The sequence below is a fragment of the Varanus komodoensis genome, unplaced genomic scaffold (assembly GCF_004798865.1).
Source record: "Varanus komodoensis strain SLA01 unplaced genomic scaffold, ASM479886v1 scaffold38, whole genome shotgun sequence".
NCBI classification, from domain to species: domain Eukaryota; kingdom Metazoa; phylum Chordata; class Lepidosauria; order Squamata; family Varanidae; genus Varanus; species Varanus komodoensis.
The window spans coordinates 5,100,218-5,242,518 of NW_025335909.1; the positions used below are offsets into that span (position 1 = coordinate 5,100,218).

General features: G+C 48.1%; 3 protein-coding genes across 4 annotated transcripts in view; 2 read left to right on the plus strand and 1 right to left on the minus strand.

Annotated features, from left to right (window-relative positions):
* The window catches only part of TMEM132D (transmembrane protein 132D), a 176,651-nt gene extending 143,545 nt beyond the window's left edge, over positions 1 to 33,106 (plus strand). Inside the window, exons 5-9 of the mRNA XM_044440942.1 lie at positions 1,445 to 1,588; positions 22,640 to 22,845; positions 23,788 to 24,061; positions 26,693 to 26,884; positions 31,922 to 33,106. Coding sequence (XP_044296877.1) covers positions 1,445 to 1,588; positions 22,640 to 22,845; positions 23,788 to 24,061; positions 26,693 to 26,884; positions 31,922 to 33,106 — 2,001 coding nt within the window. The remainder of the gene's footprint in view (positions 1 to 1,444; positions 1,589 to 22,639; positions 22,846 to 23,787; positions 24,062 to 26,692; positions 26,885 to 31,921) is intronic.
* Positions 33,107 to 48,382: 15,276 nt separating this feature from the next.
* On the minus strand, positions 48,383 to 83,145 carry GLT1D1 (glycosyltransferase 1 domain containing 1). 2 transcript variants are annotated; one of them, XR_006415726.1, is made up of 13 exons: positions 83,036 to 83,145; positions 79,867 to 80,015; positions 78,347 to 78,452; positions 77,142 to 77,193; positions 74,784 to 74,820; positions 73,780 to 73,836; positions 65,093 to 65,188; positions 63,049 to 63,098; positions 57,831 to 57,874; positions 56,492 to 56,612; positions 52,573 to 52,671; positions 50,361 to 50,560; positions 48,383 to 49,367 (listed from the first exon to the last, which is right to left on the minus strand). XR_006415726.1 is itself a non-coding variant. In XM_044440719.1 (12 exons), exons 1-12 carry the CDS (start codon positions 83,101 to 83,103, stop codon positions 50,414 to 50,416), a joined length of 1,026 nt encoding a protein of 341 aa, XP_044296654.1. In that variant the 5' UTR covers positions 83,104 to 83,145; the 3' UTR covers positions 49,949 to 50,413. The 2 variants fall into 2 exon arrangements, 1 of the variants encoding a protein (XP_044296654.1); XM_044440719.1 differs by lacking the exon at positions 48,383 to 49,367 and having other exon boundaries at positions 49,949 to 50,560.
* A 3,061-nt stretch (positions 83,146 to 86,206) lies between these two features.
* SLC15A4 (solute carrier family 15 member 4) lies at positions 86,207 to 119,263 on the plus strand. Its single transcript, XM_044440689.1, has 8 exons — positions 86,207 to 86,811; positions 99,374 to 99,669; positions 99,899 to 100,070; positions 100,481 to 100,567; positions 105,273 to 105,441; positions 108,578 to 108,736; positions 115,251 to 115,409; positions 117,470 to 119,263. Exons 1-8 carry the CDS (start codon positions 86,227 to 86,229, stop codon positions 117,613 to 117,615), a joined length of 1,773 nt encoding a protein of 590 aa, XP_044296624.1. The 5' UTR covers positions 86,207 to 86,226; the 3' UTR covers positions 117,616 to 119,263.
* Positions 119,264 to 142,301: the final 23,038 nt, after the last annotated feature.

Sequence of the window (142,301 nt, forward strand, 5' to 3'; positions counted from 1 at the left end):
AAAAATCAGCAGTTGCTTCAGATGAAGGAAGGAAATTGCTTTTAATTTACACTGTAACACAGAGAGTATAATTCAATCTTAATTGTATTCTTCAAAGGGTATTGTTATAGCCTGAGCTAGGTTGTACTGAATGTCTAAACACTGATCAACCACCATTCAGAATGGCTTAGGTGTGAAGATAACCATGCAGATCCAATAGAGACAATTCAGGAGTAATCATAGCACAATTATCTTTGTTAAGACCTGCCTAATCTGCATGACAAAGTCGTGATCAATCTTCTTTTAAGCACGTAAATTACTTATATTCTGCTAGGTAACTTAAGATTTCTGAGCAGTTTGCCCTGTGTGCCTATGTATCATATAACAGCCTGGGGCCAGGTGATCTGAAGGAATGCCTCATCTCCTGTGGACCTAGCTGGGCCCTAAGGTGATCCCCTGGGATCCTTCTCTGGGAGGCCTCTCCAAAGGAAGTAAAGAGGGTGGCCACCAGGAGAAGGGCCTTTTCGGCTGTGGCGCCCCAACTATGGAACGAGCTATTCAAAGAGGTGTGCCTGATCCACCTTTATTCTGTTTGGAGCCCTGTGAAAACTTTTTTTATTCTTCTAGTGTTTTAATGGTTAACATTTTAATCTGAGTTTTAATTCTGTATTTTATTCTATACCACTGCCCTATCTCTGTGCTGATTTGACTGCAATTGCGATGGTTTCGTTGTTTTGTTGTTTATACCTTGTCTTTGTTTTTCTTGTTACCTGTTTTAGCTTTTAACTTTTGTTAACCATGCAGAGACCCTTCAGCTATAGGGCAATATAAAAATTGTGTGTGTGTGTGTATAGAATTGTGCATATATGTGTGTGTAAATTGCATATATATAAAAGTGTGTGCATATGCAATATAAAAACCTATATTAAAGACCTATATTAAATCATAGAGACTTCAAACATATTACAAAACCAGTACAAACACAACAGCAAGTCAAGGAAAGCCGGAATAAGCAGGTACATTTTTAAGAGCCATCTTCAGGTTTCCACCTTCCAGAATACACATGGGAGCGCATTCCAGAAGCAGGGCGCCCCGACGGAGAAGACCCCATTATAGGCTATTACCTGACAATGTACCATTGGCCATAGAATGTCCAAGACGGCCCCCTCAGAAGATCTCGGGAGTCCCTGAGGAAGGCTGGCTAGCTATCCTGAGTTGCTTCAGGCTTTGGATGTTGCCAACAAAACCTTAAACATGACTTAGTAGCTATTAGGTGGCCAGTGCCATTTTCATATGCAAGCATAACATGGCTTCTTCGGCATTTGAACTCATCTAAGTCCACTGAGGCTTTCTCCAAAGTCTCCAGTACAAAACTGTAATTGGTGACATTGTACCTGTACATTATCTATGGAAATATTGCACATCTTCATCCGCTAGGCTGAAAAAGGTGTATCTTGTCTTTAAGGAAGCTGAGATCTTGAACACTGCCATTCTCACCGGGAAGACAGTAGCGGTCCCTGTGAAGGTGGTCTCCGTAGAAGACGATGGAACCGTCACCGATCTTCTGGAGTCTGTGGAGTGCAGGTCCTCTGATGAAGATGTGATTAAGGTAAGGCTTTGCATTTTAGAACTTTGCAAAACATCTCCAGAAGTTGCTGCCCCACAATAAATGCCAGGCAAGATGAAAGAGGCCCCCCTTTGTGATGTTTCTGGGGATGAAGGCTCATCTTACTTACCAAACGGGTGCTCATGAGAGGCAGTATCCATGAGGGGTTCGCAAAGAGTTGGGCACTGTTAATACATGAGATGCCAGAGTAAAGGTAGGAAGTGTGGTGTGCTGGTCAGTGTGCCGGTCTGGGACTCAGGAAATCTGGGTCCTTCTGGGATCTAGACACCTTCAGCATTCAGGACAGGCTGTCCCACTGAGCCACAGCCCTTCCCTGCTGGTGTCTGCCTCCTTCCTGGTTCAGCTCACACCGTCCCCAGACTTTATCTGCTGATCCTTTGGTTCATAAGAAGTGCCAGGGAGACTTCGGGAGACAAATGCACTCTCTGTAGAAATCAATGCAGGGTTTCCATTTAGCTTAACCATTACAGGTTGAGCCAACATGCTGGCAATATCTGATTAAACATGCCTCACTCCGCGTCTTAATCCAGGTGGCTTTATAAATCTTCCACTGATTTGGGAAATGGATTTACTTAAAGGAGGTTTAAGGAATGGGAGAAGGAGGACAAGGAGAAAGAAAGAAAGAAGGGTGGGGGTGGTCACAGAGGGTATGGCAGTTCTTTCCACTGTATCTCTGATCAACTTTTTTAGTATTATTTCTTGGAAAAGGAAAATGTAGAGTGGTGATAGGCAGATTTGTCAATCCCTGTCTCAGAGATTGCCAGGAAGGTATAGATCAAGATCATTCCATCCTGCTTCCCTACGAGCTTGTGAATATCTTTTGTTCAAAAACAAAAATCTGCATTCAGTTTGTATTTTTCTGGTGAGCATTTTTCTTCGGTTTGAGGTTTTGTGCACGTATTTCAAGGCAGACATTCACCTCCTCACAAGTATTTCTTCATGGCTGAAAAGATGATTTGTGGGCACTGTTCTTAAATATATGCATTTTGTGTGCATTTCTCCTAAGAAACACATGTCGGTGTTTCTCAGGTGTGCGTTTTCTCCTGAGGCATTTTACGTCTAGTTTGGTTTGCAGAAAGGCTGAGGTTCAGGGTAGGCAGGCTCCCTTGAAGCTCTAGTTTGGCTTGCTGAAAGCATCAGTAAGTGCATTTAAAGAGCCAAACAACATATTGATTGAGTGAATTTCCACCCATCAGAGAGAGAGAGAGAGAGAGAGAGAGAGAGAGAGAGAGAGAGAGAGAGAGAGAGAGAATTTATTTATTCTTTTCTTTATTACATTTGTATACTACCCAATATCTGAAGCTCTCTGGACAAATATGTGCATTGTTGTTGTTTTAATTTATTTCGGATTCAATCCAGTATGTTTAGCTTATTTGCATGCCCAGGCGAAGAGAAGGGGGTTGTGTTAGTATGCATGGATGGAAGAGGAGGAAGAGGTAGGGACAATTTCACCCGTGGAATGCAGGGTCCAAGGAGCAAGGTGCTTTAAACCTACAGAAGGGAAGACACCAGCATGGAGGAGGGAGTGACATCTTCAGACTTGAATGGGTGTTGCTTGATTTTGATGGAGCATAGGAGAAACATCTTCATGGCCAGGGCAGCTGAGCAATGGAACTGGCCTCACTAGGAGTCTTCAAGCAGAAGGTAGACAGTCATTTGAGGGGGGCATTCTTTCTCTGGATGTCCTACCTTCAGCTGAGTGAGGAATACAAGAGTGGAAGAAGAGACCTATGGATCGGACCAAGGGTTTAGCTAGTCCAACGTTCACAAAGAGGAAAGCCACAAATCTCCTATTGATTTACCAGGGTCAGTTCTCCTCTGCCAAAAGGGATTTGCCCCTTCCTCAGGAGACCCCTCAGCAGTGAGGAAAATGGAGGGGGGAGTGAGTGGGAGAGTGAAACAGAGGCGAGGGTGTGGCAGAAAGAGTCCAAGAAGGGAAGGCATGGCTCATACACTGCCTGGCTTCACCCACACCCATCAACAGCAGGTGGTCCTCAGCAGGCCAGCTCCAAAGAAACGTGTCCTCCATATCACACAGATGTGGCTCCTAGTCCTGGTTCCAGCCATTCCTGAAAATAATCATTCTTTGCCAAAGGAAGGAAATAGACCCCAGCAGTCCACATGCTGAAGGCTCAGCCTTGGTCTTTGATTCAATGGCATTGGCTAAGAGCCATGTGACCAGTGCTAAAATGGGATTTCGGTGCTTGGGAACAAGGTCATGACAGCAGAGTCTTACAGTGGAAGTCATTCCTTCCAGATGGGCTTGAGCTCACCACCCTTCCATTCAGAGATTAGCCTCTGCAAATATACATGGGGTATTTTCTTTGTTACGCCTTTGCAGAAATTCCATCTCATGATGCACAGAGGGGCAGGGAACAGTGATGACAAGGAGGGATGGAAGGAACTGCACTTCACATCTCATTAGTAGGCTGAAACATTTATGACCGAGTCCTAGGCAGGTAATGGCCATTTGTGTGGCACTGGAAATTGGGGGAAGCTGTTCTAATGACCTGTATTGCAAAGCTGTCAACTGGTCATGGTCTCTTGACGACTTAAATAATTGGGGGTTTCCAGCAGTGATGGCTGCTGATGTTGTTTTTAAGTGCTTGAAGACACTAGATGCTGTCAGTGAGAACCAATTAGTGATCCTAGGAAAAGGAGGGTCACTTTTGATCTCAGTATGCAGCACAGCACACAAACAGTAGACATTATTTTTCTTGCAGAGGAGGGATAAGTTGGGAAACAAGTCCATTCACTGAGCAACAGAGAAACCCAGCCCCATGGAACAGGGCTTAATAGCGACTTTGGAGAAATGGGAAGAGAAATGTAACTATTTTCTCAATACTTTCTTTCCTAATGAAATTGCCCTGCCTTCAGTAGTTCCCCATCTGGAAGTATATTTATGTCTGACATCATAGTCCTGAAGTGATTGTTCCCCTGCCCTTCCCATGGCTGGCAATTTCTAAAATGGGGACAGGATAGCCAATCAGGGAACTCTGATATTTACCGTGTCCTTTGGTAGACTGCTATTCGAAGGAAACAAATGAAGGCCCTACTTAAAATGAAGTCTTCACCCAACTTCTATTTTCTGAAAGTCCTCACATTCTCAGCTTGCTGCCTAACTTGTGTAGGACTGTCTGCCACCTTCTCTTGAAGGGGAGCATTATTTATAGCATCTTAGTGCTGCTGACTCCAAGCCATCCTGCAATGGAGCCATAAAAGTCCTGGAGTGGCTTCATAAATATACCACAAGATGCCACATGATGTCAGGCACACTGCTGTCATCTCTAAATTTAGGGTTGCTCTTCTGCACAGCTGGAGTACAATGCAGCCTCTGGATTCCAGTGGTTTTGTTCAGCAAGTCTGGGACTGCTGTGGCCTCTGTTTAGCAGTCAAAGGTCCTGGTAATGGAAGCCAAGCAATTTCTGAGAGATAAGTTGCCTTGGAACTCCACCTGGGGTTTCTGGTAGTGGACCCTCCATACCTTTCTCCACGTGGTGTGAAGACCCATAGAGTGCAATGGAGCCATTCTTCCAGTAAGCTCAAAAGCACAACCAAAATGAATCCAAAATAAAATACTGAAGGAATGAAGCAGAAAATGAATGCTTCTTTCATGAGGAGAGAAAACATTCAGGAAATTGAAGCAATGGTTTTAGCACAGCACTGTTCCCTGGAGCGAGACTCAACACTGCCCCCTCTGCAGGTATTTTGGAGAATCAGTGGTCTTATAAACATCTGCGCTAGAGAAATGATGTGCGCCCAATCATCCCTGTCAAATATAACATTTGAAAGGCCCTGGAGAAGTTGCTGAGCCCTAAAAAATGTCAACTGAAGCTAACTGAACATTTCTTGGAAGATTTTTTTCCTCGGAAAGGGTCTGAGATTGCTTTGCTCTGAACCGTCTCCTAGAAATAAATGCCACTTTGCAGAGTTTTCTCCAGTTTTCTCCCGCTGTTGGCTGAACTGTAGCACCACCACCAGCTATGGCCAGAGAGAGCACTGTAGCTCTGAACCCCATGGAGATCTGATCATCTGAAGAACCAGCAGGGTCCCATCTGGTCTTGAACAATTATTAATTGTGGTGCAACTAAGCTGCCTCTTATTATTGATTGTCAGGCTTGCAATGGCTTAGCTGCTTCCTCCCAATATCTGGAAATAGCTCCCAATATTTCTTCACTGATCCAAATACTGTTCCCAGTCCCATCTGCACAGCTGTAATTGGTACTTGGGGATCATGGAATCTCTGGCAACATCAACGAACAGTAATCAAGTCTTGAGAGAGTACCATGAGGAAAGCATTGCTTAAAGGATGGCAGCTTTATTACAGAATTGGCTGTCCCTGATAAAGATCCAAATAATTTGGAAAGAAAGGAATGGTGGAATGAACATGAGAACCACATGGATTTAGGGTACAATCCTGTGCACACTTGAAAGTACCTCCCAGGATTTCCATTCTAGTGCCTTTAAGATATAAGTGAGAAATCTGGGGGATGTGTATGGCAATAATTTTACTATATACTCTTGAATATGACCTTTCTTCATTCATTCCTTTATTCATTCCTTTAATGTCTTCACCACCCAAAACTCAAGGTTCTAAAGGTTCAAAAAAATTACAAACAGAAATATAATATCAACATGTAAAATCAATTTAATACCATTTTTAAAATGGCCTACAATTAAGATGCCAGGGATGTGTTAAGACAACTGACATAACCCCATCCCATACTGGTAAGCTATTAAACCAAGGGACAGTAAAACCCTATTGCATGCCAGCAAATGCCCATGAGTAGAGAGTCTTAAAAAGTCCTAGATGTTCTATGACCATCCATGGTGATCATTTTATGACTGGGTAAGCCACCTCCCATCACATCTGCTTGGTAATAGTGTCTGTGACACACTCTCAGAATTCCAAATCTTCACAAAAGGGGACTCCTGGGTTTCAAAGCTGTGGACTGGTTCAGAAGGATTTTCTCCTGCAAACCTTGTTCTGAATTGAAAATAAAGACAAGAAAAGAAAAGAAAAGAAAAGAAAAGAAAAGAAAAGAAAAGAAAAGAAAAGGACAGGCCTGATCAGAACCAAGGCCTCTGTTTATACTACCGTCAATTGTCTCTTTCTCAAAACACACACGTACACGCACACAAAAGTGTCTGCTTCCCTTCAGCACCACAGACAGCAGCTGGTTGAAGCGGCAGCTTGTGTGTGCCATTGCCAAAAATGTGGAATACAATGTGCAGTTGTTTTCTAAACGAGATGCGAATGCCCTGGAAAGACATTTCTCCTCTCTAGAAATTAGCTGTTCAATGCCATCCCTGTCTCACCTAGAAAAAGCCGCATCAGTGTGTTCTCGCCTGTCTTCGTTTCTGGCACTTATGTTAGCACTTGCAACGCCAGGTTTGATGTAAAGTCCTCTTTGTTCTTGGAGGCTCTTTATTCCTATGGCTGCTTGTTTGTTTTAGTCTTCTTCCCACAGGCTCTTTTTTCTGATCTTTCCACCCATGTGGTGACATTTTTACCTCCTTGGACTTTATTTAGTCAAGTCTGCTTTTGTTTATTATACGTGAACCCTACAGTTCAGCCGAGGTTGGGCCTTTGCATCTGTTTCCAGCCCTTGCAATCGGCCACAAGGTATTCGGAATATGTGGCGGTTCTGGTCATGTGGGGACCGACATCTGGTGTAGGGATGTGCAAGATTTTCAGTTCAGTCAGACCAATCATACAAAAATGCCCTCTTCACCACCATGAAAGTGCTCAGGGTTGTATGAGATCCCCGAAGCATGTTTGCATCTTCCAAAAACTTCAAAAGATGCCCTTTTCAAAAGATGCTCTTTTGGGAAAGGTGCATTTATGGAAAACGTCTAACTTTTGCAATCAATCATTTTGTCCATTCAATGGTCACAAATGAGGATGGGCACCAGCTGAGCCCAGCTTCTCTCAGCTTTGGAGACTTCCGGTGAGCTTCCGCATTCCCCGTTCACACCTCCCTCGACAAGAGCAGAAGCAAAGGCGGTCCTGGATCAGGCCACCAGAGTTCATGCACAGGGTGTAGAAGCAGGCAAGAAGGAGCCCAAAATCAAACCCATGTTGAGGAGGGGGTGCTGCAGCCCACCCCTCCACCCCATGTGCATCACCCTCAGCCCGTCTGAAGAGGAGAAGCTTCGTAGCTTACGGGGCAGGGGTTGCTGTTCCCAGCAGGTAATTTATTTGCACGTCGCATCAATATTGTTTTGCAATTAGTGGCCTAGCAGAAGTGCAAATATGATGCTGCCACATCTGCTGATGCTGAAAGAAGTTTGCATCCAACTGCAGATGAAAAATGTTTGCACATTTCCACACTGTTTGCATGACAATCTGGGCTTATGGCGCTATTTAATTGGGACACCCAGCTTGGAGGCACAGACTATGTTCCTGTAGGGAACTAGTTGCCCTGCAGATGCTGGGGGACTAAATTGCCCATCATCCCCAGGGGATGACAAAGGATTGTGGGAAGTGCAAATCATCCGGAGGCTAGCATGTTGGAGAAGGATACAAGACATCATACTACTCATCTGGAGGAGGAGGAAGAGGAGGAGGAGGGCGGGGGGACTATTAAGCTAACATTCTCTGAAGCCAGGAATGAAACTGCGTGAACAACAAGCAAAAGCAGAGCGGGGCAAAGGAGCCAGGCAAAGCAATATTACCCTGTGGTCCTTCAGGGCTCCATCTCCCAAGCAGAAGGGAATTTAGTCTCTTCTGATGAGTTGTCCCCAGTGGGTAAAAGAACAAACAAGCCATCAGCTCTCGAAAACATTTGGGAGGGGATGTGTTTCATGTTCCTCAGCTTCTCATCACGCAGAGAGATGAGTCCCCAAGGAGCTCGCTGCCTACGGGGCTCCAACAGTGGCATTGATTGGGACAGAGTTGCAAAGCTCGCCCAGGGGACTGCAAGCTGATCTGCACCGTGCACAGAGCTGAGGCTGGATCAGGGCGACTTCTGGCGGGCAGGTCGAAGGTGTGCTGGAAGGCTCCCCCTGCCATGCAGCTGTGTGAAAAGCTCCCCATGGCATGAAGGGGTCGCATCAGATTTCACAGGAGCAGCATCTCCACGGCAAGCCCTTCAGCTCCTTACCATAATGCACCTCATTTGGCCCAAGGGCCACGGTCCACTACAGGGAAGCTTCCGAAAGAGGGCTTGGCCAGATGCAAACGCAGCCCTGTCAAAGGCAAACAAACCTCAGCAACAAGAAGAAACCCTGCATATTTTAGCTGGGAGCCTTCACCTATCATAACAAAGGCACGGGAGAGGAATGGTCTCTCGATGCGAGCGAGGGGCATCGAATTACAAGCTTCGAAACATACAGAGTTTGGCCATAGATTGCCGCTGAGCTGTATCCAGCCCAGCAGATGGGAACTGGGTAAAATCCTGCCCCAAAACCAGACTCAAAAAATGTCTCATACATCTTTAGGAATCTATTGAACTGCATAGCACTTTTTAAAGTGAAAGCTGAAAAATTAATGAGGCCCCTATGGGACTGCAGGTGTTGGGTCCTACACATGGACTTTCACACCTGGATCCCCCTAAATACTGATCCCCTGGGACACCAGAAGACTATCATTCTGCTTTTTAGAGGTCCCAGCCTCAGGACAGGGCTCCCCCAAGCATGTTGCCCTCTCCTCTTGTTTTTCCTCAATGACCTTATTTTTGCCAGAAACCAACTGGTCCTCTGCAAGGTAGAAAGAATCCGTAGCAGGGGAATAAACCTTTCCATACCTCACTGCAGCATTCATGTTCTTGGGTTTCCATCAGCTTCCTGAAATAAAGGCCATGCCTTTTTCACTTTATAAATATGAAGTGGCAGCATATGACTTAGTCACTGAGATGATATTATGGAGTGAAATATGAATAATAGAGGAAATTGAAAAAGTAAAAGGGAAAGTTGTAATAGAATTGAGCATTGACATAAATATATATCATGAAAGAGAGATTGGGTTTAATGCCGGATATGAAATTCACAAACTGAAGGTGTTGTGTTGGGTTTATGTTATTTTATTTTTTAGAAAAAAGAATAATAATAAAAAGCAGAAGATAATCTGCTCATCAGCCAAAGAATCCCTTGGGCTACACTAGGTTTGACTTAAAAGAAAAAAGAAGTCATATTGACTTCGACTAGATAAAGCCTGTTGAAAATTGTATGAGTACTAACATGCCATTTGGGGGAACAGACTCCATTCATAGTTTTGCATAGCATCGAGCGAGAGGGAGAGAAAATACCGGTGGGAAGAGGCGCTGTTCGTCAGCTTCCCCCTTGAAAAGGGTTCCTAGTAGATTCTGTGTAAGAAGCAACTCATCTCAATCGTGTGCCATTTGATCGCTGAAAGAAAGGAATGAAAGGCGTAGCCTTCTGCCTGCGGATAATGAGAGCTGAGCACCGGGGAAGGGAAGCGCAAGGGAAAGGCCACAGCATCCAACATCTGTGAATTGTCTGGGGGAACAAGCACAATGTGCAAAGAAAGGGTCACTGAACCTTTGCTTAGCCTTCCCTGTGTTTGGGTGTTTATCATCACCCGGGATGAAAGTAGCTTCTAGGGCCAGAACTAGGCACCCAAAGTCCTCCAACAACTAAACTAGGGATGTTGTGCCTTTGGATTTCTAAGAAACAGGATCCATGCAGGTAGGATTTTTCCAAGTCAGAAGGATACCATGGACTTGCAGGCCATTTTTCAACTTTCTGCAATTTTACAATGAATTTATTTATAGAAAATAGGTCAGACTGCAGAACGTAGATGCAGTGCAAACAGGATAAGGTACATACAAACATTCAGCACCTGCATTGCATCTAGTGGGAGGAAATTGTCCGGTTTCTTGCAGAAATCAATCCTTCTGATCTTCAACCATCTCTGGATCTATGTCAGGTGAAAGCAACAGGTCCTTCCAACCCAGGGACCTGCCCTGGGGGATTATGGAACAGTATTTCAACACTGGAAGGGGCTTTGGCACAGGATTGCCAAGCGTAGCAGTGGCCCCTTCCCTGTGTTGCTGCCAAGAAAGAATGAGCCTCAATGGAGAACTGAATCACAAGAATGAGAAGAAATATAGAATGGAAACCTTTGTTTTTTGTACAGGTGTCTCTTCCCATTGTTCATTCCCCCCCCCCTCCGCCCACTTGCCACTGTGGGTACCAAGCCACTCCATGGGGCCTTGCCGTACAAGGATTTATGACAGGGCCGTTGAAGCTCTTTTAGCCCGAAGTCAACTTTGGAGATGTTCTTGGCGAACTTGCTCCAATGGTGGGTGCGGCTGAAGGGAAAAGGGGTGGAGCCAAAGGTGTGATCAGCGGGGCCAAAAAGGCCAGCTTATTTTATCATACAGCCGTTCCTGCCAGTGATCAAAAAAGAGGCATTTCAGCCCCAAACTGGGAAATTGTCCAGCGATCAGCATTTGGGAGAGCTCCGGAAAGCAGGCCACATCTGGTCCGTGGGCCAGAAAGCCAACACTCCTTGTTTATGCCTTTCATCTCTTATTGAGTGGAGATATCAACCCCATCTTTATAACTGCATAAACGGCCTTCTTGGACCGGAAGGAGGACGGGATGCACATTTGCAGACCCCACGAGAGATGCTTACAGCGACAAAGGAATTTTGCGCCTTCGCACACGAACTTGGCTAGACATATCTGGGGATGGGAGGTTTCATTAGGTGCAGCAGGAAATTGGCATCCACAAATCGGATTAACCTGTTTTGGGGGAGAAAAATGAAGGCAAGATTGTTTCTCTCATGACTCAACTCAAACATCATCTGTGTTGACACAAACTCTTGTCTGGCACATAACAATAAGTACGTGGGAAGAATTTGCTGAATTATTGCCACTCTGACTTGTTAGTGAAAGTGAGTGTAATATATCTAACACTCCCCCACACCCATGTCTGCCAAGAAAAAGAGCAAACGGGAATAGGTATGAAATTACATTTGCTTTTGTTTTTAATTGGATATTTTGTCTTAATGCCAAGCTGCCAAATGCTAGAGATTCAAGTTCACTCTGGGACATGACAAGAAGTACTTCTTATACACTGCAGTTTCTGGCCCTGTGGAGGAGGATCCATAGCTCAGTGGTAAACCACCAGCTGTGCATGAGGCAAGGCTACTAGTCCTCATGGTTCCGATGATAATATGGCTTAGAGATAGGAACTGGTGGGCAGTCTGATGCAGGTGGGGGTGGTCCATCAGAAAGCATTCTGATTAACCTAGAAACAGCTGGAAAAAAGAACTCCATGGCTCCAGTGGGACAAGTGTTCCAGTGTTGCACATCTGGATACATGTGGATAAGGGTGCCTTTTTAAAAAACAAAAAGAAACAAAGCAAATGGCAGGGCTCACCTTTTCCGGACTGTAGGGCCAGTTCGACCACTGGCATGTTGGGGAACATCTTTCTGGAATCAAAAGCAGAATGAGCAAGATCCACCTGTCCTTCATACGAGACCTCAGAGAAACAGAGACCACAGAGAAACACTCCAGAGCAACTGAGCACTGCTTTAATTGCTGTAAATGGATCATTTCCTTTCTAACGACATGCCTCACTGCAGAGTGGCTGCACACCGCCATTCGAAACTAACGAATGGAAATGTACGCAAGATCTCTTTAAAGTGAAAGAGAAAAGACTGTAAGCAGCAGCTGAGCTCTGAATAATTCAGAGCCATCACTCCAGTATGAGTGAGTTGTAACTAACTGTGCCAAATTAATGACCTCTGCTAGGAATGAATTAAGACAAATAGACTTGGAACCGTTCTCGTGCCTCTTTCTCTGGGGGCTGGTTGAGGCGGGGAGAGGATGGTGTCATTCTGGGCTCAGGCCAGCCTCTGCTGCGAGATGCTTCTTGGGAAGAGGGAAGATGAGCGATGCGTCCTAGCAGTGCTCTAGCCGCTGGCTGCGCGTGGAAGCAGGGCAGTCCGAAGCACTCGTCGTGTTTCTTGTAAGCTTAGCAAGAGGGAAGTGACAGCCCAGCTCCGACTGACAGCCGGTGATGTGGCTCCCCCATGCCAGGACTGTACCTTGGCCCTTGTGTAAGCGCCTGGGGTAGCAAGTGGCTGGCTGAGAGATTTCGAATGGTCAGCCTTGCAGGTGTTTATGTTGTTCATGCCAGGCCCTTCCCCCAAAGCCGGGGGTTCAGTTCTGAGCATCTCCAGCAGCCAGCAGGGCTGAGAAGGACCCTCACCCCAGAGCGCTAGTCCTGGGGCAAGACCAAGGGGCATTACCAGATGGAAGGATGGCCCCCAGTCTGGACAGCTGCAACGGGGGACTGGACAGATTCATGGATGAGAAGCGCATCCATGGCATTGTTAGCATTCGCATTAGTGTTGCACTCTGTGCGTCCCCCACCTTCTTTTTCCTGCAAGGAACCCAGGGCAGCTTAGTGTTCCCCTCCTCCCCATTCTACCCTCACAACAACCCTGTGAGGTAGGTCAGGCTGAGAGTCACCCAGGGAGCTTCATGGCAGAGCGGGGACTAGAACCCGGGTCTCCCCAGCCCAGCACTCTGACCATTACGCCACACCAGTGCTACTGGTCCTGGTAGCTACACACTGCCTATGTGCCCAGTTGCCAGGGAGCGTGGGTGGGAGGGTGTCGGTGGACCCACGTCCAGCTTGAGGGTTCAGCAGGGGCAGCCCGTAGGCCCATGTGTGCACAGAACGCTGGGCTAGATGGTCCCTCGCTCCGATCCGCATGGCTCTTCTTAGCTCGCCGGACCTCCGGTCTGACTTCTCAGTTCCCATCACTGCCACTGCCTCTGCCGGGCGTCTCCTCCACTCGGGAGCAGTCGAGTGAGTGCTCTGACACTCGCACCGTGCTATCATACAGCCGTTAATTCGAGCCCCTTCTTCCGTCTCCAGAAATCAAACTCACATTGATGAGCTCTTAGATGCCACCTGTCACTGGAGCAGCAATGGCATAATTAGGGTTGACACCACATGCCTAGCGATTTCTTGAAAGCCAGGGGTGGGGGGATTCATCCGGGGAGGTGGGGGAAGAGGAAGAATATAGGGCAACCCGAAGTCTGTTATGGTGGCTGAGATGAAAGATAAATGATTGCACCAAGATGTCTAGTATGTCAGCTGGGGGTACATTCTCCAGACTTGCCATTCAAAGGCCCCTGAATGTCTTTAAGGGGTTTAATGGCTCCCAGTGTTGTGACTCTCCGAGCAACTTTTCTGACACGGGCCCTTGTCTGCGGCTTCCCTGCTCTTTTTGATTAGCGGTATGGCTGGTTTCTGAGCAAGTCTGCGCGGAAGCCACTGTGAAAGCTGGCAGGGATGTCGATGGAAAATAAATACAGATGCCGCCTGGAAGGAATGGCTAATAATCTGTGGGGCTTTTCGATCCATTCAAGGCGATTGAGGGTTCAAATTTGGGAAATACCAGAACTGTAGTGGAGGTTGGTGGCATGCCTCTCTCCATCTCTCTCTCTCTCTCTCATTGATCCATCTACTATCATGTGAAAGCACGGGCTGCAGTCTACCTTCTCCTTGACATTCAGTGTAAATGGAGCTTTGGGATCTTTTTTATTATGCTCAGTGGAGGAGCATTGGAACACGCCCCCCCCCCCCCCAGCCTATGGTTAAATCGCCCCTCAGAATGAGGAGAAGAAGTGCCGAGGTCGAGGGCTGAGTTGTTTCTTGGCTTCTTGCTTTGCTCCTGTCCTTAGCCTCCGGCCATGTGCCTGCGTCATCCCGTTAGATCAATGTCCACCTCGAGTTCAGATCCCTGTCACCAAGATGCCCCAGCCGTCAGTGAAAAGGTGGGATAGGACATGACAAGCGGGTCCTGGACATGAAAAATGTCTGGAGTGTATCAGCAGCTCGCCAGAGAGGGGAGAGCAGGGCGGGGAGTTGGTTGTAGTTTTGGGTTCTTTAATGAAGGGGCTGGAATTAAGGCCTGCCTGCCCATGCAGATAGTGGCACGACGGGGCCAGGGGATCCCCACCAGCAGCATCCCAGACTGGATGCTCTCCCAGCCCCTCTAGCAGGTGCCCCCTTCCACTCCATTCAGGTACGCCTTTCAAGGGTTGCCAGAAGGTAGGGATGTTTTAAAGCAAAGCCCCCTGGAAAGACTCCTCTCCCAATTAATTGTAGGCAGAATTGCATTTTAGTCCCTCCGCCACCAGCATCGTCACCATCTTTCCTCTCGCAGGATTTCCTGAAATGTGTTATTGCTGAAGGGGCACGGGAGGAACAAAAGCCAGGCTGCCTCACTGAAGGTACTTTCCTCAGCGGTGGTGTGTCTTTCACACTGCTCCGGGGGCCCTTTGGGCTGTAGAATGGCATAAAAGTACTTCCAATAATTGCAGGAATCAATTAGCAAACCGGTTCTGAAAAGGCTGCGATGATGAACTCTGGTTCCCAGTGTTCTGGCTGACCACGTCCTTGCTCCTGCAGCTCGCCCCCCAGAGGGAAGGGGCTGGGACTGGGAGGACAGGAAGGTGTTCTGCTGAAGCACGAAACTGTCTTTAGGAAAAGCAGTTCCGAGAGACTGGGAACCAGCCCCACACCAGGCAGCCCAGTGAGGACTGAGCATGGCCAGTGGCCGCTGCTGGGAGGATGAAAAATGAGATGGGCAGGGAAATGGAGCGGAGGAGGCCGCAGGAATGCTCCGTGCTGCTCGCTTTTTTTGCAGGTTCCACCTAGAATGTCATACCAGCCTTGCTCATAACCCTCCGTTGGTGGTCTCTCCCTAAAGGAAAAACCCCCAGTTCAGAACCTCAGCCTGGAGGCATCAATCTTCCCCTTGCCCTTGCCCAGCCAACTAATTATCTGTTCATACCCTGGCTTTTCTGCATTTTCCTCCCATTCTAAAAGGTTGGCTTGACTCTTCTGAGGCTCAATTCCTGGCCGGAGGAGCTTCAAGCTGCCGTGGGCTGGCCCTCTTGCACCCTGCCTTGCCCTTGGTTCCGCTGCTCCTCTGGAATGTGGCCCTCAAGTGATTCTCCACACTGGAATTTGGTCCTAGGATGGAAAAGCTCCACACCTCTACCTTAACCCATTGATCAGGATTTTCTCAGCTCGGCCAGCTCCTGCCTGCCCTCTCCCTCGGGTTCCTCCCTGAGTGGCAACAGTGGCATTTCCTGCACCGTATATAACCCTTCCTATAACTTACCTGGCCAAACGCTGCAGCGCCTACTTAACGGGCTGTAAGCACCAAGTGCCTTGCTAAATCAGTATCTCTTTTGTGAGCCTGCCAAGAAGGGTGGGTGAAGAGCTGTCATGGAAAGTATACGTTATGAATGCTGAGAGGGCTTGTGCCGGGAAAAGGATTACCTCAGGAACCAGGCACTGAGATTGAAAGCCCCGGGCACAAAGGCACTTCCGAAATCCAGCCTATCTGGTGGAAACAGCCGCCTTTTCCTAATCAGCGGTCCCTCAAGAGGAGCGTAACTGGGAGCCTTCAGAACTGATCTGTGTACCTGATGACTTGCTAAATGCATTGCGGTGTGTGTGAGAGGGAGGGAGTCGGGGGGAGACTGTTGCTGGAGAGCTCTCCCTCCTGAGGTGTTTGATCTACCAAATGCCTGAGCAGGGCTCAAGTCCCAGCCCTTCCTGTCCCCTGGTCATTCAGAAGATGGGGATCCTTCACTGCTCCAAGGTGCTTGTGGTTGTCGTTCTGGCAATTCTCTCCCTATGCAGAGTTCAGATATTTGCATTCTCTGGGATCCGCTCCACCGCCATTCCATGGTTCGTCAAGCATCTCTTGTTCCAGGGTTCATGTCCCATTTCTTGAGGCATGTCTGAGAATTTCATCCCACTTGTGCAAGTTCCCCCGCTGTGGCCTGGCACAAATATGCATTGTGCTCATACAGACTAGCAGGAATCACCCCTCAGAGCTTTCAAAAACTAGTCTAGCAGACCACAGAATCCATGCAGCTCGGCTAATCTGGCTCCATCGCAGACTCTGCAGGCTTGATCCCTAGAAGCCCGAACTCATTTCATCCTTAGTTTTCCAACATTCCCTGTCCCCATTCCCAGCCCTATGCAACCATCCCTGGGACAGGAGGGCAGGCTTCATTCAGGAAAAAATGTCCAGGGAACGAGCATCAACATACCCAACGGCAGCATGAGCTCAATGGACATGTACACCACTATTAACCGGTTGGATAAGTCAGTCTCAGATCTTCAGCATCTCTTATTAGATTATCAGCCCCAGCTAATAGAAGCCAAAGGAAATGACTATGAAATAATGTTTTTTGGGGGGGTGTCAATGAAATGGAACACAAGGGGTGGGGGAAGAGACCATCCCTTTTCCAAAACCTGTTTGCCTTTGATTGACTGCTGTAAGAATACAGGTCAAGCGCCCAACGATATTACACACGGATCCACGCAGGCATTCTATTTAATAGGATTTTCCCTCGAAATGATGCATGAGGTCACAGATACTTTAAGAAATTAATTTCCTGCGTGCAGCTGAGCATTATGCTTTTTTAAAAAATCAGGAACAAGGTCATTGTCTTTGTGGCGCTTGATCGTAGGAATGGGGGAGAAACTTGTTCCGTTTTGCATATTTATGTGAACTTACCTCTCGTTGTGCTTTTGCAACAATACAAATTGAAACTTGGCCATCATTCAAATTTTGTACCTTTACATTTGCAATGCATATATTCAGAGAGATAATGGGAAAATGTATTATATTAGGCAAACTGCTGGTAAAAACTGTGTGGGTTGAGAAAAAATGCATGTAATAGGAGAAATGTGTGCCAAAATATTTTAAGTAAAGCAATTCTCTCAAGTTTGAGATGAACTAAACTTAAGGCCAGAAACATCAGAATCGGAGAAAAACTGAGAATGACACACCTGTCCATCCCTGAGGGATTGATAATGGATTGTGATTGTACGTGACAGCAGGTTTGGGGCTCTCACAGATTCACTTCCCAGAATCTCCACTCAGAAGAACAGACAAGATCCTAGTCAAGTAATGGAAAAGACATTTCTCTGCCTGAGATCCTGCAGATGGACACAGTGATACAGGAAACCTGATAACCCAGGCTCAAGAGGTTCTCACTGAACCATGGATTGTGGTTGAAACATGTCTGAACCTAGCTGAAATAACAACCTAGGTTTATTAACCCATGGTTTATTAACCATGAAGAACCCATGAAGGAAACATATGGTTTGATACTAGGGGGTGAACTGTAGGTTGTTTGTGGTTGACAAACCATGGCTCACTATTGTCTCTGGGTTCAGACCAGACAATAACCTATGGTTCAGTGACAGCCCATGGTTCGATAGAAATGCATATTCAACCTTGGATTGTAGGTAGTTGTGTCGTCTGAACCCGGCCAATTTAATCTGATATGTTTTTCAGAATGTACAGTTGGTCTTTCCTGGAGATGGTGGGTGGGTTGCACGAACATGCCATCTAACGTTCAGGATCTCAGGAGCTGATGCGTGACTGTGCACTTGGCATACGCCCTCACGTCCCACATGCCCGTGTTTCCTGACAAGCTCCCTGCACCACACCAAATGGCTGATCCCTGCCCTTAGTGCGGAGTCCTTTTCCTTGCTCCAAGCTGACTGCCATGCTAAGTTCATCTATTCATAATTCATATCTGTGCTTTTCGCCGGGCATTTGACAGGCAGCTCTGACCCCTTCTGCCCTGCCTTCTCCAGATTAGATTTACAGGTGCAAGCCACTGCGTGGATGCACAGGCTTGCATGAGGGAGGGGCAGAGAGGAACACTTGCTAGCAAAGCTTCTTGAGAAGTTCATCAACCTGAGAGACAAGATGCGGGGCGGGGAGTCATCTCTCTTTTATGAAGCTGGCTCGGTGAGCCACTGGTCCAACCAACCAACCTACTTTGATGCTCCAAATATTTCCCCTGGACTATGGAATGCAGAGGTAACTGGGGTGGGCTCAGAGTTAAGATGGAGGATGGAAGTGTGAGCGTGTCCCCTTCAAAGATCCGTGTGAGGTCCACTGAACCCATTGCAGATTTGCCAAACATCCAAATGTGCGCACGTTTCTTCAATGGACTGAGTCAGACTCACTTTAGTCTCTAGCGGAAATTTGCCCAAACAAGGACATTTGTCCAGCTCATGGGAAATGTGTGCAAATCTCCTGTGAGCCGCCCCGAGGCTTCGGCGAATGGGGCGGCATAAAAATGTTTTAATAAATAAAAAAATAAAAATTTCCCATTTACACAGAGCAGGCAGTGGCTGCAAACAGCAATTTCTTAACATCCGGAAGACCAGCCTTGGTTTTGGCAGCACCATGATGTCAACTTTTCTGTTATCACCACCTTCCTTCCAAAGTTTTCCATCCAGCGTCGTCATTCCATGAAGTGCCGTATGTTCAGCCAGCTTAAAAACCGAAATTCTTTCCCCAGCCATACGTTGTAGAAAGAGCTTGCTTCTTCTCCGGAGTTGTTTCACAATTCCCATGAACCTATCATGTATGTGCCACACAGCAAGTGCCTCAGTGTGATTGTACATACCACACACAGGATCTCATTGGGACGACATGATGGTCGGTTTGTCACTAGCATTCCATCAGTGCATTGCTGTGTGAACAACACATTTATTCTGTTGTGCTTTCAAAATCTCTACCTAGCATCACAACCTTAAGGAACACATACTGAGACCATAAGGAAATTGTGTATCACCTGTGTCCGAACATTAACAGTACTTTTATTGGAATAGGCTGACCCAGTACTGCATTCAATTATTAGCTCATCATGCATTAAATTATCCTTATTTGCTTGAAAAGGCACAGAACATTTTAATGTAAAGAAGGGACTATTCCTGGAAACAAAGAATACGTAGCAGGCCCATGTTAGTGACAAGATCCCCAGCTCAGATTGTGGCTAAAAGAAATGGGAGGATAAGCAAGACAAACGGCCATCATTAAAGCCAGCCAAAAGCCTGGTGAAGCAGAAAGAGCCATTTGGCTCCCCTGGAAACCAAGAGAGGAGGAGACAAACAGGTTTCCTGAAGGAGAGAGCTCCAGAACCGCTGTTGGACAGGTACTCGCTCATATCGAGCTGACCCTCTGAAGGTGAAGGGTCACACAGCAGGAATGTGAAGGAGGGGCACAGTGGCCAGGAAGGAAGCCTTGGACAGGAGGAAGTGACCCTTCTCCTCCTCCGGGACTCGGAGGCAAATGCACCAAGCCTCTGACAGCAAACTCCCTCTCTGCCTCTTCCTTCCTGTCAGAGGCTCAGCTGACAGGACATCTCAGCAGATCTGGAAGCACAGATCCTTGAACCCGGGATCACTGCACAGCAGTGCAGAACCCTTTCCCCACCCGAGGGCCTGATTGCATTTCTGAGAAGCCCTGGGGGGGCCACATGCCAGTGGTGGGTGGAGCTGAAGGCAAAGGGGGAGGAGCCAAAGACAAACGGGGCGTGTCAAAAGCACCAGCCTACTCTAGCTCTGAAGGAAGCCTTCAGAAAGACTCTTCGACCTTTCCAGATGGGGTGGGGGGTTCCGTGAAAAGCCAGGACGGGGCCAGGAGAAAGAGGAAGGCTTGTCTGGGGAAGTCCAGCTGGCCAAACTGGAACTCCAGATAGTTTGTCCCCTGCTCCACAGCTGATGTGCTTAGCTGTGCTCCTTTCCTTCCGCATTACCTTGCCAAACTCACGGGTGCAAAACAAGAACAGCAAAGACTTCTGACAGATGTCTGTGTGCATCTGCCCTCACCACTTATCTTCTAGGTCTCTGATATCTGAAATGCTCTTGGGCAGCAAGCAAGGCCTCTGTATACCAAAGACAAGAGATGTCAGCACGTTTGTTTGAAAGCCTGTTACAAGACAGCGGTCTGTGAAGGGTTTGCCAGCGGAGCAGTAGTGGATTAATGGCTTTGTTGGGCTGCAGCAATTGTCTGCGGCTGAGAACTGGACAGGGAGCCTCGGAGTGGCACCTTTTCCACTGAAAAGGCCATTCATGGCGCTGGTAGCAAAACGGGGCCCCGAAAGGCCTGCAAAATGCAGGTTGATCTGAGCAGTACCAAGAGACACCAAGAGCATTGAAGGAATGAAGAAAACCGGGCCCAAAGGCAAGTTGAGAGCTTTTGTGGTGATGGAACAAGGCGAGGGGGAGAGAAGTGAGGGGGAAGTGGATTACCGCAGGGGCTGGCTTGGCCAAGGCTCTGCACTTCAGATTTGGAGATATTTAGGAAGAATCGAAGTCACCTGTGTCAAAGAAGAGATATGGAATATTGAATGCAGAGTGGTAGAACAGGGGCGCAGAATAGAATAGGAAAGCAAAAGAAAGTGTGCATGAATTTACAGTGGAAATTCAGGAAGTAGGTTCCAGCGATGGAACACAGGAAGTAGCCAAAAACCTACTTGGAGACTCCCCCCACTGCCAAATGGTATTGTATGCACCATGGATGGGGCAGCTACAGCCTTGGGGCTCCATGGAACACCAGACCTGACCTCTTGCAGTCTTCAGAGGAAGGACAAGGGAGTGAGAAAGGATGGATGGAGTGGCAGAGAGAGAGAAAGTGCTAGCTGGACAATCCTACAATTCACAAAGCCTGCCCACTCCAGGCTCTGCCTCCACCCACTGCCAGCAATAAGCCCACCGGCCCACCATGAGCTTGTGGCCAGGAGAATAACCCTGAGAACATTGATGGGAGGAAAAAAAATAAAGGCTCTCCAGCCCTAATCACCAATGCCTGCAACAGTGGCTGTCCAGAGTTTCAGGAAGAGCTTTCCCAGACCTACCTGAAGATGCTGAGGCCTGAACCCGGGACCTTCTGCCTGTGAGACATGTGCTCTCCCAAGAGATGAGACACATCCACCCATCCACAGTGAACAGCGCTTCTAGAGTCCCTGGGGAAGGAGCTCGACCAGAAGCATGATGAACCAAGGAAGCCACAGTTACAGAATATTGAGAAGTTGTCTTTCTCCAAAGGAAAACCAGGAGGTTCAATGGGGACATGGAGGGGTCATCAGCGAATCCTACGGCAGTGGCTGTCCCATGGGGGCAAACCTATGATGATTGCAGCACCAAGGATAGCTCCTATACCTCTCCTAATAACAGCCACAATGGAGAAGGATCCCACTGACGGGGGGATCAGGGGGACCAGCGTCCCCAGTTAATGGGGTGCTTGGAACATCTGAGCGAAGTAGATGCGTGTCACAGCAAATCTGCTCTGTATTACGGTGCTGCTCGGTTTTTCCTGCAACAGACTAGCACAAACCCTCCCTCTCCCTGGAATATACAAACACTAATGCTTCTAAAAAGCTCTGGGGATTCTGCGCAGCGTTCCCAATAAGTCGGAGAATTCGGAACGCAAATTTACTTTTCAGCATGCAGGGCAGGTCTTTATATCTTGAGTTGGGATGCGAGGAAATGGAGGCATGTAAATTATGTCGCGGCAGTTTTTGATGTTTCGATAAGATTTAGATCTGATCTGCATTTAAACAGAAAAGTAGAAAATGGCATGAAATTCAGATAAGTGCAAGATGATGCATATTCTGGTGGCAGGAATATTAAATATACCCACATAATGGAACACGGGGCCTGGCTGGTAATGGATTGTGGGGAAAAAAATAGTTCAGGGTTTTCATAGATCATTCCTTCAGATCATCGCCACCACAAAGTGGGAGTTAATAAATTCTTCGACGTGCACTTTTGCTTCTATATTTTAACTAGCAGTAATGAACGGGTCATGTCAGCTCACCTAGAAGGGGGTAAAACACTGAGGGAAAGCATGATTTGCTAATTTCCTTCCAGATTGATGGCCAAGGCAGGAGGTCACAAATAAGGAGACTTGAGGAAGGAAATGGAGAAGTATCCTGGAGAGGCAGTGTGGTATAGTGGTGACAGTGCTGGACTGGGGTCCCAGGATATGCAGGTTCTAGTATCCTCTCAGGCATGAAGCTGACCAGGTGACTTTGGGCCAGTCACTCACTCTCAGTCCTACCTCACAGGGTTGTTGTGAGGATGAAATGGAGCTGTGTCAGCTGTTTTGACTTCCCTCGCAAGAGGAAAAAAAGTGTGATATAAATGCAATATAGTAATCATACCAATATTTTCCCCCCACCTGCCTCTCTTTTCTTCCCCATCCTCAGGTCTCCGACAGATGTGACTATGTCTTTGTGAACGGGAAGGAAATGAAAGGCAAAACCAACGTCCTTGTTCATTTCACATACCAGCACCTGAGCGCCCCACTAGAGATGACCGTGTGGGCTCCCCGCCTCCCTCTGCAGATCGAGGTCTCTGACACGGAGCTCAACCAAATCAAGGGCTGGCGGATCCCCATCGTCTCCAATAAGAGGTTTGCCTCGTCCAAGGTTGCTCCAGTGGGTCTTGGCACTTGGCAAAGAACCAGCTGGTCACAGGCCTTTTCCTCCAAAGCAAACTGAAAGCCGGCACATGTGCTTGCTTTTCTTACCTTGAACCTGACCTGCTTCAAGGACTATGCAGCTCTTGAAGGTTGTCTGCACTCTAAAATAAACATAACAGAGAGAGGTGCCAGGTCAGGTCTGTCCAGCAATTGCTTGTCTCCATCTGGGTGCAGAAAGGACATCAGCCCTGGGGCCAAATTGTCCCATGTGGGGTCCTCTTCCAGCCTTGCAGAATGCACATCACCTTGATCATCAGCGGCTTGGTACTTTCCTGACCTTGTGCCATTTTTCTCCCCGTTCCAGAATAGTGAAGTGCCTTTCACTATTGCTGGCAGTTGGCGCTCAAAGATGCTAGCTTTTTTGGACCCCCCTGGTTTTCCTTTGGACCCAGCCACCACTGGAATATTTCCCCTGGGAGCATCTCAAAATGCAGTTTGGCCCTTGGACCAGAAGAGGTCCCGTATCCCTTGCCCACCCTGGTGGGCAGAGGATCTTCTGGATTTCAGGGCAGGTGCTTCCTCAGCTCTGTGGGGAGAGTCTGAGGAGTGAACCAGATCCCCCTTTCCCCTCTGTCCTCTCTGTTTATCTGGCCTATATCTGGTCCCACCATTCTGCCATTGGCTCCGTCCACAAGTGAAGCATGGCCCCAGCCAGGACATATTTCCCCTTGGCCATTTGGCCTTCAGACAGAAAATAAGGGAAGCTGCCCACCTCTACTTTAGTCCCTGGAGTGGTGCTGACTGTCAGAATTCACCCTTCTGGGCCCGATGGACAAAGAACCCAACTTGGTAGGGAGCAGCTTTCTCCATCCGGTCGGAGTGATCTTAAAGTGCCTGGGTTCTCCTAACCCTTCTGCCTCATTGCCTTGACAGGCCAGCCAGAGACAGCGATGATGAAGAGGAAGATGAGCGGAAGGGGCGAGGCTGCACCCTGCAGTACCAGCATGCCATGGTGCGGGTCCTCACTCAGTTTGTGGCTGAACCCTCAGACCCCGGTGGCCCGACGGCTTATCTGCTGGGCTCGGACTGGCAGGTGGACATCACCGAGCTGGTGAGCGATTTCATACAGGTGGAAGAGCCCAGGATTGCAAGGCTGCAGGACGGGCAGGTGCTGGTTGGACAGGAGCTCGGGATGACGACAATTCAGGTGAGAGGTTGGAGAAGAGGATGTGGGAGCCGCTTTGCCCATTCGGCCCAAGGTCCAGCCCGCCCACTGTGTGCTGCAGGGCTTCGGGAGCCCTTGGGCAAGACGCGTTCAATGGGGGACCTCCCTCAGGGGAGGGACCTTCCCACTGCTGTTGCCACCAGCTGCTCCTGGTCCTGCTCCTCTCTCTCAGTACTTGTGTGCTTAACCAGCAGAATACCAGGGATCAAGAAACAGTTGAACAAACAGCTTGCAGTGATGAGGAACAGGAGGGGGGGAATTTGTCACTGGGCAGCCCCTGTTGGGGTTTGGACCCTTGGCTGGTACCCAGACATACCTACCTTTGATTTTGGCCCTCACCTTGCATACAACATCCTGCATCCAACAGGGACCAACTAGGTGCCTTTGGGATTTTTATCCGTGGTTCAGTTTTCCCTCCCTGGTATTCTGTTCCTCTTCTTGAATCACTAACCTTTCATAGCCACTGTGCATGTGCAGTTCTCACAGGGTAGGTTGGGGAGTCCCTTAATTTTTTTTGTATTATTTCTGCAAACCTCGGTGTTCCCCCGAGATTTCTGCTCATTCCCCTTTGCAAATGGCTGGTGTTGTTTTCACTACACAAAGACTGGCGCTCGTGCAATGAAGTCACTGTGAGTTGTATTATGTCATATTTGCTTTCCAGCAGTGGAATCTTTAGGCAGGTCTTCATGCCGGTGAAGGAAAAGTCTGACAATAGCTTGTCCTTGGAGGCTTGATGAGGGCAGCAAGTTGGGCAGAACTGGGTTGGTTGCAGTTGTTCATTTGTGCAGGGCCTGCAACTTAGCACAATCCAACACATTTGGCCATGGGCTGCTGTTGTGGGAAGGGGTGTGATAGCAGCCTGCAGCTGCAGCAGCAACTTCCTAATGCAAGAGCAGTCTATCTGAATAATGAACATTTTGAATTAGCTCTTAAGGTTCACTGCTATTCTTGATTCACTCAGCCAGGCAGGCCAGACCATTTGGAGCTGGCTTCAGGCATACAGATAACAAAGTTGAGGGATGGAGGGGATGAAACAGGAGAAATAAATATTATGTTTCAAGAAGAATGCACTGAAAGGGTTTCTAAATCCATCTTCACACTGTTGGATATCTGGATTTGGGGCACTGCCAAGGGACCTCCCCAAGTATCCAATAGCAGCACTTGCCTTGTGCTCAGAATAAATCTCCATTCTTGGAAAAATGGCTTTTGGAAGTAGGAATGGTCTACAGCTCTCCGTAAAGACCTGTATTTATCGTTACAAAAACTCTGCATCTTGTCTGGCCTTCCAAGAGTGTCCATAAATATAAAGAATATCTCCAGGAAGGGAATTCAGAGAGAGAGAGTCATTGCTAGTCAGTCCATCCACTTGAAAGAATATGTATAGCATGTCACTTGAGAAATTGTCAAATTGTCAGCTGCTTTTGAAATGCCAAGATCTCTGAGATAACTCTTCCTGCATCCATCTGGTTTAGCTTCTTTTTGTAAGTCTTGCTTGTCTTGACCTAAGGGAGGAAAGGAAAGGAAAGGAAAGGAAAGGAAAGGAAAGGAAAGGAAAGGGGTCACTGCCCCAGTGAGTTTACAATCTATGTTGTGGAAGAAAAGAGTCGAAAAAGAAAATGTAACATGCCATGCTTTGCGATATTGTTCAGTCTGCATTTTGAAGCAAGCCTGATTTAAGCCACATCTTCAAGGCTAATGTGAACATCAGAACATACTTTATCCATTTGATTCTGTGGTTCTCAGCTGAAAAGTGTGTACCAACCTCAGTGTTAAAATAAATCTTTTAGGATAAAATGCAATGAGAAATATATATTTTGAGAGAATATACACTTAAGAGTGTGTCTTCTTTGAGAAATTACATTCAAAGATATTCATTTTTGAAGTATGCAGCAGAAGAATGCAAACTGGTCCAAGACAGAACTCTCATTGGGCAGGCCCAGAGCAGGAGTAAACTGGATGCCGGCTTCCTAACTTCCATATGCTCCCAAATATCTCTTTTTACCAGGTGTAGTCTATGTTTTCTTGGTCCTAATCCCTGTTGTCAATTTCCCGCTCTCATGTTAGGAATACAGCTCGATTAACACAAGTGTGATCAATTAATCATGAGTTTCAGTTGATCAATCCATCCATGAAGTTGTAAAAACATTGGTTTGGAGCCATTGTTTGGATCCATTCCGACAATGGTTTGGTTCATCGTGGGGATCACGTTAGCCAGGACTGACTTAAATCTCATTGATTTCAGTGGGTCAATTCCAAGGACGACCAAGTCAAGATCCAACTCATTGAATGAAAAATACAAAATGCAGGTCTTTGGGCAGCCTTGTCTGTACCTGTTTTCCCAGTGCATTCTAAAAGAAATGCATGAGTGTATAAATTTAGGCACAGTCCTGAGGATGGATCAATGCAGCTGAAGCCGTTGTGGTTGTGCATGAATCAACAAAAGACAGTGCAAGCCCCCAGATGGAGAAACAAGCTTTAAGGAGAGGGTTGGAGAGCGCTTGAGTCGTTTTCGGCTCACCGGGAGAGTGTTGGCATGCACTGATGAAGTGCTACCCTGGGGAGAAGCGATACTTCACGTGCTGATCCTAGCCCTGTTTTCCTTTTCGCACACAGATTCTATCCCCGCTTTCCGATGCTATCTTAGCGGAGAAGACCGTGACGGTCCTTGATGAGAAGGTGACCATCACTGACCTGGGAGTCCAGCTTGTGAGCGGGCTGTCACTCTCTCTGCAGCTGAGCCCGGGAAGCAACAGAGCCGTCTTCGCCACTGCCGTCGCTCAGGAAATACTTCAGTCACCAAAACAGGTACAAAGGTTTATCCCGTGTCTGCCGAGGAGGGGCCACCATGAAGGGGGCTTGCTGCCTTTGAGGACGTCCTGCAGGGGGGCCAGCTGTCCTGTAAGAACAGTCCTCTTTTGGAAGGGTTCTGACAGGATAGGCTTCTATGTGAAGGCATTCTTCATGGGTATAACCACGACTGATTGAAGGATGGATGGATGGATGGATGGAATGATCGATCGATTGAATGACTGATGGGAGGCATCCTCTCTTTGAAAGGTTGTCCAGCCCAAGTCCAGTTTGAAGATAAAGAAACATGAGAAGGGGAAAGAGAACACATGGCAACATGGGTTGCGTTTTATTTCAGCGACAGCAACATCTATTTCTTCTTCTGATTGTTTTTGGTGATGCTCTATCTATTTCTCTCTCTCTCTCTCTCTCTGGCGATGGGTCACCCAAATCCATAGCCCAGTGAGTTGATAACTGGGCCAAAGTTTTGTTTTGTTTTGTTTTTGAACAAGAAAATAATAATAGGAAGAAAAATGTTCCAGTGTATTATTATAGGCATGGAGATCACCATATTCATCAGTGCATTCAGAACACATCGAAACTGGACTTTACGGATGGAACCAAAGGAGGCAGGGGAAGTGTCTGCAAAAAACCAGGTGCTTTCCTCCCAGCATCGCTCAGCATATGGCTGCCCTTTCTGAGGCCTGCTCCGCTTGAGAACTCTCGCCAGCCAAGCTGGTGACATTGGGCTGAAGTTATTTTATGATGATTAATATTATTCTAAAAAGGCATTCTAAATTTATAGGCTCTCACACCCGAAGGCCACCAAACAGCTAAATAGGGAAAACAAAGTTCCAGTAAATACGCCTGTAAAACTGGAACAAGTGCAAGGGAAGAATAGCTTTCCATCTCTCGTGTTAGTCCCTCATAAATAACGCGCCCTCACACAATTCGCCAGCCATAAATATACTATGTGTTTCTCTAAAATAAATAAATACAGGGCATACATATCTTACCATGTATCTCAACAGATGCCCACTTGACTATCTATATACAGCCAAGAAATTAAAGGGAAAGAGTTATACCTTTCTTTCTCTTGTCATAAAGTTTATAGCCACGGCCTTTGTTTTTATTCTGCTTTTAAATCCCATTGGAAGGGCAGGGAAATGTTCTGTCCTACACACACACACACACACACACACACACACACACACACACACGATCTGATTTTGCAAGTGCCAGGTGCAGCGAAGATTATTGCCAATGGATAAAATATGATCTGGGGCCCAATTCAAAGAACGTGGACCCATGAAGTCCTAAATACATCAGGATGTGGGTAAGCGAAGGAGCATCTTCTTCCAGAAAGCTTGCCCAGAATTTAAGATTCATGTTAGAGGGAGACCTCCTTGGAGAAGTTCAACAGGTCATACTGGCAACCTATTGTCCCTACAAGTTGGACCATCTTTTGTCTCTGCTCATTTTTTCCTAGAAGCTCAAAGCTGTTAGTCAGTCAAGGTGCAGAATAGGGACTTGGGGGGCAGCACACACTTAGAGTTTAAATAAAACACACTCAGAGTTTAATAAAATAAATTTAAAAATAGTTAAGGAATGGGATGCCATGATGCAGCTGGTAAGACTGGGAAATTTTGCTGCACTCATGCTTCATCCACCCAAGAATCCACTCGTATTTCCCCCCCACCCCCGAGCCTCCCTTTAGAAGAATGAAACTTTCCTCTCTGTGTTAAGAAGCAGAATTATACATTGCAAAGTTGAAGCATGTGCCCCCAAAAGTGGTGGTTGCTGTGACAGGAAGCCACAATCGTGCCCACGGGGACCACAAGTGGCCTGGGGGCCATTGGAGTTCCCCCCATTGGGGAAAAGTAGATCAACTGTGTTAGGTTAAAGGGAAAGCAACACTTATTCATCTCAGAGTCTCTTTTATCAGGCTGGTGGGCAAAATGACCTAAGGCTGCGTCTTTGGTCAGGCGATCGAAATGAGGGTTTCCTGTACACTCTTTGCAGAGTGTAGCAATCAAGAGACTCACAGCTAGAAAGCTGGAACAGCCAGCTAATCCCTTGCTGACCTGGGGAGCTAAATGCACCACCTTGAAATCAGCTCAAAAGCGGGTTTTGATGGCGCGGAAATGGTGCATTTCAGTTTCCGAGAAATTGAGTCGCCTTTGACTCCATTCTGTGGGTATGGATGGGGCATGTGAGGGGTGGATGAAAGTTTAGAAAAACAGCTGGGGAAGGTGGTAACTGATCCTTTCTCTGTGTGAAGGGGCCTTGTCGGATTTGACAGGGGGAGAGAGAGAGAGAGAGAGAGAGAGTGTGTGTGTGTGTGTGTGTGTGTGTGTGTGTCGGAGGGAGGGGTGTACTTCCAATCCCAGAAGGCTTCCAGGGCCGCTGGTCCTGCTTTTTGCTCTCAGGGCCTCTTCAGCTGAGTAAGTGAGCAGTAAGAAATGAGCCAAGGTGGCTTCCATGCACAAAGATTTTGCAGATTTAATGCTGGGGATTGTATAAGGATTTGCACAAGGTTGCAGGTGCGACTGGTGCTGATTTCTCCTTTTGTAGATGTTTTCCCTGAAGAACTGAATCAGCTTTGCTTCAGCTTATGGAGGAAAGAGGGGGAAATGTGCGCAGATCTGGGGAAATTTGCATGAACTTCACAGCTGATCACAGCCTGGTTTACGGAAGCATCTCATTCATGCAAAGCAGACAGCGATGCAAACGCTAATGCAGTTGGGCAGGACATGAGTAGCGACAGGAAATCCAGAGAATCCTAGAAATCTTGAGCAGAAAACAGCTGCCCATCCCTAAGACCCATAACAGAAGGGACGCGCACACATCTGCAGTTCTCCCCTCGTACAAACAGAGAACGAACGGCACACTTCAGCTCACCCCATAATGGCACACTTCAGCTCACATCCCATAATGTTCCACCATCTCCTCCCACTAAGTAGACAAGGCCTGAGGCTTGCTTTTCACCATGACCTGCATGCAATGTGAGGAGACATTGCATCTTAAGTGCGAGTTTTAAAGCAATAATATAATAAGCGCCTGGATCGGGGGGAATTTTGCCCCATGTTCAAACACAGAGCCATAGTAAATGATCCCAATCGCCTGTGATGCTGTTTGACATGTCATTTATTAGTGTTTCAAAGCAGACTCCAGAGACCTCGGGGGGAGTTGGCTCTCTCTTAGCACTTTGGTGGGAAACAAATCTTATTACCAATGACTATTTAAAATGAGTCCTTTAAAAAAACCAACTCAGTGAGGAATTAGATTCTTCCTCGGCCTCGGGTTGCTGCCGGAAGCTTCGTTCCCTTGATCTGTCATCAAAGCCACTTGGAGGGGGGGGGCACAAGAACGAGGGCAGAGGACGCTTGCTGGATTTCCTGCTGCTGCAGGCAAGTGACAACCGTGGAAGAGAAGGGAAGGGACGGGCTAGCTTGCTCGTGTGCATACAGATGCCATGGCCTGCCAGGAGCTCTCCAGGGAGACATCCTGCCAGCCGACAGTCTTGTCACTTCTGCTGGTCCAGAAAGCACCAGAGAGAAGTTCCCTGGTGGAATTCCATTGTGGGACAGGAGTGGGCCTGTGGAACTCGATGGCGAGTGCTGGGCCACTAAGAAGGACTTCCTGAGGCAGAGACCAAGGGCTCCGGTCCTCCTCTTGGGTGGAGAAAAGATCTGCCTGCATTGCTTGGGCAACACTTCAGCAAGTCCGCCTTGCCACCACCAGCTGCCCCTGCCCCTCACCCCCTCTCTCTTGTCATGGTGGCCGCTGGCCTGCTGGCAGCCAGAGGCCCGGGGCATCTCCACCGGCTCCTCCTCGTCTCCTCCATGGTCTGAGCCGGAATGAGGAGGCGGCAGGTGAGCCGGCTGCAAACAGGGAAGGGGGCAGCAACGCCAGGGGGCTCATGACGGTGGGCCACTGGTGGGGTTTAGGCCCTTGGCGGGTGCTGCCGGAAGCACTACGGCCTGCCAGGACCCACCCAGCTTGGCACAGCTACAATGTGCTGGTTCCTGGCTTGTTCCCTGGACAACTGCATGGGCTGGAGGTGGCCGAGGCAAGCTCCATGGGGAAGCCTGGAAAGGCCTTCTGTGCAGGCCTGCCTACATGAAAGAAGCAGCAAGCGGGCATTTGCCCTGCCAGGTTGTCATGGACCATGGGGGAAGCCCTTTGTTCTTTAACCCTTTCATCTGCGGCATTCATCTGACTGTGTGTTTGGTATCATCAGAACTGTTGTAAGATGCCCCAACTGCTGCTCATGCAGTGGAAGGGTGGGATATATATTCTCTGAAATGGTTAAGAGCACAGGAAAACAGCCCTGCTGGCTCAGGCCAAGGGCCCATCCAGCCCAGCTTTCTGTCCACAGAGGGGCAAATCAGCTGCTCACAGGATCCCTCAAGCAGGAGGAGGCCCACCCACCCAAGCTCCTCAGGAGCTGCTCTGGGCAGGCTTGCCGCCTCTGCCAAAGTAGGTAGCCCGTACGTGGACAGCCGCCTCCTCCAGGCATTTGTCCAAACCCTTTGTGAAGCCATCCAAATTAATGGCCATCTCCACTTCCTGTGGCAGTGAATCCACCAGTTAACAGTGTGCTATGAGAAGAAATGTGTACCAGAGATTGAAGCTGGGAACTTCGACGTGCACTTGGTCACTCCCAGTTAGCTTCCCAATTCAGTGCGTCACATGCCTAAGTTCCCAGATTCAGCATGAGAAGGGTCCTTGCCTTGGCGCCATCCTCTGGACTGTGCTTTGAGGAGGACCATGGAAGAGGCCCTCCATGTGGCAGGTTTGCACTGGGAGAAGCACTCCATCAGGTATTGCAGGATGGAGGATGTACTACAATGGTTTGTTGCAGGTCCTACTTGTAGTAATGAGTTACTGCTTCTGTGGGTCATCGCCCACTACAGCACCACTCAGTTATGCAAGTCTGCAGGGAAGCATGGCCAAGGAAGTCCAGAATATTTCATGCACAACCCTGCAATTTCCCACCTCTGAATCTTGATTCCACCTTAGGAACTTGACCCTGTTTTCTTTCCATCATAGGAAGCTGCCATCAGTTGTTGGATCCAGTTCAGTGATGGGGCTGTCATGCCCTTGGACATTTACGATGTCAAGGATTTCTCTTTGGTGGCCACATCTCTGGATGAGAAGGTAGTCTCTGTCCACCAGAGCCCGAAATTTAAATGGCCTCTCGTCACAGCTGAGTCAGAAGGGCAGGGGCTGCTGGTGCGGGTGGAGATGGTGATCAGCGAATTGTGCCAGAAATCGAAAAGGAAGAGTGTTATGGCTGTTGGGACTGGGAATATCAAGGTCAAGTTCGGGCAGAATGATGCCAACCCCAATACCAGCAACAGCAAGCGCGGTGGGATTGGCATGCCCCTGGAAAACCATACCAGCGACCGGCGTCAGAAGATAACCTTGCAGGAGAGGTCCCGGCAGGATGGGCCTTATTACACTTCATCCATGGGCCAAGAGGAAGCCAGAGGGGTCAGCACCCAGAAGTCCATCTTGAGTAAAAAGGAGGACCGTGAGAGTCTACTGGATGATGATAGCCACATGCAAAACCTCCCAATAGACTTCACCAGTTTCCCAGCACAGGTGGACCTGCCAAGGAGCAATGCAGATTCCGAGGAGGATGACCTGGAGGAGATGCCCCGGGGCCTCAGTGACTTGGAGATTGGGATGTATGCTTTGTTGGGAGTCTTCTGCTTGGCCATCCTGGTCTTCCTGATCAACTGCGTCACCTTTGCTTTGAAGTACAGGCACAAGCAGGCTCCCTTTGAAGAGCAAGAAGGCCTGAGCCATTCTCATGACTGGGTAGGGCTGAGCAATAGGACAGAGCTGCTGGAGAACCATCTCAATTTCTCCACACAGCAAGAGGAGTGCATTACAGCCATTGACCGAGGCATGGACTTGGAAGAGAGCAAGTACCTCCTCACAGCCAATGCCCAGAAAAACCTCAATGGCCAAGTCTTCCGAGCTTCAGATTCTGCCCCCTTCCCTGAAGGGAAGGAGCAGAAGAACGAACAGCCTGCCTCACCAACCTCCAAGCGGAAACGTGTCAAGTTCACCACCTTCACCACCATCTCTTCGGATGGCGGGTGCCCCACCGTCAACTCCATCCTGACCAGCAGTGCAGACGATATCAAATGGGTTTGCCAGGACATGGACCTGGGGGAATGCAAAGAACTAAGAAACTATATGGAACGGCTACATGAAAATGCATAAAAATACAGCAGAAACTGCTTTCTTTTCTTTCTTTTCTTTTCATTTCTTTTTCCACTCACCTTTTTGCCTTTAATTTGGTGTATTGGGGCAAAAACAAACAAACAAAGAAAGAAACCAAAATTGACCATTTGTGAACAATCAAAATGGCAGATGGTTTTGGTTTCCATGGAGCCATGAAGACCAGTGGGAGGATGAGAAAGGTCCCAACTGGCCAGTGTTATCTGTGCTTAGTGATTCTTGAGAAAGATGGTTTGGGAAGCGTTCTGATGCAAGGCAACTTACATGGGAAAATAAAATTTCAGGAAAAAAAAGAACTGAGCAATCTAATAAGATCTCATTATTTAAGCCTTTCCAGCAATTAGTGCTAAATAGCAGATTCCAGCATAAAGCTTGGATAGCATTAAACATACCCAAATTTAATTCCAGTATGTCAGGGCTGCGGTTTAAAGCAGGCACCCAGGTGGGAATAGTCGGAAAGCCAAAAGCAACAAGTCAACCGTGCTGAGAAGAGGACAGTATGCAAATAAAACATTCATTTAAGAGGCCATCAAAACCAGAAACATGGGCATGGGCTGTTTTGGCTTCCCTGGGAGTAGGGAAGTGCCAAAGAATGTGGAGGAAAAGTTTGACACGTAACTATGTTTGACGGGAGGATCTCCCAACTGGTTCATTGTCCTGTCATTCCACGAGAAAGTTTCCTCCGTACCCTTCAGTGTGCTGCCATGTGCAATGAATAACAAAACTCCCTTTTTGAAGAAATATGACTGTATGGCTCTTTGACACTCCCAAAATGCAGTGCTGAGCATGTTTTTTGTGGAAGCATGACCAGCTTTTAGGTTTGACGAGGAGGCGAGCTCAGCTGCTCTGCCCCAGAACTATTAGGGACCCTCACAAGCTGAGTGTCTCTGCTACCATCTTGGATTTGTCTTGGCCCAGGTTCCAGGCAGGTCCAAGGTGTCAACTTCCTGAATCGCTAAGGATGGATGCCGCAGAATCCAGAGTGTTGGCACAAGGAATTCTGGGTTGATCTGTCCATATGCTGGGTTGGGAAGCAGGTGGCCTTCTCAAGTCCTAGGAACCCTGGATAGCAAACCAATGGTGAGGGATGGTGGGAGTTGTAGGCCATCTGGAAGGCCAGAAGATGCCCACCTCTGTTCTGTAATGCTTCTCTTCCCCACTGGCTTCCCTCTATTTAGGATAATTCCAGGGTTCTCATAGGCCGTGTTGCCTATGCTTGTCTCAGTAACAGCTCCTGGAAACAGCCCTGCTTGGCAGTGAATCCTCTTAAAACTGGTGAGGTTTCTTCCCTGTGTTTCCTTTCCTTCAGATTATTCCTATGAATGTCTATGCAGGCATACACGACATTGCGTTCAATGGGACAAATACCCAGGTAAGTTTCCATAGAACTACAGCCTAAGCATTTCATTTCTTCCTGCTGGAACCTTGTTTTTTAAGCAAAAGATTATAAATTCTAAACTATGGAAATAGCCTGGAAAGACACTCAGTGGGGAAATTGTATTCAGAGGATTGAAGGAAGAACAAAGCAAATCGGGGATTTTAGACTTTGAAATCTGCTTTTGGTATGTGCTTCCTCCTTTTGTGTCCTTCCATACGGTTACATTTTGCAATGCCAAATAGGAGCTGCATAGCATCCCTCATTCAGAATAATCACATGAGTAGCGCTTCTGAGATGGTACCATTTTGGGCTGAAGGTGGGAATTGTTTGTTTGAATGCTCTGGACTCCACTGGTGAGGAAAATCAGCACAGCAGGGGGAAAAGGTTCAGACTAGGTCCTTTCCTAGGTCCACTCCATGGGAAGCTACTTTTCTAACTCTAGGGAATGGGCTATAAATAAATACCATTGATTGGTACACTTCTGGTATGCATGCGACTCACCACTTAATGTTGCAGCTATGAAGCGATACACACGCATGTGGGGCAGAGGAGATGTGCGGTGCTTTAGAAATGCAGCCCTACAGGACCTTGTAATTATTCTGGAATCTCTGTGCCCTCTTTCTCACTGAGCTGCTGGAGATATACCTTTTCTTTGGGGGATTATTCACCAAAGGCAAAAATAATTGCTGGTTAATAATGATCTGCATTGATCCAGAAAATTGACTCCAATGCAGCCAAAAGATTCAATCTGGGAGCAAGAGTTATTTTTCCCAGTGAGCCAACTATGAAGATGAATGGGCTTGACCAGCTTGCAGTGCTGGGGTAAGTAACTGCAGAAAATACGTTCAGACTTCTCTTAGGTAATGGATGGGAGATGTTATCATCTCTGGGACGTAAGCAGAAGGCATCTTGGCTGGAATGCTTCAATCAGGGGTAAGAGAGGTGGATGCAAAGCTTGGCAAGATGCAACAGGGCCTGAGTCAAGAGCAAATCGGGAAAAGGCACCGCATGACATGACCAGAAGCAAAGGAAGAGGCAGGAGTCAAGATACAAGGAAAGCTATTGTAGGAGTGAAGACAGATGCCGCAGAGAAACGAGTTGCTGTGGCAAAAGTGGGCACCCCTGAGAAGGCTTTTTTAGAGCCTTCTGTAGCTGCCAGCTGGTCTGCATGGTGGTACTGGTCCTACTCCTGCAAGTAGGTACAAATTTGCCACCAACTCTGTGAACACTTGCGAAGTGGACCAGACAAGGTTCTGAATTAGTGGGCGCAGCATTGCTCTGCAGACGGTGACTTGGTGCTAGAGTTAAGCAGTGAACGGGCATGCCAGCAATGGGTTAAAGTTGCCAAGTGGACTAGTTGCAGTCATCTCGGGGTGGCAGGGAGGGTAGAGGGAACGATGGAGCCAGCCTAATGCTCCAGAGGAAACTACACTGCTTGAAAAGGTTGCTGCGGCTTCTTTCCAGTCCTACTGTTGGACAACTGTGCATTTCAGCTGTGTGCAATAGAACATCAGCACTTAGAAAACCAGCAATTGGTGTCTCACTGTATTCACAGGTGTATTTTTACACAATGGTTTGAAGAGGCTTGGCCCAACATTGCTTCCTCGGAGCTTTGCAAAGAAACAGAAGGATCAGAACCTTTCAGGCAAGGTTAGAAGTTAGAGGGACTGGTTTCCTCGTAGCTCAAGGCTCATTCTGATGTGCATGTTCATTGATGGATGGTCCATATCACTTGATGGCTTTGGAGAGGGACCATAACTCAGTGGATGAACATGCCCAAGATCTTTGGTATCTCCCGCTGTCACCAGTCAGAGCTTACAATATTGGTCCAGATCAAGGGCACATAAGCTGGTGTCTGGAGACCAAACCTGTCCCTCCGCAGATGCCCACTGGCCATGTCCCTTTGCTGTGGCAACATTTTCTGGGTGATTTTCTGGCACTGGTGCAATTTTCCCCTAAGATTCCTTCTCCCAAGACCCCTTCTCCTAAGACTTTGTTGCTAACATCAAGAGCTTCTGGGTATGAGAGGCTGGGATTCCGTCCCCACCCCTTCTGTCTCTGGCTCCACCACTTTCTTTCAACCCCAGTCACCACTGGAATACAGCACTCAAGAGCATCTGTGAAATGGAATCTGTCCGTCAGGCTGAAATAGCATTCAGCACCTCTGGTCCTGAACCAGGATTCCGGCTTGCTGCAAGGCGGCTTCCTCTGCTCTGGGTCTCAAGCTCATTCCCTTTGGGGGACACCTGCCTGACTCCAAGAAGGTTCCAGTTTTGCTCTCCAGCATCTGCAGATTGGGCAACAAGGGATGGGAGAGACCCTGAGATGGTAGTGGGTTGCTTGCAGAGAGAACGGGCTTTAGTGGGCTAGTTGGACAAAGGGTCTGACTTGGTGAAGGGCTCCTTTATTCCTTGAACAAAATCGTCTTCAATGTGATCCATCCCTGCAGTCCATCACTCATAAGAAGAGGCCTGTCCTTGTCAGACCAAGCCCCGCCTTGTCAGGGAATCTGTGCCTGCAGCACAGCGGTGGCCATCGGGATTTGACCATGATGTGTGCAAATCAAGCCAAGGGGAGTGGAGGTAAGCTGGTGCTGCGAAGAGACGCTTTGGCATGAATGCCCAAAGGGAGTCATCTCACACAGATGGGATGGGGGAAGCCATTTGCCACACCCCCAAATACCCCTTTTGAGTAACTCGCCGGGAAACAGTAAAAGCAGGTGTTTTTAGGGGCTGCTTTCTCTTTAGACCAGGGCTGTGTGACTGCAGTCTGAATGAAACAGTCCAAAAACTTCTTAAGTTACACCATGCCTGGTAACAGCTTCTAGTTTACCTTTGTGCTGATGGGAGCTGGGAACCCCACTGGTGACAGAACCTTTCATCTAGGCGGGGTTTTGCCTAGTAAAGCTGTGTGCTGGGAGAGAGAGTGAAATGGCTCAGGTTTGTGCTATTAATGAGCCGGGATGAGACACAAACTCATCCCCAAACCCTGGCAAGCTCAAAATGCATTCTTTCATGCTCAGCTGAGCTGCACATCATGTGGAAACTCATCCCCTTCAAAGGGGGGAGATAGTGTTGGTATGAAGAGAACATACCTATCCATGGCATCAAGAGATACATTATTCTTTATCTCGTTTATTTATACATGCCACTTCTGCCCCAAGACTCTGCTCTTGGTGGACTTCAGTCAGACCATAAGTCCATGTGGAACCACCAGGACCATGCAACCATCTCACGAGCTCAGCGGCTGGGCAGGAAGGTAAGGAAGAAGGCGCTCCCTCCAGTATCTTTGTCCCAGGATGTGCAGGGCCTTGTACGCTGGGCCTAAAACCTTCACCCTGGCCTGGTCTTGAGTTGGCAGTCAGTGCAGCTCCTTCAGCATGGAGTCGCCTGCTGAGAAGAGGCAGCTGCAACCTCCGGCACTGGCTGCCACTTCCAGGGCTGTCTTCAGGGCAGCCCCACATACAGCGCATCTCAGTAATCCTGTCCAGACATCAAGCCAGGCTCTCCCAGTCCAAGCTGCCCCTTTCATCCACTTGACAGCAGCCGACTTCGCTCCTTCTGCGAATATCACCCAAGTGCTCTTCTCTTCTCCTTCCCTATTAATTACCTGTACAACAGTCTGCTATCTATCCTTCATCCTGCCTGAATCCAATCAATACCTTTCCTCACAGGACTTGGCATTCCCTCTCTGCTCGGCATCTCAGAGTTGAACCTGCCATTTTCTGTCTGTTCCTTTTAGCAAATGATCTTTAGTTTCCATGATTCAACTAAATCATGGATCTTTTAGATTCCATGATTCACCCCATGACTCAGGGTATCTTTATGGAGAACCTCACGTTCATGCATTCCCTTTTGCTTTGATTGAATTTGCCATAGATCTTCTGACACAATTTCTTTGGACAACTTGACCAAATGCAAAGGGTCCCCACCACCATCACCACCACCACCAGAATCATCATGAGATGATAGCCCTGACCCCACCCTATGATAAAAAGGTTTTAATTGGCTGCTCTCCTGTATCTGAAAGTGTGGTTTTTGTGCTTCTGAGATGGGTTGGAAGCCTTCTGAGATGGACAAGGCTGTTGGTAGGAATGGGCTCCTGGTGTGGAAAGCCAACTCTGTGCTGACGGATGTCTTTGCAAGGGCCACCACTCAGTGGTAGAACATGTCCTAGGCATGCAAAAGGTCTCATGTACAATTCCTGGCATCTCCAAGTAGGTCTGAATGCCTCCTGCCTGAATTCTGGAGAGTCGTCTCCCGAACTGAGCTAGATAATGCTGTGTGTGCATGACAGTACCCAATGCGAAAGCGGGTCCATATGTTCTAGTAGATGATTGGACACTGGTCCATTAGTAGGCTACATGATTTACATGCAGAGTTCAACCCATGACATCTCCAGTCAGGGCTAGGAAATCATCCTACCTGAAACCCTGCAGAGTCGCTTACTAGTGAAGACCAGAGGTGGACAACACGTGGTCTGTGGCCCCTGTTGCCCCCAGTGTAGCTCATGGGAGCCTGGCGGTGCAACATGGCCCATGGACCCTTCCTTCCAAGGTTGCCTATCTCTAGTAGAGATAATACTAAACCAGATGAACAAGTGGTCTAGTTTATAAAGCACCTTCTTTTGTTCCTCACAGGAAGGTTGTGTTTTCGTTTAGAGCTGGTGTTGTAGTGGAGCTGGGACTCGCAGGGTTGAAGCACCAGGATATTTTGATTGTCAGGGTCCAGCTGATCTTCTGCCATCCTACTCATGTTTGTCTGGTCCTCTTTGGTTAGCTCGATCCTACATGAGATAGGAGCGAAATTGATTTTCCCAGGAACGATACAGTGCTGTGAGGTAGCCCTGCTGTAATGCAAAGTATTTGGAGAGATGTCCAGGTCTTTCATCATGAGCAATGAAAGCCCATGCGCTTGACCAAAGACCCACTCCTGGTGAAAATGGAGACTGCAAAAACTGGTTCCTTGACATGGATCAATACCTGCATTTTTGGCTCCTCTTTCGCAGTGAGAGGCATCACTTCAAAATGAGCCCTGCTCCCAAGCATGTAAAGAAAAAAATTCTATGGTCATGTCTGCCTCTCTGTGTGTGTCCATACATGTAATATACGTACATAATGTCATTTCAGAGGCATGAATGGACAGAAATATCATTGGTGCAATGGGTCCACCAAGGTTTCTCTTCCACGAATGCTTCTGGGATGAGGCACTCTTGAAACAGTATTGTCCCCAATGAATTGTGGTGGAAGGAGTGCCTCCTGTCTCATGACTGGGCTGAATATTCGGTTATTTTTAATGGATTGCTTATGTTTACATTTTGTTGTGTGTTGCCTCCCGCCGTCAACATCATCAGCACCATCAGGATGTGTTTTGCGGTCATTTCCCAGGCCTCCGCCTTATTCAGTGCCTTCAGGGTGTGTGTTTTCAGCTACTTAGCAGGCTCTGGCCTCATTCCACTCCATCAAGATGCCCTTTCTCTGTTATTTTACACGCTTCAGCCTAGTTCAGCATCATCAGGACACGTGTTTTCAGTCACTTAGCAAGCTTCAGCCCAGTGCGATTGATTTCCCCTGTGAGCAGGCCCTGAATTTTCCACAGCATCGGTGCCCTTTCCTGACATGCGATTGACCCAGCCTCGGCCGGCCTGCCTGCCTGCAGTCTGCAGCCACAAACCGCTCTCTGGTTCCTTCTGTTAATTCAGGGAGTGGAGCTCCGTGGATCCCTAAAGGGTGAAAGCAGCTGTTGTCTGGGGCGATTCGCTCCTGCTCAGGTAAGGCCAGAGAGAGGAGAGGAGACTTCCGTTCTTCTGAGACAGAGGCTCGATTGTGCCCCGGTGGCTAGTCTTAATCCCTCGTTTTTGCCTATTCCATTCTTTCCTCACCCTCTGATCCGCTTGACCCTCCCTCCCTCCTCACTGTCAACCTTTTCACTTACTGTACTTTGAAAAGCTCAAAATAGCCGGCCAGATTGAAGAGGCTCTTGAGAAGTTTAATATTCCTAATGCTGGTTGGAAATCCCCTTTTTGGAATTTGCAGGAACACTTTGGTAAGGTTCTTAGCTAGATCGCTTTGGAGGGGCACCGGCATGAACAAATTTCTGGAAAAGTGGAATGGGGTTACACTCCAAGGGGGGAAAAAACATTCTACAAGGGAATTTTTCTTTCTTTTTCAGAAATAACCCCTTATGGTTGGCCCTTGGAACAATGGTTACATAAACTGGGCACCAAAACCCAAATAAATAAATGTAACCCACCTCAATGGTTAGTAAATTTCGGAGGGCTCTGGCAGGGGTGTGGTGGGGCAAACATCTGGGTTAGGCACCCCATTTATGCAGCTGTTGATCCATGGACTACCCTTAAGGGCTCTCCCTTCTGGAAGAAGAGAGAAGAATGTCCTTGTCAATGGTGCCTGGATAGGAAGCCCATCTGCATACTGTTCCCCCCAGGATGAGGATCAAGAGGAGGCATAGTTGGGCATGTCCCAAGAGCTTACAGTCCAGCAGGGAGCCCAGTGGCATTCCCCACCTGGAGGCTCTCCACCTGTACAGCCTCCACTTTCTCCTGGCTTTTGCTCTGGTGGAGAGAAGAAGATGAAGGTGCTACCAACCTTCTTGCTTGCTGGTTTTTTGTCCACCAACCCAGCCAGGGGTAGCCATGGTGAAGATAAGGAGGAGGGCTGATAACAGCAGGTGACCATGGCAATGAAAAGGTAGACCCACCGAGGAGGCCAACGGAGGGCATCTGGACCACATGCCTCCTAGAGTCCTATTGTCATGAGCCAAGGTTCCTCCTTCAAACAATCGCCAGCCACAGGCAGTTTTCCTGGTGAACAATCTTTACTGCTTCCAAGTATACATTGCCAAGAATGGATCTCTGAGCAGGCACAGAGGGATTGGTTGAACCCAATCTAAAGCTTATCTCCAAGAACTCTCCTTATGATCATGTCTGGGTGCCATCCCTTCAGGAGGGGCTCTCTGTAAGCAAGCATGACTCCTCTCTGCATGCAGCTCATTCAGTTGGCCCTCCGGTCTCTGCTGACACCTGGCCACAGGGTTGAGCACAGAGGGGGGGCCTGAGAATTTTCTTCCTCAGAGCCCCCTCTCAATGGTTGTACATCTTGGCCATTCCCAGGAACTGCTTGGCTAGGCAAGGTGGCCAGCCTGGTGGTAATTACATCCTCCTCCCTCATCTCAGAATCTTGGCCCAGCCCATACTTTAATCTCCTTAATTTCTGCTTCTAAAGATTCTGAGGGACAATCAACAGTCTGTGGAAATGATTGCCCAAGGCTGGCATCCTTCTTACTCCCAACGCCTACTGCGGAAAAAGGTGGACGAGGAGTGCAAATAGCTCACCACAGACAGTCCATTGATTCAAAATCCCCCATCAATTGAGAAGTCTAACAAATACATGACAACAAGGAAGCCCTCATCCGCTGACTTGGAAAGCCAGATCGTCGACTGAGCTGAAAGGGCCAAGGACATTGTACCTCTTCCCAGTCCCTCCTCCTCCATTTTTCTTCCCGGACATGAAGAATGGCTGAACTGAAACACATCGCCATCATTCACTCACAGCGTTCCCAGTTCTGTCGAGTGCTGGAGTGGCACCTTCCGATTCGCTCATCCATCTTTTCCACCACCCCAAGCTCGCACAATGGTTATTGTTGTCAAAGAGGGACCCAGGACATGCTCTTTCATTATTCACTTCATTTATTTTGATACAATATTTGGAACCACTTCATTAAATTTCCTTTCAGAACAGCCTGTCACTCCCTCCTCCCCACTGTCGCCTACGCCTGGCTGCCGCAGATAATGTAATAACCATAATAAACAATCGGGCTACTTCCTTATTGAAAGGAGGAGAGGTATGGGTGTCACTGGATTTGTAGATGGGGTGGTTTCCCATCTTCGGGGGGCAGGGATGGGAGGAGGCGGAAGGGAAGGTGCTGGGGAGGGGAAGTCAGCCTAACACAGCTAATTTCCAAACCCATTAATTGATGACAAGGCTTGAATACCTCCAGCAATTAAGAATTAAACTAGGCAGTGGTTTATGGAGAGAAACAGAGCACAGGATGTGGATGCAGAAAGAAGGATGACTCAGAATGAGTCTTTGTTGCAGGTGTGTGGATCCTCAGTCCATGGCTAGCTCAGGGATCCCCGGATTTATTTGTTCGTTTCTTTAAAACTTCTGTATCTTCATTTCTTCTAGTGAATCTCATGACGGTTTACAAAAATTGATGGCCACGTCCCTTTCCCAGGAGCCCACCCTGCTCGCCAAGCAGCCATCTTTGGCTGGTTTTCCAGTTTTTGTGCAGGTGTGCCCTCAGATGGTTGCAATGCCTCTCCCGAAGCTTAGCTAGTGGGAGGAAGAGCTTTGAATTAAAGTGGGCTGGTAGTGTGGCTGAATTTCTATACCACTCCATACCCAAAGCCCTCTGGGCAGTTCAATGCCTGCCACTATTTAGATAAGCTACCTACAATGTTTAACTCATCCTTGGGTTGGTTGGGGATCAAGGATAGAGCTCAAACTGCAGGTGAGCAGATGGCATGACTTGTAGCAATGCTTCATCCTGTTTTTCACTTTAGTGTGGCCCAAATTCCAACTGGGACTAGCATGTACTAGGCGGAGAGGATTGAATCTTCTCCTTCCACCATTTGCTTCCCAAAATCCAAGCTCCACCACACTGGGACTAGGGGGGAAAGTTCACAAAATGCTCAGAAGATGGGAGGCCACCAAGCAATTGGGGGTCACAGGACGGGAGCAGGACTTGAAGAAGAGGGTAGCTTTCTCTGGGGGATCCAGGCCAGCCGAATTTGGCCACCAGGCCTCAGGTTCTGCACCCCAGACTTAGCCCGCAACTTCATGAAAAGCACAGGTTCATGGAAAACCTGGAAGACCGAGAAAGTTCACATCAGAGGGGCAATCTGAGAAGAAGTTTCAGACATAAGGAGCAGAACGGAAAAGCCGAAATCATGTCAGAGTGGTCCAACAGGATCTGAAGAAACAGACACTCCAACAGCTGGGCCAGCAAGATGAGCTGAGGCAGGGAAGATTTTCATTAGATCTTGCCTCCCAAGGTTGTCACTTCAAACACAAACATCCCAGTGAAGGGAACTTGGACTGTAACACTGTCCAACTAGGTGTGGAGGGCAAGCTTTCTCCCCAAGGCCCTGGCAATGCAGTTTAAGCTTGCTTGCTTTCCTTCTTTCTTTTTTCCTGCAGCAGTATAAATTCTCCCCTGGTGACACATCAGCGAGCCGCTGAGGCAAATGGCAGCCTGGTCTCTTTTTCATTCTAATTGTTCTATGGAAGGAATTCCCTTTTGCAGAGAGGGAGAAAGCAAAGCACTGGCTGAAATATTGCAGTGGCCATAAATTTTGCAAGGTCAGTATGATTATCTGCCTGTTTGGGCTATGTTTGCTCTGAAGTTTGCAACAAGCTCATTCCAGAGCCCCTGCATCTTGATTCATGGGGATGCATTTTGGAAAGAGCCTATTGGGTCAAACAATTTCTACCTTTTATAAAGTATTTCTTTTGGATGCCGGCCACAAACTGCTTTTAAGAGCATGCTGTTAATTTTCTCCCCGTGTTTTCCTGTGGTGCATCCTTGCCTTCCAAAATGCCACAAGAGAGAAGAATGCTTCCCTTGTCAGTCAGGCAAGTACAAATTAACAAACCAACGTACTTGCATGCAAATTGCTCAGAACTATCTTGGTCCATAATGTGGACCTGCCAGATCATAGTGGTTCACTGAATGAAAAAGTAACCTGACGGGAATCTGCCAGGCTCCCAAGGTTCTTTTTCAGCTTGGATTAAGCTGAGTCATGAACACTTGGGCCACACCAGCGTTGCCTGCTCAAGGAGCCATGGGGAATGGCGTTCCCACGGCACCTGGCCTCCAAAGTCAGTTTTTCAGGGTACCGGTGCCTCTGGTGCTGCTGATGTACTATGTAACATTCTGCGAGTATGTGCAGAAAGGCAATTAGGGGTCGCAGAGGGCTTCAAATCACTGAACGCAAAACATCTCGAGGGGATCGGAGGAACAGCCATCTCCACGCTTGCCTACATTCTCTGAAAATCTCTTCAAACCCCTCGGTGCACTGCTGTTTTCAACCTGTTTTTCAGCTTGCCCAGACAGAGAAAAGTGTGGATTTTGAATGGGAAGGTGAGCATTGTTCCATGTGTTTCTCAGAAGTGCACACTTGCTTCACGCCCACTGGGTGGCCATGAAAACGTGTGTGTCCAATGCAAATGTCAAAGTTTACCTTTTTTAAAATGGTGCATTTGTCAAATGACGAATTTGAGAATGTGCAAGCCATTCTTGCACCCTACTCCTGTTTGTTGGGTCTGTGAACAGGATGGAAGCAACATGCTCATCCATCCCTTGTCTCTGGAGATTGTAATCTATGATCGGGCTTAAAAAGGGAGATTAATTAGCAGGCACAATGCATACTGTCTGAAACATCTGTTTGCTGCTCTAAGGCATAGGATTTTTTTATTTGGTGAAAGATCTTGAGAAACTACATACTGCATTCTTTGTAAGTGTGGTCATCCACCTCTCACCAACACTCCTGCATTATCTCCACACACGCACGCACGCACGCACACACCTCTAGGCCTGGGTCTGCCTGGTCTTCCTTTCGCTTAGTATCTTGTGTCGCTGCACTAGATGGCAGCGTGGCGTCACTGTTGTGGCTCTGCAGATCGCAGCTTGCCGTCCATGTGGCTTTCGGCAAGGACCACACGCACTGCAAATGCCTGTTCTTGAAGCCCGACAGCACTCAGGTTCCTCAAACCACGTCAGTTCCATCACATTTCCTGGCAAGGGAGTCGCATTCATCTGGGGCAAGAGTGGACTACAAGGAGCTGTTTGTTTATGTGCAGGGAACCTGCAAGGAAACCCAAGAATATCTGGGCCCCTGTGACTGGGCTGGTGCCTTGATAAACCAGCCAGCTGGGGCAATTCACCCATGTGGAAGTCAGAAGATATTGGCCTGCTGCTGACGGTACGTTGGTGGTAAAAGTAGGAAATAATTCTACGGCATAAATTGGTGGGTGCTGTGGAAAAAAGCCTCAAAATATGGAAGCAACATTAAGAAGGTATTTATTTATTTATTTATTTATTTATTTATTTGCACCATTACAGACATCTTGGGACAGTTTAAAATATTCATTAAGAAATTAGAATAAAAATAGAAATAAGAGTAGGGGTGGCACAGCATCCAACATTAAGTATAAAGCCACCAATTAAAACAAATTAGCAGTTAAAATATTGGGAGAATAAAAAGGTTTTCACCTGATGCCAAAAAGAAAAGTGTTGGTGCCAGGTGAACCTCTCTGGGGAGCGTGTTCCACAGTTGGGGTGCCACTGCAGAGAAGGCCCTCCTCTGGGTAGTCACCCTCCTGATCTCTTTCAAGGACGGCTCCCAGAGGAGGGCCTCTGACTCAGATCTCAACGAGTGGGAATATAGGGGAGAAGGCGTTCCTTCAGGGTAGTTGTGTAAAGGGGGTGTAAATCTGCCCCCCATGGGTTTTGCTCACAAAGGTCTCTTGTGCCTTACAGCTGTCAAGCATGGAAAAAGCTGCGGAGTATTGCGCAGCTTAGCAGCTGAAACAGGCCTGAACATTGCTTCATGGCCACGTTTTGTTTATTATCATTGATATAAAACTGCGCATATTTTTAATGTGGAAAACTAAAAAACATCCAGCCACAGGCAGCCCTGCCGGTTGGGCATTTTGAAGGGGCTGTCAGCAGCTGTCAAAACAGGGATTGCGAAAGCCACCCATCAAGCTGACTTCTGCAGCTTCTAAGGAGGAGAAAAAGCTGCAAGGAAGACACAGTGAGCTGAAATCAGCTCACAATCACGGCAGGAAAAATGGAGACAACTCCCCATCCACCCGCCTTGGTGTTCCCTCAGATACTGACTAGAGGAGCAAGGGAGAAGACAGAGAAGGGTGAAAACAACCTGTTTGCCCCAGCTGTCTACTGAGAGTTGATGGAAAACCACCAGCCCACCAGGGCTTTCTCCAGATTCGGTTGGTGTGATGAGAAAACTCACCCTCTGTTGCTGGGGAAGTCCATGAAGCCAAAACTCCCCAGCTAAGGGAAAGATGCTACTAAGCTCAGAGAAATCAGTGAGGCATCCATGGCTCCTAAGATGTGCTGGGGTTAAGGGCATGGGAACATCGGGTCCACCACCCCACACCCTTCATACTGAGCTGAGAAAAACCCAAGAAAAACCCAAACTCATTGGACTCCACTCCTGAGCCGGACAGAAGGAATTAGCTTTGCAATAGAACATAGCTAAATATCCAGGACTGCACTTACATTATGTAGGAAGCTCACTCTCATACACCGCCCCCCCACACACACCCTAATGATAAGTTTATGTGCCAAGCAGTTTGTCTGCCTCTAAAGATGCCATTAACCTTTCTTTTGTCGCAAATATTATTTGGAGCAGGGCAGAAGATAAACACACACACACTGCGACGGCAGTCGTCATCTTTTGAACTGAGCCGTGCGGTGGCAATGAAATGGCATGTTTGGAATAATTCTAGATATGTTTTGCTTGATGGAATGAGCTTGGCTGCAATCGTAACTTCCCTGCCGTTTCAGCTGAGTTATTTGATTAAAAGGCTTCATCATGCAGGATTTGTCATGCTAACACAACCCACCAAATTATTACCATTGTTAAGGACTTTGCTTTTGTTGTTCTTTAGGTGAACTTCTGAGGGATATTAGCATTTGTTCTAGGATGAAACTGGATTTTCCATTCATTCGGCTCCAGACAAGATGCAAAGGTATCTTGACTCAGTGGTGCTGTCACCTGGTAAGGTGAGACAACACACCTCTAGTGGCAGATTTTGGGGTACAGTGATTTTTAAGGGCACAACAAAGCTACCTTTGAAAATAATAACAAATCACAACACGTGGGTTTTGGGATTTATTCCAGAGAGTTATAGGTGTGTCTCTGGAAAATGGAGCTTGCCCATTCCTAAATGCCTCCCTTTGGAAAGTCATCAAATGGATGGAAAGAAAATGCTCCAAAAACCGTCTTCTGATAAGCTGGGAAGTTTTACGGTCCTTTGTGAGGGCAACATGGGGACAGGTTTCCCTTCTTATGCGGGGATTTCCAGTGCTTTGGGATCCATCCAATCTGAGGGTTGAAACAAGCTTTCTGTTCTTTGCTGAAAAAATGGTTCATTCCTTGAAGATGTAAAAAAAGGGAGTCAAGCAGATAATGACAGGAAAGTTCTCCATTCCTCTGGAGAGATGTTACACCAGTCTTGGCCATCCATCCATCCATCCAGAGGACTTTCCAAATTGCTGCAAAGACCTGGCAGGCCCTTGGGAGTGTTCTCGCTCTGCTTCATGCCCTCTGCCGGAGTAGAAGCATCTAGGCCAAAAGAGATCTGATTTACACGTGCCAAAGAGAGCAAGATGTTCCCGAGCTGAGCATTCTCTTGATGTATCTGATTGGGATAATTGCAACACTGCAGGGGACTTTGGCCTTGCTAAAAATAGGAGGATGGGAGCTGCTGGACCAGTGGGCAACCTGGCATACCCTCTTGTGGCTAACCGACCGTGTTGCAGCTATGCAAAAGTGTGTGTGCCTCGGATGGGGTGAGTCATCAATATTAAGGTGGTTCCCTAACCGAAATTCAAGCCACGGAGATACTGAACAGGCAGAATTGTTCTATGCGGATGTGCACATGCAGGAAAAACTGCATTACCAGCAGCACCAGCTTCTCATGAAATTTTGGTGCTTCAGTTTAGAAAGGCATGTTTCCAGACCCTGGGTTGGCAGCCATGGGAGGTCCAGGGGCCAGGTTAATTCCCCGAATGCCCTTCCCTGCCCTCCAGGCCCCCTCCCCCTCCCCCCATTGGTGGTTAAAAGTGGGATCTGCAGTGACTAGGGAATGTAAGACTGTGGCCCTGTGGGTGTTTCGTAGTCACGAAGGATGGTTTGTGCTTTTGAAATGAATTTTGGTGATAGTGAGGTCCCATGCGCCTGTGGGTTGCATGTCGCCCACCCACTCTAGACCTTATGCTTATGAAGAGATGCTTGAATGTTTGCGGACAATTCCCACCCGGATTTCAGAAGCCAGAGCAGGGGGGTCAGTGGATCCAGTGACGACAGGTCAGTTGGAGTGTGGGGGGAACAGCTCGGAGTTGGGCGGGCTGTTGCAGTCCTAACATCACTTCCTGGAGGCATCTGGTGGGTCGTTGTGAGAACGGTGCTGGACCGAAGGGATCTTTGGTTTTCTCGTGCGGCGTGATTATTTTTGTAGGGCTTGTGGAGGTGGGGAACCAGGCTTATGGCGAATACATCACACCTCTGCCCGATGAGTAAAACCACCACAAATGCAGTAGTATGTCAAATAAGAGCAAGTTTGCACAACTGATCCTCTGCATAACTCATTCAGGTCTCAGAATCCAGATGCCCAGGGAAAGAATTTAAGAATTCTTAACCCCTTGCTGACAGCGGCACAAGTCATGCTTTCCAGCCTTTTCAAGTTGCCATCCCTGCTGTGTTAATATGTATGTATATATCTCACACACACATGTATATATGTATTCATATATATGCACATGTATATGTATATACATGTATACATTCATATATATATATATATGCATATGTATTCATATATACATATTCATATGCATATGAAAGAAAAATAGTCAAGTTGCTTTTCACGATTAGCTTTTGGAGTCATACCAGGCCAACTTACTTTGCATGTGTGGTTCTGGTGGCTGATGAAATTTGATTGAATCAGACTAACAAAAGAGGTGGCCTCTATCAAGCAAGGTTCAAGTTGTTGCTAGACTTGCATGGAAGAAGATTTGGGCTGAAGTATACACACATCTACAGATACATGAAAATGGCAAGAGTCGGTGCTTGCAGAAATAACCACGTAAAAGGAGATTTGGTGAAAGAGAGGGGAGAATGGGAGAAAGGGATATAAAAACCAAAGCAAATTTAAGTAAGTTAGTGGCCATCTTTTCTGACGCTAGCAGCTGTCTCTTTTTGGCAGCTCATCCAAGGTTGGTCCTCCAAAGCAGGGCTCCTAAGTATTATTCCCTGAACAAGCAGTAAGTAAACAATCATTAAGGAAAATAATCAAATATTTGGGGGTATTTAGGAGCATAGGCTGGAGTTAAGGGAGAAAGAAAGGCATTTTGTTTTGCTTTTTGCAAGAAGTGGGAAGTGAACTGCCATTGCTTTGAGGTTTTCGGTCCTCAGCAACCCACCTTTAATTTTTCCTTGTGAACACAAAGCTCTCCTGTGGCACAATTAACTGTGCCATGGACTAAAACATTAAAAGGACAAAACCAAAAAGACCTAAACAATTGGAGTTCCCAGATACCAGATCCCAAGGACTTTCAACTTCCCCTCTACGCAGCCTGCAAATGTTGTGGCTGAGGTGAGAATCATTTTTCTGAGGGTTGTGAAAAGCAGTTTTCTGGATTTATTTTGAGGTAGCTAGCAGCTTCCAGTACTTCATAAAAACATTCAACTATGTAAATGTTGAGTGACAGAAATATCTTCTTTGGGTAACCTTCTAACTTTAGCATCATAGCAAGAGGAGAGTCCAGCCATTGCTCTCCCTGTGGCATGTTATACCGAGTTTCTCCCGGGGATACATTCTCTATCATGTTTATTATGGCCTCACTCAGAGGTGGGGAACCTATTCGCCCCCTTGCCCACCCCCCAGCATGAGGGAGATGGGAGCTACTGTCCAGAACATTCAGAGAGCCAGAAATTCTTTACCCCAGTGTAGCTAATGTCACATTCCTTTTTCTTCCTTCCTTCACTCCCTTTTAAAAAATGCAATTACAGGCATAAATCATCACTAACAATCAAAACCTGTTGGGTTTGCAAATTGTGGGCCCTCTTCGAGCCAAAGAGAGTCAGTGAAGCTTCAGCATGAGGTTTTGATAGGTGGTCCTTTCGTGGTCCCACAGATGGTGCTTCGTGACATACTCCTTTGCCCGCATCACAAGTCTTCTGTGCAAAAATGGATCCTCGGTCAGGGTTCGGGAGAGCCGAACAAATTCCTGGAAGAATTAAAAGGCTGCGGTCATTCATGGAATCAACCCCATCATCTCACTGCAGAGGATGGGGTGACACCACAGGAAACAGAGGCAAGGGTGAGTAAGCAAGAATACAATTTCTAGCACTTCTGCACCTGTGGGGACCATTTGTGCGAACGGTCCCTTCCAGGTGATCCGTGGAAGGGATACGGTGCAATGGGCAAGGCTACGGGGTGTTCTCTGGGTGTTTTGGACTACAACTTACACAAGTCCCAGCCAGTCTGGCAAATGATCAGGGATTTTCCAGACTCCATTGCTGTCTATACAGAAACTGATGTATGGCAGTTTTCCCCAACGCAGGACCTCCCAGTTCCAATCATCCCCAGCCCACATGGCAAATGAGGATGATGGGAGCTATACTCCAGCACGTCTTGACCTGCCTGAAGGACTGATCTCGATTGCTCCTGCACACACAGTCTTTGCACAAACGTAGAGATCATCTTCCTCCCCAAGAGAGGGTATCTGCACAAATATTCATTATCCTTAAGCACACAGGTTGGAGGGCTCCATAGATAATAAAAATTAATGGCTTTTCCTGAAGGCTCTCCAGGGAGACATTAAGGGAAAGGAGACATCCAAAGAACTGGTCAAGCTTAGATGGTCATACAAGCTTCCGCTGTACAGAAACAGATCAAAGCAGAATGACGTTGGAAGAGAGCCATTTAGCTTAGCTGTGAGGTGAGCAGTGCAATCAAGGAAAACGAGACATCACCAAAAAGAGCCAGGATGCAAAAGGAAAATAAGCTGAGGGGTGGGAAGTGAATCCAAAAAAGCACATCCCATCCTTCCCTTCACAGTCCTGGCTCAAGTTAAGAAATGATCCCGACCCAAGATGTCTGTAGGGAACGGGCTAGAAAAGCTTTAAATAAATAAATGATGGGGAGGTGAGCTTAGGATGCAAGATTGCAGTCTGTTTGCATTACAAGCAAGTGCCCCAAGGTCATGTGCTCTGTTGTCTGTTTGAACCATCCATAAATACAAGAAAACGAAGACGAGGGGGAGGAATTGGAGTTGGAGGTCATTTCTCCCGTAAAAACCAAGCTGTGCTTGTTAACAAAGAGGTTTGCGCATGAGTTCTCCAGGAAGAAAAATGTCAGGCACCATCATTTTTTCAGAGTGGGGTGGGGGTGGGAGGGAAGGAGGAAGGAGAGGGAAATACTGCACTAGAATAAAGCACTGCCAAAGACTAATGAAAACAGAGAATCCACCTTTCTGGGACTCTGCTTAATAGTATGCATTAATCATAGGCAAGCTGCAGGGGAAAAAAATCTTAAGAAAATGCGTTTCCAACGTTGTTGTTTTATTTAATCTTTCCCCGCACGTGTTCGTACATGGATGCCTTCAAGAGCAATATGGCAGCATTTAGCCAACAATTGATGGAAACCAAACTGGGGTCAACAGGATTAATTCTCTCACATGGGCTCCAGCTACTTTTCTGAGCCTAATTAAGAACAGTGGTTAATTAGGATACATGATGATAAGCACGTGAAGTGGGCATGCTGGGAGCTTAAAAGCATCTAGGCCAGGTTAGATTTGCCGCTGGATTTTCTCCGTGCTGCTGACCATTAAATGTCTGTAGGCAACCATGCTCACAGGTGACCTTCCACCATGACAGAAACAGAAGGGAACAGTGACGCAAACCTAGGGCAGATTCTGCTCAGTAGAAACATAGAACATAGAAACAGAGTGAGTCAGAAGGGGTCTCCCGGACCACCTAGTCTGACCCCCAGCTCCTTCTGGCTCCACTCATGACATGCCCACCATGTGCACTGAATTGCTCCATTAGTCTGTTTTTTTTAGGCACTATAGATCAATGAGTGTCAACGACATTAGGCAGGGTCATCTATTTATCTCAGGCTGGAATAGTATCCTTAGATCGCCAAATGCCGTAAGTCGAACAGAACAGTCCTACACATGGATACGCCCAGGGAGATGTCACAGGACTGGATTGTGCCTCACAGTTTTTACTTTCTTACCTGGGGGGTCGAATACAACAATCCCGTTTCTTGGTGGGCAATTATTGCCGCATTTCCTGGGATGTTCCTCGCCAACACTGGGATGCTTAAATCCATGGCCTAAAGAACAGTGCAGAGGAGAAAAGACTTGAGTTTGGTGAAAGATTCTCAGGCAACCGAGGGTTACTGCTTATAGAAACCAGGAAAGCCCTACCATGAGGTCTGTTTGCATCCTTGTCAAGCAAGCACCACTCCCCTGATTCACATTTTAATTATCACTGTGGGGGCTTCAGAAGTGCTGAAAACATAGTCTTGAGTGCTTAATGGCTCATCTTGTACGATTATCACAGTGTCAGACAACAGGAAGAAATTCACTCTCCTGGTCGTTCAATCCATACTGATTCACTGGCGCTCAGGGAGAGAGTGCACTTTTAATTAAAGACTTTATGGTTTCCAAAGGGAAAGAGGGGCAATTTCCCCTGGCATGATCAGCACCGAAACAAAGCATGCAACATTTTGGGTGGGAGAATTCAGAAAAGGGGATTCTCTGAGCTTGCCTGTACACACACATTTTTCTTCATGGCTGCCATGACGAGCTGATGGGCCTGATTAAGTAACCATGCAATCTTGTGCACGCCTCTTCAGAAGTTAGTCTTGAGAGAAGCATCTACAAATAACTCCCAACTAATTTAAGAAAAAAACCTGGATGTGCCAATAGTTCAAATCCAGTACTGAGAAAATGTGCACATCTGGAAGCACCAACCAGATGAAGCAGAGGCAAGAAATATTGTCAGGTGTAGGGTCTGACTGGCCCTGGAAATGCCTGGTCTCCCGCACTGCTGCTCTTGGCCGCATCCAGACGAGCTGTCCTGGGGCCTTCCCTGTGCATTGCCTTCCTGTATCACTGAACCCGAATGTCTCCACAGAAGCTGTCCTTCAGACTGTGCTCTCTGGCTGTGGCTTTGGGTTATGATACTTCAGGCTGTGCTCGCTTGGATCTTGCATCTCCCTGGCTTTGACCCTGGACTGTTAAATGTGCATGCCTCTTCCTTCTGGCCCCCTGAACCTGTTGCAGGACTCCTGCGCCCTGTCCTGGCTTTCCAAACTCAGTCGCCCTGGCCTACCATGCCCTGGACCTTACAAATATACTGCACCCATCCAGCAGCAAAAATGCTGCCTGAATCCTTTGGATATATGTATAATTAAAGCAGCCCTGATTTTTTACACGCACATGCAGATGTATCAGCCTTCCTGAACATAATGGCCTCCAGTTGTTTAGGACAGCTCCCATCATCCCCACTCAGTCAAGGATACTGGGGATTGTAATAATCTAGTAGACCTGGAGGCCAGTATGCTGAGGAAAGTTCTCTCTCTCTCTCTCTCTGTATATAAAAAGCATAACATTTTTAGGGTCACTTTGACTATACATGAATCAAAATGATCCAAGCAGCTTTTTTCCACCAGCAGGTTTTAGTTTCCTTATAGCCTTCCAGAGCAAAATCTTCAGGGGTTAAGGAAATGAAATTTAGACAGATGGCTTTTTCTCCCATCAACCATTGCAGGCAGGGGGTTTTACCTAATTAAAAGAGTGCCCTCTTTCCAAGAGCGCTCTTTTCTTTGCTTGCTATGCAAATGCTCCACTTTAATGTCCAGGTTAACAGGAACAGCCACAGGGAAGTTGGAGAAAAAGGCCTTAAAGCAAACATGTGGCAACATTTAGGGCATGACACATCTTGGGGACTCCCCCGGTGGAAAGTTAATCACACCCCTAGAGGAAAACATGGCAACAGGGCTGTGCAAATCACTCTGTCCACATATCCAATAGGTACCAATTCCACATGGGTTCCCTAGTTTGTCCATCCCATCCAATTTCTGCATGAAGCTGCAGCTTTTTAAAAAAGCACAAAAAATGTCCTATTCTTACGCGTCTGCACAGAAAAAGCCCAGGCCATCTGGGAAAAGCTGATTGCTGAATGGCATTTTTCTAACTATGCATAAGTTTTCCCCTTCTGTGCAGCATTTTATCACAAAACACACATTTCTTGAGGCTCTTAGCCTATCCCTTTACTGATACTTCTGCTTCCAGATTCTTTGTGGGGTATAAGATCATCTCCTTTCCATGTGCTTTTTCCCCTTGGAGGTTTTTTCCCTGTCTTTCTACATGTTCCAGCACACGGCCACACGATGGCACTGTGCTATAATGAAATTGCACTAACATGCAATTGCACTAACATTCACAAAAACCAAGCAAAAACCAACCTTCCTTCCATCTAGAAGAAAGTGCAGTGATGGTTCCAAAGACCAGGAGGCCCTGAAGGAAAATGATGTCATAGAAAGTATCCCAAACTACTGTTTGCAAGAATGCATGAGAGCACAACGAACACCTGAGCGGAATGACCCACAATCTAAATGAGCACACTTCTAAAAGGATGTTATTCGAAAATGTGCATTTCTGGATGCTTTTCTGAGCCAAGGACTGCACAAAGAGCCCTTTTTAACTCCTCCTCCTTCAGCATGAATAGCCATAGAAGCCCGGACAGGGTCTTTTGAATGGAAAGCCTCAGCCATGGAGATTATCTTGCCTGGGATATACCGCCTCCCTTTCCTCTGACCATCCGCCCTTGGTGGTTTGGAGCCTGGTCAGGTCTTCTGCAGGGACTTAAAGAGAAGACCCTCTGGCAACAGCTGCTCTGCATTGAAAGGCATCTGGGATAGCAAAACCCTGTGGTTCTCTGACCATCACACTCTGGACTGACTCCAAATCAAATCAATAGCATGGGCAGCAATTATACAATTCCATGTTGGCACAAAGAAGAGTTTGAATTATTGTTTCTTATGGAATGGCACCTTGTTGTGTACGTATTTCCCCATTTTCTGTGCATTAATGCTCCACTCAAGCTTTATGGAGAATGTAGTGAAGTGCAGGGGGATTTGCCCTATCTGTTTTGCTAGATTGCCTTCCTCTCTGCTAGATCTCCTTCCTTTCCTTCCTCTGAAATCCAAGAGATCCTGTGACCTTTTGAAATCTGATTAGAGCATTCAAACAAACAACCCATTTGTGCTTCCTTTGTTCCTTCTTTCCTCCTCCCTTCTTTACAAATCCTCCCCCGCCTTAACATCCTGCTTCAAGCATACTTCTATGATCAAGAGGGCTAGAAACTTTTTTTCTTTAAAGACTTCCCCTCCAATCTTTAAATTAAAACTTTGGATGTTCATGAGGAGAGATAGAAAGAACTGGGCATGTTTAGCCTCAAGAAGAGAAGTCCGAGAGGAGACATGATAGCCCTCTCCAAGGACTTGAAGGCTGTCACAAAGAGGAAGGTCAAGATCGCTTCTTGATCATCCCGGAGTGTAGGAGATGGAATAATTGGCTTCAGCTACAGGAATCCAGGTTCTGGCTGGACATCAGGAAGAAGTTCCTGATTGGTAGAGCAGTACAGCAATGGAACACACGACCTGGGGAGGTGGTGAGCTTTCCCACACTGGAGGCCTTCAAGATGCAGCTGGACAACCATCTGAGAGGGACGGTTGAGCTTGGACTCCTGCACTGAGCAGGGGGTCAGACCCGATGCTCCTCTGGCTCCTTCCAACTCTACTATTCTAGGATTCTATGGCCTTTACACAAGGCTGCTATTTAGAGGATTGCACTGCTATCACTCCTCGCCCTTCGCTGTGCTGACCAGGGATGATGGGAATTGCAGGCCAGAGAATTTGTAGGACCGCAAGTTTCCAATCTCTGCCCATTATTGCTGACAAATATTGTCAACTCCACAGGCTGGCTGAGATTGCACACACGGAGCAAGACGGTGGCAGGGGAAACGTCTTTGGCTTTTTGTGCTTTTGCAGGTTTCAAAAGGCAGACAGGGAGGCTGATGGAGATTTCAAATGGAATAAAGCAAAGGAATGTTCAACATGGTGCTCGACGCTCAGATGTAATTACCTCCAAGATTGCAGCTGACATCCCCTCTGAAATGGAACTGTTCACAACAGCGAAGCTTTTTTTCACCACCGCGTGGAGATCTTTCTGGGGAATCTCACGGAGCAAGTGCACCCCATCCGCCCTAGCAAGCAAACACTGGTTTGTCCATTAGTGGGCCTCCAGGCAATGAACTTTGGGATCATCCAGAGTGACTGAATGGGAGGAGGTTGAGGGGCAACAAGAAGTTCTCATTTTAGGAAAAGAAAAAAAAATCTTAGGATGCTGCCCTTAGGAATGTGCAGATTTGAGGGTGCCTGGTTTGAGCTCGAAGGACATCCTGTCCACTTCCAAGCCACTGATCAAAAAAGGCCCGAGTCAGGTGTTTTTGCACAGAGTTCTGAGATGAGCTCTGCTTTGCAGCATTTCTTATTTCAATAATTTTTAAATTTAAAATGCAAACAAAAACACTACATTTAAAAAGCAAACATAAAAATTAACATACAAAGATAAGTATTACATTACTGTAACTCCCACCACCCAGACTATGGATACATGCCACATATAAAAGAAAAAAAAAACCTTGAAATATTTCAGGAGAGTCCTTCCTTCCAAACTGTAATGATACTTTTGATGGCTCAAATCCATTCCCTTCCTTTAAAGCACAGTCAGTGATTAAAACATAGTAAACAAAGCTTTGAACCCTTTCTTAAAACACAATTGAACTCTGTGCAAATGCTTCCATTTGCAAAACTTCGTGCGACTTGTCCAAATCACAATATTTGCATGTGTTGCTCAAACTGGCATGCAAAAGGCACATTGATTGAGCACAGTTTGCTTTAGGTCAGTTGACATGCATATATTGCATGAGATCCACAGGCTTTCCATGGTCATGTTTATTGCTGTGAACAGGGCATGCTTGCATGCTTTGCAAACCAAAAAGACTCTTGTACATCCCTGCTCTTGCCCCGTCCCCATCACCTTGAGAGACCAGCCCAGGAGTGGCTGTGGGTGTTCCGAGCACCGTGTCTTGCCTCCTGCTCACCATGGAAGTGGTAAATGCAAGTGTACAGGAGACAGGTGTGCACAGAAGTATGCAAAGTGCTTGGACAAGGATGAGGATGATGATGGTGTGAGAGAGGCTGGTTCTTTTCCAGCTCCGATGCAAATTCAAGCTGGAGAAGAACCACAGGGATCAAGATGCTCTGTTTGTATTTGAAGTGAGCGCACCAAACCACAGATGCCCTTATTTCCGAGGCAGAAAAAGAAACAAAGAACAAGATGCATTTCATCACTGCTCCCAGAACGACATGAACAAAATAAAACCTCTTGGTACATAAAGCAAATGGCATACGTAGCATACCGCTTTACTTTCTCTTTGACTTCCTCTGCAAATACTGGATCGACCTACGGCAGAAAATAAGGGAAAAGAAAACAGAGCAGAAAATGGATCATGTCAGCAAAGTACCCTCAATATTGGGAAAATATTTGTCTGCTTGGGCAGAAAATGCCACACCCTTTGCCTAATGCTGCCTTTTCCTAGGAATGGCAGGTTAAAACAGGGCGACATCTTTGTTCGATGCTGCACAGCCAGAAGGGCAATTCTTTTGCAACAACTTTCTCCCCAAGGTAATGTTTCTAAGCAGAGTTACCTTCACAGTAAAACAAGGCAATCATACGTCTACTTGCAGCTAAGGCATTTTGCTGAACGCTCTTTCTTCTTTTGCCTTTCCATTCACACCCTATCTGGCCCAGGGGGTTCTTTGAGAAGCAAAGATGTGACACAAGGGCATTGCTCAACGTATTCATGGATTCTGAAGTACATTCAATTTTGGAGAACAGGGTGGGAATCTCAGCAGAGTTAGGACATGACAAAGAATGCTTACTTTTCAGTGCAGTGGTTATTTATAACACAAAAGCTGTCAATGTTGTTGGAATTGTATTTATTATTAATATTGATCTATTGTTTAATATAATCCAATCCCTAAGCACCCTTCATATGATAATATTCATATAATAACAAACACAGTTTAAAAGATACCATGAAAACAATTGTAGCTACAATAGCAATATAAGCTTTATGGGAACAGTAAAATTAAACACTGTGATTCATTACAGTGATGATGAGAGATGAATGAGTGGAAAAGGCAATGATTAAAGTAAACATTATAAGAGATGAAGTGGTATTACCTACTACAGCAGGTGGGAGGGGTTGCGGGGGAGGTTGAGCACATTTAGGTGGACGGACCCATTGCCTAGGTCCTTTAGGTAGATGGCTAAGATGTCTTTGTTCAGGATTCCACAAATCAAGCCCAGGCTTAGTAGCCAACAATGATTTCTGTTAGCCAGCCAGAAGAGAGTGCAAGTGCCTCTAAACTCAAGCAGAAAGCCTTTGTTTTTGAACCCAGAAAGGGACAACTTGTCTGGCCCTGGGAGCTCATTGGACAGGTGGCTTTGTTCCCAGAAAACCCCACAGGGTCAGAGCAGGACCCTAGATGGGTGTGATGGTTTCACATCCATGCTTTAGAAAAAAGTTAAAAGGTGCTATGAAAACATTTTATATTTAAATAAATGGGCTCATCTAGTATAAAGCAGTTTTGTATGGCTCGGTTTCAATGTAGCCCAAACAGTCCTCTTTTTCTAAGGAGTCCTCTGCTGAAGCATAAGCATTTTTGGAACCTTCAAAGAGGCAATTCTTCTAGCAGGAATAACTGTGTTCAGGATGCATGCTGTTCGAAGAGATTCCCACATTTTGGGGGTGCCAATCGATCCTTCCCATTCCAACGGTTCATTTGTAGGGGAAAGTGAAGCAAATGCAAAACAACAACTAAAGCGCCTGAAGTCTTTAGAGAAGGCATTGGAAGCAGAAACTGCATTATACCTGCCTCCCAATTTTCTCTTCCACACCAGTTCTCTTTCAAATCTTGCAGTGTATTAGAGTGGAAAGAAATGAAGATTAAAAAAGGAAAAACAAATCAGCAACCAGCCAGCACAATGAAAGTGGGAAGGTAATAAGACAGGACAATTTTTTTAATGAAAATATAGGGGCTGAAAGTTTTATATGACGAGTTATAAAGGGGAGAACATGCGCTCGGTTTGCATCAGAGGTGTTTGGGGCTGAGCATGAAGTGAGAGGATGAGATTCGTTGCGGCCCTTGTTGGGGCTGGCAAACTTTACCAAGGTGCTGCTAAACACAGGTGACTTGATGGTTCTCTTGCACATCGAAAAAAAGGGAAAGGGGGAGGGAATAGTTTGAGTGCAATCTTATGGGTTGGGCTCCTGATAGACAGAGCACTGTTTGCAGCCCAACCCATGCCCTGCCAAAGAGCGAGTTGGCCACTCAGCCCATTTCTCTGGTTTCCTTTTGACGGACAGGGAAGGGACAGGAGAGGTCACAGAATTCGGCATTCGCTGGCCTCTCCTCTCCACTCCTTTCCCCTCCCACCATTTCACCCTCTCCAACTTCTCTTAAGAGGTCACAGTTGTGACCTCTTAAAAGGTTCCGCAGTGGCTGGGGGAGAGTGGTGATGGGGGAATTCACGATTGAATCTCCTCCTAGAGCAGCAAAGAGATAATCTTATAGAAACACATCCTGGAAAGAGAGAAAAACATCTCTAGAAGCTTCAGTCTGGTTTGCTTTTGGTTTCCATGAATGATGAAGGAGAGAGCGAGCTATTCCTTCCTCTCTTTAACAGCACACACTCTTTGCTTTGCTGTCCCATACGCCTGGAACAACAAAAAGCAAAAAGCAGGAGCTGAACCAATGGGCTCAAATTCCAAGGAAGGGGATTTGGGCTCAACATCTTGAGGAGCAGCTCAGTGGTGGAACAACAGGTGGTCTTGGAAGGTGGTGGACTCTGTCAGAGGTCTTTAAGCAGAGGTTGGTGGCCATCTCCCCGGGATGCTATAGGAGAGGCATCTTGGACCAGCAACTGGAGAAGGTCTTACCTCTGAAGCAGGGCATCAGGAGATCATGAGGCCCCCTCAACTCTGCAATTCAGAGATCAATGGTCACTCAAAGGGCCCACAGAAGTGGCTGATATTGAGAAAAGGACTGGGGGCAGGCAATCTGCCCTTTTTGCCTCCTGTCACTGCCTGACTCACTTTTTATGCATATCAAGCACCTTCCTATCTAAAAGCCAGTTCCTAATATGACCGGAATTGAATGTGACCATCTGGCAATTACCTCTCACTACTGGTGGAGGCTATTGCCAAAATATTGGGGGAGAAGTGAGGGGAGATGAAAGGGAAGGAGATGGTGAGCAGTTTCTGGGAAATGGGCTTTTAATCCAGGTAATGCATCTTCACCTGCATCGTAAAGAAGGAACCTTTGGGAATTTGTTGGCCACAGGCAACAGCAAGGGAACAGGTCCCTTTATTTTGCCTTCCCATCCATTCTAAGCATTTTCAGTATCAGAACCCCAATTTTGGCCTGACCCTCAAAATAAAGCAGATCTAGCTGGAGGTTGTTTCTGCCTCGTGCAACTTCCATTGTCAGTTGTACAGACTCTTGCCAGACAGAAATCTCAGTCATTTGCTACCAGCGAACATCCCGCAATGATGTGCAAATGCAGACCAGCAGAAACAGTCTCAAAATAGTCTGAACTGAGTGCAACATGGAGAGGAGCTGTTGGTACTGATGTGAGAGGCATAGGGAGAGGAATCGTGGATCATCAGGAGTTGAGAAACATGTTTACTGCATGAGAGACAATGGTGCCGACTGTGTGGAGGCTGAGGGGCGGGTCCAAATCTTCAGAAAAGTGGGCAGTACCATCAGGAGCAAACAGCAAGGCTAACAAAGCAGACCAATCTTTTAGCAGACAAACAACCTGAAGATCTGGATCTCCATCAGGGCCTCTGCTGCTTTTGTGTGTTTTCCATTGCAAGCAGGTTTTTGGTCCAGTGAGTGATTCCAATAACTGATCCTGAAGATTCAGGAGCAATGCATCCCACCAGTTCGCCTTCCTTGGGTCCAGTCTGAAGCAGTTGGTTCTTAATCTTATCCAGGAATTCAGCACCCCATGAAATACAGTAGTGACATTAAATGCCTTTTCATCTATTGCCCCCTTGTGGCTAATCGTCCAACCCCCATCTGAAGTTTGGTTTATTTATTTATCTATTTCTAAATACAAATTCTATGCAAAAGAAATGTAATTCATTTTCCCTGCCGTCATCTTGTCACAGGCTGAAGACAAAGCTACTGTTGCAGTTTTGTGAAGCCCTTGTACTGATCTGCATACACGGGTGGAAATAGCCTGTGATCTTTGGCTTAAGCCACACAGAAATTAAACCCCCTTGGAGGAAGTGTGGAGCAAAAGATAGGAAAGAAAGATGAATGAATCCCAATGGTGCACGAAACTGTCTCCTGACAACATGCGCTGTTTTAGAATTATGAATTAAGAATCACACATTTGTCTGTAAAAACAGCACGACAAGGATTGGGCCATCTCCAAGCATCCAGGATGTTTCATTCCTTCAAGTTGGGTTATGTGGGAGGCAGAAGAAAGGGTGGGATCGCCTGCGCGATCAGGGGATGATGAACAATGGGCCAGTGAGGGCTTCCAAGTCCCAACTGGAAGTCCGAAGGAAAGTCCCAAGGCAAAAGCTCTCCTCCCTGCCACCCAATCCACCTAAATTAGGTCTATTGGAAACCAGAAGAAGGTTTGGCTTCTGCACAGAGGCTGGGAAGACAGAAAGCTGCCCTCTACTGACCTAGGCCATGGGTCCATCAAGCCTAGCACCGTCAACACTGGCTGGCAGTGGCTGCCCAGGGCATCTAGCAGGCCCTTCCCAGCCCTACTTGGAGATGCCAAGGTCTGAGCTTGGAACCTTCTGCCTGCAGAGCAGGGCCTCTGCCACTGAGCTGTGATCCATCCCATTGTATGTTCATGAAGCACAGCAGAGCACTGGTGACATCCCGGCCAGCGCTTCCCTCATTCCCCCATCATTCCCATCTCAGCTGCACTGGATCGATCCCAGAGTTCTAATTTGAAAACCAGGACAAAGTTGATCCTTCAGGTTTGGACATTTGTCTGCTCCTGTTTCAAACCACAGTATGAGGTCCTTTCATCACCGGCATTTCCACCTTCACAAATGTGAGCAGACTGCACAAAGCTGAGCATCCACCTTATGGCTGGTGGTCAGAGAAGAGAGACAAGGCCATGGGAAGGGGCAGAGCCACTTGAAGACCCCTGAAGCATCAGACTGTGGACCTGCAATGGGTCAAGTTGGCTCCTGGACCTGAAGTTCTGCATCCCTGGACAAGAGAGACACCGACTGGGGTGCAGAGATCGGCTAAAATGCAATGGCGTTTATTCTCTAGCATGAGCAGCCCTATCATGAGGTGAGGGAAGGAAGGTCTGGGGTGCCTCTGGGGGCAGAGAGATCAAATCTCTTGGACAGCATCTGGAAAGAGGTCCTGCACAAGCCCCGTGGTGCCAAACTTCTCAGTGGGGAGGACAGACAATTGCATTAATAGCACTCGCAATGAAATGAGCACACACTTATGTACAACAAAAATCAAGGGATCTGCATTTAGAAAATCGTCCTGAAGAAAAGTGGGGAAGTGGTCGTAACTTACTGCCGGTCCAATGATAATCAGGTGCACTCTGGAATCCTCTCTGTGCCATTCTATCAAACAACGGAAGAAAGTTCTGGTTATGCAGAAAATGACACTGTTCTCCAAACCGAAGGTTAAGACATCAAGAGGTTCAATTCTGTCTCAACCCAGGACTAAGTTTTAAATTCCACTAAACATGTGAATTGGATTATTGGACATCTATATTTTCAGCAACTGTTTTGCAAATGGCCAAAACATCGCTGTCACTGCCAGTAGTTTCTGAATGTGGTTGGTCTCGATCCTCAAAGACTACAATCCCTGCCCAATGCACAGAAACCTGGAAATCCCCCAAATGCACCATGCATATAATGTAGTAGACTCCAGCTCACAAGAGCTTATGCCATGATTCTCCTGTTAGACTTTAAGGGGCTACAGGACTCAACCGATAATTGGCTTCCATTCTATACACAGTAACTGGGGAGAGAGACCCAGAGGTTTACCCCTGAGCAGAAACAGGTAGGGTCGCATTCCAATATGTGTGAATATCTGGATGGATTTAACTGATTCCAATTTCCTGGGCAGCTTTGCCATTTGGGGCCGGAGAAAACCTACAAATAAATAGCAAAGCATCCTTTTAAACCAGGAGGCCAGATCCTTGATGGGTGCAGGGGTCCCCGACCTAGAAAATAGTTCCCATGGGGTGTCTGTGTGGTCACGAAATGCCACCATGGGTGGGCACCATGGTTGCTTACAAGACATGCATTTCCTAGAAGGCCATGGATGAGACTAAAAGTGAACCTGCCCAGCAACCTGAGCAGGAAGCCAAAGTGGGGTTTTCAGGTGGCCAGACGTAAAACTCTGCCCTGGAACACAAATAAAAATGATACCGGAGGAAAGCATGGGCTGTAGAGAGCACCGGCCTCCTTGTTTTGCTGCAATTTGTCTGAAGACAATAAAAATCAGAAGGCGTAGGGAGCGTAGCAGGGCCAAGATAGTGGGGCAGGGTTGGTGCTCATGCTGGTGAAACCAGTCTTTGTGAGGAGGGGGTATTCCAACGTAATTCTTAAAAGAACTTGAAGGAGGGTGCTATGAAACCTTGCAGGACAAGAGATCCATGGCTGAAAGAGTTCAGGCATACAAAAACAGTGGCTGGAATCCACAGAAGTCCCACGAGAACAGGAGAGCTAATTGATTTGTTGACTAAATGTCATAAAATCAATCTGCTAAGCTCGGCTTAATCAGGTGACAGCCCTCCTTTTATTAGTGAAGTGCACTACTTACTCCGCCAGGTTATATTTAGATAGGAGTATTTATAGCTTCATATCCACACAGAGAGATTGGATTAGTCCGACCATTAATTCCATCATCTAATCAATGATCTGTCACTGAAGTCTCACTCGGAGTTCATGTCACTTTTGTGTTTTCCCTTCTTTAACGCAACTGCAATGCTTTGGCTTTCTCGCCTGTGCGTGCACACACACAAGCACAAACACACACACAGAGGCACATGACTCCTTAGCAAAGAAATCTGGGCATGTCCAAAGAACTACAGTTCCCAGAGTTCCTTGGAGAAACCTGCTGAAAAGCCAGTGATTCCGACTCCTGAACCAAAAAACAAAAAAGGTTGCATTTGGCAATGTCTTTAAAAATGCAGAAGTAATCCAGACATGTATCCAAAACAAAAGTCTTCTTAGAATCTCTTCCATGTTATTCTTAAAGCCCAAATGCACAATATATTTTGCTTTCCTTGGCGTTCAGCTATTCCCAGCAGGCAAGGAAAAGCACCCATTTTGGAAACTATTTCAGGTTCAGATCAGTCTTTATACGTGGGCTTGTATACACAGAAGGAGGAAGATTGTCACGTGGAACCAGAGAGTTTCTACCTGCCTCTTTAGTTGCTGTGGATCTCCAAGGCCCATCATCCATAGGCCCTGCTGGCTACAGCCTAGGACACCACCAGATGCTCAACCTGGGTGCAGGTAATATGAGCCAGCCAGATGGACTGATGGTCCAACTCGGTGACTGATGTTCTTCAGCAGTGAAATGGAAAGTGGTGGGTACTGACCTGCAAAAGCATCCACTACATAGAGAGGATCCTTGACTCTTCTCAGTCCACAAATTAAGAGGAAGACACAGAGACTGTCGCTGTCCTGGGAAATCCCTGTTTTAAAACAAGCATCACCAAAAAGTCCTTAAAATACTAGGGGGAAAATGAAAAAAGGGAAATAAGTACAAAACCAGCAAAGTCGGTAAAGACAGGGACTGAGTCATATGAAATACTAGTTTTCCTTTACTCAGAATTGGCTAGGCCTCATCTGGAGTACCGTGTACTTAAAATGGAGTACTGGAGTACTTAAACTGAGCATCACAGTTGAAGAAAGATGCAGGCAAGTTGGAAAGGTGATCCAGGGACTAGAAACAAAGCCCTGTGAGGAGAGATTGAGAGAACTGGGCATGTTCAGCCTTGAGAAGAGGGAGATATGATAGCACTCTACATGTCCTTGAAGGGCTGCTACAAAGAGGAAGGACGGGATCTCTTCTCTGTCGCCCCACAGTGCAGGACATGGAATAACAGGCTCAAGTTGCAGGATTCTGGCTCTGAGATTCCTGATTCTCAGAGCAGTTCAACAGTGGAGCCAATGACCCAGGGAGGTGGTGGGCTTTCCCCCACTGGAGGCATTCCAGGGGCAGCTGGACAGCAACTGAGAGGGGTGGCTTAGCTTGGAATCCTGCACTGAGCAGGGGGTGGACCGGACCTGATGGCCTTCTTGGCCCCTTCCAACTCAACCCTTCTAGGATTCCATGGTTCTCCAAGTGATCAGTTCTTGCACTCACCTGACTTTTTGTCAGGATCAGGGCCCCAGTGGCCCTGCAAGTGCCTGCAGAACCAGCAGCACCTTTGCAGGTGCTTCCAGGGATCAACCGAAGAGCAATCATTCCGGGCAGCTGGAGACCCTGACCACCAGCACCAAAGGCTTTCTGGCACTGCTGTTCTGCGCAAGCTGTCTGGGAGGCTCCTTGTGCTCTGGCCTGGCACCTCAGAGTCCTGCTCCAGCTGCGTGTGCTCCAGCCCTGTTCCAGTTTGTTCCTGCCTGACCCTGGTGTGCTCCCACCTTGCTCTACTGAGCGTCTCCTCCGGCTTGACCTTGGACTGGTAACTTGCGCATGCCTTAAGTCCCCAACTGGCTGCATAGCCCCACTGTGCATAGGTACCCTGGTCCCAGCATTCTGCCTCTCCCAGCCCTTACACCTTTCCTCCCTATAAGAAAAGCTGAAGGGGGGAAAGCCCATGTGCATAAAATCATCGAACGGTAGAGTTGGAAGGGGCACCACTTTCCCCTTTCTCATTCTCTCCTTGCAGCATACTTAGAAAATCATCAGTTCCCCATCAGTGCCTCTTCTGGCATGAGCTTTCCCAGGTACAGCCCAGCCCTCCTCCAAGGGAGGTGCAGCGGGTGGTGACACAGAAGAAGTCCTTCTCCACAGTGGCCCCTAATTACAGAACTAATTCCTGCATCAGGAGTTGCTCAGCACTGACATGGTCATCTTGTCAGCACCAGGTTACGCTCTTCCTGCACTCTCAGGCATTTGGTCGTGTACGATTGGGTTTTTAAGTGGTACCTGAAATTACTTACTGACGATAGTTAGAATTGTTCATCAGAGTGTGTGTTGTCTGTTTTGGTTTGTATGTAAATGCTTTTTGGTTGCAGAGAGTGTGGCATCCTTCAGGCTTTCAGTCACTGTGGTCCACCCAGAGAGCTTCAGCCATTGTGCATTAAGGAACTATAATAAATGAAATGCTTTGAGATCTTGGTGATCTCTTTTAAGACTGGCATAAACTGTGGGATGCCCAGCTCTCTCGTGCTGTCAACATGGCTCTGAGCACTTATTTTCCCTAAATGCCACCAGGGGATTGTTAGCGGATGGCACGTTCCAGTGATATTGCTTTTTAAAATTAAAAAGCCAACCCAGGGATTTAAAAATGCTTTCATTTTCATTGAATTTTAAACCGCATCATTTAGCTTCAATCCGAATAGAATGAAGTATCACATAAGGCTCCAGAAAACAGAATAGGGGATGAGGTGTGATCCAAGGAAGTATGATTTTATGAATCGTGTTATTAGAAATGAAATAAGGTGCAAGGACTCAAAACAAGGGCTCAATTACAAGATGTTGACTAAAGCATACTAAAGAAAAAGGAAGATTTGTAATGCTCTAAAATACTTTTGTGCATATTACTTCACATGAAAGTGATCCTTAATGCCAATTTGTTTAATATTCCAATAAGATCTAAACTATTGCCATTGTTCTCCAAATTGATTTTTTGCTTTCTGCCTTTACACAGAGGTAACTTGTTTAGCTTACTGTAGCGAAATGCCTCTGCCTTTTTTTAACAACTGCTCTTCCATGGCTGACACTTTTCTTTTTCTGTCCCTGCCCCCCTCGTATTTAGAAAAAGATCGTTCTGGTATCTGTGAATGTACAAAACAGTATTCCTTGATCCCTGGAAACTTTCAGGTATGTCCGTGAGAATGTAGTCAATGTGATAATGGATCTTAAACTCTGCTTCAGACATGCTGATCACAGAATCACAGAATAGTGGAGTTGGAAGGGGCCAGCGGGCCACTGGGTCCAACCACCTGCTGCCGCAGGACTCCAAGCTACACCATCCTGTACTGGTGACTGTCCAGGTGCTTTCTGAATGCCTCCAGTGGGGGAGAGCCCACAACTTCCCCAGGTGAAAGTCTCCATTGATACACTGATCTGACAGTGAGGAAACGTTTACTGGTGTCTAGCCTAAATCTAGTTTCTTTCCAGTCTGGGTACTCCATGTCCAACGCTCAGAACGAACAAGAACAGATCTTGTCCTTCCTCTTTGGGACAGTCTTTCTGGTCCTTTTAGATACTTCTACTTTAACTCTAATCATATAGAGTAGACATCTAGAAACCTCATGGCCCTCCCAGAAATTTTGGCCTACTACTCCCAAGATCCTTCACCATTGGCTGTGCTGGCAAGGACTGATGGGACATGTAGGTCAAAGGTAGGTCAAAACTGCCAGAGGGCATTCTTGCAAAAAATGGCTCAGTTCAGCACAAGAAACAAGCTGAGCCAGGATACCGATCAAGGAAGCAGAAGCAATTACTTTGTTTCCTTCTCTCTGGCCCATCAGCTGATGCTCTCAGGCCTGCTCCCAGCCATTTAAAAACATCAAATGCAGCTGCTCGTTATTGCTGCCGCTTCCTCAATTATATCCCCACAAAATCCCAAGGGAGTGATTCCATACAGCCGAAAGCTCATCGCACTGTTCCATGACTCATCTCAAACTAAGACGCAACATTTCTGATTCCTGTTGATTCTGATCCTCCCGAGACAAAGCTCTCTTGAAGATGGCAAACTTGTCTGAGATGGTAATCTTCTTCTTCTTTTTTAAATGGGGAGTATGTGGATCAAAAACAGCATTTATCCCTGATTCAGCAGCTGCAGTGACTGGAAGTACCTCTTTCTTGGAAGGATGAAGTCTTGATTTATTAGCCCTCTTGCCTCATATCACCTTGAGGCTTGTTGTGTGATTCCTCCAGTGGAAGCCAACAGTAGCAACATCTTGCAGGGTAAATCCTTCTGTGAATTAAGGCAGCCTTCACTAAGTGGACAATGTGAGGTGTTCTGCCCTACAACTCCCGTCAGCCCTGGCCAGCAGAGTCACGAATGCTGTGAGTTGTGGTCCCCAAGATCTGGAGGGAAAGGTGTGACCGACGAGGATGGGTGCAATGTGAGACGGAGAGGCTATTTCTGCCTGCAGCCCCACATTGCCGGTCACGTAGTCCTGCTGCGCGTCGGCTTTTATTAGTGGAAATTAAGGTGCAGCATCTTTGTACACTTATTCTGCTCCCCCTGCAAAAGCAGACTTTGCTTTTCTCTGGGTATAATCCCCTTCTAGGCTTTGTAAATACAATCAAGAGAGCATATCAAAAAAAGGAAAAATCCTGAAGGATCTCCAAAAGAACACTTAAAAAAAAAGGAAAGAAAGAAGAAAGTACAAAGCGAAACACAGGAAACATCCATTTAAAAGGGGCTTTAGAAGAGCATTCACTTAATGCCACCCCAGCATGTGCGCCAAAGCATGAAAAAAAGCCCAACTGTTCCAGAATCGCCGATAAAACTCATACAAAACACGTCTTTGAGATCGTTAATCTTACTGAGGGGCCTACAGGCCTCTACGCAACTTAGCAATATCAAAGAGAAACTTGCTAGAAGAAAGCTGCTGGAGAGAGAGTATCTTATCTTAAGTGACTTATATATTTTTTTTCCCCGTTCGCTCAAAGAAAGAAAATGCAAGACCTTTTGTCCTATTTGAGGCTCTTACACAGCTGCCCGCCTTGCTGTGTTCAGCGATAAGAGAACGATCAACATCCCTTAAAATGGGAGACCAGTTTTGGACCTGTGCAACGGCTCCAGCAACGAGTGGCACAAAAAAAGACAGTTGGCCCCGGGTCAAGATAATCCCCAGTTGTTCGACATGAACAGGCAGCAGCGCATACCGGTTCTTGGGGGAAAAGACAGGGAAAGACCATCACCACAGAATGTGGTAGACCTCCCGAAGGTTCCCCTCTGGAAGCAAGATGCTGGTCTTAACCACCTCCAGATGGATCCCAGCACTTGTGTGCACACTGGTTGTGGATGCTGGGCAATGTAGTCTAACATCTGAAGGAGGGCAAGTTGGGGGAAGGCTGGTTAGACCATTGCTCCAGTTCAAGGATGGGGACAGACCAGACCAGAACCTTGCAAGTGCTTCTTGGAGCGTGCACCCATTGGTAACCAAAATGGCGGCACCTAGCCACACACAGCAGCTCTCCCTGGGCTTGGGGAACTGCTGGGTTTGAAGTGACCAAATCTTCTAAATCCCTCAACCAAAGAGAAGGGGTGGAAGGCACCCCACCCCAAGCAGCCCAACGTAATTTATTTTGTCTATACTACCCCACAGCCAAAGCTATTTGGGCAGTTTGCACCAATCCATAAAACAGATCATAAAATATAGAAAATCAGAAAATGTTAAGAGGTTTAAAACAGCTAAAGCCATAATGTAATAATGTTGAATAGATACAAAAATGTGGAGGAGGGGGTTGGAAAAACCAGGGCAGGAGGAAATGGAAAAGACTATCTTAGAAAGACATATGGCCAGCCACCCTAAACAGGAAAACTTTTTGCTGGAAGGCTTCGCTTATGATGATGCTAAAACGGGGGTGGGTGGTGAGGACATGTGGCTCCCAGGATCCACCAAGGGCCTCCACACTTTTCCCCCAGTTGGCTTTGGTCTGATGTGTCACAGCAGTCCCTACCCTCTAATGATGCACCATTGCAAAGATCAGTCAACATAGGCATGCATTGGCAAGACCATCCCCAAGTCGTCTGGTGAGCTTCATAATCCACTGTAGTTCTGCCAGGTGGAGCTGTCTCGACGGTGCAGCACTGAGCCATGTGGGCTTTATTGGCACCCAGAGGTTTGCAACATAGGAATGTTCTAAACCAAGATAGCTCTTTACGCTGCCTGCCATGCCCAGAGGAGATGTTGGGGCAGAGGGACTTTGTAGGCAGGGCTGGCAGACACAATTCTGTTTCCCCGTCCAAACTCAGTGTTGATTCCTGGAAGGTTTGGCTTGAACAAAAGGTCAAGTTAAGCGTTGTGAGCAGACCTTCCCAGTCTCATCTTGCAGTCTTACACCACCAAGACAGGTTCCATTGGCCCAGAGATGGGACCAGTTCAGGTCCACTGGGCAGGCAAGAGGATTAAAGGCCCTGACATACCACCCTAGGACCCGAACCCAGTTTACATGCTGCTGAATACCAAAGGAGGGAGTCATAGCAATTGACCCAAACATATCCTTCATTCCAAAAATGTTGCACTTGTTTTAAGACTTTCAAATCTCCCCTTACTTTGCAGAGTTGCTTCAGGTGGTCCAGCAATTATGAAGTCTCACCACCCATAAGAAAGCACCGTGTCAAATGCTCCTTCGCTGAGAAGGCTGCCACTGAGAAGCCTCCTTCACGCGCCATCAGGTTAGCATCCCACAATGTAGAGGAAGGCATCCAAGATCTGCAGCATTGTTGGTAACCGTCTCAGTTCCATCCTCCCAGAAAGATGGTGAGTGCATTTCTGTGTTTGTAGGTTGGCATCTCAGATTTGAAACATGTCAGCTCTTCCTTGTTTGGATCCTCTCTTCTTCAGAAGCTGTGCCTACCCTCCCACCTGATGGCAGGGGCAACATCACCCCGCTGATCCTGGTGCTCGGTTCCCTTTGAACCACCTGGAGCCTTTCATCCCCCCTTGAAGAATGGCCCCTTTCATCTCTCTTCTAAACATTTCAAAGAGTTAACTGATCATCTACAAAAAGCGAAAGTGGGGATCCTTAGTTCAGCCTCAGCCTCACAAGGGTTGTTTCATGTTCTGCTGCTTTAGGTCTTGCAAAGATTATTCCCAGACCTGAATGGTGTTTTTCCCCAGACATCTGATCACTTTCTGAGAGGGTTCAAGAATAGAGCTTCTTTCTGCAGGCCTCAGAGACCAAGATATTTAGTTGGAAACTTGGCTATTTGGGGTTCAATAGACTGGGACAACTGGAGTCTGGTGGTCTTGTGGAGATACAGAGCTGCTTAACACTGAGTGACGGACACTGTCCAAGCCTTCTGCCCCAGGTTTGCTGACCAGAGAGGGCAGACAGAATGCAGACCTCCAGAGGGTGAGATATCACAGTGGCTCATGAGGCATGGCAGAGTCTGGTGACCAAAAACCCATGCGGTAACGCAGCTCGTTCATTTCATCTGCAATTTATATGGCACGTCTGCAGATCTCTGCTTACCTCCGCTTCTTTCTTCCCATGAGGTGGCACCCTCAAAGCAATGCCTGCGTTTCTCAGATCTCCTCCCTCACCTCCGCCCCCTGGTCTTTTAATCACACTGAACTGCCAGACGCAGCATTCGGCCGTCACCAGGGCAACGCTCCCTGGTGACAAATCATCCCACTTTTGAAAATTATCCATCCCCGGAACACAGAACCCTGTTTCCAGGCCGCACTCACGTATGATGATTTACCGAAATGAAATAACCTCACAATGCTCAGTTTAAGAATCGGACGCTGGTTTTGAATAATGACACACATTTACTGCCCTGATAAAGCCGTGGAGTCCTTGCGATGCATTTGTAATGGAGAGGATGGCTATTTTTTTTTAATGCTTCTCTGGAGAGGCATAGTGGGAAACCCCTTTCCCCCACTCGATGGGAAAAGGAACACTTTGCATTTTGAGGGTGGGTAAAGTAAGGTGGCCCTGTGAGCAAGCCAGGCTTTTGGCCTCTGTTTCAGGAGAAATGTGCTTAGATTCCCCCCCCCCCTTGCCTCAAGCATGAGGGCCCCTGAAGTCTCTACAGTCACTGGCCAGGTGCAGAGCGGTGTAGCTTCAGCAAGGTGGAATTCCATGCCCCTTCAGACTATGGAACCAGAGAGGTCATGGGCTCTCCCACACCAGAGACATCCAGAAAGAAACCGGACAGCCCTCTGAGTGGGATGGTGTAACGTGGAGTCCTGCACCAACAGGACATTGGACCCAATGGCCTTCTTGGCCCCTTCCAACTCTACTATTCTATGATTACATGAACCACCTGCATTTGCTACTACGAGGAGCAATTAAGGTGGGGTGGAAAGTTTCTCAGATGGAAACCCTCAGCAAGGAGGTGTGCTCAGGGAATTGAAGAGGGGGCTATCCCCCTCCCTCTGCAACAGCCATCCGTTCCTGCAAGGCAATCTTCCCACCCCCTGGAATGCTGGATTACAGCAACTGGAGGACACCAGTTTGGGACTTAAGGCTTCTTGGGAAAATTGGAGTTAGCTAAACTTTGTGCTGTGCTCAGTTTCTTTGAGCCAGAAGACACACTTCCCCCTCCCATGGGGAGGTCCCGGACTGGTTATTTAAAAGAACTATGCTGATTCTAATGTTTTGTTATTATTGCTGAATTAAAAGCTGTATCAGCTCCCTCCCGCCCATCCCCACCCTAACACGGCATTTTTTGATTTAGTGACAGAAAATCAATTTCTCCACTGCCAGCAGAAACCATAACAAACCCAGAGGAGACGGTCTCTGTTTAGCTTTCCATTTCAGTTCTCAAAAGAAGCCTCTGTTAGCCTGCATACATGAAAGTTATGGATATTAATTATGGACATGCCCAAAAAAGGAAGGTTTAATGGCAACTTTGAAAACATCTGTTCAGAAGAAAAAGCCCAGTTCCTCACACCAAGCCTGTGCAGATGGAAGGGTAGCATTCTATTATTAGTAGTAGTAGTACTACTACCATTATTATTATTATTACTATTATTATTATTATTATTATTATTATTATTATTCTCCCTTTATGGCCCATCTTTCTCCTCCTGGCAAGGAACCCAAGACTAGCTTCTTCTCTTCTCCATTTTATTTCATTTTATTATCGGTATTACATTTACATCCCACCTTTTTCTCCTTTTGAGGCAGCTTTCTCAGTCCTCCTCCTCCCCACTTTATCCTCAAAACAACAACCCTGTGAGGAAGGCCCTGCGGAGAGGCAGCGACTGGCCCAAAGTCACCGGTGGGCTTCATGGCAGACTGGGGGCCAGAACCTGGCTCTCTGGAGTCCCATGCCGCACGGGCTCTGTGCCACTGTGCAAACTCCCTGAAGACTCGTCCTGCTGGGCATCCTCTCTCCCGTGCATGCACATGGACATTTACCTGCACTCTGAAGAAATTCCTTCCAGTTAAAAGAGGCATCGGGGGCAGTCTGGATTCCTGAAAATGAACAAGGACACAAGCCAATTCAGCGTGACATGCTCACATGGTGTGTCAGTGGAGTGTAACTTTGAGATGTTCAGGGACCAGCTTTCCTTGGCCGTTCCTCATCCCGCCCTCCAGCAGCACTGAAGAAATATATCCAGAATGTTAAAGAGGACTATCCAGAGTGACTATGGAACCCAAAATGAACCGTTTCCCAGCTAATGTTGACCCTTCTGGTCAAAGAGGAAAAAAGCATCCAAGTGGCTGCTTTGGAACCATTGCTTAAAAACCAACAGTGAAAATCACAAGGAGAGCGCAGTGGGGCACTACGGATCAACTTGCAATCCGCAGCACGCCCAGGCTGCCGATTTTAACTGGACTCCTCTTTCTTCCCAGGCCCCATCCAAAGTACTGTTCCTCTAACCGGTGGGGAAGAGGCAGGCCTCTTGTTGGACTCCAAATCCCATCAGCCCCAGCCATCTCGGTGAACAACAAGAGAACTCAAAGTTCAACATCTGGAGTGCCACTGTCTCTCCACTACGAAACATTCTTCCAGGGGAACCGCCATCCAGCCAAAAGGACACTCGAGGGCGGAAATGGCCTTCGTGACTGAATAGCTGGTCGGTTTGAGGCAGGGCTGAACTGGAGACCTTTGGCATGCAAGCTGCTGCTTTATGTGGGCTCATCCTTCCAGCATAGCAATATTCAGAAGCCCCTCTCAGGGAAATTCATATTCCCCACAGCGGTATTCATCTCCTCTCGCCTGTTCTTAGCATCTGATATCCCTCCAGTTTTACGGCCGCTCAACGCCACGATGCTGCGCTTTGCGCTGTCGTTCTGCGCGTGGACAAGCTTGACCTCCAAGTGCTCAACTTTCTCCATCCTGCCTCTTAGGGGAGTGGTGGCCTCTTATCGCTCTGTAGGTTTAGGTCATCGTGGTGAAATAGGAAGTGAACGCTTACCTTGAGCCTGGACGTATATTTTATTCCTGGCGTGAGGCTTGCAAAGGAAAAAAAATGGAGTCAGCGGGGAGAAAAGAAATGAGTTAATTGACTTGTGCCCTGCAAGTGGGTGGGGTGGGGGCAAAATGGCCGTATCCAGCTGCTGTCCTCAGAATGTTTTGGACTACAGTTCCCATCAGCCCCAGCCAGGGCAGCCAAAGATCTGTGGCGATGGCCATTGTTGTTCAAAATAGTTGGAGGGCCCTACTCTGGGGAAGGCTGTTTTAGAATAATTGACAGCATAATGCAGTGCCCAACAGCAAAACATTTCTGGATTTCAAATGCTCTTTATCCCTCTCAAAAATTAGTGTTTTGAGCAAGATCAGAAGCAGAGCTGGGGTCGGAGGCCTGAAAGCTGCTTTAATCAGTATATATGGGGACCACCAACCCATTATTGTAATTTGCCGCAATCACCTGATTGACAGAAATGCAGACTTTAAGAACAAAACGGAAACAATCATGCTGACCCGCGGGTGACACGTGCAAAAATCCATTAGAGAAACGTGTTTTGCTGAGAGAGAAAAATGCTTCCTCGTGAGGAGACCAGGAAAGGGGAGACCGAAAAGAGGCAAAAACCGATAATGGAAAGCTGCAGTTTCGGGAGGGAGGAAGGTTGCCAACAAAGAAGGCGCAATTTGTTTTGAAAGCAAAGAATCATTTCAGAAGTGCTTATTCGGAGTATCTGGCTTTTCAACTGTATCAAAATAAATTAAAGCCCTGTGTATGATTACTATCAAACGTAGTGTTTATATGGAAAGGAAATCTCCCATACTCCAGAGCTCTCTAAACCCAAATCCCTCTTTATGCCTGATACATTTTTATAGCTACTGCATGCAAAAGTCCACCGTTCTGCCAGAGAGATTGATTCAAACTACAAAGGTAGGAGAATTCTATTTGGAGGGTTAAAACCTGATGGATTTTTCCAGTTCAGGATTGGGCATTTCACTCTATTCACCCCCGCTGGCATCCACACGATCAGAGTTGATGTGTTTAATGGCGACAATGTGCACAAACTGGATTTGTGTGTGTGTCTGTGTGTGCATGCATTTTAAAATCTGCACCTGTGGGGTCCTTTCTCTTTGTGATTCCCCAGTCTTTCACAAATGCAACCAGAGCTCTTGTCTTTTCAGTCTTCTTGTACTTTTCAGGTGGAATAGCAATATACAAGGAAATTGGCAGAGCGAGACTGGGTGGAAGATAAGAGAAAGGAAGAACCAACACAGGCAATTCTGAAGCGCTGCTAAAGAAAATGAAACGTGATTAGAGGGTGCCGAGGTGAGTGTGTGGGGGACAAAACTTTTGGCAATGGGGTGGTATATAAATGAAATTCATCCTCACTTGGTAATGCGATGCTGTCTCTGTGAAGTATTGAGTTGCCCCTTCCTGCATTCATCTCCTTCCAAGAGTCCCTTCATCAGGGGGTCGCACGTTTGAAGAGACGTGGACCCCTGGCTTGTGTTTGCCACCTGAAGGCACTTCTTAACCTGCTTTTGGTTTACAGCAAACCATGGTTTGCTGTTGCATCCCAAGGCATGATCACCTCAATTTGGAATCTCACTGCACTGGAGAAACCATGGTTTGCATGAAAAGAGCTATGCATCCAGTACTGTTCCCTGTCTTAGAGCTTTAAGGCTCATTTTACATTCAGGCTGCTTTTCTGCTTATGTACTGCAAGGCGCTTGAAGGACTTTATAGTGTACCTGCATAACTAAGCAAGCAATAAGGATGGGATTTGAATGTCAGATTGTGTGAATCGCAGCTCAGAGTCTCTTTGCTCCACTAGCCTGTGAAAGCACACCCTGGCTTAGTCTGGGCAACTCGCGGGCCTGGACACATTCGGAGAAACACTGCCAGTCAGCCTCGGTCAGCATGGCCCGTGGCCAGGGATGATGGGAAATGCATTCCTCAACATCTTCAGCCACCGGGCTGCCCTGTCCTGCTCCAGCCGCTCACTGGTTTCTCAGACCTCACCCTTCTGGCCTCAGTGCAAACAAGGCAGGAGCAGGATCAAACCCAATCCACAACCAGAATGCTTGGGCTGGCACAGGATGCAGTAACTCTGCCGGCCAAGGTCCTATGAAGCTACAAAGGCTTAAGAAGCAAGCAGACAAAGGGAATAGGACTCAGAGCCATTAAACTGAAATTAAAGCAAGATGCAGGCCTTGCTAACATCCTGGTCCATCCATCGGGATGCAAGCATCGGAGTCTGCAGCTGAACGCTCTCAGACTCCACATTCAGACCCAACATGCGGCTGAATGGTAGGCTCAGACCCATCTGCCAGTTCTGATTAGGTTGCTTGACAAGAGAGCGTTACGTACCCAGTACGCTACAGCGGTTTCCTTCATCGCCTCGGTGAAAGACACAGCAAACCTAGAAGCGACAAGAATTGGAGCTTGGATCATCCACGCCGGATTTTCCCAAGAGCCACATTGTCTGTTTATGGGTTGCTAATCATTCAAGCGTGACTTGTCGACACAGCTGGGTTCGGACAACACAATAACCCATGTTTGAACAAGAACCCCTGGCTCCCTAGCCCAGGGAAGCTGGGTTATCATGTTGTCTGAATGCAACCGATTTCGAAGAAAGCAGGTGTAGGCTGGCACTGTTAAAAAAAAAAACAACTAAGGATCAATGCACAACAACAGCAATGTTGAATGCTGCCCTGTCTAGGGACTCAGCATGCTGGTCATTTGAAAGAAAGACGCATTTAGGAGAACTCTTCTGACCTGAACCAAACTAGAAATTCTCATTTGCACACATCCAGGAGCTGCAGAGGGAAAGAAGGCAGAAGTTCCCCCCTCATTTTGAAATAGCCAGACAATTCCTTGCCACAGGCCTCTATTTGAAGTTTAATTGTCACCGTCGATTCTGTACATGCCCAAACCCGACAGCTACGAGGCTTTATCAGGCGCTTAACAAGAGATGTGCTTTTCCCAAAGGCCCAGCTCTGCTCTAATTTCTGTTTCTGCAAATTAGATTTCCCAATCTACCCTACTGCGAGTGGGAGGAAATGCTCGCTCTCGGAGGACCAGCGGTGTCCGGTGATGGACGGTCTAATTGAGAAAGATACCCTCTAGCAGAAACAGCCATCTTTTTTTTTTTAAAGTAGCTTGATTAAAAATCAAATAACATGACATGTTCCCTTATTTTATTTTTTCAAAATCAGACTTTCTTTTCTTTTCTTTTCTTTTCTTTTCTTTTCTTTTCTTTTCTTTCTGTTATGTAGTTGGGCAGAACTTCACATGGGTGAAGTCAAATCTACAATGCCACAAATCCCATATATTCAGCATTTTGCAATTAATTTGGGGAGCGGGGGAGAAATGGGCCAACCTCCTCCTTTGCTCACAGAAGGCTCCCTTTAAGGACTAGCCTTAATGGGGCCTATTTCATAGCTGCCCATAGGCCTTGTGTATTAATCTGTAGAATGGAAATAAGTTTATTAGGCGATCCAGGAGGACTGCTGGAGTGTTTAAACAGCCTGGTTGAGGGCAGGAAAGAGGGATTTTCAGGGCTGATGCCCTACCTGGCCTCATCCAGCACCAGCCCCATCACCTGAAGCTTCTCATCGGACTTGGCGTCTTCATTGATATCCGTCCCACCGAAGATGATTCCAAAAGGAATCCTGCTACCTGTGGAACACAAAGGCCTAAGATCAGCTAGGGAGCCGGACAGTGCTTCGTTACGACTACGGCGTCGGCTTCCACCAAGACGCAGAGACGTCTCCCTGATCTGACCGACCGAAGGTGGCTCCAGAGTGAGGCCCACTGACTTCAGTGGGAATGACCCCCCAGCAAGTGTACACAGGAGGAAGGCCGCTCCTCATTCACCGGAGCCTCTCCTCTCTCCAGTCCTGCTGTGCCATCTCGGAAATGCCGGTGAGCTTGAAGGAGGGCAAAAGATTTGCAGTGGCAAATATCCGCTGGCAGCCGTTGCTCCTTTTTCAAAACCGATCGTGCCAGCCAGACAATAAACATCACTCTCCAATCTTCCAAGTGTCGGGAGAGGATGTGTGCGCGTCGAGCAGACAATTAACCCAACCGTTTTACACCTCATTACGCTAACAAATCGTAACGTGATGGCCAGTAATTAGTAACATCGCTGCTTCTACATTCTGGATAAATGAGTTCCCTCGTTAAAAAGGAATCAGGTAACTGTGAGGAGGGTGTTGGAGCCGCAGCTGTCCTTTGCGGGTTGAGCAGGACGGCTCACCTGGGAGCCAGTGCGCGAAGCACGTGGCCCGGGAGCCGCCGAGCCATTCCTGCAACATGCCATGCCCGGCGGGGCCCTGGGAGGACAGCCCTGTTCCAGCTGGGGAATCTCTCCCTTGCTTCTGCTCTTCGACGAATGCCCAGGAAAGGATCCCCTGCCTCTGCTCTCCTTGCTCGTGAGGGAAGCTGCAAGCTGTGTGTGTGTCCACGCACTGCTCGTCCAATGTCTTGCCGTGGCTCAGAGCAGACTCAGCGCTAGCCAGCTCTTGTACTACCCTAACAAAGCAAGGATGGCATCCCCACATCTCAGCTATGGAGACAATGCACTGGCTGTCCCTGCAGACCCTCCAGCTCGGGTCGCTCCCCTCCGCCCTGCATCAGACAGGTCAAAGGGGTACTTTTGTAGGCTTCTGCCACCACCCCACAGCATCGGCCGCCTGAGGCTGCTGCCTCGTTCTGTCTCATGGCTCGGCCATCCCTGGCTGGGGGACACAAGTTTGGGGCAGGCAGACACACAGCTTGTCTGAGTCTACAGCCGCATCTGCACACAGCTGCTCTTTGCAACTGGCGCCCATTATAATTTCCACTCATTTAATTTTGCTGTGGAATCTCGGAGACAAACTGAGATTTCGTGCTTGCTTCTTCGGACCTGCACGACGACCAACCAGCCAGGCGCTACCAGGGTGAAAGCTAATCTGCTTGGGCTAATGGGCCAGCAAGGAAAGCAGGCGGGAGGCTGTGCCAAGTGGAAACAAGCCCTGAAGAAACCCACTGCCCAGCAAAAGGGGAGAGGGGAAAGCAGACAATGACACAGACCGATTTCAAAGCCCTCTACCTTGCAGAAGTCTTCCTGCTTTATAAAGATGGATACCCAAAGCAGCCTCAAAGTTCTCTGAGGAGATGAGCTCCGAAACCATCAGTGGAGACTTGCAGTCAAAAGTATCTTTGAGAGTACACCTGTGACCAGCAGCTTCCAGATGGACCCTTTGAGCACGGGAGCAAATGGAATAGTACCGTTAATAAAGAGAGGATATTGATATTACTAGCTGCCACAAATGGGATATAATGCCACATGGCTTCAAAAGAGGGCTTGGTCCCTCACTTAATAACTTTGGGATGTTTAATGCGTCCGACTGAATCAAACTCTTCTGGGCTGTACTCCTGCAGGCCACGAGGAACTCATTATCTGAACTCACCGAAGCAAACACCTTGCATGTAGAAATGTAGCAAATCAGGGTTGTGGCCTCACCTCCTCTCGAGGCAAAGCTTGAGATTCTTGAGGACCAGCTGCAGCTCAAAGGCAGAGAGCTTGCTTTGCATGCAGGAATTCCTGGGTTTGATTCCTGGCCTCTTTGGCAAAACGGATCCAGAGGCAGGCAGTTGCTAGAGCTGGCACAAGTTAAGGAACACCCATCCAGTTCTGCATAAGCCAAGCTCCTTGGTTTAGTCCTCAGTCTTTGCAAAGAACTCTTTTAGAAACTGAAGAATAAGACTGTTCTTATATCGCTGTTGGCATTTGCTTTGAACATTGGGCTACCTAATGATCCGGCCATCGCTCACTGAGGGCTTTGTGGTCTTACAGGAGCCCTGTGGAGCCTTCTGACTGTAGGATCATGATCATCACCACCACCACCCTTTGCTAAGAAAACTGGAAGCCATCTTATAGCAGGGGCTAAAACACACAAAACTGGATTTACAGGAGGGAAAGACACTCCTAGCTGAGGAAGTCATCAGTGAATACGAGCCACGAAGACGGCATGTCTTCTCCCAGATGCTTCAAGACAGGCCATGTCACTGGCTCTGCAGGTCTTCCTGCCCATTCTGCCAAATGGGGCCTGGGTGCGTGCCCCAAGGTCCGGCCCTGATGGCGCCGCCAATGGGCCCCTGGTGCCAGCACCTCCTGCCTTCCGGAACCCGCAGCCACAGCCTGCCTTCTTTTGCCTCTCCTCGTTCAGATGTTTTCACATCATCAGCTTTTAGCCGCCAACCATTCCTGCTCCGGTCTCACACAAATTGTGCCAGCTTATAATGGCACAATTATGAACAATTTACGGTAAATAAAACGATGAACGTTGGCACCTGCTAACTCGAAAACCACAGCTCACTTCTCAATTTGAATTTAAGTAATGGTGATTTATCCTGCAGCCTAATATATATTTCTTAATGTGTTCTTTTTCCAGACGCAGAACAAAAGAAGCTCAGGCAGTTTGGGTGCATCAATGTGTCTGAAGGTATTTTTCCACTTTCCATTAAACCGATTACTACAAATCACTCCCTTGTTCAAAACACTAAGCATACATGTTACCATTAATTCAAAGCTAACTTTCTAACGCCACTCAGGAGAGATGTCAGGATCCAAAGAAACTCTGCCAGCATCTTTGCTCTGAAGCAAATGCTCTGTTCTGCCTTGGATTTTCACAGCTCCAAAGAAAATGGCTTTTCAGCACAGCTAGTAGCTGACGCATGAACTCTTCCACCAGAAATACAAAGGACCAAATGTAGAGATGGCCACCAATTTAGGCAGTTTTCAAAAGAGAAATGGACAAATTCATGGAGGATAAGATTACCAATGAGGTCAGCTGTGGAGTCTGTGGATTCTCTACCCCAAAAAGAAATAATATGTGTATTCCAACACCCGCAACACCTTACCAAACTTACCCATTCTGACCGCAAATCGCTAGTTTGACACTGAAGACCAGGAGACCATAACACCTGGCCAATTTTTTGACTTTTCTACTTTCTCATCCCCTGTCTTTTGTATCAACTCGCCGGATGGAAAGTTCTCATGAAGCTGAGCTAGCATGGTTCTTCTTACATCCTTAGCAGAACAGAAAAAGCACGTCTTCTTTCCAGGAAGAGGGAAGCAAAAGTTACTGTAGGGGGAAGATTCCCAGCAGCTTTCAAAGCACTGATCTGCAACAAGCAGTCCTCTAGAAACTTTCTTTCAAATTATGTCTGGTTGTTTCCAAAACACACAACCCTAGTAGAAACAATTGGAAAATATTAACTTCGTTGACTGGGCAACAGTACTTGTACGGGTTTGTGAAATGTGAACTCTATTTTAAAAGCGACTGGCCGTGGGCATCACTTTACGCCTAGCAAACTCATTTTGGAAGAGTGTATTTGCATAAATCCACACATGAGTAAACACAGCCGCTCACCTCCGACACAAGAACTGCCCTTGGTTTATTGGTTTGAAACTACGCAAGCACAGGCCACATCGTTTTGGGAAAGCCGTTTCCTTCCATCAGAGAGTGGAAGAAAAAGGAGAAAGGTGGTGTGAGGCCTCCTTTGGGAAGGTGTCTGCCATTTTCAGGTGCAGAATGGAGCATTGCAAAAGCATCTTGTCCAGGCTTTTAGCTGCTCTGTTATTCTTCTTTTAAATGCTGATTTTTTCCTGTCCCTGCTTTTAAAATAGTAGTTTATCATGTGTTTTGCTTATTGGTTTTCTCCCTGGATGTAATGCTTGCTTTGCTTTTGATATGCACAGCACCCTGAAAGCCTTGGCCACGGGGCAACTCATAAATCAAATGTATAATGGATTTTGACTGCACATATAAGCATTTTCATGGTTATATGCTGCTGCTTCTCCAAGGAGTACAAGCTGGCATTCATCTCCCTCCTTTTATATTCACAACAACCCTGTAAGGTTGTTGTTCTCTGATCTCTAAAACGCGTCTGTTCTCTGATCTCTAAAAATGTGCCTCGATAATAATCTGATCAGCGATTAAACTTTGCAGCCCTCCACATGCCAGGCGTGGAGATGCATTCATGGGACCAGCGATGCCAGTGCTTTACCGAAAAAGTGTCTGCCTAGATGCGACCAATGCAAAGAGCTTCACCTGGCGATCTTCTGCCTAACCGGGGCCAGCGTGGCCAAGAGGTTCACCTGCCGATCTTCTACCTAAGAGGAGCTAGCGAGAACAACCGCTTCACCTGGCGAACTTCCGCCTGTCTCTCTGCCCGAATCGGATCTGCGCCCTGTTCCCCCGGGATGCACTTACTGGATCCTCCTCGCGGTGGTGCCGTTCCCGGTTTGGGCTCGCAGGCTCGCCAGCAGGAGTATCCGCATGGCGCCCACCTTTGCACCGGCTGCCGTGCCCGACTTCCGGCAGCGTCCCTCTCGGCTTCTGTCCCCGGCCACGGTCCCGGAAGCTACCTGTCCCCGCATAAGCCCCTCGGCGGGAGAGGCGGGCGCTGCCTCCTCTCGTTGCTCTATGGTCATCGCGCTCAGCCAAAAGACGCTCTCCCAGGAAACAGGCTCCTGGAAACGTCGTTCCGCTCCCCTCCTGCGCATTCAGTCCGAGCAGGCATGTTCGTTTCTATTCCGCGCTGCCGAGAGCCTTTGATTTTTTAAGGGCTGCCAAGAAGGCAGTCAGTCAGCAGGTGCAGTTAGCCCTAGCCCACTGAATAAGAGAAACCCAAAGGATTGCATCTGTTATATGTATTGTTTTATTTACTACCAATGAGCAGTTTGAGTAAGCTTTGCAATCCTAAATCCAGGATGGAGCCATTGCATCATAAATAGGATCACGCAAAAGTAATACTGTGGGCATGAAAGAACACTGCTGTTCCTCAAAGGAAAGGTTTTTTGCTGTTGGTTTTCCCCAGATAAATGAACTGTGGCTCAGGAAAGGTACATTTCAGTTCCTTTTACAGCTGGTTCGTTTAGCTGTGTGTCGAAGAAGGAACTGACGTCAGTCCCACGAATGTTACTTACATGTTCGCTTCAGCAAGGTTGGGAAAGATGGAGCAGGCAAAGCAACTGTGTCCACAAGCTTTTCTTACAGTCGTCCTAGCTGAGTCATGGTTTGAACTAGATGACCTCTAAGTTCCCTTCCAACTATGACAATTTGTTCTGAGTGGCAAATTATCAAGGAACTCAAGCTCACAGTCTTTCTACACAACAAGACAGTCCTGGATCCAGCTCCCTTCATTCCAGCGGTTAAATTCAGGGTAAAAATCTTTGGCAGTCTGAACCAACTCACCCAGTACATTAGATCTCATCACCCCTGATTTCACAGACCTGCACAAATGACCCAGGATTGTGACTCATTCAGAGCAGGCCGCTGCTCACTCAAAGGGTTCTTCCCTCAGGAAGACATCCAATAGGTGAGCCGCCCCGAGGCTTTGTTGCGATGGGGGCAGCATAGAAATGCTTTAAATAAATAAATAAATAAATATTTTTTTCCTCCACAGAGGAAGAGCTGATCTTACCCAGTGGGTTCCAACAGGATCCAGTGGACAGGCGAGGGAGAGTGAGACACAGTTCCAGAGAATGTCAACATCAATTCGTGTTGAATCTACAAAGGTACAACATCCCGTTGTGGATGCAGTGTGGTTGTGGAGTCCAACAGACAGCAAGGGCATCATGGCTTCTGTGTGTATATGCAAAGGGGCCCAACAACGGCATAAACTCAATGCACTAGGTGCCTCTGCTCCTGGTTTTTTCCCCTCCCACTCCTTCTGTCCTCACTGGGCTGTTTCGGGGTGCCCCCACCTTCTCAGGGAGTTCCCCAAGATCAGTAAAAGCCCACTGAAGTGCGTGACTGGGAGGGTCTGTTTTGCTTACAGAAGGAAGGGCGTTTGTCAGGCAGCATCAGAAATAGAATGATGCACTCAGTTTTAGTAGTTCTGGGACCCTCTTCATCAGAATCAGTTCGGAGAGAGCCCACTGGGATCGGTGCAGTCAGAGAGCAGCCGGCAAAGAGCGGCTGCACCTGATCAGCAGGAAAGCAGTGGGTTGGGTTGTGCATTTATTCTGCATGCTGCTGCACATCTAAGCAGATTCCAGAGCAGTGAGCAACAGAAAGATTCAAAAAGGGTAAGAGAAGGGAGGCAATGTATTCAAAATGTGGCGGGCCAAAAAAGCAAGCCAGAAAGGGCTTTTCAGAGCAAGCGTATCTCCAGCGGGTGCTGGAAACGCAGTGCCAGAGTTTGGCGGCCTCCAGAGGGAGAGACTTCCACGGAAAGGGGCCTTGCCTCGCCCACCCGCTCCAGTTGGGGTTTTTCATCTGCTAACCTCTGCGATGAGGCAGCTTGGTAAAGAGGATGATCTCTCCCATGATCTTGGGATCCCCCAACCAGGCACAGCCCAGAAAGTGTAGGACCCCAGCCCCCACCATCCCCACTGGGGATGATGGACAGTATAGTCCACCCCTCTCTGGAAGGCGTCAGGTTCCCGGAAAGGCTAAGCTAAATGCTTCTGCCAATACCAGAGAGAGAGTCCTCCCTTCTTTTAAACTTTGCTACATTAGGAAGAGCATGTAACGTTTTGCTACAACTTTGTATCCTGCAATGTAATATAATGTTGCGGCGGCCTTTTCTGGGGATCGCTGAGATCCGCCCAGAGAGGTTCGCTATGAGGAGGCACAGACACGAAATTTAAAATCATCGCAAGGGTCAGACTATCCGCCTGCTTCCACGATTGCGACACTCCGTCACGTGACTTTGCCCCATGACCTCCCTGCCGGACCAAGCCGCGCCCCCCCCCCCGGCTTCATGTGCACCTGCCCCCCCCGTGCACATCTGCCCCCCTCCTTTTGCACGGCGTCCTATTTTTGCAGCTGCTGCACCACGTGAGAGTTGAACCTGGAAGGGCCGGTCTCCTCTGAGCGACTGCGCGGGGCGGCCAATCAGCGCGCGCGGCCCGAGTCGGAGGAGGCGGGACCCGGAGAGACCTGGGCATTCGTACCAGAGAGAGAACTTCGCTGCCGCCGGAGACGGCGGAGGGAGGCGGCGCGGAGCGTGGAAGGGCGGCCCGCGCGAGGAGTGTGCCGGGTCCGCGCGGAGGGGCGAGGGAGGGAATCGATCCGGCGCGCGGAAGCAGGAGCCTCCGCGGCGGGGGGGAGCGCGGGGAGGTGGCGAGTTCGAATCCCGGGCGCGGCGGCTTGGGCGCCGAGGCCGGAGGGGCGGCAGGGCAGCTGAGACTGCGGCGAGGCGGTTTGGAAGGCAGCCCCGCCCCGCCCCGCCCCGACCTGACCTGACTTGCCCCCGGGCCCCGGGAGACGGCAGCCGGGCACTGGCAGCTTAGCCGGAGGGGGGCGCGCAGGTGTGCGGGGCCTCTTCCAGCCGGGGGCTGAGAGGGCTGGGGAGGGCGGCTAGCTGCCCGGGCTGGGGGCGCGCGTCTGAGCCGAGCAGCGGGCGGGCGGGGTGGGGCAGGGGGGAGTTTGGATCTGGGCGCCGGGCCGCTCCCATGGAGGAGGCTGAGTCCACTGAGCAGAGCCCGCTGCTGGGGGGCAGCGCCCGGCCGCCCGCCAGCCCCCCGGGCACAAGCGTCTTCCAGGGGCGGCGCTTGGCCTGTGCGGCCGTGCTGCTGGCGGAGATGCTGGAGCGGGTGGCCTTCTACGGCATCACCTCCAACCTGGTGCTGTTCCTCAACGGCACGCCGTACAACTGGGAGGGGGCCCAGGCCAGCCAGGCCCTGCTGGTCTTCATGGGCGTCACCTACCTGGTGTCCCCCTTCGGCGGCTGGCTGGCGGACGCCCTGCTGGGCAAGTTCGCCACCATCCTGGTCAGCATGGCCCTCTACCTGCTGGGCATGCTGGCCTTCCCCGGCATGGCCTACTCCGGCACCCGGCAGTGGCTGTGCGGGCAGATGCGCCTCTGGCCCGTCGAGAACTGCTCCTCGCCTTTGGCCGCCAACGCCACCCCGGCGCCCCCGTGCCGGCTGGAGGGCACCAACCGCTACTGCCTCGTGCCCGCCTTCATCGGCCTGGTCCTGGTGGGGCTCAGCGTGGGATCCGTCAAGGCCAACATCACGCCCTTCGGGGCTGACCAGGTCGAGTATGACTCCTGCCTCCTTGCGCTTCTGACGGGGCCGAGTGTGCCGGGGGGCCCCTTGCGGCTGCCTTGGGTTGCCTGCAGGACGTGCGGGTGGCAGTGAAGTGGGATAAAGAGATGCTGGGCAACCGGGCCGTGCGGAGCCATGCAGCGGGTCCCTCCAGGGCAGGGGGGCTGGCCAGAGCAGGAAGTGCCCCCTGGAGTTGCCCAGCCCTGGCCCTGCCTCCTCGCTCCCGTGCTGCCCTCTCTGGCTGTGGGGGACGGGATGGAGGGGAGGGGAGGAGAGGAGAGGAGAGGCTGCCCCTCCCGGCTCAGTGCCGCCTGCCTGCCAGGCGAGCAGGACGCCTCAGCGATTAGCGGGGCGAGTAGCAAGAACAGCCGGTGACCACCAAGCTGAGAAGCCTGGCTGACTGCAGGGAAGGACCCGCCTTGCCCCTCGGCCCTCAGCAACCTGGGGCTGGCGCTGGGTCCGCTTGCCTGCCCGCCCTGTCACCGTGCCCTCTGGCTCTTGTGGGCCTGCCCCAGCCGGCTTGGCCGATGGCTCAGAATCCTGGGAGCCGCAGTCCCAGAGGCTGCTTGGGCGCGCCTGCTTGGGAAGGCTGGATTCATCCCACAGTGGGGCTGGCAAAAGGTTGGGCCACCAGGAGTGCTGTGTCGGGGGGGGGGGGGTCCCCACTGAAACTGTTGCTTCCTGGTGGGATCTGCTGTGTGATCCCATGGCTGACACTGGTTGGTCTTGGCGGCCCTGCACCTGATGGGCCACTGGCTTCTCTTGGCAGATGCCGCCTTCTCCCATCTTCTCAGGGCTGTGCTGGCCAGGCCTGATGGGATGGGAGCCTGGAATGCCCCCCATTGCAGGGGAAGGGCTGTGGCTTTGTGGAGCTTTGCAGGCAGAACTTCCCAGGCTTGGTCTCCAGGCAGGACAGGAAAAGCTCCTGGCTGAAGCCGCTGCCTCTGAGCATCGATGGTTCTGGTCTAGAGGGTCCGATTCACCACAAGGCAACTCTGTGTGTTCCAAGTGGCCTCGGGGGCCCTTCCCAGAGGATGAGCAGGTTGCCTTCTCGGCCGTCCCTGCTCTGCGTTTCTGTCCACCTGCCACATGCATTCCTTGCTCTCAGCAACTTTGATCTGGTCCCTTCCTTAGGGCATGTTGTGTTGCCTGGCATCCCATAACTGGTCATTTTGAGGAAAGGTTTCTGCAACAGCTCATCAACTGTGCCACGTCTGGGAGATTCCAGGTCTGTGTTTGAAGGGCAGCGGGTCAGTTCACTGCTAGGCCTTCCCTTGGGCATGAGATGTATCCAGAGGACTAGAAAAGGGTCATGTGGAATTTGCAGTGCCAGGTAGAAGTGTTTTAAGCTCGGAAAGGAGGAGAGAAGATAAATAGGATGTGTGTTAATAAAATTATGCATGATGTTCAGAACATAAGAAAGATTTCTGTCCTCTGCCCATAATACTACACTTTGAGCTCACCTAAGGAAATTAATCAGCATTTGATCCAGGGACAGGAAAAAAAGTGTGCTTAATCTAATGTATGAGATTTGCTGCCCCAAGTTTTGCCAGCAGAAGCCAGCTCAGCTCCTCCCAGCCTTAACACTCATCAACTGCAAAGTGAGTTACAGTCGAAATCTACTTGTGCATAGGATGGCAAACTTCAGTGGCTTTCTTTCAGGAGGGGAAGAACTCTGTCAGTGGCTCGTAATATTGATGGTCCTGTGGAACTTTCAGCTTCAGGAGCAATATGGCTGAGCTTACGGTCTGCTAGAAAATACTAGCATTGTCACTGTGTGGAAATAGGGTTCCTAGGCTAGATGGCACTTTGGTTTGTTTAGCACTGCTGGTCTTGCGTTACTGTTGCATCCATAATTTCTGTTTTCCTGGAACATTTTTCAAGACCTAGTACCATACACGTTGTGTGTTGCTTGGGTGTGGAAGAGTGTGTTTTCAGGGCCCTCCAGATGCTCCAGCCAACAGCCCTCCCTCATCATGCCTAACCAACCTAGCCAATGGGAGGCCACCATGAGAATGGAAGGCCAGAACATCTGGTGGGCCACCAATGGTCCCCTGCCCCATAACTTCAATAGGCGCCATTTGGGATTCCCTTACATGTCCGATGCCAAAGGAAAAGCACTTGTTCCATTTGATCCTGGTTTCGACAAGATCTCAAGATGTGATCTGGATTTCTTTTCTAAACCAGATTAAGGCTTCACTTTTTTGGCCCAGCATTTTAAGATCTTACTATTTTAACAGGAAACATTTAAATGTAATTTATTGTTATACTGAGCTGATGGCTATGTCTTGGGTTTGCTAGCTAAAAGGTTGCTTTCAGTTTTCTTGAAATGTGTAATTGAACGTTTTTTGTTTTGAGATACTGTGTTACTTTATTTGCTAAAAGTTGCATACTCCATTGTGCAATTACTTACGCATGAAGGGTGGCTTATACATTTTAGCAATAAATATATACATTGTTACTCTTGCTAGAAGTTCCATCTTTTTTCTTTTTTCTTTTGTTTTGGGAGTGGTTCTCATTTCTCCCTGTTGGTTAGAAGTTTCTCTATCTTGTTTCTGGGGTCTCCAGTAAAGGCAAAAGAAAGGTGATAATCCAATTAGCACAGGCTTTGTTGAAGCTCTTAGAATGCAGGATACACCATGTTATCCAATCCAGATCAAGTCACCGCTTTCTGAACTAGAGTTCTGCATATCTGCAAACCCTGATTCTTTCACTGCAAAGGTGAATCACTAAATATTTATTGAATTGTTGTTTGTGCTTCTGCATGAGGTTATGTTGCAAGGCCTTCTACCTGATAGCTGATGGTCTGGGTAGCTTTTTGTGTAGAATTGAGCATGCCGGCTTTTGGTGCCTGCTGAGCACTTTGCAGAGCAGGACAGGACAGGAAAATTAGCAGTTTGGCAAAGCAATGTGTCTTTAGGACAAAGAACAGATGATTGGTGAGTGAAGCTACTTTTTCACAAGAAGAAGGTATGTTTGAATTGCAGTGCAAATACCAAATTGTTGTGCAGGATCCAAAGAACGGTGTGATCATTTTGTGCATCTAGGCATGCTAAAAGGGTGCACCCTTCCACTTTAGCATGGGGCTTTAATCAGCATCTGTGTTATCAGTTGGCAGGGTGGGCTAGCAGGATGAAGGATGGTGGGTCACCTATCCCCCCTCCCCATCTTACACAATGGATGTGAGCATGCCCCAATTTAGCTGCTTGCCTCTGGATCTGCAAGGGGAGCGCCAAGGTCCCCATTTAGCTCTTGGCTCTTGGCTGTGGCTTGCTGCCATGTGGTTTATCCTGAATGTTGCTCCTCGGATCTTGTCCTGTCTTTTCAAGATTACATTAGATCTCTTTCTCCTGTTGCCCTTGTGATTCAGTGCTGTGTTGGCCACCAAAAGCCCATAGGATACCTTGAACCTCGCAAACCGGCTTGTTCGTTTCCGTCTTCAAGTCGCTGTGCAGCTGGATAATATTCATTTTATTTGGAGGATGGGGGCTGTAGAATGGTTAATTCCCCTGGTGTGGATTTGGCCTTCAGGGGGCTGTTTGTCCATTTACCTGTCTTTCTGTCAAACACACTGGCAGTTAGGGGTATGAATTGGGTGTTAACAACTGGAACCGTTTTGGTGTAGTGGTGAAGGTTGTTTGTGCTCTGGGCTCTGCTCAACCATAGTACTCTTTGCATGACTCTCACGCATAGTACTCTTTGCGTCACAGATTCTCAGCTGAGCCGACCTCACAAGCCTGTAGTTGGGATAGAATGAAGGGGGGAGGGCCTTGTAAGCATCCTCATATTCTTGGCAGGAGGAAGAAAGGTAGGGTGTAATCATAATCAGACTTAACTTCATCTCCCTTTTGAAGTGTGAACGGTTTTTGAAAAGCTGCTTACCCCCAAAACGTGGGTAGGGTAAAGTGAAGGCAGACGAGGGTGTCTCCAAAGAAGCATTGGAGACATGCCGGATGTTTGTATTCACATGGAAGTCTGATTTGCAAAAGGCCACTGTTACGCATGTCAGAAAAACCACCCGCTTTCTGAATTTCATTTCCGTTTCTCCACACTGTTCTCTGCACCCATTTCTCCCCCTCCCCACCACAGTGCAAGCCCAGCTCAGAACAACACTCCGTGCATCTCATGAAGTGGATTTGTGTCCACAAAAGTCTCCGTTGTGTCAGGATAAATTTGCTAGTTTTGCTATGAGGGTTCTTTGTGCATTTTGCAGCCATGGACTGCCGTCTCAAGCGAATGCTCATACGGGTAAACCCATTTCTGCCTCCCTGGAGATTGTTAGAGCTGCTGTCTTTTAAGAAAAGAGGCGACTCCTGTTGGAATGCCACATGGGAGCAAAGTACACAAAATATACATATGCTGTGTAGAGTCTTCCAGGCCCACTTGGTTTCCTGTGGGTGTTTTTGACGCGGACTTCTGTTAGCTCCTAGCATGACCAGTGGCCAGGGAACCTTGAAACCGCAGTCTAACATATCTGTAGAATACAGGTTGGGGAAGACTGTTCCTGTTCTTTGGAAGAAGAATAGAGAAGTTGGTTATTTGCCTTGGATTTTCAATTGTCACAGTCCATGGCCTTTTCTTGATCTCTGCCTTCTGATTTCATGTTTCAGCTTGTCAAACCATTGAGTGGCTGAGGGCTTTTAATCCATTGTTCCATCTCTTAAGACAGATGCTTTTGGCTGTCGGCCCTTCCTGGAAATAGAATGAGGCTCCAAGCTCCACATTTGGGGTCAGCTGTGTAGTGAATGGTAGGCCCCAAACCACTTCTGTGCAAGCTCAGTCCTGGGAAGAGCAAAATCGGTCCTCCTGGGATGTTAAAATTCCAGGAATCTGGGGATAAAATAAGGCTGCAGGAATCCTCTTTCCTGCTTGATTTTAGAAAGTTTAGCTTTTCTCCTGCCCCTTTAAAGATCGATCGACTTTGTTTTGGAACTGCTTCCATAAGATTGGAGTCCTGACTTCATCCCTGACTCCTGTGGGATCTCCAAAAGCACAGGAGGCGGAACCTGGAGGAGATGGGGCAGAGCTCATGGAGACAACTTGGACTTCTAAGCCCAAAAGAGCCGTTCCCTGGTGGGGTGCCCCTTTCTGTGGGGAGCTGACAAAGGAGGCTAGTCCTCTGATACTTCAGGGCAAACCTTGAGACTGGGAAACCTGACCCACCTACAATGCTTTTCAGGAGCCAGGTCACATGTGCTCACATGGTAAGGCATGATAAGGTGTGCGGGATGACCTCTCCCTTGGTGTTTTCCCAGTCTGATAGCCGTCATTTCCAGCCAGCATGGTCAGTGGTCTGGGATCATGATGTAATCCGAAAGATCTGGAGGGCACCTTCCGCTGTGGCTTATGCATCCCACTCTTTCTGAATTCCTCCCATTCAGAGCTTTTAAAAAATATAGTTTTTATTGGGCGTTTCAAAACCAAACCAAGGCAACAGCAGTGAAGGGAAGAAAAAAGAGGAACACAATCTGTTTGGATGTTACCTTTTTCTTACGTAACATTTGGAGACTGCGCTAAGAAATGTCTGATCATTAGTCATGCAGACGTCCCTCTGAAGTTAGCCCAGAGTTTGTGCCTGAGAAAGACAAGAGGGCAGGGGGTCATCCCCACATCTGGAAGCAAATTGCAGAATTCAACTTTGCATTTTTTAAAGAAGTCCTTCCTTTTATCAGTCCTGAATCTCCCCAGAACAGTTTCCTTCTTGGGACTAAAACTCCTGCAATCCAGAAACGTTCGGCTTTGTTGATGGTGCTGATTGGATTGGTAGTCCACAGCATTGGCTGATGGGCATGGTTGTCCACAGCAACCAGGAGGACACAGGCCTGGGAAAAAGCAGCTCCAGAAATGGCACATTGTGACCACGGAGCCGACATTTCCAGAGTGAGAATTTGTCCCTTCAGTAATGGAGAGCGCAAACATCGCAGAAGCACTTTGCTTTTTTTGTAATGCTTGTGCGGCGCTTGAGAGGGGACTGAACCTCTCTGGCGTCCTTGAATTCCACCCATTGCAGCAAGGTCCTTCAGCTGAACACTCCTTCTGAAAGACTGGATCTAAATTGTTCTTCCCAGGAGGACGGAAAAGGTTCTCGTGCCTTCCAGACTACCTGAATTTTGCTATAAGCTGCAGAAATACCCAGATCCTGCTAGAGTCTACACTCCTCCACACCCCACACCCCTTGGCACCCCTAAGTGGTTTATTTTATTTTATTTAGAGCATATGTAAGCCATCCCATCACATAGCCTCGGGATGGCTTACATAAATAAAATAATGTTTAGCATCTTAATAAGATGATTGGGAAAGATCCTCTCTGCCTGCAAACCCACACCATGGGTTCCATTTCATAGAAGCCCTTGGGGGCGCATCCTTTTGGGAGATGAGGCCCGAGGCAAAAGGGATGAGACCAAAAAGACAAGCATATTTGAGATTCATGTTTTTGTTTGTTTGTTTGATTTATATCCTGCCTTTTTCCTACAAAGGGCTCAAGGCAGCTTACATCATTCTCCTCCTCCATCTTCTCCCCACAACAACAACCCTGTGAGGTAGGTTGGGCTGAGAGTCTGTGCCTGGCCCAAAGTCGCCCAGTTGGCTCCATGGCTGAGCGGGGACTCGAACCCTGATCGCCTGAGTCCCAGCCCCGTGCTCTTAACCACTGCACCACGCTGGCTCTTTTACTGCCAGTAAGGAAGATTCTCAGGAGCCATTTCGACCTTTTAGTGGGTGAGAGGAACTGCCCAAAGCTGGGAAACTGTCAGACGATTGGTGGCCAGGGGAAAGGGGGTGGGGCCAGGGGAAAGGGGGTGGGGCCAGGGGAAAGGGGGTGGCCATTAGGGGAACTCCAGAGGACTACTTTAGGACCCCCAGGCAGGCTAGATTTGGCTGCTGGGTGTCAGAGTTATGCCCCCCCACCCAGGGTAGACAGACTGCTGGCTTGGCGTATTAATAAGGCACGGATCTGTGGTCTGAATAAAAGTTTCTCAGAGATCTCTCTGCTTGCCAAGCAGTGGGGTAAATCGCGCATTCCTCGTGGCACCAGCGCCACACAGTGCCTCTCTCCCTGCCCACACAAACCTTTCCAGGAATGTGGACTTATGCAAGGCAAGGCAGTGACTCAAAGCTACTGTTCGCCGTCCCCCAAAATCTGATTGTAAATGCGGTGTTCTTGCTTTCGGCCAGTTCCCCTTTTGTGGCACCTTGCGAAATGTCTGTTTCCTCTTCTGCCTTGACATGTTCTGATTTATGTTATTTTAATTCTGGGGAGTCTTTTTCAATTCTGAAATCGGCCGTGTTGGCTGCAAGGAAATGAAACCAGGTTTAAAAAGTGCAGAGCTCCGGGGCTTATGTAAAGGGGTGGGGACTTCTAGTGTCCCGGAAACTAGCTTTTCTGCCCTCTTTGTTTTGGGAGAAAATGCACTGCAGGAATGCATGCTGCCTTTGGGGCTTGGCCTTGCCTAATATTTCGGGCTGGTCTTCAGGCACTGCTCAGAGTTTCCTGGATATAGACCAGTCTAAAACATAGTCAGGGTGGGAGCAGGTAGAATTTAACCCTTTGCTCCTGGTGCAGTGCTGCTTCACATCTCTTAGGGAGCTCCGTGACTGAGTGGGCACTGGAACCCGGAATCTCTCGAGTCCTCGTCCAGCGCTGTAACCACTACACCACACTGTCTGTTATTAGCAACCTGTTCGTGTGATTATTATCACTGGCAGCATTTTGCTATCCTTAAACTGTTGGCACGTCAGAAACCCTTGTTGCTGATTGTCTGCAGATTATGGGGGGTGGGGGGGGGCAGACCCTGGATATTTCCCTCTTCAGGTTTATTGCCACAGGGTTGGGCCCCAAGAGAGTTCAACCAGCCCAGGGTGGCCCAAGACAGATTCATGGCTGAATGAGGATTTGTACCTGCACTGCTCTAAGCGCTAGGCAACACTGCCGTGACTGATCTGGTCATGGGCGGAATTCCTGATCAGGCTTCGTAGAATCTCACAGGGTTCTCCAGAATGCAGTTTGAAAACGTCCTCTTTACAATTGTGACATTCCCCACTAGAGTCTATGACAGGCGTGCAGAAGCTGCAGCCATGGGCCAAAACCGGCCCTCTGGGATACCCTAGGTAGCCACACCCCCTTCCCCTGGTCCCACCCACTTTCCTCCAGCCACCAATCATTGGGTAGCTTCCTTGTTTCGTGTGTGCTGCTTTCCTCATTCAGAAAGGTTGATGCCTTAAGACTTCATCGCTGGCCAGGAGAGGAGTGAGCCAAACTCAGCTGATGTTTTTGGTATTGTGGCTCCACCCCTTTTGCCTGTAGTCCCGCCCACCACTGGAGGGTCTCAGAAATGTAATTCCCTCCTCAGGCTGAAAGAGGTTCCGCACGCCTGGGCTAAGGGCACAGAACAACTGGCGTTACAGCCAGGGAAACCAGCTTAGTGCCTTGAGGCGAACCGAAGAACGAGGAAAGCTGGATGTGAGCTTCCAGATCACACAGGCCTCTTCCTCTACAGAGGACTTTAAACTATAAGCAAGCAAGCGCAAAGCCCCAGTGCTGGAAGGCATATTTGACTGTGTACCAGGCATGCCCCTGGCCCAGCCAAGTGGGCACCGGCCGCACGGCAGAGGGAACTAGGCCCTTTGGGTACATTGAAATCGGGTCACGCTCGTGAGGGAGTGAGACCCAGGAAGCCTGCCGTGCTAAACGCACCCGTGGGCTGTCGGGAAAGCACGAAGGGCTCAGCCGGAGAGGCCCCCGGTGATGATTCAGCACCACCCAGCACAAGCTCTCCATTGTGCGTGCAAGTTCCCAGAGCCGGCAGCTTTTCTTTCGGCCGTGGTTATGTCAGGGCAGCGGGCTGCAAATGTTGCTAGTCAGTCATGGGGTTGGTATCAGACGGGCCTCTCGGGCTGCCTGAGCCTGTGCCAGGAACTGAAGCACACACGAACAGCCCTGCTGGGTCAGACACGAGGTCCATCATCCCCTCCAGCATCCCCACGTACAGTGGCGGACCCTCTGACCTGAGATCGCCTAAGCGGGGTGGGTGCACCGCCTCTGCCTGCCCCAGTTCCTGAGCGACTGGCGCAAACCACGGGGTCTGGGGGAGCTCGTTCCTGAGCCCAGCTTCCCCCAACCCTCTGGCATGTTTGGACTTCAACCTCCATCAGCCCCAGTCAGAGAGATTGGGAACACTGGGATTTGCGATCCGCCGTACCCATAGCTCAGCAGGTTAAGTACGTCGACTTTCAACAGAGATGCTCTCTGAGACCGTAGCATTTTTGGAACATGTGGGTTGATAGTAACATGGAGCTTTTGACGGGAAGAAGGCCCAGCGGTGTGTGAATTTTAGTTTTCCATGGGACAGTCCTTGCTCCTCCAGCATCTCTCTCTGGTAAAGGAGATTTTACTGGCGCTGTGTGTGTGCGTGTGTGCGTGCATGCACACGCACAGGGAGACTTTTGCAATATTGTGTTAGCGTTTGCAGGAGTGGTCAGCTGCATCTTCTGCCCAAGCCGGGCCGCATCCTGCTAGGAGATTAAAGCCACAATCCTACCCAGCTTTAGACAGGGAAAAAACCTACAAGCCCCAGCATGCCCCAGTCAGCTGAGTGGCCCAAATTTGCCCTGGAGTTTACCCTCTTGCAAACTCACGTGGGGTGTCAAGCCAGATGTGGCAGCAAGCATTGTCACATCCCATCGAACCAGCGGGGTCCTCCTCCACCGTCCCCATCGCATTCCCCCTCCCACTCCTTTCTGTGTCTCTCTTCCCCACTCCCCATAGTCAGTCCTCATTGTGCTGCTTTGGGCAAGCACCTCTTAGGGGTTTTCTTCCCCCTTATATATTTTACTTCCCCGAAACCTGTTAAACCCACTCCTTGTGTGTGGGTGGGACCAGCTTGTCTAGGAGGGGACCAGTATTCACACCCTTGTATTTGCCATTAGTACATGAGTTGGGGTGTGTGTGTGTGTGTGAGAGAGAGAGAGGGGGGGGGGAGAGAGAGAGAGAGAGAGAGAGAGAGAGAGAGAGAGATTCTTCTTTGGCAAAGGAACATGGCCTAAATAGCTCATAACTTCGCTTAAACTCTTCCTGCCACTAACTGAGCCTTAAAAGATAAATTTCCACTTTCTCAAAAGTGAAAAAACAACGGCCAGAACTGGGAAGCCATTGAACGAAATGACTGGTGCTTGGGAGAAACCGAGTGAGGCCGTGTGCCCCAGGTTTGCTGGATTGGGCCCATGGTCCTGAGGGTTCTGCACCCCTGACTTAGAGGAATGAAGCACCAGGTGCATAATTGGGAAAGGGTATCACTTCTTGAATGGAGGGCAGTCCAGGACCCCCCACCCCCAATAGAGGCATTCTCTGCAGGCATCCCCCATTCAAGTTTGAACCCACTGCCAGTTGGGGGGCAGGGCTGCCAGGCTGTGGGAAGCCTGCAGCTATTCTTCCAGTGTGTGGCTTCCTCTGGGCCCCTCTTGCACCAACAGGCTCCAGGAGTGGCACAAGGAAGTCAGCCGAAGCATAAAGCTAAATCCTGCCCTGCAAGGGAGAAAACCGCCATCTGTTGCCTTAGCCATTTATGATTTCGGAACACTGCGATGGTACATTCTTGCAGTGTGTGTGTTACGAACTGCTGGAAACTGCCAAGGGAGCTTTGCTAATCGGGCAGTCAGATGAAATAATGACAATTATTGTTATTTTTGGGAGGCTGGGGAATGCTCAGTGGCAGAGCTCCTTTCTTTGAGTAAGAACAGGAGTGGAACTGGCCATCCCTATTTTCAGCTGTGAAATGCTGGCAGGATATAAATACGATCAGTTTGGAACGCTCTTTTGCATCTTTCAGTTCCTCCTTAGAGGCTGCTTTTCCGCACACCTGTTCCTCGCGGGTTTCCTGGAATATCCTAATCTCTTTCTTACTGCAGTCTTAAAACTGAAACCATTTCTCTCTGCAGGTGGAGCTTCACGTGAGGGAATGCTTTTTCACTTATTCTGCATGAAGGAGAAGGGTTCTTCTAGCAGCTGACCCAACTTTCTTCACCCTGACTTGCTAGCTATCCATGTGCAGAGACCTCTCTTTTGATATAGCAGTGTTTAATCATGGAAGTCTCACTCTGTTTGTGTACAGAGAGTACGAAGTAGCAAGGTGAAGATTTATTTCCTGAAAGCCAACCAGTCTGGCCAGTCTTCGGGCCTGTTGGGAGTTACAACACCAAACAACAACACGGTTGGGAGAGACTGTTTCAGCCCCTTGGTCTTCTCCCCATTTTGCTAGCTTTCTATGTGCGGGGAGCTGGTTTTTGTACAGAGAAAGCCCTGCCTGAAAACTGTCTGGTTTTGTTCACTGACATCCCCTGTGCAATGCAGGCTAATTGTGCTGTTGAAATAACAAAACGGTTGAGATGTCCAGCGCGGCTCTTAATTTGACAGCTTAACAGATGCTGTCCTTTGCTTTCTTTAAAAGAAAAGGTTGCTTGTCAGTGGTTGCTTGTCAGTCTTCCTTGCGGCTTTATCGGACAGCAGATTTCGGCTTTGGCGATCTGATTTGTGGCTTCGGGTCGAGGAAGTCATTCTCAGATAGAGAGTGCTTGTTACGACAATGCGCATTCAGTCACTAAGGAGGCCTAGCAGCAGAAAAGAGAATTTGGGAACTAAGGCAAGTGGGATGGGAGCAGGATGCCCTGCTAAAGCTCCCTGTTGGATGGGGACACCGTGTCTTTTGGCCCGAGAAGTCCTTGGCTGCACTCCAGGGAGGGAAAAGGCAGGAAGGGCAGAGAAAGGGGTCAGGCTTCACTGGGCCCCATAGCTTGAGAGTGTGCTCTCCTGGGCTGGGGGGTGAAAAGTTGGAGTCCGTTGTTTCCATGCTCCAATCCTGAAGAGGATTCCCATCCTCCATGGCCATAGGAATCCATGTCGCCCTCTGACCCATGGCTCTGTGTGCGTCTTTGTGGGGACAGGTGGCGCATTCTAAGCCCCACAAGCGAGCGCAATCCTAGGGACAGTCAGGGAGCACCCCCCACACACCCCTTTCGAGGGTGTTTCAAAGGGGAGCAGATGAGTGCTTGGCACTTATTGGTGGCTGTTGGCAGCTGTAGCTTGGATGGCTGCGATGGGGCACCGTGGAGAGCCGGGAGCGAGGCCGCGGGGGCAGAGGCTTGTGGCTCTGCCGCGGCATTCCTGGTTGTCCACTGCGGTACGTCGGATGCTGGACAAGACGCCCTGGAGTCCCAATGCAGCCGGCCAGCTCTCCGTACCTTCTCAATGCACCACCTGGGACTCGGTCTCGGGAAGCTTTCTGCATCTCCCTCCCATGGTTCTTGGACTGCAACCACATGTGTGCCTCGTATGGTCGAGCAATTCCTCTGGGGCTGGGAGGGCGCCTCGGCAGCTGCCTGGTGCTGAGCCCCGCCTAGCTCAGTATTCCTGGCACTGACTGGCAGCAGCAGCTTTCCGAGGGTTCAGGCAGGGATATCACCCTTCAACCGAACCCAGGAGCTTCTGTGCCTCTGCTGCCCCACCAAGTGAATCCCTCCGTACTTGTGCTTATCTGTTTGCCACTGTCCTCCCTCGCAGGTCAAGGACCGGGGCCCCGAGGCCACCCGGAGGTTTTTTAACTGGTTTTATTGGAGCATCAACTTGGGCGCCATCCTGTCGCTTGGGGGCATTGCTTACATTCAGCAGAACGTGGACTTCCTGACCGGCTACATCATCCCCACCATCTGCATCGGCGTGTCCTTCGTCGTGTTCCTGGGCAGCCAGGGCGTCTTCATCACAAAGCCCCCCGACGGCAGCGCCTTCACGGACATGTTCAAGATCCTCGCCTATTCGTGCTGTTCCCGGAAGAGGCCGGAGGAATACTGCAGGAACAGGTACGTAAGGGGACAGGTGCGCTCCCAGGTGTGGCACAGGGAGAGAGGGCCGGGCTGGCCTGCAGGTAGCTGGGCTTCGATCCCAGCTTCTGCAGCTGGGGCTTGGAGGGACCCTTCCCCAGAACTGCCAGCTGGTGGGGGGACCCTCCATCGCATCAGCCTCATCCGGCTTGTGCAGATGCCCCCTCTGGTCTGCCTGACCTCGCTCCTTTCCCTTTGCCTTGAAAAGGGGTGTCCAGGGAATACTCCAGCAGCCATCTCCCAAGCAAAGCCTCTTCGAGATGGCCAAAGCATCCCGTGGAGGGCCCTTCAGGGAGGACAAGGTCGAGGACGTGAAAGCGCTGGTCAAGATCATCCCCGTCTTCCTGGCTCTCATACCTTACTGGACCGTCTATTTTCAGGTTGGTCACTGGGATCTCCAGGTTTTCAGTCCCTGCTGCACGCCAGCAGACAGACTTGGTCTGCGGCCCTTAATTCAGACGGGTTCCACTGGTCTTTTTATTCCTCTTCTTATTTCCCCCAAGAAACCCAAGCCAGTGTTCATTATCTTCCTCCTCTTGGTTTATCCCTACAATAATCCTGCGGTGTAGGTTAGATCGAAAGGCAGCACCTGGTCCAAAGGCACTCAAGGAGTTGCAGGGCCAACGGGGATGTGAACCCAGATCCCCTGTGCCCCAGTCCCAGACTCTCACCACGATGCCTTGCTGTGTTCCGCGCTGACAGCTACCGTCATCTTGTGCTCTCTTCCAGGGAGGGACCTGGGAACTCACTTTGAGAGCAATGCCCACTAATGTTTCCTTTTTACCTTCAGATGCAAACAACGTACGTCCTCCAGAGCCTGCATTTAAGAATTCCTCAGTTTTCGAACAGTTCGGTGAATAGCACGTCCGGCCACACGGTAAGGCCTGGGCTGGGTGAGGACGGGGCGGGAGTGAAACACATCTGTTTCCCAAAAGTACTTGCCTGGGGGAACACTTCCTTGGTTACTTGTTTCGTTATTTCTATTCTGCTTTCCAGAAGATCGCTGCCTGCCTCAGCAGCTCATGTGGGTTAAAAAGAGAAGGTGCGGGAGGAGTTGGATGGCCCTGCCATCAGAGACAAAACTAACCATAGAAAAGAGCGACCACAGTTGTATATACACAAAGCCCAGAGATCAGGCCAGGGTCCCCTTCTCTCTGTGCCATCCGGCACTTTTGGGGAGAGAACCCCCACCCCAGATATCAGGGCTATTATAGGTGGACTGCGTAGATCCACTTTGTGATATAGAAATACAGGAGGCAGGCAGAACAGGCCCTTCCCATTCCGCCCTGCTCCTCTGCTGCTGGCTAGATGTTTTATTGGTGTCGTCTCCAGGAAGAACCACTCCGTCGCTGCCTCTTTGGCTGCTCACGGCTACTGTGCTGGCAAATGCCCTTCCTGGAGTATTCAGCTTGCATGTCTGTCATGCTAATCAGCCGTATTCATAATACATGATGGTTTTAATGCAGTATTCATGTGTGAGCCTTCAATTCCCCTGTGCCCAGCCTGCTTGTTATTAACAAGTCGGCAATTCCAAGCAATTTGGAAGAACGGTGTTTCAAGAAGCAGCTTGCTTCGAGGGACACGGAACTTCAGCAGCAGCAGGCTGCGTCCCAAGCATGGATTTTTGGGGACTAGAGCTTTGTCTTAAATTGTGTTTGAAAAATAGGAGCCATGCTCTTCCACTTGGAACCCACAATGCTTTTTTAAAATCTTAGTCCGGTATAATTTTGGATGTCCCCTGCTCCAAAACTGCATCGCAGCTGGGATCCACTGCCAAGTTCCACAGTCTGTGGGGATTCCTCTTGTCACCCAAGGGGAGGAGAAAGAGTGGATCTGGGACGGGCAGGGATAAAGATCCAGCAGGGGGAGATGAAGGTCCAAACCACGAGCAGGAACTTGCAGCCTTCCAGATGTTCTTGGACTCCCAACGTCCATGGGCTGTAGCCAATATGGCCAGTGGTGGGATTGGCCCCAAGGATTGTCAGCCGACCGGTTACGATTCAGCCATGTGACCAGAGCAGTACTGCACCCGAAGGGGCACTCATCAAGTTTGGGGATCATTGTGCAAAGGTTGTGGTCGGTGTGGCTCAGGGCCTCGTCCTCACTCCCTCGCACTTGCCTGATCAAAAAATATTTCTTGTATCAGATCCATGGAATATCGCATGGCATAGTCATAGGCTAAGAAAGAGGCTTTGCAATGCCTCTTTCCTTTTCAGCATTCTGGACGCAGCCCAAGAATTTCCTATCCCTGCTTCTGAACATAAATGTTTACTCACCGTAATGCAAATTTTAGAAAAAATAATCCACATTGTGTCATAAATTTGAGGAAGCTGGCAAGGTTCTCAAATATTAATGATGCCTTTTCACCCTTCCTGCTTGAACTTTTCCAGTGTTGATAGCACTGCTTGGAATGGGTGGCTTGGCCCGCCAAGTTACCAGCGTATAAACCTTGGCAAAGCTGACCTCTGCCGCGTTCTTGCAGGGAGGAATTTTAATGAAATCACTCTGCCTGTCTGGAGCCGAAAGCAAGGAGGCAAGGCTGCAGATGCTGTGTGTGCTTGTGTGCGTGTCTGTGTGTTTTGTGTTTGCACAAATGCCTATATTTCAAACACTGCACACACGCTCTCTACATGCAGCTTAACCTCTGCTCTGCTGCAATACTCTAATACGGCTTCCCATCATTTTGCTGAAGGCTTTGAGCTGGTGCAGATGGCACATTACATTCTTTTAATGACTTTGCAGCCTCAAGGAAAATGAATTCCTAATCTCTCTGCTTCTTGGGGTCTTTCTTGGCTTCCGCACAACGGCTGGTTAGTGCTGGTGGTTTACCGGCTGCTATACGAACCCCAAAAGTGATACAGAGGGTAATTTTGCCCCTTGGCCAAAAGCACAGTTTTTGTGGGTATGAAGGCAAGGCCAGGAAAGAGGAGGAAAGTTGGGGGATTTGGAATTGTGGTCCAGAACTCCTGGCAGACCACAATCGCAGAAGATTTCAGCTGTTGAAAAAGCTAATTCATGAATCACTTTGGCCACCCTGATTCATTCTTTCTGTTGCCTTCACTTTATTGCCTTTATTTTGAAATCCGGTAAGACTTCACGGTATCTGTGCCTAGACGCATCCCTCGCAGTAACACTTGGAATCTATGAAGCATACTTGGAAGTCTTGATACTTGGGAGCCTGCGATGCTAGAGAGCATGTAGAAAGTGACTCGTTCTTAATAGCTGCTGAATATTGCAGGAGGTTAGAAGACGGTCGCAATGCAAGGCCCAGACTGTGCGCTTTGAAATGCTTTCTAGCAGTGGCAAATGGCTGAGCAAAGCCATGCTGACGGACATGTGGCTCTTGGAGGGGAGGGGAGTAGCGGGGAATACGTAATTGACTCCTGACTGCGTGCTGTCACAACACGCCATCAATATTAGCTCTGATGGCTGTTAAAAAGCCATCTTTGTGTGTATTTATTTCAATCATTTACAGGGCTTTGTTTATCAGATATGAGTGGCGTAATCCATCATGCTGCAGACAGGTGTTTTCATGATTAATCGGGCTTAATAGAGTCTCTGCCTCCTGCATGACAATCGTGTTTTATTAACGAGATTCCGGGATGAGCAAGCGATCGATACTTTACAGTGAAAGTTAATGGCCCTCTCTAAGGCAAGGTGTGTCTCCCCAACACACTGGTGCACGCACACACGCACACTTTGGATTGCTGCAGGCAGACAGCTCTCTAGTCCCTAAATGTGCCATTATGCAGAAACCCATTTTGAATCCGTTCCAGTCCTGGAATTATGCATGTGTGGAGAAAGTCGATAGGTTTTTTTCTCACTTTTTTATAAGACTAGAATCCATTGGGGTCACCCCAAGAAGCTGATGGGTGGGAAAGCGAGGGAAGAGAGAAGGAAGCATTTCTTCATCCAGTGCATAATTAAACTGGGGGATTTTCTGCAATAAAATGTAGTGATGTCCACCAAACTGGGTGGGTTTAAAAGGAGGTCAGACAGAGATGTGGAGGCTGTCCGAGGCCGTTAGTCCTCATGGCTGTAGGCTACCTCCAGAATCAGAGGCAACGTGGCTGCATGAACCAGTAGCTGGGGAACATGGGTGGGAGGGTGCGATTGTACTCCTGTCGTGCTGGCGGGTTTCTCCTGGGCAGCTGGTTAGCCACTGTGTGAATGGGATGGCGGAGCAAGTCAGATCTTATGTTCTTAAGACTGATCTGGTGTGTGTGTGTGTGGGGGGGTGGCCCCATGTTGGATCTGCTTTGCCTTCCCACAGGTTTCTTCCCTATATTCCATCCAATTAGGATCATGACCTTTTTTAGGCCCCTCCCTCCAAATTCAGCTTTCTGGTTCTGACCAAATGCTTTGGACTCTAGTTCCCTTCCAGTTGGATAGCATGTTCAGTGGTCAGGGATGGTGGGAGTTGGAGTCCAAATGGTAAGGCACCAGCAGGACTGATGGTTTATAGGACTCCGGAGAACAGTGCCCAGTGCAGAAGGTTGCAGGCCTGTCCCCTCCCCACCTTCAGTTAAAAGGGTCAAGCAGTGGCTGAGAGATAGTTTGGTCTCTTTGGAGGCAGCTTCTTCCATTCCCAGCGCAGTCGGAAGTATTTCTGTTTTGCTGTGCTGTTGCTGTTTGTCGTCGTTATTTTAACTTCTATACCACCCAATAGCTGAAGCGCTCTGGACTGTTGACAGCCGTTCCTAAGCAGAACCATAACACAACCAAAGATGTTAAAAATGCCAATACTGCAGAATTTTGAAAGAGTGGGAACCTTTTAGAAGTCATGCAACTTCGAAAACAGCGTTTGATACAAAATTAGGTGTGCCAGACACCAAGTGAGCCCTTACTGGAAATGCCTCAGCACAGAGGGGGCACAGGGAAGATGGAGCTGGTGCCAGGTGGACCTTCCCTCAGCTGGATCCCCGGTTTAGCGAGGGACGGTAGCTCCAGAGCAGAGCTCATGCCTGGCAGAAGTTCTTGGGTTTCTCCCCCAGCATCTCCAGTTTACCCAAGGTCCAGGTGGTGGTGATGAACCCCAAATGATGGGGGTGCTGCTTATCTTTTCCTGAGAGCTACTCCCAGTTGAATAGGCAGTCCTGGTTGGATGGTGGCCTGATCCTGTATGTGGTGGCCACCTGCATCCTGATGTTTGTGGTCCACGGGGTCATAGCAGGTAGAGAATCGCAGGGGCTGTTGAGAAGAGAGTGGTGTTCTTTCCCACAAATGAGAATGAGAATGAGGCATGTGTCTACAGCTGAGACTCCTTAAGCCACAAATGGTTGCCTAAGTAAGATGAGAGTTGGGGTGCAGACACCCTGGAGGGGCATAGGGTGGTGGGGGGAAGCCGTTCGAAGCTCTTCCCCCAGCAATGCCCTTGGCTCAGTAGCAATAGACGGGCTTACACTGTGGAGGTAGCAATAGTTTCCCAGTTCTCTGGTTGCTGAGCACCCGCAAGATGTCTTTTAATTCCATGTGGAGGAACAATGCACCATTCTGGGGAGTGACAGCTGAGTCATGTTTGGAGCAGGGCTGTGCTGACTTCTCCTTCCCTGCCCCTTTCTCCTTCTCTCTCTTCCCTGCAGTTCCCGGCAGCCTGGCTGACCATGTTTGATGCGGTGCTTATCCTTCTCCTGATCCCACTGAAAGATAAAGTGGTTGACCCCATCTTGAAGAGGAAGGGCCTCCTTCCATCCTCCCTGAAGAGGATCGCGGTCGGGATGTTCTTTGTGATGTGTTCTGCATTTGCAGCAGGTAGGGAGAGAAGGCGGGGGGACCGTGGGGACCATCCGGGCCACTTGGAAACTGTCCGTGGCTGGCATTAGGGCAGCACTGAGGGTCAGCATGGCATAGTGGTTAGAGTTAAGGCTCTGCAGTGCTGCAAAACTCAAGCTCAGCAGAGAGTCTGAATGCTCCGGGTGCGTGCCAGCTTGAGCCCGTATCCCACAATGAGCTTTCGGGACTGTTTTGTGAGTGTTTCAGTGCACGTTTCTTCAAGTCTGGGCGTTTTTGGTCTGCCTAACCTACACACATTTGGCGAGCAGTTTTCTTAATATAATGCCTATTTAAATAAGATTTCCTCTACTACGCACATATTTAATTGGAAAATTCCCCTGTAAAATTCAAAGACATGTGACTGACAGATGACACTATGCAAAGTTTTGGGTTGAATAGTGGTTTCAAAGCATAAATTTAGGAAAGTTTGCACTGATGTAAACTGCACATATTCTGCTCCTGTTCTTAGGCTCAGGCATGGCCTATTCCAGCCTTTCCCAAAGTAGCCACCTCCATACTACAAGTCCCATCATCCCTGCCCATTGGCCATACTGGCTGAGACTTGAGGCGAGGGCTCCCTCTTTGTGTGAGAAGCCCAAAGCAAGGTTATTTATCTTCCTAACAGCCCCAGGAGGTTGGTTGGGTCAAAAGATCTCGCTTGCCCACGGAACTTTTGCAGCTTAAGGGTGGTGCTCAACTTGACTCTTGTTGAAAAGTCGACTCTTGTGGAAGTCTAACATTCCAGTCCCTACACAGACCCTGGAACTGCTGCAGCGGGGTCCTCGCCGGCCATTGCTTTGCTTTGGCCTTGCACGTTAGCTTTCTCTACATGCTGCAGTGCAGAAAGAACTTGGTCGGGGTGTCCAAGCACTGTAAATCTTCAGTGTGCTCTGATTTCTGGATGATGATTTCCACATGCCCGTGCGGCTGGCGTCGAGCAGCGAGCCCCTTTCTGCAGTGTTTCATGGGCTGCTCAGATTTTCAGCCGAGTCCCCGCCGCAGCCGACGTATTGATAAAGCATTATAGCGCTAAATCAATTAATCTTGGGAGCTTGTAATCCTTCCAGTATATCAGAGAGAGGGACACTTCATAGGGCCATTAAGACCATCTCTCGACGAGAGAGGTAATTACCTTATTAGGGACAAGGTCATTTTGATATGTGGGCAAGCAAAGTTCTTACCGCAAAGTCATTTGAACTTAAAACAACAATATTTCTTCATTTTTTTAACCTGTGCCATTTCAGGAGCTAAATATAGGACTGGCTTGCTTCTGCTTTGACTTTTGAACATCTTTTAAAAAGACAAAATTATATACACTAAGGCAAGCCTGTTTTCTGTGATCCAGAGAAATAGAGCAAGATGGAATATTTTGCATGCGTTCCTCAGTTTGGGATCTTGCCATCCCCACCCCTTGAGAGTTGAGGGTTCCCTGAGAGATCTTAGAACAGCGGTGTGGAATCCAGGGACCAAATGTAGCTTTGGGGACCATATTTCAGTGATTTGCAGGCAAAAAGTCTTGGTCTTCTCCAGCAAACACCCAACTATCTTAACTTGAAGTTTCTATTGTTGCTAACAGCTGGAGAAAAAGCTCCACAAAAGCCAACCAAACCTCACTGGACACGTTGGGGGAAAGAGATAGACCAGAGGATAGGAACAAAAACTTTAAATAGGAATACAGACCATCAAGGCAGCAAGTATCAGCTGGCAACCCAGAGGTTCCTGTTCAGTCCATTGCTTCCTAAGGAGAACTGGACTTATCCTGCTTCACACCCATGTCTTAAAAAACTAAGCCTCCCAAATCTTGTCCTCCAGCCCCACCCGGCACTCTCCCTGGCTTTGTGGGGCACATCCTCAAGGCATGAACATGTTCAGGATGCCCCATCATGCCAAGCGCATGCGATGCAGAGTATTTTTGGCCTCCCAATCCAGATCCTTCACTTAGGAGGCATGGTAACTTCCTGTTGGGAGGCATGGGAAAAAGCGGGTTTTCCCATGCCTCCTCAGATACTCTGCCCAGGACTTTCTACATTGACAGTTGCCCTCTACATTCTTCCCAGAAACAAATGGGAAGGCAGTGGCAATGTTTTTAAAAAAGGGGGTGGGAGAAACACATTTGCACACGTCAGATAATAATCCTGTTCCATGTTCTCAACACGGCCACGTGTTCAAATGCTCATGGAACACATTGGTCTGAAGATGCTTCTCTTCTTCAGGAATGGATAATAATCATACTGGTGGCCAGGTGACCCAACAGTAAAGATACAAACTGGGCGGACAAGCACACAAGCCCCCTTTCTTGGGCTGGCCGCTTCTTTCGGGTCTGTGTCTACGCATTGATATGCCATGTGGAACACACGTCCCCGAGCTCTCCAGCCTCCACACCAGCAGCCACTCCAGTTGCAATTTGGATTGTCTGTGAGAGAGTTTCGATTATGTTTAAAATATCTTATAAATTGTGCAGGAACGCGACTGATTAGATTTAAAGCACGTTGGCTGCGCGTACGCTCTTGGTGGTGTCGTCAATTTTTAACCAGCAGTATTTAAGGTTACTCAGCCGGAAAATCAACTTCATTTGTAGAGTTTTAAAACAATTATAGCCAAAAAGAAAAAAAAATCCCAAAGTTGAAATGGCAAGAATTATTTTCAATCTTGCCCTGAGACTTAGTTCTGTTCTAATTTAGTATATCCAAGAATGGATAGATTCTTCTTGTTGTTGTGGTTACATTTTTTATCCTGCTGTTTTCCTTCTTCAAAGAACCCAAAATGGTTATATGGTCTTCCTCTTCCTCAGGTTATTCTTACAACAACCTTGCGAGGTAGAGTGCTGGAAGTCAGTGACTGGCCCGAAGTTCCCCAGTGTGCTCCTGGCCGAATAGGACCAGAACCCAGATCCCTCAGTTACTGCACTAGTCCCAGTCCAATAATCTAACCACCGTATCGCACCAGCTCTCACAACAGCCCTGTGAGGAGGGTCAGGATGAGAGCCACTGTTGAAGGATGAGAAGGAGAGAAGGAGGGATGCTGCCCTGGCCTCCTTGGGAAAAGATGGGATAGACGGGCGCAGAAAATGTGGAAAGGCAATGATCTTCCATGTGTCTCCCTGCTTCTCTTTCAGGGATCCTGGAGAGTGATCGGCTCAAAGTCATCAAAGTCAGAAAAATAATCGATCAGAAGATTGGGACGGCGGTGTACCATGCTGCTGACATGTCCGTCTGGTGGCAGATTCCCCAGTACATCCTGATTGGTTTTAGCGAAATATTTGCCAGCATTGCAGGTGAGTTTTTAGCCAAGCGTGCCCCCATTGCGGGGACTTAACCATCACATGTCTAGGTGGAAAAGCCCCACAATTCCTAGCATGGCCCAGTCAGGCACAGCGACTGTGGTATTCTGGGACTGGAGCCAGACTTTGCTGTCTCTATGCCGGCAGAAGTGTGTGCTCTTCTTTATGCTTGTGGCTCTTTCTCCGTGGCAGCCACAGGAGACCCTTCATGCATTGTGCAGGGCCAGAATCCAGACTGGCGCCAAAGGGGGCCGCATAGGTTGCCACCAAAGCTCCCCCCCGCACACACACACACACAGCTGCTCTTTGCAGCCATTTTGTGACGCAGACTGCTTCAGACTGTTCTTCAGTCCAAAGCGTTATTTCCGCAAAAAGTGTTTGAGAGCAACTTGCAGCCGGCATCTTTCAGCTGATGAATCTGGAAGGCAAGGATATGGGGTGAACTGTGGAACTCTGGCCCAGCGTCTCACCTGGGGCAGTTTTGGCCTCCTAATAGGGAGACTCATAGGCCAGTGGTAGGGAGCGTATTTTGCGTGCCGGAAGGCCCAGCCTCATGGCCTTGCTTGCTCACTGAGAAACCGAGTGTGGAGCCTCAGTAAACCCCAGGCCAGGCTCGGGGCTAGGGATCCCATGGGGCTGCAATCCAGTGGAGGGCTGAAAGGGAACAGCAGCACAATTTGCCCTAAGTCTTAAATCCAATAGCCAGGGAGGGTTCAGCTTTTTAGGATGGGGGGTAGGACTCCCCAAAGAGAGGCACCAATGATCAGGGAGACCCCCGCAGGCTGGACTTGGTTCCTGGGTTGGCAGTGTGCCTTCCAGTTAGGTTTGGATGGCAACACCCAGAATTCCTAGTCAATGGCCCTGCTAGATGAGAATTCTGGGAGATGTGGCCCAAATGCCTCTGAAGGCCACCCGGTTGGGGAAGGGCCTCAGGTAGCAAAGCTGGGGAGATCCCCGCTTTGCGGAGCTCCTGCCGGCCATGGCAGGGCTGGATGGATGGATGGATGAGCGATGTGCCTCTATGGACAGCCGCTCCGTATGATCTCAGGGAATGGTTAGAAAATAGCCGCCAGAGTCCTTGAGTATCTCCGTGCCCAGCCAGTTCGATGTAGCGGCCAACATCTTCGGCCCCTATCGATTCTCCCCAACCTCTCTCTCTCGCTCTCTCTGCCCCTCTCTCTGGTGGAACCTACAAGCCAGAGGAATGAGCATGGCCATAAAATCTCATTTTCTGGTCTGTTTCACACACATTCAGGGTTCATTAGCAAAAAAAGAAAAAAGAAGAAGAAATAAATAGCCCCAGCTCTTTGCTACTGTTTCACACACGGCTTGGTTTGCCGTGCCTTCTAATTAACTGGCTGCGCTGCTCTCCTTCCACTGCCCCATCCCCATGTAAACATTGTTGTTTAGCTTAGTTTCATCGCACCCCTCGACGGGTTTACAAGGGCATGGCTCAAAGCCAGGATTTCCAGTGGTTTGCAAGGTAGCCTGAATCCTGTGAAGCGAGGAGGGATATGGAACAAAACAGCCCGGTGTCAGTACAGAGCCATGGTCTCTTCAGCCAAGTGCCGTCTGCTCCAGGTGGAGGCTATTTCCTAGGGGTTTCATGCTAGGGAATCTTTCCCGGCCCACCTCCCTAAATTCCATGAACCCAGTGATGGGAAACCTTTGGCTCTCGAGCTTCCCCCCTGCCCCCCCCCCAGTCTCTTCTCCTTTGGCCCCTCCCACAACTCTGCCCCTCAGTGAATTAATCTTTTGCCTGCCTCCAGCATCCAGCCCCTTCCATCAGCTTTGCACATCCTCTCACCAGCTCCACCTGAGAAGCCTCAGCCTACGGCTTCCCAAGCTTTGCTGCAGAAGACCGCCTCCTAGGAACACGCCATGTTTTGCTGGGGGGGGGGTGGTGGTGCAGGTTGCAGGCTCTCTGCCAGAATGTAGGACACGGAATGATCAATTCAAGTGGCAACAACCCAGATTCAGGCTGGACATCAGGAAGAGCTTCCTCACTCTCAGAGCAATACGGCAGTGGAACCAGCTGCCCAGAGAGGTGGTGGGCTCTCCCACACTGAAGACATTCAAAAGACAGCCCTCTGAGTGGGATGGTGTCACGTGGTGTCCTGCAACAGCAGGGGGTTGGACCCCATGGCCTTCATGGCCCCTTCCGACTCTACTATTCTAGGATTCTGTGTAGTCACCCATCCCACTGCAGGCCTGCACCTTTGCAGCTTAGCAAAGGTGACTCAACAGACTAACTTGATGTCTAGCTATGCAGGCTTAGTTAATCTAGGATCCAGTTTGGTCTTTCTGCCAGTCCAGGGTATTCACACAGCTCCCCCGCAGTACCATGTTTTGAGCCCATCATTTTCCTTCCTGCCCAGGTTCACACCCATACATAGTGATCAAAATTCCGTAGGTCTTCTGCCTCTCACAAGGACAAATATCCTCTCATTTGTTTCATTAAAAAGTTTGGAGGCAACTCACCAAGCCAAAATCCGTCTCAACAGTACCAGGCCGTGGCCACCAGATGGCGATCGTTTGGCTCCCTTGCAGAGGAAAAACCCAGGAGTGGTTTTTATCCTAAGGAAAGCCGATTCTTGCTTTGCTTTCTGGTACCCGGAAAGTCATGCTGCAAATACTGAACTAGACCGAATGGTCTTGCTTTGCTTGCTGATCAGCACACGCCTGTTCATCTTGGACAGACAGAAGTTGTTCCCTTTTGATATTAAAGTTAACCTTTCCATCGCAGAACCCAATCACACTGCCATCGACCTGACGTACAAACCTAAATAAAAATGAAGACGTCATAATCCACTTTCAGTGCCATTTTCCTTGGGAGAGTGGTGGAATACAAACTGAGAATCTTATGCCCTGCCTCTTTCGTCATGCAACTCACAAATGCAAGCCACTCATTTTTACCTGCTTCCTGTTCATTTAAGGGATTCTATTTTACGTTTCTATAGCCTTGAAGGTCAATTCTTCAAAAGAATTATCTACCATGACGGCCACCACACTCCCCGGAACAACTGAAAAATAATTTGAATTGCTTTTTTAAAAACATTGTTAAAAATACGATCTTAATGTGTGATTTTAGATAGCTTGCATGTTGCATTTTATGAATTTCTTATGTAAATCCCACAGAGATCTTACGGGGCATAAGTATTAAAGTGCTCACACTCACAATGTGGCTAGTTTTTTTAAAAAGCCACTTTTACCTGGCTCCCATTTGGTGGACGCTGGAGGTCTCACTGAAGAGAAAAGTAGATTCCCCAAGCCAAAAGTGCAGCTACTTGGTTTAGGGCAGCCTTCCCCACCCGGGTAGCCTTCAGAGGCATTTGGACCACATCTCCCAGAATTCTCATCTAGCAGGGCCATTGACTAGGAATTCTGGGTGTTGCCATCCAAACGTATCTGGAAGGCACAAGGTTGGGGGAGGCTGGAGTAGGGCTTTCAAAGCTTGCTTCAGCATTCCAAAGCTATAACTTGAGACAGAGGCTCTTGCAGCCCAAGCCAATGGGAGGAAATGCAAATTTCCCTGTTTGAACTGAGGATTTCTTGCTGATCTTAATTGCTTTTTGACATTTGCCCCTCTTGTTTCATTTGTGCTATGGAGCTTTCGTTTCAGTCTCTGGAACTAAAAGGCTAATGATGAGAAAACGGGCATCTTGAGATGGGAGTCAGAGGGTCCAGGAAAATGGTTGAAGTTTGAATGTTTTCATGGGTGTGTAGTGACACTGAGCCAGAAAGCTCTTTAATTTGCATAATCAGTTAAATTGTGGCAACTCCTGTTTTGAAAAAGTGGGTGTTCTCAATTTTGTATGAAGCAGAGACCAAGCTTAAGCTTCAAACAACTTTGATCCATTGAGGTCAGTTCCACTTTTGAATTATGTAGCAGTATACCTTTCATCATTCTACATATTCTCTTTGTTGCCTCAGTCTGTATATGGCAGTCTGTTCGTGCAAGTGGCAAGGAACCCTGCACAGTTACCACAGTTCATGGTTTTTCTTTTACCATGATCTCCCCAAACAGTGCAGTGGTTTCTATGTTATCATGATTTCCATCCTCTCTGCTCAGCCCCTTCATCAACTGTGTATATCACTTCAGCCACTGTACCTGAAATTCAGTCCCAAGGTGCATTGCTCCCTGCTGATGTTGCCTGCCTCTTCCTAATTGTTCCTTCCATAGAGGCTGGATGGCTGCAGTGACTCGCGCAGTTGCTGCTCTCTCCGAGAGACTCTATGGTAATTGCATACAAACGCCAACCTGGCTTGTTATGTTTCCAAACCCAGCCTATATCTCAAAGCCCCTTCTTTGATACTCTTGCAGGGATTTGACACATAAAAGATTTTGACGTCAGGCCTAATTTGCAAACACTTTAAACAGGGTGAACAACTTTGGGTGATCCAGGGATAGCCTAGATCAATGGTGGTGAACCTCTGGCACTTGTACCACAGCGGGCATGCAGAGCCCCCTCTGTCGGCACGCGAGCCAAGTCGCCCCAGCAGCCGCGCATCGGATAACAGCCCGCATAGGGGCCATGCGCATGCTCAGAAAGGAATAGCAGCACCAGGCGATGACGTCACGAGCCGCGACTCACTCGCTGTGACTCACCCGAGTTTTCGCATGGCTGGTCAGTGCCCTGCCAAGGATATATTTACTTGGTCTGGCTGTGAGGTTTTTTTTCCCTAAACTAAAACCTCAGTTTTCAGGTTTTCTTGCAGTGTTGGCACTTTGGGATAAGTAAGTGGGTTTTGGGTTGCAGTTTGGGCACTCAGTCTCTAAAAGGTTCGCCATCACTGCCCTAAATCCCCTGTGTCAGCAGAAATAACAATTTAAAAAATGATTGCAAACCGCCATGGGGAAAATATCAAGCGCAGAAATAGCTTGTTTTCAAGCTACATTTGTCCTTAGTACACATCTGGAGCCTCTTCTGCCCAATTTGGTGGGCAGCCTGAGGCATGTTCCCTGGTATAGATGCTCTTTTAAAATACGATACCATGCTGTCGACAGCCCTAGATTACCTGTTTAATTAAACATATTCCTATTGCTTCTCAAACCAGATTTCCTCTCAGAGTGAGATTAAATTATTTACTCTCAATGTGGCTCATGCAGAGTTATCAATTTCCAGAAATCTCTCTCTCTATTTGGTTTCTTTGCTAAAGAAATTATCAGTATTACAGTACTGAATTTAAGGCTTATACGTGCATAGCTTGAAACACTGGCTACACGGAGCATTGTCCTAAGACACAGCTTCTAAGCAGAGCAAGAACTGTATCACTCAGTGATAATCAGTGTGAAGCCCTAGCCCTGATCTTAGGCAAGTAAGGACAGAGAGGATTCTGGAGAAACTTCCAAGGGCGTGTATTTGAAAACTTTCTTTTATATACATTTTCAGAGACCATCCTATCTCTTTACATAATTTTTACTTCTTTTATTTATGTTCCCTGATGCTACATTCCTAAAGATGCATGTTTATTCTCAGTCCACATATACTTAAATAACAGTGTTGCATTGCAAATGATTTGAGCAACAGCAATATAAAAACATTTCCTAATCCCGTAACATTTTACAGGCCCATGTTGTGAACAGACTCAGACCTTGTCTTCTGAAAACTCATCTTTTATATTTATGATTGAAGAAGCACACTCTTGTTGCCTTACCTAATGGCATACCTGGTCTCATTATTAAACTAATTGTTTTACAGTTATGCTAATTATTTCATTTACTTATTTAATCATGTTTTTATACCACCCAATAGCCAAGCACCTCTCTGGGTGGATAACAGAATTAAAAGGCAACAGTAATAACAAAACACAACAACAACAGCAAAGAGCAATAAACCACAATAGGACTGTTCATTTATGATAATCCGAGAGAGATGTTTGCAGGAATCTAACATCGGCTTTGTGGTTAAGAGTTCCAGTGAGCCACTTAACCGTTCCCAAAGGCCTGACACTTCTGTTCGATGTTTTGGAAGCGTCATAGATAAAACAGATGCGATCACTTTCTGTCCAAAGGCCAAGCTGTGTGACAGGCACTATTGGAACCCCGGGGAGGGGCGGGGGGTTCAGTCCAGAATTCTGTTGAAAACATTTAAGTATTGATCTTCTAATAGGGCAGGAGACATAAGGTGGTGAAAAACAGAAGGCTTGCCTCAACTGCTTCAGATCTGTGACTTAGCAGAACCTGACCTGGGCAGTGGCATGGAGAGGTTGGGCTATCCTATCCTGAGGGTGGTGCCGTGAGTGGAGGCCCTGGGTGTCCCGGGGGACAATTTCTGCTTTCGGCCTTAAACAGCTTGACTGTCTCGTCTTAAGTCTTGGAATATCTGCGAGGATGCAGGAGACAAAATCCTTCACAATAACCAGAATCATAGCCTCTTTAACTTAATTGATCAGGAAGTTAATTGAAACCCAAATTTCCATGGCCCTTTTGCACATGAAAACTGCAGCTCTGAGTACAATGCTTGGAACTGTGCTGATATCTCTTGTGTGTGTTCTTTTGTTTCAGGTCTGGAATTTGCATATTCCGCTGCTCCCAAGTCCATGCAGAGTGCAATTATGGGCCTCTTTTTCTTTTTTTCGGGAATTGGCTCTTTTGTTGGCTCAGGGCTTCTGGCATTGGTGTCAATTAAATCGATTGGCTGGATGAGCAATCACTTTGATCTGGGTAAGTTTGTATCTTCAGTGCCAGCACGTTGCAGAAAAATAGAGAGGGTGAAGGTTTCATCTGATGGCTTCATTATGGCTCTTCTTTAAAAAAAAAAAAAAAAAATCTGCCCTACAGAGACTCCCAGCATGCCTAGCTGAGGAAGGATGGAGGACTTACTCCTGTCCATCTGGATTGTCCAAGAGGCTCTACCCCCTTTCCCTCACTCCATCCATTTCTCCTTGCCTGCTGTCATTTGAGGGCTCCCTGGCTTTTGTGCACTTTTCCCCCAACCCAGAAGCCTAAAATGTCTCCCCAGCATCTTAGTTAGAGGAAGGGGCATTCAGCAAAGACACGCTGGTCCCTTTGCCCTGGCCTGCATTTGCCCTCCCCACCCCCCCGACTTCCATCCTGGCTGCCATCAAAATGCAGCCTTGGAGCACTTCTCTGAAGCTCTCCTTCGACGCAAGAGGTGCCTCGCCCCTGAGACAAACCTCTGGCGAGGCCCAGCAGGACTCTACTTCTGTTCCAGCATCAGTGAGGGACATGAGAAGCGCGCCCTCGGCGGAGTGAGTGAAGCTGGCGCCCCTCTTGGTGGGCATCCCGGAGTCAGCGTGGCTGGGATTCTGAAGAAGCGGGAGGGGACCTTGAGGCAGCGGAGGTGGGGGGGTTCGGAAGCCAGACCCTTGAAGCCCCCTCAAGCTCACTTCCCACCACTTCCCAGGCCAGCCGAGAGAGTGGGGATGTTTTGGAAGGGACGGGAGGTGTCCAAGATGGGGAGGAAGGAGAGCCATTGCCTTGCCCAGTCCCGACCCCATGAGGAGGCCTCCGGAGAGATGAGCTTCCCCGTTAGAGCCCAGCAGGTGGAGCCCGCAGCCTTCCTGGAAGGGAAGGATTGGGAAGAAGACCTTTGTGTGAATTCAGCACTCTTCACATGAGCAGAGGCTTCTCTTGCAGCTTCCTAGAAGGCTTTTAACTACATTTGTGCGTTCCATTTTCTTCCACCCGTCCTGGCAATGCTGCCCTCCATTGACTGGGTTCTCCCTGTTTCCCTGGCTACTTAATTTAGTCTGCAGTCTCTTGAGTACCGGCTGCTCTCCAAAACAATCAAATGATTTTTACAAGTAATAGTAGTAGTAATAGAGATTTTATAATAATTTCCCCACAAAGAGGAGACTGCTACTTTTTAAATGGTCTTCATGTGAAATATATTGTATCTTTAATATCCACTGAAGAGCTGGCTGTGCACTTGTTACTTTTCATTATAAATTCATCAAACCGACGCATATGTCTCAGTAATTAAAGTAATTTCACCTTGACATGCAAGCAAGGGTGGATGAGAGCAGAATTGTTTCTCCCCTGCCCAGTTCTGTATAATAGCTATAATAGTGCAGTTGGCTAGACCTCAAGAGGCTGATTGGCCGCTGTTCATGCTCGGCAATGCGGAGACCGTGTCGCACCCCGGAGTGTTTCCAGATCGCCCCCGTGCCACCCAGCAATATTGAACCGAAGGGCTCGGATACAACTGGAAGGCCCTTCCCAGAATGCACTGCAGAGGGGAAACCAAGAGATAGACCCCCTCACCGCTGTCCAACCTCACAGCAATGTTAGCTGCCCCGGCACACATTAACAAAGGTCCTTCCCCAGTCCTAAGAAAGCGAACTCTATACCTCGGCTATTGTGAAGCTGTAACTGAGGGGGGGACCCTGTGGTCCTCTGGATGGTGTTGGACACCCCCATACCCTACTGTGGCTGGGGACAATGGGAGTTAGAATCCAGTCCATCTGCAGGGACCACAGGTTCACCTCTCTGGCTCCATTCGCTTTGGCTCAGCTATGTGGGAAGGGAAAGCTTGTGAGCTGAAATACTCTTGGTATTTCGACTCCAGTATCTGAGGTTTGCAAGATTATAAAAAGTCATCCATCCTTCCGGTACACATGCAAAGGACTAGTGCATGCCCTTTTTGGACAAAATATGGCCAGGTTCCAACTGCATAGGCCTGCATCTTTGAGGAATGGAATTAATTTGTTTTATTTGTATTTCCTGCCAGGTACTTAACTTGGTTCTTTAATTCTCCCCAGGTAACATTAATGGCTGCCATTTAAACTATTACTTTTTCCTTCTGGCTGCTATCCAAGCAGCAACCCTTTTGCTTTTCCTTATTGTCTCCGTCAAATATGACCGCCAAAGATCCCGGACTAATGGAGCTGCTGGTGGGCGGACCTGACAGGACCTGTAATGGAAGAGCAGGTCATCTGACTGGCGTGTGTCCTTCACCGAGCCACCAATCTGCAATGTCTTGAAACGCTACTCAAGTGGGACATGTTTGTATTTTTGGAAATTGCATGGTGACGCTGAGTCCTTGCCTTGGCCCTCTTGTTTTCCCTCCCTTCCCCTTTAAAGGTAGGTAAGTGCCTTAAGTCAACAAGATAATTTCGACTGTCTTGCTAGTGCCCCGACGTGTGGCACAACACCTAATTTTCGGCTCTTTTACCCTTTGGCATGAAGGATGCACCATGGCTGTTCCAAGCTGGTTTTCTCTAGTTTGTTAAAGCCAGGAATAGTCAGCCTTTGGAAGCTGAGTTAACAAAGCAATGGATTCATTTCAGTCCTCTAATGCAGAGCTTTGAAGGAAGGTGGATGAAAACACCACTCGATTTCCTTTTATTTCTCCCTATCTAACGTTCCTCTTCAAACTGAAGCCACGCAAGGTAGTTGGGGTGAAAAAGATCTCTTATTGAACTTGGCGCTGGTGGGAATGAGTTGGACAAGACTTTCTTCCCTACATTGGACAAAAAGGGATGCTCTTTAGGGGTATATATTTTTTGTAAGCAAAGGTGGAACGACAGGCTGTGTTGATAAAAAAAAAAAGCCTTGCTGTATGACTTGGTAGTCTTTCAGCTGCTATACGGTGATTTTTTTGGCTTGTTTTTTGTACATGTTAAATCATTTTAGGGTATGAAACTGAGCTGGTATCAGAATTTTGGTTTGTGTGTGTGTGTGTGTGCGTGTGTGTGAGGGGGGAGGTGCCACATACTTTGAGATTCTGGTTTTTTTTAGTTAGAAGTTGAAACAAGCAGCATCATTTGGAAAATAATGTGTGCTGTGAATAAGGAGATGTGTTGCTTCCCCGTTGCAAGGTATGCATTCTCCTTTAAAAGCTGATGCACCGGAGGGAGGAGTTAATGAAGTATTGAAATTTCATTTTGTGTGTGGCTGGACAGAAGTTCTGAAGGGCGTGTGCCAATTTGGGTTGTCACAAGTGGAACGTCATTTTGAGACCGGTGCGGTGATTGGTGATGGGGGATTGTGAGAATTGATCAGTGGCTGGTGATCATGAGGGAACTGGAGGCCCTGGAACTTATACTGAATGCCAAGCAAACTTTTTCCGCAGCTTTCTCCTATGTGGGTCTCAGTTAAAAAGCCAGGTGCCAAGGACAAAACAGTTTTGGACATAAATCTGAGCTGTTTGATTGAAAGATGGACAATAACTGTTTTCAGCTTTTCTGATAACAAAAAGAAGGACTAGAGTGTCAGACAAGAGGTTTTGCGAAACGATGGCTCTTTATTCTCACGGGAGCTTTTTAAGTGCATTTCCTCTGTTATCCTTGGCAGTTGCATTGATGACAGCAATACATAAAAGCGGTATTTTGCACAGAAATTGCAGAGTCCCCCAGAGAAGGTGAAGGAATCAACTTCATCGAATAATGAATGATTTTTAACCATTTTACGGTGTTTTAATTTTTAAGCATATTGGGAAGAAAGAGAAGGCTACCTTTGGTTTCTGTAAATCAAGTACTTTCATTTAAGCCTGTTTACAAAACCCTTGTGCTGTGAGCCGATGTTCCAAGGTGAATAAAATTATGTTGCTGGAATTCTCTTCTCTGCAGTCCTGACTTCCTAAAAAATATTTTCTCCTCCAGTTTTTGATCTTCGGTGTGCATGCTGTAGTTCCCTCCAGCCTGTCATTCTCCAGAAGCTTGGGACTACAACTCCCAGTATTCCTGCCACTGCCCAGTCTGGCAGGGATTGCTGAGAGTTGAAGTTCAAGGCTTCTGGAGAATGCAAGATTGGGGAGATTTGATGCAGATACCGACATTTGCTGATATTGCCAAAGATGAAAGGAATCCTGCTGAATGAAGCTGTTCTCAGGCTGAAGGCAAAGCTATTTGACAATCTGTTCTCACAGGCAGCAACACAGATGCTTTCCAGAAACCAGGCCTGGATGCACCAGTGTGCTGTGGATGATGGGATCTGTAACCCAGCATGTCCCGGGTTCGTCAAGCTGGAGAAGGCTGGCACAGCGCTGCCATGGCTACAGTTTGGCCGTTTATTTGCTCAGATTCTTTCAGACCCTGTTTGAATTCATTCATGACATCCCTCTAGTGTGAATGTTTTTATTCCTTCCGTTGTTTTTTTTGTTGTGTTCAAACATCTCTCAGTACCCCAGGGAAGTGACTGAGCATGCAATCAGTTGCATAATTTTACTTCTATAAAAATAAGTTAAATATGCAATGACTTAACAGAGGCCCGACTGCTAGAAATTATGACCATTTATGAAGATGAATTTGGCACTTGTCAAAAACAGAAGGTCTCTTTTCATTCAGAGTTTTACAAGATTCCCTCTCTGCCAGCTTGTGCGTATATTTGTGTGCGTCTTTTCCCTTCCCCGTTCCACTCCCAGAAAGACTAATCCATTAACTTTATGGCTAATTAAAGAAATACCTTGCCATGCATCGTTTAAGATTTATAGTTGATTTGGCTTCACAGATTGATTTAATGTAGCAGAAGCATCTCTCACATTAAAGGGATGTTTTGTGGGATGCTAAGCAAGGCAGGAGTTTCTAAATTATTAAATCCTAGTCTTAGAATTCAGCAGTACCAGCCTTGGGCCCCAATTCTGCTCGTGCCCAGTCATGATGGGTGTAATAGCCCAACTTTTCTAGGGGGCATTTCTGCATGTATATGGGAGTCAGAATGTAGTTTGAGGGGGGAAATTTCCTGCAGGTAGAAATCTAATGCATGAAGGTTCTGACCTAGCCTCTTCTCCATGCTAGTTTTCTACATGCAGGAGTTCTATTTTCCCATTCAAATATGTCCACCACCCACCTGTAGGCTAAGCTAAGTGACAGATAATTTGCTATTTATGTGTATAATTATTTCATTGGGAAGTTGTATCATTTCTTAATTATTTGTCTTTTCTGCAAACCATTTAGGGGCCTTAGGATATCAACTGTGGTGTGTTGGACCAGGGATCTGGAAAATCGGGGGTCTGAGTGTCGAAACAGGGATGAGGTTCCCTGGGAAACTTTGGGCCAGTCACTCACTCTCACACCTTGCAGGGTTGTTTTTCCGAGAATAATAGCAAGTGGAAGAGAAGTATACAAACTACCCTGGGTTCCTCACAAGAGGAAAGAAGGTAGACTATAAATGCAACGGGCTAATGCTAAGGATAGAGGGGTGTATGAATGGTTTGAGTTAATTAAGGGAAGGGAAAGAAAAAGAAAACCTGGCTTCACTGCAGCCTGCTATTTCTCAGCTCAGGGTCCTGGAAAAGATGAACCATCTCAGCAATGCTATCCACACCTCCGAAACATCCTTTTCTGAAGCCAAGAGGCAGTCATTCTCTCTCTCTCTCTCTCTCTCTCTCTCTCTCTCTCTCTTTGTCTCTCTCTCTCTCTCTCTCCCCCCCCCACCGATTCCCACCCCCATTTTTCTTTAGCCAATGTCATGTTAGTGGAACCTGCAACAAAATGTTGCAGCACAGAGTGAAGGCTGCCCAACCTCTGCCTTGCCTTTTTCCTGGTGGGCATGTTGTGAGCGGAGCTGGCTGGAGCTGCGGGTCAGACTAGAAGGCCCGGGAGGCCCCTTCCGACTCGCTCTGTTTCTACGTTTTTCAGATGATTCCTTCTCCTTTTCTATTTCCACCTTCTCAACAGTCTTACCGCAGATCAAGCTTCATATGCACCGAGCAGTTCCCCCACCCCGTTCTTTGCATGCTTCCAGGGGAACTGGGCGTTCCCCATCTCAGCTGATACCCCCCTTTTGGGCACAGAGGATGCTGGGTTGGCCACCGGATGGATGCTGTGCCCCCAAGGAACGAGTTTGCCATTCCTTTATGTGATATAACATTGTGCGATTGCTGAAGAGGCGGAGAAAGAATGAAAGAGGCCCCCACTAAATCTGGAAAAACCGTGCCCCGCGGGGGTTTCTCTTTCCACCAGGAGTTGCTGCTGGTCTAGTTCCTGCTTGCAGGTGAAGCCAGCATGGATTTCAGCGTCAAGGCCACCCCAGTCGGCAAGGAAATCAATTCGCAGCAACTAAGGACCCATCTGGACAGAAGCAGACTTCATTTGCAGATGGGGATAGGATTAAGCCGAGCAGCTCGCTGCCGTCCCACCACGTTGTCCTCCTCGGGACCAGCAGCCACGGTGTGAAATTGTTTCGTTCCCTAAAAAGTGAGTTTCATTTGGACACGGTGCAGAAGGGGTAGAACGAATCCAGCAAGCGAGAATTACAGGCTCCTGTCAATCTTAAGGTTATCATAGCCCTTGTAGCCGGTTACCTTCTCAGTGGCTTCCCTGGGGCACCTTCGCATAACCTGGTCCCTTCCCTGTTATATGGTCAAGTCCAAATGACTTAAAATGCTATTACTTTCCAGTTGTGTTTCACTTCTGCCCAAAGTCACATGACCATTCTCTAGCAATGCAAAGAAAAGACAAACAGCAACAGGAGGCTCAACTTTTTGGATGCATTCCTAGTTGATTTTTATTTTTCCAAAGATCCTGGCCTCCTTATCATGGAGCCATGGGATGCATGCTGAAATAGGAAGTCAGAGAGGGAGTCAGCCCTCCCTGTTCCTTGCCATGACTAGCGAGATCAGAACACATGGTGCAAAGTTGTCAGATAAATTATGCAAAAGCATCACAGAAATTAGACAGATTTGCATAATATATGCAGGCTACAGAATCCAGCATTCCCCGAGGCAGTAGGTATTCGGTTTCTTTGGGAGGAGAGTGGTTGGTTAAGTAATTTTAATTTTCAACCTCATGACGAGGTATGGGTGTACAAAACTTACAGGTTTTTTCTATTAACCTTTATTATGATTTTCAACAAAGCAAAACCCTAAAGAATGAAACAATGTACTACTACTAACAGTATTTTCCCCCAGAAGTGAAAATAAATCGCTATAGGTATATGTGAGTTTCGGCACCTGACAATGGATAGAATCTATGCTGGCCTTTAGATTGAATAGATTGATAGATTTGGCTGGCCTTTCTTGAAGCTTGCGTAGAATTGTTTTGGTTGGTGGCTGTATTTTCTTATGCACATACATACACACTTATAGGCACGTGTAGCAGAGGAATATCTTGCTCTTTAGCAGTGAATGTGTCTGTTGACTGGATTGATATTTGCCCCATTTTCCGTGCATCCTCGGGGTTTGTTGCTTTTTGTTCTGCCGCTGCAATGTGGGTTTTGGAGTCTGACAGTCCCAGCCTACACATGTTCACTCAAATGTGAGAGCCGCTACGTTCTATCGTGCTTTCTCCTCGGATAGTGTCCATAGGCATCAGCCTCGCCAGTTCAGCTCCGATCCTCTACTCACTTACCTTTGGAGTAAGCCCCATTGAAGCCAGTGGGGCTTCCTTGCAGGTAGACCTGTGCAGAATTAACTAGGCCATTCTCTTGTGGGGTCCAAGACCCCACTTAGCCATGATGCTCTCAGCCTAGCTTTCCCCGCTTGTCCTCAATGGAATAGATGCAATTATCTATTCCACTGGGGAATATCAGTTGAGCTGAGCTGTTTGCACCTGCATGAGGACAAGAGTGATACACAGAGATGTGACTTTGCATCTAAAAAATAAGTCTCACCTTTCCCTAGCCAGACTTTTGCAAGGATTCGGTATGTTTTCCTCCTCCAAGGAGGAGAAAATATACCACTTACTGGGTGTTGGCTCTTGATAGCTTGATGGCCTGGAATTATGTGGCCATGAAATTATACAGCCCAGCCTTTTGAATCTCCGTTGAGCACCAGTGTTGACTTCATCTGATTTCCTGGACTGATCTTTAAAAGTAATCTCCCATCATTAAGACAGAGAAAAAGGAAGGCTACCAGTAGATAACCTCTGGCTTGAATTACTGCGGGGAGACACCTCGTAGCAAAGTGCAAAATGATACCTTTGGGGAAGCAGCCAAGAAATTAAGCTTCATTTGCCAGACAGGACTTTTGATCTGCTTGACACAAGATTTACATGCCCTGTTAGGAAAGGAAGGCTGGCATGCACGTCGCTCACGCTGCACCATAAACCAATTTTAAAGGCTACTTCCTGCCGCTTCGTGCAGCTCGTGACAAATCGCAGCCAGAGGTGGCTTTCGGGGCCTCTGGTGGGGGAAAGCGGCACTCACTTCCCCCGGCTAGACGGCCTCAAGGCTTGCGTCGTGGTTGTTACCCATGGTCTGCCCCCAGCCCAGTCTCGGGGGAACTAGGCCAATAAGGAGGCGTTGACATGGAGAGAACTCCTCCTGTCCCCCCTGGAGCTGAAAGTAGCAGAAGGAGAGGGAGCTTTGAAGGTGGAAATAGTTTGGGTCTTCCTCTCTTCCCCCGCAGTAAACAGGGCAGACTTTGTCTTGTGGCCAGCAGATGTTCATGGGTAGGGGATTCCACTGCAAGAAAAGCTCTCCCAAAGCTTTGTCCTTGAAGGGCACCCACTTTCCTGAGGATCACATGGAATATTTTTCCAAGGGGACAAATTGCATGATAACATTAAGAACTGCCCTGGAGCGCATGCCATTCATTCCTGCAAGTGACGTGACTTTTTGATATCTGTCTCTTGAGTTTTGGTCAAGTATTCAATTTGTTGAATGCTGTCCATGGGGTCGCAGTGGGTCGGGCACGACTTTGCAAACAGCAGATACCTTGTCTTGGCTCTGGAGTTGTCCGCAGAGAGTCAACGATACGTTGCTTCTCTGTGGTTATATATTCATGAAAGGTTAATAATTCTGACAATACTCTGCAAGAACCATAACAACTTCTCAACTCCAAAGCATAAAATTTGATGATCTCCAGTGTTGTTAAATTGTCCACAATGATACAAAGAAAAGAAGCACTTGCAGATAAAAGTACTTATAAATGATATATATGTGTTTGTGTACAGAAGCAATAACTCAAAATTGCATTGTTTGTGGCTACAGGAATGATTTTTAATAAAAAGAGAAAACTTGAATTTTTTTAATATCAGTTTTAGATGGGATGGCAATCAAATCTCTTCTTAAGGTGTGTGGCTTTTGTGACATGCAAGATGTATTTTCTTGAGATGCAATAGCCACAACTTTATAAAACAATGTCTTATATTATATAAATCAAGGAGCCCATATCTCGTTCGCAAGCGGAATTTTCCTCCTGGGAGGATGCCGGGTGAAGTATTTGGTTCCTTAGTCAGAAATGCGCTCTCCATGCATGGTATTTCCTTGCAAAATAGTTGCTTCTTTGCGTCTGTGGTGGTCAGTTCTGCACCCCTCGTAGCAAGAGTGTTCATACACGTCTCGCTTTTCCTTCTCACCACATACCCCTGGAATGCAGCCCCGAGGGGGTCAGACTAGATGGCCCGGGAGGACCCTTCTGACTCACTCAGTTTCTGTGCTTCTATGGCTGAGGGTGAGGGTCCAGCCCGAATTCACCCAGTGAGCTTCCTGGCGGAGTGGGGCCTGGGCCTGGCGCTTGCGAGGTGCAGTCCTGCATTCCCACTGCTAAGTGGCACTAGCCCTTGCCTTGACAGGCTGAGCTGGTTTCCGGGAGGCAGGCAGCCCCCCCCCCCCCCCCCCCTGCTCTCAGAGCTGCTTGGGCTGAAGCCACGGCGCATTCTCCATGTGCCTCAGCGCGAGGTGTACGGCACGCTCATTTTCTCCTGCCTGACTCCTGACCGGGAGATTAATGCACCTCTGCAATGCAATCAGGTTATTTATATTAAAGCAAAGTGAAACCTTCGGCATGCTAATATGATATATTAAACAAAACTGCCTTTAATCTGGTTCCCATGTCTTCCCCTCTGGAGGGGTTGGCTGCCTTTCTGCTTAAATATGATCATGTCAAGTCCACTTGAAGACAGAAAAGGAAGCTGCACCACTGAACTGCAGAGAGAAGCAAAAGTGCAGTTGAAGGAGAGAAGGGAGAATGAGCACGTCTGCTTCAGCTTGCGTCGTGCAGGAGGCCCTGCAGCTCCTTGTCTGCCGGGGGAACCCGAGCGGCCGTAGCAGAGAGGAAACAATGGGGAAATCTCATTTCCCCTCCCTGCTTTCCCAACTCACACCCCAAAACCCTTCCCCAAGGTCGCTCGTCTAACCTTGAAGCATTAGTCAACGCAGCGCTTTCCCCTCCAGCTGTGCGGGGTCGCTGCATGTTCTTGTGTGCGGCTCTGAGTGTGGATTCTGACTTGTGAGGTCCAAGCACTTTTCCAACCATGTAGCTGGGCATCTGAAAATGCGGCAAGCTGCCTGGATATTTTCCAGCAGCCATTGGCTTGCTCTGTGGGTTGGCTTTCCTTGAGAGCTGTGCCAATGTTTATACTAAAAGGAGAAGAGAAGCTGTGCAAACAGGACTCCACAGGGCTGCTTTTAGCAATAATAATAAAATAATAATAATAATAGGCAGATTCCGACAAGGATGTCTTGTTTCACATCTAGTCAAACTCTCAGATAATATTTACAAAGCAGTCTGCACACACACAACAGCACAGGCAATGCATTTCTAATGCAAGCATACGCTTTGCATACCAAGTCTGTAGTGGTGTTTTTTTTTGTTTTAATCTTTACTTTGCTAGTTCTTTTTTATTGTTATTTTCTGCCCAGTTAATGTCTCCTGCGTGTCAATTAAAATCAAGCTTTCCTGCAATTAGTAATTTGTTTTCCAGTAGTATTTTGAAACAAAGGGACAAAAGCCTGATTACACAGAGGAAAATAATTGCACCCCCTTGGTCGTGATAATGGAGAATTTGGTAAGCCCAGGAAGGAGCCAGTGAGCAGGCGTGGGCCTCAAAAGTTTGTGGCGTTGTTGGGAAACGAAGTGGAAAGGATGGGCAAGGTTTGGGGCTGGTGCTCTGGCAAATTTATTTATTTATTAAAACATTTCTATGCCTCCCCATTTCTCACCAGTGCTGCTGCACACGTGGCCCATCCCTTGCAGGGTGCTTTTGGGGCCGCCTGTACTGAACGGTTGCTCCCCTTGCTGGAAGGAGACGGGGCGGTGCCACTTGCATAAGGAAACTTGCCACTGGAAGGTTTCCTTTCGTTCTTGGACTTCCCCGGGTAGTGGTGAGTCTCCCTTTCAGGGAGGCCCACTTGGATTTGGGCTTGGAAGGACCCCCAGTTGCCGGGGGTAATCGGCAGGGCAAGAAAGTATCAGTAGGGGCATAAGAACCCCACTGGATTCAGCCTGAGGCAAACCACCTTGAGTTCCTTTCAAAAGCAGGATGAGTATGTAATAGTAAAGACGTCGGTGCAATTGCTAATCGATCCAGACTTTGAACTGATCAGCCCCTCGTTTTTTTCTCCTCAGTGGCATCATTTCTTTACAATGTCTCACCCAAGTGTTCAATTTCTGCAAACTCCCTTCTGCTTCACTGATTCCCGTTTCAAATCCTGGCAGGTTATAAGAAATCCCTGCAGCTCTGTACCTGTGGCTGGGGCAGGTGGTGGAGATTTCTAGCGATTTATTCTTCTGTCCTTCAGAGGTGGAGGGAGAGGTGTCTGGGCCAGGGTGGAAGCGTCTATGCAAAGACTGACTGGCTGCTGCCAGCCTGCAGTCCTGATTTCACCCACAAAACAGCTTTGAGAGGGTACTGCTTGCACAGTTGTTTTTATGTTGACTTAATGAACTTGAATGTGGCAGCTCCGATTCTGTTTTGGATTCAGTCACAGGAGTGGTAGAAGGCGGGCAAGATGAGAGGGATCTGATCGTTCTTGTTCGGAGGAATCGGATGCCGTCGGCTGGATGGCTTTGGGGTTGGAGATGGACTGTCTTCCTTCTGGCAGGTGGAGGTGGTGAATTGTGATTGCTTCTACCCCCCAGTTCTAACCTCGAAGCCAGAGCAGAAGGGCAAAGGTTTACTTGGCCCCTGGGGCTTCCATGCCATGGGCGTCTCTGGTAGGCTGGTAGCCCTTCTGGGTCTCTTATGGGGGCAGCTTGAGCCCCGGTTTGGTGCATCCCTGGCTAGCATGTGTGTATATGTGGGCAGCTCTCCTGCCCCTTGATGTGGGGAAGCACATGACAAAAGCTTGCAAGTCCAACAAGACTGGCCTTCCACATTCCTGCTGGATGTTCTTCATGAGATCTTGCCCTCTTCCTCATGGAGACCTGTTCTAGAGAGGCTGGCTCAGCTGGTGCTGTGACCAATCAGATTGGAGAGCCTTGCTTGGAAAGCTGTGGCTGGACTCCAGGTCTGCCCGTAGGTGCAGAGATTGGGAGTGTAGGTTAGTTGTTACTCTGGAGTGGCGAAGCTCAGTTCATTGGGAAGCACAATCGCCAGGAATTCCTTGGAGGGGAAAACAGACCAGCAGAGTTCCTTTGTGCTTCAAAACTGACAACCTGGGCTCTCTGGCTTGGGATTACTCCATTTCTGAGCTTCCGTTGGGGAGCTTTTCTGCGCCTCTAATAATCTGAGCCTACAATGTACCCCAATCCATTCGCTTTGTGTTTGGAAGTGGTCCCTTGTGATCTCTAGGCCTGCACTGTGATGCTTGCCGATATATATAGCTTCTCTGTCTCCTTACTAAGCTTGAGTTTCGCTTCAGTACAGACTCCCTGCATGATTGAGGCTGTAGGAACTGTCAATGTCCACCCCGGGGTTTATTATAAATTGCAGAAGGTTACCCTTTCAGATTTTGCTCTCTTGCTATACCCTTGCTATGGAGAAATTGGTTTAATGATCTATACAGAGATAAGCAAGCAGCACTTACCTTCGCCTTGCCTGATTGCCCAACCCATTTGTGAGCTGAGGCTTTTCCCCAGAGGCTGCAATGCTTTATCACTGGAGTTCTGTGTGCTTGGAGTATGCAAAGCTGTTCTGCACCCGCTTTGCATGCAGGAGGGTCCAGGTTCTATCCTAAGAGCCAGGCGCAATTCTAAGACCTCCATGCCTCTGTCCAGGCCACTTTCAAAGCCAACAAATCCAGATGTCCATCACCACACTCTGCAGCAGGGAGTTCCACAAGTTAATTGGGCACCATAACCTGCTAAATGCTCAGAAGACACATGCACTTCACCCCAAACTCTTTGAGATATCACTAAACTTTTCAAAGTGATCTTTACTCCCTCTCTCTCTCTCCCTCTCTCTCTCTCCCCACACACGAATGCACACATACACATATAAAAAACAGATAATTTTCAGAGCTATCTGTGATTTATGCATTCATTTGGCATGCGGCAGGACCGAATGCCACCTGTCCTGTTTGAAATTCAGTCTAGGATTGTGAGAATGCCCTGGGAATATGCAAACGACAGCCACATGATCTTTCAAATATATTCCAAAGATCAGGCATGGTTCAAAAGGCTGCTCATCTTTGGAAAAAATGTTCCACGATTCAAGGTATCTCACACTTACGTATTCAAAGAAAGGGAACTGCCATTTAAGAGATGGCTGGGACGGTGCAACACACAATCCAGATTGTCTGTCTTTGGCCACAACCCTCTGCTGAATAGCACAAGGTGTCTCACTGCCAGCAGGCTGTGGTGAGAGGGTGACGGGGTGTGAACGGATTGCTGGTGGATGGACCAGCGGTCATGTCCAACATGGCTGCTCTTAGGCTCCCCTGCGCTGGCAATTGAGCCATAGCTCCTCCTCAAAGACCCAGAAGTGCAGCCTGCACTGACAAAGAACCTCCAGAGGTTGGGAGGCCCAGAGGTCCAAAGAGATACTTTCCCCCTCCTGGATCTTTCCATACTGCAAGTCACCACCTCGGAACACAGCTTGCAGCCCAAATATTGGGTATCTCCTCCTCCTTTCCCTCTGGGTCACAGCTCTTTCTCCACAAAGAAAGAACATGGGTTGGATCTCCATTTAGTCATGCTTAGACCCACCGAGACAGTGACGAAGTCTGCATTTTACTGGGCCTTTCTTCCTTTATTTTTCCCTGTTGCAAGAAAAGGCAGACTGGACGGTTCACAGCTGCTGCTGTAGCTCATGTCCTTACACTTGATTTCATCTTGACTTTTCCTCCCAACCGAACGAAAGCTTTTATTTACTTACGTATTTCATAACATAGCAGTGTCAGAACGACACGAGCAAAAGCTTTGCTGCTAAAAGGCTGACATGGTAAGAAGAACTTCAGACTTGAGGTGGGATTCCTGCTGCAGGAATCCATGTTACAAGCCTTGCTTCCCACCTACGCTTTACAGATGCAAAGGTGTCTGTGTCCTGCTCTCAGATATGCAAATCGTTTACCTGTCCTGAAGGTTTTTCTTTTTCTATTGTGCTGTCTTAGTGCTGTTGAACCCTTTCGCTTCATTCTCATGTACCTCTAACAAACTCCCTACATGATCCCTCCCTTCCCCAAACCATGTATATATAACTGATGGCTTAGAAAAGCTTCTTGTACGGACTCCATCTTGGTTGTCCTTTGGGGGCTGCCTACGTGCTGCTTGAATAAATTCTAAATGTTCTTTTGATTGAACATCCCCAGCTAGCTACCCCCGTTCTTTTTTTCTTGTCAGCAGAAATGGCTGCTTCTCCCAGTGTCTCCTGGACCAGGGACGGGAGGAGGGCCATCTTCCATGACTGAACAGTGATGATGATGACATGGACATCTAGTTGACATTACAGCATAATAATCCTCCCTCACCCACATCAAAATGTTATGAATCTCTGAAAGCAGACAGCTGATGGATGGAGACAGGAAACGATGCGTTGGATCTTGGCCCTGCAAGTTATCCTAGGGCACCGTGAGTGTTGCATATCAAGATGAAGAAGCATCTCTGGTGAATAGGGAAGCTGGCAGTGGCTACAACGTTGTATGTGTCAAGAACGCAGGAATGAGCGATGTTGTGGAAGTCTGTAATTCTTGGAATGCAAACCCCAGAGATTCATAAACACTTGCCTTAAAAGATGAGACAAGCATATAAGATCTATGGAGGTCTTCTCCAGTTTGCATGTTCTTCCATGCATTTGTAAAATGCCTGATTCCCTTCTACTAAACTATCCATTTCCTTGGCTGAGGGAATGGAAACTGGAATTGTACTTAGACATACAGGAGAAATTAATTTCAGTTTGTATCAGAACTTCAGCTTCTGGACTGGAAACAGACGCAATCTGCATGTTCCCAAGCTTGCCATGTGATTTGTGGATCCCACCCCTCTCCTGAAAACGCTTCCGAAGTGTGTGTATCTGAAGAATGCACATGGATATCTGCATCCTTTCGAACAACATGGAAAATGTGCAGTGATCAATGGGAGAAGAATGTGTACATGGCTGAGACATGCTGGGAGTTATAGGATCCCCCCTCCCATCTAAACTGACATAGGAGCTGCACCCGAAATGAATTATGCATCACATGATGTGCTCTTTCCTTCTTCAGCCCGAAACCTCCTGAGACTTCACTGACATTTCTTGGAAAGCTCAGCATTACGCACCACTTTCCGTATGACAAATTTCCTTCATCACTGGTCCCTTTTATATGGTCCTCCTGTTATATGTGATTTAATACGTTTAATACTTTTTTTAAAGGTACCTTAAGAACTGCATGAATTTCCAACGTCAAATTATCTCCCTACCCAAACAGGGTTATTATTTTTAAAAAATATTCTAAGAAAAGAACATGGCAAGCTCTCCTCCGAATTTCCCCACGAACACACCGTGTTTTTCAAGGGAGGGAGCTGGTCAATGTTTCATGTAAACATTAGGTAGAAATACACTAAAACTCAGCTCCCAGCAAACAGAAGTGCGGGATATGATCCCAGTTAATTAGACAAGTGCTTGCATTGTGTTCACCTTGGATCAGTTGCTCCAATTGGACTTCTCAGGTTTTGTGTTTTGAACTGGGGAGGTGGCAACAGAAATTCCGGCAGGAGCCGTTGATAATATCATAGTTTTGGTGCCTGGAGCAATATTGTCTCCCCTTCACAGATCACAGCCTGCCCATTCGATTGAAGTACTTAACCCACCTCCATCCTGTACCATGATGAGTCCACAGGAATGGAGAGAAAAGAAGAATTTAAAGTATTTGTCAGCACGGTGAAATTTCATTTTCTCTCGGCGTTTTCATTAAAGCAAATCCCTCGGATCAATATTGAAAACGACGGTGAACGCATGAACCCAATTTAATCAAAAACACAAACTTCACTCAGCCCTGGACCGAAGCAAAACCCAAAATTGGATGCTGACTAGGAAAATTAAATAAAGTTGTGTCAACATGAGGGCAGGACGCATGAAGAGAATGGTTAGACAGGGCTGTATGGCACACTGACTTTGAGAACATGGAATGCTGCCTGTTCAGGACCGGCGCCAGGAGTAGACATAGCTGGACACCGGCCAATGGTCCCCTTCCCTGCTTCTCATTCGCCCCAGGCTTGTGAGGTGGCCAGCGTGTGCCAAGCACCATCATTCTGAAGCAGAAAAGGCCCATGGGGTTTGACCCAGTACGTGTGACTAGGACTAAGTCTGGACTCGCTCCTCTTTGTTTATGGAGGATGCACTTGTCTGTCACAGCACCTGGAAGGAAAACGTAGTGCCTTCACCAAACTGGTGGGTGCCACCTGCAGTTTATAGAAATATTTGCACTGAAAAGACTTTCACCTCTATGGAGGGGTTCAGCTCAGGATGGGCTTCGTTGCCTTGTGGCCTACTCTTTTCTTTCAGAATCGCACCAAAGTGAGCCTCAGACTGGCCTTTCCAGACTCCCCTTCTCTCCACCTACAGAACACCCCTTCCCCCTCCCCGAAGTCACATTTCTGACCTCCAAGAGGGAGCTGGCGCAGCCCTTTCTGTGCTGGCTGCAGGTGGGACAGGTCAGTGCGCCAGTGCTTCACTCCAAAGGCAGGGCACCATCTCTCTCCTTGGACCTGGGAATCAGAAATATCCCATGGCCCCTCAGACTCCCTCCAGGGGCCAAAGGAGTTTTCCTGCCCTGGCAGAGTTCCCTGTAGTTCCTATTCTGTAATTCTGTGAGACCACAAAGTCACAGCAGTACAAGGAACTGGGTCAAAAGTTATCTACTGTTGATCCAGGAAATCTGCAGCTACCTCGGCCCTGATATATGGCCAACCAGCCTCTACTTAGAAGTCTCTAACAAAGGAGGTTAAAGGACAGGCTGAAATTCTATAGGATGGGTGCAAACGGATTTTGTGGGGAGGGGAGCCCCAAAGCTTGTTCTACACACTGAGCTAACATGCTACATTGCGTAGCAGGGTGCATCTGAAATGCTACTAGATGGTAAACATTCGTATTTATTTAAAAAAACCAGCAACACAAATTGTGATTTTCAGAAGGTGTGAACAGAAGACCCAAGGTGAACAAGTGGACCTGCTGTCTGTTTAATCGATGATGTCTTAAATGCAATTAGCCACTTAATTGCCGCATCTCCATTTAGCCAATGTGTGACTGGTGTCATTAATTACCGTGAGGTGTTTCTCCACCTCGACCCTTTCTGATGAAGTTGTGTTCTCCAGCTCCTGGGCAGCAAATTAGCCAGGGAGTCATTAGTCATAGAAGCCATGCCGGTGATATTTCCATCGAGGCTGAAAGCAAAAGAGCAAAGTGATAATGTGCTTCGTCTTGCTCTTCCTAAATGACAGCAACATCCTGCTCTCTCCAAGATTCCCATCTGCACACGAAAACAGTGCCAGAAGGGCCCTTATTGCTCAAGTGCCCCACTTCAGATGGAAAGGGGTGGGGAATAGGCGGCTCCCAGCAGGCTTCCGATCACAATGCGATGTCCTGGTTGCAACCTGGATGCAACTCTCGGCATATAGAGTTGGGAAAAGTCCTACAGCTCCTAGCATTCCCCTGCCTTGTTTCTGTCTCAGCGTGCACACGCTTTCTCAATGCATGGATGTGAAAGCTGGACAGTGAAGCAAGCTGGCAGGAAGAACATGGATGCATTTCAGTCACGGTGCTGGAGGAGAGCTTTGTGAATGCCCTGGGCTGATGGAAAGATGAGCTAGAGGTCCTGGATCAGATCAAGCCAGAACTTCCCCTAGAAGCAAACACGACTAACCTGATGCTGTCATACTCCAGACAAATCATGAGGAGGCAAAACTCCCTGGAGAAGAGGATCATGCTTGGGAAAGTCGGAGGCAAAAGAAGAAAAGGAAGAGCAAATAGGAGATGGATGGACTCCACAAAGGAAGCCACAGTCTACAAGAGCCGAGCAGAACAACCATGAACAGGACATGTTGGAGAGCTTCCATTCAAAGGGTCACCGTAAGTCGGAGAGGACTTGATGGCACATAACAACAATACACGGGGCCATGCTCTGAATGGCTTGGAACCAGTGCCCCATTAGGATCGTCTGTTTTCCACAGAAACCTGCTTGTCTTTAAAGTTCTTCAGAAGGTTCTTCAGTGGATCTGTTTGCCTTTGCATGTAGGCAAGTGTAGTTGAGGATATGAGTGACATGTGTCAGTATGTAAGACGAGAAGAATGCAAGAAGAGCCCCGTTGGGTGAGAATGAAGGAGTGTGTGTTTGCATCGTGGCCATTCAGATGCCTGTGAGAATCTACGTGTAGGATATCAGTGTGATCCCAGTCATGCTCCCAAGACAAGTAGCCATGGATAGCCTTCTCCTCTGTGACCCTATCTAATCTCCTGCTAAATCCACTCAAATCAGTCGTCATCGCTAGTCGTGGATTCCATTGTTCTTGCTACCTGAAATCTCTGTTTAACGTTGGAGGTGGCTGGGATGGAACCAGCATGCAAAGTAGACAGTCTGCCTCTGAATTACGGTCCCTCTTCAAGGTACCCTTGGGAGATTCCTTCCCATACGTCTTTGGCCTTGTATAATGAAAAAAGACTTGGACACCCCTTCAGCCCCATTTGTCAACTTGGCTTCCCCATGGCCTGCCTTCTAAATAAGTTCATCTTGTGATCTTAACAGAACAAACATCTTCTTGGAAAGGATGATGTTAGATTGACTTTCTAGGCAGTGTTTTAAGGCTGAAGACTCGTCTCCAGCAATGGGACTAGAACAGTTCATTCCAGAGCTGAAGTGCTTCTGAATGGATCCTACAGGTACTGTTCCTTCAGCTCTTGAGTCATCGTTTCTGAGGGCCAATAGCTACTATTACGTAAGCTTAGAGCATCTGTGTCTGGCACCAAAGCCAAATAATTATCTTGCAAGTGACAGACACAAGATGATCATTTCTTGGGCAGGTGGGGCTTTGCAGATGCTTGCTCGAACATGATGTGATTACTGCAGCAGTGTTGGATTAATTTGTTTTCTGCTCAGCTGAAATCCAGGCACTATTTTTAAAAATAAGGTTTGATTTGTAAGCGACTATTGCATAAAGCTCATCTATTTGGGGCATGATGAGTGATCAGTGGGGCAGTTCCCTGTGTTTCTATAGCAATGTGTCCTGTAAGTGCTGCCATGTGGTTCTGAGTGGTGGTGTTCAGCTGCACGGAAGATCTTGCAGGACTGATGTGCTCTCTTGTTGCTTCAGTACACTAATTCCCAGGCAATGCAGAAGGAAACGATCTGATCTCAGGATCACGAATGCAGCCTCTTCGTTAACATTTGGGCATCTCTTCCCTTCCAGAGGATGCTGCTTGGACATGGCACAAAGAATCACCGCCATGCAAGTGTCAGGTGCAAACCAGGCCTACAGCCTTGCCTTGATGCTTGGCTCCTCTTGCTCTCCTTCATACCCCGTGTCCTCAGGGGTTCTGCTTCTCACCATACTTCAGGATAGACAAACCTTTTTCGGCTGTGGGCACAAGTTGAGAAACAGTTCTTGGCACAACCACAAAATGGCTGACCAGGGAGGCATGGTGAAGAGCAAGTCAACCATCCAAAAGGCAGAGTGTGAGGTAGAGATGGGTTCAGTGCCCCAACACACCCAACATCCCCCTTGCTCTTCAACATCAACCAAAGTCTCCTGCCAAATACTTTTTAAAGAGGGAGGTGTAAGTATCTTGGTGGGCCCCAAGACTGGTGTCTGGGCACAGGCTGGAGCCCAGGAACTCCCAAGTTCCCTGCTTTACAACACTGCACAAGCTCTGCAAACATTCCAGATCATATCCTGGTTGTGTCGCATGGAGCTCACTCAACTCATCTCCCTTCTGGTCTTCTATGGCCTCACCTCTGTTACAGTAACAGCCCCGATCATTGTCCACTCTCACGTCTTAGATCACAGTGCTCCTCCTCCAATCCCGACCACCCCTTGTCTTGATCTTCAAAGCCATCCCTTGTGTTGCCCTCCTGACACAAGTAAATAAATAAAAAACCCTTCTTCAAGTGGCAGCTACAGGATGCCACCCTGTAATGACAAATAGTTTACTCATCCCATCGTGATGAAAGTCACTTGTGATATATTGCTGCAGCTCCATGATGGCCAGGTCATCACATTCCCTCATCTGCCCAAAGCAAAGCCTTCCTAGTTCTTCTATGGACTCCTTGTGGAGCCTCTTCAGAATGATGCAAGGCAGTGGTTCTCAGAAATGCAAATCTTGACATTTTGACCCTACACAGTGTTCTTAAATAAACACTATTTCACAGGATGCTGACTTTGTCCCCCGCCCCCATCGAGAAGAATATTTATGCCTGCGGTGATTAAAGTGACTTCTGATGGTCAGTGGAAGAAAAATAAAATAAAATAAAAAATAGAACAAAACTCCAGTTGCATAGAAGAACGACAGCATGGAACAGCTGCCTGATGGAACGAGTTTTCTTTCTCTACTCTTGCTTTAAGTCAGGGATAGAAAGTGTCAAGCTCACAGGCCAAATGCTGTCTCGGGGTTTCCCATAAATCAACTCTCCTTCCCTTGACCACGACTGCTTTCCCAGGCTATCAATCACTGAGCAGGTTCCCAGTCCTTCCACATTTCCCCCCATCCTAAAAGATTGAAATCTCTCTCTTAAGGCTTAGTTACTTACACCAAGAGCGTCAAAGTAAAACAGGCTGGTGGTTTGGCCCTGCTGCTTTTGCTTTCGCCCCTCCCAGCCCGGGAAGGCACCCCCAAGAAGTGATCCAAAACTGGATTCAGTTTTTCAGCAGAAAGGAACTCTTCAGCTCTGCTTTAAGCCATAAGGAAACCTCTACTCAGTGTTGGACATTATGGACTGCAGTTCTGGCATTCACATTGTGCTGTCATAGGAACATGTGGATTACTAGCGGTATTATTATTATTATTATTATTACATTTCTTTACTGCCCATAGCCAAAGCTCTCTGGATAGTTCACAACACTTAAGTCCCCCATCCAGATTTCCACCAGTCCTGACCCTGCTTAGCTTCCAAGACTGGACACTTCAGGGTATACGGTATTGACATGGTGCTAGCCAAAGCCAGTGCAACACCAACAGAGCTTGCTTGGAACAATGGGATGCTTGCTGGTGTAGCGGCAGCCAGAACGGAGCTCATCCCCTTTAGAGCAAAGTGTGCAGGAAAGACGACTGGGGAACCAGCATGATGTTCCACATTCCCAAAGCACGTGGGGACCAGAGGCACAGGTGCACAGACCTCCTTGCTGCATGTGTATAGGAATGACCAAGGCAGGAGGGGAGCCCATCCCCTCCCCGCACCTTCTCTCCAGCAGCAGCCAGGAAGCAACCCTATGGTGAGCTGGTCGAGTGTTCCAGAACCCATCTCCATAAACCGTCGGCCAGTGTGGTGTAGTGGTTAACAGCACAGGCTTGGGACTCGGGCATTTTGGGTTCTAGTCCCCCCCCCCCCACCACCTTTGGCCATGGACCCAACTGGGTGACACTGGGTCAGTCACAGACTCCTAGCCCAACCTACCTCATGGGGTTGTTGAGGAGATAAGATGGAGAGCAGCAGGAGGAGAGTGATGTAACTGCTTTGCAAGCATAAGAAAGAAGCAGGATATAAATCTAATAAGTAAAATGTCCTGATATGGGCAGTTGGGATTCATATTAAGAGAGACAGTTCCTTGTCTAGGTTATGGGTTTGCCATTTCCTGCTCAAAGCAGGAAACCATTCCAGGGCCATTTTCTCCATGCCGTGGAGAGTCTGTTGTTCATTGTTCTCACAGTCTCAGAAGGCTGGAGGCAACCTCTGACGAAGTCTCGTTCTGTCGTACGGGTGGGGGCCACCTCCCAGTTACTGCAGGCACCCTGACGGCAGAGTCTACCCTTCCCAGCATTCCACAGGCGAAGCCGGCATGCTGCTTCCCGCATGGACTCAGAACTGCATCCGCGTGCGTGTGAGCGAGCGAGGCGAGGCCTCCGGCGAGGCTGCTCAGACCCTTGGTGGAGGAGCAGCGAGGCCAGCCCTTCTGAGCGATGGTAGCAGAGCCCTGCAATCCATCACCAGGTTGGCACAATGAATGATGAACTGCTTTAGCATGTCACTAGTGGCAGAAACAAGGTTTTCTGGAGCGTTTCGTGGTGACAGCAACAGTGAGGATGATTTTGATGGATGAAGATGCTGGGGGGAACCTTGTCTTTCTGCTGGGCCCTTCTGCCGGCCTGTGCACTGTGGGAACTGGGCCAGCCCGGCTGTGCTCTGAGCTCCTGCAGCTTTGACCGCTCGGAGCTACTCACAGTAGGGTGAAATATTAGAAAAGTTTGATGCATATTTAGAGGCTGGTGACAGAGAGGCATTGTTGGTCTTGGTCACCTTTTCCCTTCCTCCCTTGCTTTCTGCTGTTTGTTTCCATTTCCTCCCCTTTGTGCAGCTACCTCAGGGTCATATGCTTGTGAAGGAAGGAGCAAGGGTTTGGCTGCTTCCCAAGCTCAGCCTTCCCCATCCCGGCTTCCCAGGTATGCAAGTCCCATTGTGCAAGGCCACCGGAGGGCACGCACAAATGGCTGTTCCCAGTGCTTTCCACATGATAGGCTGTTCCCAGTGCTTTCCCACGATCCCAGCCAATCAGGAATCTCACAAGGAATACAATGCCATCACTGAGAACTAGCAAAGCCAACAGAGAGCGAGGGTAATGCGAACTGCCTCAGCTAAATGGTCCTACTTCTCCTTCCCAGAAAAGTGGATCAAGCCTTGCAGTCATACTGCTCGCATGAACATCTGGGCCCTGTTTTGACCTCCCCACATCTCATCCCCCAAAGTACCGAAAAGGGATTTGTTTATAAATGTTGCTACAACTGCTTGCCAGAAAGTAACCAACCAACCAAGCAGTTGGCAGAAGAGTCAGAATAGATAAAAACAATTTGCCAATCCATAATTGAGGCATAGCATTTACCGCCACCAGAAGCAGTGATGGCTACTTCTTTAGAGGGCTCTAGACCAGAACGTATTCATGGAAGCAGACATGTCCATCAGGGTATTGTTGATGATATCATCATCATCATCACTGCATTGCATTTATATTCTGCCTTTTCCCCCTCTTGTGAGGAACCGAACCCCATGAGGTAGGTTTGGTGAGGACAATGGACTGGCCCAGTCACTTAAGTGATCTTCCTGATCAAATGGAGACTAGAACCCTGATCTCCCCAGTCCAGCATTCTCACCACCACGCAATTAGCACTAGTATTCCACTGAAGGTCAGCTCTTGCATGGTAGAGGTGAGCAAGTCATGGATGCGTTAACCAACAGTTCCTACAACCCCACCCCATGGACTACGTTGACTTGGGCTAATGGGAGCTGCAGGGTAAACCAACGTGGGGGTGGGATAGCGTGTCCATTCCTGCTGGGGAGCACCAAAGCAAGCTTGCCTCCCCCCCTGTTCTTGGGCTCCTTGGAGGCATCAAGCTGGGAAGAAGAATCCTGACTAGTTGGGCCACTGATCTGACCACCAAAGTTCCCCGTATGTTCTTCCCGTTGGTTTGCTTTGTTTTAGTATTCTGTGTGCAGTTCTGATGCAAGATGCTTATTGCACCCATTCCCATCAGCCCTCACTGCATGTTAGCAAAGGATGATGGGCATTTGAGTCAAACAACTTGAAGTAGCTTGCAGTATACAAATCTCAAAGCATAATAATTGTATTATTGTATTGTACAATAATGCAATACAATAATAGAACATAAACTATAACAGGTTAGATCCAGGTTTAGCTGTACTTCAAGTAGGCCCTCTGCAATCAGTAGTTTTCAAAGGGTTTATTCTCAGCCTGGCTAAATATGGATCAACGCCCACGTTGCTGACACTCTTCTTCAGAACAGCTTGATCCAGTCACCCACATGCACAGTCTTCCAGCGATCCTTCTTGACCAAGCCAGGTAAAGCATTTTAATTGCCATTTGTGTAACATGTATAAATAAATAGGACATTCTTTCAGTCTACAATGCATACTAGGTCGATCCGGTTAAAAAGTCCAGCTACAATACGGGGCGGCAGCTTCTGTTGCATCCCAGTGGTCAAAGGAAGACATAAGCAAACAAGGACAATTGACAAGGCCCAAATAAAAGGCTGCGAGCCACGGAAATCACAACGGGAGGAGATGCAAGTGCAGGCTCTGTTTGGAGGAGACCAGCATCCCAAAGAGACAGAAGGGGGCCCATGGAATATCAGGATCCCTGCTCTGCTGCCACCTTGTGGCAGTCCTTGGGAACTGCAGGCTCACTGATTTGCAGTGCCCTCCCAGACTGCCCCCACGTGGCTTCCCTTGGGCGGAATGGTCAGGATTAGGCCTTGTTTGGGCAGTGGTCCACCTGGATAGGTGCTGTGTGGCTATATTTCAGAGGGTTGGCTTCCGTGCCTTCCTGCCCACTTGCAGATCCCCCCTTATCCATGCAATTCTGGGCATTTGCCTCTCCCAGGATGTACACTTACGAATTGCTCCCACATCCCTAAAAGGAAGCACATCACCAAAAGGGGAGAAAAAAAGACTCCAATTTGCATAAAGTGTGCACTTACTAATTAATATGCATAGATGCCAATGTCAAAATAATTAATACAATTTAGATAAAAAATACAGTACGTCTGATCATCGTGTGGAAGACTGCAACCAGGTTGCTCGTGTGTGGCTCAACTCAAGGGCAGCTCTTGGTTATTTATCATCAAAGTGGACTTAGAATGGGCAGCCCCTCGAATAGAGGATTGCTCTCTGCACAAGGGGACACCAGGCTACTCTAGACAATCCCGTGCTTCTCCCCACTTGCTTCCAGGACAGCCTCTACCTTGGCATCATGGCATGGCCAAGGGGTTTATGGAGGTGGGAGATATGGCAGCCAGTGAGAGAAGGACCCCAGCCACAGGGAGGGCTCTGCCACTCCCACAACGCAAGAGGACTGCAGAAATACCCTCAGGCTCTGCAGCCTGTAGGCTGTGAAAGAAGCCCCCTCCAAACCACTCCTTTCATTTCCAGCTAGCTGCCTTTGCTTCTTGGCCTGCCTTCTTGCATTAGCTGATCCACACTTCCCTGTTTATTCCACTTCAGACTTTAGTACAGCCAAGAACCCAGTTCTGCTTCTCAAGGGATGGTGTGGCTTGGGCCAAGGAACCGGTCTCATTCAGCTCAAGTGGTGCACCCCCTTCCTTTCCTCTCCCATAAATTAATGGCTACCTTTCAGTCCTATGGGACAGTGCAGCCCTTCCCAAACTTAGGCTTCCAGATGTTGACATACAGCTCCCATCATCCCCAGACAGCATGGCCCATGGTGGGAGTTACAGCAGTTCTCTTAGTGACAGCATGACAAGTGGGACGAACCCCAAGCAAACGGTAGTTTAGCTACCATGAACTGAACACCACTAGAGAGGGATCGATACCGACTCTGCCTTCTGATAGCAGCTTGACTCCTTCCTCGCCAAACAAGGAGTCGGCTCTAGGTTTTGCCTGCAGAAAAAGGGGTCGGGACAAGGTTTGGTGAAGCAGGAGAGCGAGCACCATTTTGCTGAACCTAAGGTGTCATTCTCCCGAGAGACCAGAAGTGACTGGGAAGTAGGGGGAGTGGAGAAAGTATGTGTAGATATGGGCCAAGGTTGAAGAAAGAACTGGGACTGTCCATTCTTCCTTTTTGTCGTCAACTTTACAGCTTTCCCCAGTGTGGACGGCCTCCAGATCTTTTAGACGCCAATGCCCATCAATAGCAGGCCATCCGTGAGCTTGATGAAATTTGTGTATTTCAAAGTGTCGAAGCTCTTTGTTCAAATGCTAGTCCTCTGAGTTTTTCCAATATTATGATTTTCTCTTTATGTACATAATTTTTTTTTGTGGGGGGGGGAGGGATATTACTTTTGGTCCGTAAGCAGGAGTGGGCAGAAGGAAGAGTTAGATCTACTGATAGACTTTTGGGTAATTTTCAGTAGAATGGCAAAAATCTCTGACTTCTGCCAAATGAGTCTCCTGTATATGAATTTACTGGAAAAAAGTGAAATTGGTGTAACTGGGAATGGATTTTTGTGTTGGAGGACTAATTCTGTTAGATTTTGGTCCTCAAAACACATTCCTGGGCTCAGAACTCTTTTTCACACCAGGTTCTGGATTGGTGGGTCTTGGGCATCCTAGTAAGAGAAGAAAAAAGTTGATCCTGCAAGTTTGAAGTCTGCCCACCTCTGCTGCAGAGAAACTCTTCAATTTGGATATGCTGAATATGTTGACAACTCCTTTTCAACTCCACCCCGCTAAACTGGTTACTCTGAAAGAAAGTTCTGAAAGGCAGAGTTGGTGTGGAACCAAGAGCTGAGTGGGGAAGTTCTGCATTCAGTGCATGGCACAATTATGAGAGAGAAAGAGAGAGAAAGAGAGAGAGAGAGAGAGAGGAAAAGTTAACACCAGCTCTTCTCTCCTCTCTGCTAGACACCATATCCCCTCTCTCCATTTGCAGGACCAGAAAACGACTGATCCCTGCTTTAT

Excerpts from the sequence above, each read along its gene's own strand:
- GLT1D1 (XM_044440719.1), bottom strand. The coding sequence starts at position 83,103 with ATGCGGATACTCCTGCTGGCGAGCCTGCGAGCCCAAACCGGGAACGGC. Across the intron at positions 65,189-73,779 it reads GGAATTTCTTCAGAGTGCAG|GGATTTCCCAGGACAGCGAC; the intron begins GTAAATGTCCAT and ends GTTTTAAAACAG. Across the intron at positions 57,875-63,048 it reads TGATTATCATTGGACCGGCA|GTCGATCCAGTATTTGCAGA; the intron begins GTAAGTTACGAC and ends TTTCTGCCGTAG.
- SLC15A4 (XM_044440689.1), top strand. The coding sequence starts at position 86,227 with ATGGAGGAGGCTGAGTCCACTGAGCAGAGCCCGCTGCTGGGGGGCAGC. Across the intron at positions 100,071-100,480 it reads ACTGGACCGTCTATTTTCAG|ATGCAAACAACGTACGTCCT; the intron begins GTTGGTCACTGG and ends TTTTACCTTCAG. Across the intron at positions 108,737-115,250 it reads AATATTTGCCAGCATTGCAG|GTCTGGAATTTGCATATTCC; the intron begins GTGAGTTTTTAG and ends CTTTTGTTTCAG.